The sequence below is a fragment of the Hemiscyllium ocellatum genome, chromosome 16 (genome assembly GCF_020745735.1).
Source record: "Hemiscyllium ocellatum isolate sHemOce1 chromosome 16, sHemOce1.pat.X.cur, whole genome shotgun sequence".
Classification (NCBI taxonomy): domain Eukaryota; kingdom Metazoa; phylum Chordata; class Chondrichthyes; order Orectolobiformes; family Hemiscylliidae; genus Hemiscyllium; species Hemiscyllium ocellatum.
The window spans coordinates 930,726-1,074,904 of record NC_083416.1 but is presented as its reverse complement, the minus strand read 5'-3'; the positions used below and the strand labels follow the sequence as shown (position 1 = coordinate 1,074,904).

Genomic DNA, 144,179 nt, shown 5'->3' with positions numbered 1-144,179 from the left:
CCCTCCCCACACACTCACACACGCACACACACACCCCTCCCCACACACATATCCACACACACACCCTTCCACACACACACACACACCCTTACCCCTCAAACACACACACATCCACACACACACACCTACCCACACAAACCCCTCCCCACACACACCACTCCCTATACACACATCCACACACATGCCCCTCCCCACACACACCACACCCCTCCCCACACACACATCCACACACACACCCCTCACCACACACACACATCCACACACACACCCCTCCCCACACACACACACACACACATACACCCCTCCCCCGCACACCCTCTCCACACACACCCTCCCCACACACACCCCTCCCTACACACTCACACACACACACACACACACCCCTCCCCACACACACTCACCACTTCCCACACACACACCCACACACACACCCCTTCCCACAGACACACACATCCACACACACACTCCCCCACACACACACATGCACACCCCTCCCCACACACCCACACACACACACACGCACACACACACCCCCACACACCCCTCCCCACACACACACCCCTCCACCCACACACACCTCTCCCCACTTACTCACACATGCGCACACACACCCCTAACCACATACAGATCCACACACACACCCCTCCACACACACACACTCACACATGCACCTCTCCCCACACACACATCACACACGCACCCTCCACACACACATCCACACACGCACCCCACCGCACACATTCACCCCTCCCCACACACAAACACACGCACCCCTCCACACACACACACATGCACCTCTCCACACACACACGCACCCCTCCCCACACACACACTCACCCCTCCCCACACACACACACCCCTCCCCACACACACCACTTCCCACACACACACCCACACACACACCTTCCGGCAGACACACACATCCACACACACCCCTCCCCCCACACATACACCCCTCCCCACACACTCACACATGCACACACCACTCCCCACACACACACTCCCCTCCCTCCACACACCTGTCCCCACACACACCCCTCCCCACACACACCCCTCCCCACACACACACCCCTTCCCCAACACACCCCTCCCCACACACAAACTCCTCCACCCACACACACCCCTCCCCACACACCCACATCGACACACACACCGCTTCCCACACACACACCCACACACACACCCCTTCCCATAGACACACACATCCACACACACCTCTCCCCCCAACACACACCCCTCCCCACACACTCACACACGCGCATACCACTCCCCACACACACATGCACACCCCTCCCAACACACACACATCCACACCCACACACCTCTCCCCCCACACACCCCTCCCCACACACACCCCTCCCCCCACACACCCCTCCCCACACACACCTCTCCCCACACACACCCCTCCCCACACACACACCCCTCCACCCACACACCTCTCCCCCCACACACCTCTCCCCACACACACCCCTCCCCACACACACACCCCTCCACACACACACCCCCCTCCCCCCACACCCCTCTCCCCCCACACACCTCTCCCCACACACACCCCTCCCCACACACACACCCCTCCACCCACACACACACCCCTCCCCCCAAACACATCCACACACACACACACACCCTTACCCCTCACACACACACACATCCACACACACACACACACACCTACCCACACAAACCCCTCCCCACACACACCACTCCCCACACAAAGATCCAAACACACCCCTCCCCCCACACACACCACACCCCTCCCCACATGCACATCCACACACACACCCCTCCCCACACACACACATCCACACACACACACACCCTCCCCACACACACACATACACCCCTGCCACACACACCCCTCCCCACACACACCCTCCCCACACACACCCCTCCCCACACACGCACCCCTCCACCCACACACGCACTCCTCCCTACACACTCACACACGCACACACACCCCTCGCCACACACACACATCCACAAACACTCCTCCCCACACACACAGACGCACACACCTCCCCACACACACCCCTCCCCCCACACACCTCCCCACACACAACCCTCCCCACACACACCCCTCCCCACACACACACCCCTCCACCCACACACATACCCCTCCCCACACACTCACACACGCACACACACACCCCCCTCCCACACACACGCACCCCTCCTCACACACATACCCACGCAACCCTCCACACACACACATCCACACACGCACCCCTCCACAAACACACATGCAATCCTCCACACACATACACACACACACGCACTCCTCCCCACACACAAACACACGCACCCCTCCACACACATGCACCCCTCCACACACACACACGCACCCTCCCCACACACACCCCTTCCCACACACACATCCACCCACACACCCCTCCCCATACACCCACACGCACACATCCCTCCCCACACACACACACATCCACACACACACCGCTCCCCACACACACACATCCACACACACACCCCTCCCCCACACACCCTTCCCCACACACACCCCTCCCCACACACATACACACACCTCTCCCCACACATACACATCCACACACACACCCCTCCCCCATACACATCCACACACACAACCCTCCACATACACACATCCACACATGCACCTCTCCCCACACACACACACCCATCCACACACGCACCCCTCCCTACACACACACATTCACACACGCACCCTACACACACACACAAGCACCCCTCCCCACACACAAACACACGCATCCCTCCATACACACACATACACCCCTCCACACAGACACACGCACGCCTCCCCACTCACACACCCCTCCCCAGACACACACCACTTCCCACACACACACCCCTTCCCACACGCTCACACACGCACACACACCCCTCCCAACACACACACATCCACACACACACCCCGCCCCACACACCCACACACACATACACACTCCTCCCCCCACTCACCCCTCCCTACACAAACCCCTGCCCCCACACACCCCTCCCCTCACACACCCCTCCACCCACACACACACCCCTCCACACAGACTCACACATGCACACACACCCACACACACACACATACACACACACACATACGTACACACACACACCCTTCCCCACACACAGATCCACACACACACACCCATCCCCACACACACACCTCCCCACACACACACACACCGCACCCCTCCCCACACACACACCCACACACACACACACCGCACCCCTCCCCACACACACACCCCTCCCCACACACACATCCATACACACCCCTCCCCACACACACATCCACACACACCCCTCTCCCCCCACACACACGCACGCCTCCACACACACACACGCACACGCACCCCTCCTCACACACCCACACGCACACACCCCTCCCCCACACACCCCTCCCCCCACACACCCCTCCCCACACACACCCCTCCCCACACACACAGCCCTCCACCCACACACACACACCCCTCCCCACACATTCACACACGCGCACACACCTCTCCCCTCACACACACATCCACACACACACCCCTACCCACACAAACCCCTCCCCACACACACCCCTCCCCACACACCCACATCCACACACACACCCCTCCCCACACACACTCATGCACACCCCTTCCCACACATACCCATCCACACACACACCCCTCCCCACACAACCACACACACACCCATCCCCCAACACACCCCTCCCCACACACACACCCCTCCACCCACACACACGCCCTTCCCCACACACACATCCATCCACACACCCCTACCCACACACGCCTCCCCACACACACACATGCATTCCTCCCCACACACATACACACACCCCTCCCCACACATACACATCCACACACACACCCATCCCTACACACACACACACGCATTCCTCCCCCCACACACACACCTCTCCCCCCCACACACACACACATCCACACTCACACATCCATACACACAACCCTCCCCATCACACATCCACACATGCACCCCTCCACACATACACACACATCCACACACGCACCTCTCCCCACACAAAAACATCCACACATGCACCCCTCCCCACACACACACACATGCACCCCTCCACACACACGCACGCACCCCTCCCACACGCAAACACATGCACCTCTCCACACACACACGTGCACACCTTCACACACACACCCCTCCCCCACACACACACACACACCCCTCCCCCACCCCACCCCCACACACATCCTCACGTCGGCCTCAATTGGCTGCTCCTGCACAGCCTCCTTGCTCCTGCCTCGTTATAAACAAGTTAAGCTCAGAGCAGGTAAATGACGGAGGTGATTTTAAATTCCCATCCACCCAGTTTAGGGCTGACATTACAAACAAAGTGTTCATTGAAGAAAATGCTGCCCCAATGATTCCATGAGGGAACATTGTAGATCTGGAATGTGGTAATAATAAGTTACTCCAACCAAGAACACCCTGGACTGTGTTGAGTGAGCTGGTCTCAATGAGGCTTACAATCAGCCCTGAAAATCCAGTTGTAGCTGAAAACATGTGAAACTTAGAATCAATGTGAAATACAGCGACACACCAATTAATACTTATATTGTACCTGATGCAATGAAACATAATAAAGACCTTCACATTGAAGTGAAATGGATGTCAAGCAATTAGAATTTGTTTTCAAAATCAAAGACTAGGAGGTAGGTATGAGGGGGCTTTCAGGGGAAAGCATTGCAAAGCAATATCCATTACAAGCAATGGCTTAGGCCAAGTGACATTGCTGTGACGTTTGCACAGTTTCTGGTCAATTAGCTCTCACTCTTGCCCTCCCAGGCAGTTTGTTGCTGCTGGTGTTGTATTTGGCTAATTTTGATGTTGTGCTTGCCAAGTATAAATATTCAAGAATTATATGTAATTGTTGGCAACCTCTGCTTTAATGCCCGTTTTTTGGAGCAGGTGGATGAAGTGCCGATAAGTCTCTTCAATATTGTTTAATTACCCCAATTTGAAACTAAATGGCAGAACCCTGGATAAAGTTCTGACCTATTGTCAAGGTGATTTTACTGAGGCCACACAAACAGCAGACACTGAGGCACTCCACGCTACAAGTGGGCCTCTTGCCAGAAGATGACAGAGCCTTCAGTATCCAGGTGCCCAGGGCCAGGATGGGGTGTGTTTGGCTCCTTGACCTAGCCTATGGCATATCTTTGCTTTGTATAGAATACATTACATTGGTCTCGGTTTAGCATTCCCGCCTACGCTGAATAACAGCCTCTGTCATTGTCTCCACACAGTGTTTTCACTGTTGTCACTGTGTGCTGTTGTGGGCTTGGTCCTGCATGGGTATTGAGATGGAGATGACAGGGTGGGTCCCATTATTGTGTCCGCACTAGAGAACAAAAGAAGTTATTTCTGGGGAGTTGGCTCTCTGTCTGATGTCTCCATTAGTGGCTTCAAAAAAAGACAAAAAGGATTGAAAATCCTAAAGAACAAAGTCAGCCTCTGAGTGCCTCAAGTGAGATGTCCAACTTGCAGTGTGTTTACTGTAAATCCCTGGATGGATAAATAAATGTTTTCAAAATGGCGTTTTGAATTTAACAACAGAAACCTGGGCAGAGGCTACAATGGGATGAAAATATTTGATACTATTCATTAACAAGAACATTACTCAGACTATGAATTGCACACTGTATGATAAAGGATATGAACTTTTCACCTCCAATAATGCCTGGGACCTGATTTTTCTTGGACTCTGAGACTAGAGGTCAGAGACGTGGCAAAAAGGCATCTTTTTCTATTAGCTTTCTAACAGGAAACAGAAGCACGTGGACGATAGGAGAGCGATAATCAGCGATAGATTTCCACATGAATGCTCCTGTTTTAAAGCTCTAGCGATATTTAATATATGTCAGTTGGATGTTGAGTAAAGCAGATTACAAAGATAAAGTGGCATAATTTTATGATATATATCTGATTTGTTACGTATGGTGTTTAGTAACCAATCAATGACTAACTCGAATGCCATACTTTAACCACAAAACCAGTAACCAACAACATTTCGCGTCCCATTTACTAACCAAGACCTGACACGTTATGCCTAGCTTGTTGAATCATTTTCTACATAATCTCATGCCTTGTTTCTTATGGTATTGATACCTTCTGTCTCTGCAATGATGCTGGAAGTCAGATAGATTCGGAAGAAACAGAACAACTGTTGACTTCATTTCCTGCCTCCAGAACGAAGGTACAGGTGGCAATTAAAACGGCAAGCAGTAATATTGAACTGGTGTGGGAAACATCATTTGGATTTGAGAGTCACAGGCCCAGCGTTTACTGGTCTGAAGGTATCTTACCCTGAGAGCAGTGGAGTTGTGCAATTACAAACACAATTACAAACACAATTTCACACAAATTCTTCTAGTTTGAGGATGGAGAAAACCTGCTCAGAGTTGGCAGGTGTTGCTTGGAATCCATCTCATAATCTAAGTGGGCAATTGTTTGTTCATTAACTACAGTACAAAGTAGATTTTGAAAATGATTTTTTTTCATCCATTCATAACATGTGAGTGTTGTTGGCTAGGGCAGCATTTTTTTGCCCATTGCTCGTTGCCCAGAAGAACATGATAATGAGCTGCTTTCTCGAACCAATACAGTCCTTGGCATTGAGGTACTCTCGCTGTGCAGTTAGAGAGTGAGTTCTGGGATTTTGAACTAGCAACGTTGAGGGAATGGCAATTTAGCTCCAGGTCAGGATGGTGTGTGGTTTGGAGCAGAACTATCAGGTCGTGATATTCCCATGTGTCTGCTGCTTTTGTCCTTCTAGGTGGTAGAGACCATGGGATTAGAATGTGCTGCTGAAGGAGCCTTGGTGAGTTTAAACTGTGCATCAGTGGTGGAGAGAGTGAAGTTTGAGGTTGGTGGATTGGTTGCCAATCGATCAGCTGCTTTGCCCTGAATGATATTGAGCTTCGAGTGTTGTTGGAGGCACTGTCATCCAGGCCAGCCCACCTTGTTCCTAACCTGCACCTTGTAGATGGTACACAGGCTTTGGGGAGTCAGGTAGTGAGGTACTTGCCACAGAATTGCTAGCCTCTGCCCTGCTTTTGTAGCCGTAGTATTTGAACAGCTGGATCAATTTAATTTCGGGTCCATGAGTAAAAAATGAGGTCTGCAGATGCTGGAGATCACAGCTGCAAATGTGTTGCTGGTCAAAGCACAGCAGGCCAGGCAGCATCTCAGGAATAGAGAATTCGACGTTTCGGTCCTGATGAAGGGCTTATGCTCGAAACGTCGAATTCTCTATTCCTGAGATGCTGCCTGGCCTGCTGTGCTTTGACCAGCAACACATTTGCAGCAATTTCGGGTCCATGTCAATGCCAAAGATGGTACAAATGGGCAAATCAGTAATGGTAATGCCGTTATACTGGCATTTACTCTGCAAACGATTCACAGAATAAATTAATGAGGAGAATGATCAGTCATTACATATTAACTATTTTGCATATAGAGTAATAGAAATGTATAGAACCTTCGGTCCAACCCCTCCATGCCAACCAGATATCCCAACCCAATCTAGTCCCACCTGCCAGCACCCAGCCCATATCCCTCCAAACCCTTCCTATTCATATATCCAGCCAAATGTCTCTTAAATGTTGCAATTGTACCAGCCTCCACCACTTCCTCTGGCAGCTCATTCCATACACGTACCACCCTCTGTGTGAAAAAGTTGCCCCTTAGGTCTCTTTTATATCTTTCCCCTCTCACCCTAAACCTATGCCCTCTAGTTCTGGACTCTCATACCCCAGGGAAAAGGCTTTGCCTATTTATCCTATCCATGCCCCTCATAATTTTGTAAACCTCTGTAAGGTCACCCCTCAGCCTCTGATGCTTCAGGGAAAACAGCCCCAGCCTCTTCAGCCTCTCCCTACAGCTCGAATCCTCCAGCCCTGGCAACATCCTTGTAAATCTTTTCTGAACCCTTTCAAGTTTCACAACATCTTTCCGATAGGAAGGAGATCAGAATTGCATGCAATATTCCAACAGTGGCCTAACCAATGTCCTGTACAGCTGCAACATGACCTCCCAACTCCTGTACTCAATACTCTGACCAATAAAGGAAAGCATACCAAACACCGCCTTCACTATCCTATCTACCTGTGACTCCACTTTCAAGGAGCTATGAACCTGCACTCCAAGGTCTCTTGGTTCAACAACACTCCCGAGGACCTTACTATTAAGTGTATAAGTCCTGCTAAGATTTGCTTTCCCAAAATGCAGCATCTCGCATTTATCTGAATTAAACTCCATCTGCCATTTCTCAGCCCATTGGCCCATCTAGTCCAGGTCCTGTTGTAATCTGAGGTAACCCTCTTCGTTGTCCAGTACACCCCCAATTTTGGTGTCATCTGCAAACTTACTAACTGTACCTCTTATGCTCGCATCCAAATCATTTATGTAAATGACAAAAAGTAGAGGGCCCAGCACCGATCCTTGTGGCACTCCACTGGTCACAGGCCTCCAGTCTGAAAAACAACCCTCCACTACCATCTTCTGTCTTCTACCTTTGAGCCAGTTCTGTATCCAAATGGCTAGTTCTCCCTATATCCCATGAGATCTATCCTTGCTAATCAGTGTCCCATGGGGAACCTTGTCGAACGCTTTACTGAAGTCCATATAGATCACATCTACTGCTCTGCCCTCATCAATCCTCTTTGTTACTTCCTCAAAAAACTTAATCAAACTGGTCCTCACCCTTAACAATTTCTCCTTTGAATCCTCCCACTTCCTCCAGACCAAAGGGGTAGCCATGGGCACACGTATGGGCCCCAGCCATGCCTGTCTCTTTGTTGGCTACGGAGAACAGTCGATCTTCTGTAATTACACCGGCACCACTCCCCACCTCTTCCTCCGCTACATTGATGACTGCATTGGCGCCACCTCGTGCTCCCGCGAGGAGGTTGAGCAATTCATCAACTTCACCAACACGTTCCACCCTGACCTTAAATTTACCTGGACCATCTCTGACACCTCCCTCCCCTTCCTAGACCTCTCCATCTCCATTAATGATGACCAACTTGACACTGACAATTTTTACAAACCCACCAACTCCCACAGCTACCTGGATTCCAACTCTTCCCATCCTACCCCTTGCAAAAATGCCATCCTGTATTCCCAATTCCTCTGCCGTATCTGCTCCCAGGAGGACCAGTTCCACCATAGAACACACCAGATGGCCTCCTTCTTTAGAGACCGCAATTTCCATTCCCATGTGGTTATAGATGCCTTCCAACGCATCTCGTCCACATCCCGCACCTCCGCCCTCAGACCCCACCCCTCCAACCGTAACAAGGACAGAACGCCCCGGTGCTCACCTTCCACCCTACCAACCTTCGCATAAACCAAATCATCCGCTGACATTTCCACCACCTCCAAAAAGACCCCACCACCAGGGATATATTTCCCTCCCCACCCCTTTCCACCTTCCGCAAAGACCATTCCCTCCGTGACTATCTGGTCAGGTCCATGCCCCCCTACAACTCACCCTCCCATCCTGGTACCTTCCCCTGCCACTGCAGGAATTGCAAAACTTGTGCCCACACCTCCTCCCTCACCTCTATCCAAGGCCCTAAAGGAGCCTTCCACATCCATCAAGGTTTTACCTGCACATCCACTAATATCAGTTATTGTATCCATTGCTCCCGATGCGGTCTCCTCTACATTGGGGAGACTGGATGCCTCCTAGCAGAGCGCTTTAGGGAACATCTCTGGGACACCCGCACCAATCAACCACACCGCCCCGTGGCCCAACATTTCAACTCCCCCTCCCACTCTGCCGAGGACACGGAGGTTCTGGGCCTCCTTCACCGCCGTTCCCTCACCACCAGACGCCTGGAGGAAGAACACCTCATCTTCTGCCTCGAAACACTTCAACCCCAGGGCATCAATGTGGATTTCAACAGTTTCCTCATTTCCCCTTCCCCCACCTCACCCTAGTTCCAAACTTCCAGCTCAGCACTGTCCCCATGACTTGTCCTACTGTCCCATGACTTTTCCACCTATCCACTCCACCCTCTTCCCTAATCTATCACCTTCATCCCCTCCCCTACTCACCTATTGTACTCTATGCTACTTTCTCCCCACCCCCACCCTCCTCTAACTTATCTCTCCACCCTTCAGGCTCTCTGCCTTTATTCTTGATGAAGGGCTTTTGCCCGAAACATCGATTTTCCTGCTCCTCAGATGCTGCCTGAACTGCTGTGCTTTTCCAGTACCACTAATCCTGAATGATGATGTTCTATGCTGGACTGGTTGGAATAGGTAAAAACAAGTACCTGGTGCCCTCTGGCAATGACACAACATGAAGTAGCCATCTAAACAAACCACAAAGACCACCTTGTGTCCAAGATGTTGTCACAACGCTGGTCCTTTTTGTTTCTAAAAGCTGTTCCTTGGCTCAAGGAGACTCTGTCCTTGATATTTTTCAGAGGGGTAATGAATCAGGCCGGGCTCTGATCCGTCTGGTTTGGTACAGAGATGTAAAGGATTCTGGGAGGCTTTTATGTAAACAGATGAGACTTCAGGCCAAAGTGGCCATGTTTTAGAAGTGATCTGTAGAATGAAAGGGGAGTGGTCAGCTCTCTCGCTGAGCAGTTTAGTTCAGTCCAGAACTGGTTGGGAATTCAACAGTGAACTGTGTGGAAACTCTCTCTTCTGCCCATCTAACTTCAACCTGTAAGCATCTGACCCTTTTTTTGGACTGTGTTTTAAAGGGGGTTTGCTTATTGGGACGGTTGTGTATGTTTGGAACAGCATACTGAAGTCTAGTTTGGATAGACTGAGTTCCGTAGGGTTCATTATTCTGTTCTTTGAATTTCATTGTACAATTTTGTGAATAATTTTTTGTCTGTTTTAAACCTGGTAGTTAACCTCGCTAATGTATTCAGAGTAATTTTTGCAGTACACTTACCAAAACAAGTTGCAAAGTTATGGTCTGGGCTGCCTGCTTAAGAATGTTCGAGTAGTCTGACCTAGTCCATAACAATGGATTAATAATCCTACTCAAGAACACAATGGAGCAAACTGCCAAAAGAAATAGAACAGCCCCATTACTTGAAATCTTTAAGACCCACTTTAGATAATTTTCATTAAAACGTTTTCAACATAATTTCAACAGATTTAGCTAGCACTGACCATATACATATAATATCACTAGACAAATCATTCCAAAACCCAGGCTGTTCTAGAGACATGGGCTTGGATTCCACAATTGAGAAATTTGAATTCATTAAAAAGCTGGTTCAATAGTCACCTTATATCCATTGTCAAAATTGTCATAAAATCTCATTTGGTTTGTTAATGTCCTCTAGAGAAAGAAATCTGCTGTCCTTAGCCAATCTAGCGTACACGTGACTCCAGACCCACATCAGTGTGGTTAACTCTTAACTACCCTCTGACCTGGTCTAGAGAGACAATCAGTTCTCGGGTGGATAAGGCTGGCAAGTTCAGGCCTTTCCAGTGACATCCATACCCCACAGAAGGATAAAAGAGCTGTTGGAGGAATGTGGACATAGAATAGAATAGAATAGTATGGAAATAGGCCTTTTGGCCTCAACAAATCCTACACCGAAGAGTAACCCACACAGACGCACTCCCTACTCTATATTTACCCTGACTAATGCACCCAGCCTGCACAGCCCTGAGCACCATGGGCAATTTAGCATGGCCAACTCCCTAACCTGCACATCTCTGAATTACGGGAGGAAACCAGCACAGATTCAGGGTGAATGTGCAATCTCCACGCAGACAGTGCCCAAGGTTGGAATCGAACCCAGGTCCTGGGCGCTGTGAGGCAGCAGTGCTAACCACTGAGCCATTGTGTTGCCCATAAGGCTATGTTGCTGATAAAATTAAAATAGAATTAGAATTATTTTGAGGATTACAAAGTTAAAAATCACACGACACCAGGTTATAGTCCAATAGATTTATTTGGAAACACTAGCTTTCTGAGCACTGCTCCTTCATCAACCACCTGATGAAAGCTAGTGTGCTTCCAAATAAACCTGTTGGACTATAACCTGGTGTTGGTGTTGTGTGATTTTTAATTTTATACACCCCAGTCCAATACCAGCATCTCCAAATCATTATTTTGAGGAAGTGGTAATTCTTCATTCTAGAAACATAACTGACACCTAGACACAGCAGAGGGAGGGTGAGGATCAAAGATCCTACAGGACACGACTTTGACAAACTGTCAGCTTTCACCATGCAATCCTCTGCTGCGTTTTATTATCAATCATACTTTGTCTCTCTCTGTTCCCATTTGTTTGAGCTTTATCCTCACTCAAGCACACTGTCAATCAGTCTGTATTATATTTTTGCATTCATTCACAAACTGCATGACAACTATATTCATCTGCTCCTCAACTTGGTTTTTATAGGTGGCACTTTCGATTGAATCTTGAGGAACTGTGGAATCGTCAGTGAGACTCTTATGCTCTGTAATTCCCGACTGTCTGACTCTCCTGAGTTTGTGCCCTTGCTGATGTTGGTGATGTTTGCAGTTGATTAGCAGTCAGTAAGAAGTCAACAGTGAAACAATGAAGTGCTTAAAAGCAAGTTACCCATTAACTAGCAGGACTGTGGAACATTCGGGAGGCATTGTTTTTAGAAGTTTCTTCTTGGATAGTACCACATTTCAATTAATATAAGTTTAGCTTTTTTTAGAATTAACGCAGGAATTTTTCAAAATATTAAAATATTCAGATGTTATTATTAGTGTGTTATTGTATAATACAGTGAATTTATGGATGCACTCAGCAGTTTTAAATCAGATTGTGGCATTCCTGCTGCATGGATCACACACTAACAGTGGATAATCTCACGGTAATGTGCTGGTGATATTCATAAAGTACTTGAGCTTTGATATAGTGGTTTATGAAGTTATCTTGATAGATTACAGTTTTGTAATCATGTCGACCATAATTCTCTTTTGTATTTGATTTTTGAGGTAAAACAAAAGGCAGTAATCAAGGTCTAAACACACGTTCAAAAAACCGATACATTGCATGAAAGTAACCAAACAGGACGCAGACGCGATACACTCTAGTTTCTGATCCTAGCTGGAGTGTGACTGCAACAAGTAAGTGGCTTTAGTGTTCCTGGTTTAAAGAGAAAAGTGAAAACCTAATGTGAAGGTTTTGTGGTGTGGGTAGAGAGGCAATGAGCAGTGAGGTTTGTCCTCTCCACTGGACCCTGCTGAACTTAGATGTGTGAATGAAAGGCAAAACCAATTTCAGGTCTGCTCCCTCTCCATGATTCAGCCAGGATGTATATATGGATGGCCAATAGATTAGAATACCAAGGCCGCACTTCCTCTTGCTAGCCTGAAGCACACTTTGAGATGACAATTATAATGGCAATTGCATGGAAACATATAGAAAGGAGACTTTATTGCCACACTGCATTAGCCATACACAAGCCTGATTGAGAGACATCAAACATGCTGCTATGTAACTTTGACAGAAAAATGATTGTTTATTGAGTTACTAAATGACAGATGGAACAAAAATCAACTTACATGTCTCTTACCATGGAATTCTATACAGTGCAGCTTTGCTGCATTACTCCTCAGAATCATTTGGGACATCAACCATACGTTCGATATATACTGCTGTATGGTCTGTTATATCAAAGATGCCATGGTAAGGTTCAGAATGAACACTGAACTATTATGGATATTTTAAACTTTTAATTTCAAAATGTGTTTTCTTAAAAGAGGGCTGCCACATATAAGAAAAGACAACAGATGTAAATTCAATGCGGTCTGGTAAAGCCTCTGCGTGGGACTCGTAGAATCACACACTTGGAGACTGTCAGGGCCGTGAGAGAGATGTAACAGGAGGAGATACAAGGAGCTGGCTATCTCTGCCCTCTCAGCTGAAAGTGACGTCTTACAGAAGTACTTTGCCCTTCCAGGAACATACAAAAGAGCCTGTTACAAGCCTGACAGAGATTAGATTCCCTCCAGTATGGAAACAGGCCCTTTGGCCCAACAAGTCCACACCGACCCTCTGAAGAACAACCCACCCAGACCCATTCCCCTACACTTATCCCTGAGGAAACCCACACAGACACAGGGAGAATGTGCAAACTCCACACAGACAATTGCCCAGAGGCTGGAATTGAACCCAGGTCCCTGGTGCTGTGAGGCAGCAGTACTAACCACTGAGCCATCGTGCTGACCTGGGTGCAACTAAGACCATAAGATATAGGAGCAAAAATAGGCTATTCGACCAATCAAGACTGTTCTGCCATTTGATCAAGATAAAAGTATTTCTCAGTCTCATTCTTCAGCTTTCTCCTTGTAACCTTTGACCCCTTACTAATAAGGAGCCTACCTATCTCTGTCACGCTCAATGACAGTCTTTTGTGGCAATGAGTTCCACAGATTCACACCATGCTTGTGGAAGAGGATGTGCTGGTGAAATGAGATTTGTGTACTGGGTTCAAGTGCAAGGGTGCTATCAAATTCACAAAGAACCACATACGAGTCGTTGCAACATTACTGGTAAAAGGATTCTCTCACTCTGAGTGCTCAAAGCCAACTAGCCAGCACACCAGTCAGAAGGAAACAGCACAAGATTCTATCATTCAGAATGCTGTTTGGTCTGCCTGGAACTTGCTAATCTTCCAGTGTGGAGAGGTGACCTCAACCAAATGTTGGCGACTGGCACATTCCGAGGACCAGGACTATGTGCTGAGGGACACACTGAAGCCTGGGGCAGCTGCTGCCAAGGGGGAGTGGGGAAAGACCCCTGTCTGACATCTTTCTGCCAAAGTAGACTGGAGGTTCCTTCTGTTAGCAGAGCCTCCCTTTACTACAAAACAGACGGAAATAGTGTCCTCCGTGGAAATAGTGTCCTCCGTGAGTATTAAACGCCTTTGGTTTTATTACAATGCGAATTCCAAATTCTGTTTATTTTCCTCTTTATGCAAAGACTGTACAGACTACTTTAGTACACATGTATACACCAAATGATAACATTTTATGAATAAAGTGTATTCTTGCAATAAAATAAAAGTTCTGAATGCTGCCAGCCATCCACTGTCAAGTAAACAGGACAAAAGGATGATAATTAACGGCAAAGCTAAGAGTTCCAAAATTGACTACTTAATTACCAATGTTCCATTATCTACTCTTCGTCAATGACCCAGAGAGACTGATCCAAGAAAACTTTATTTTCATCTTCTTTTTGGATTCACTTCTTGATCCTAATCTGTGTGTCGATATATTATGTTATTATTTCTTCTTGTGTTTTCTAGTTAATAAAACTACTCTCTTGTTCATCAGGAAAGCCTGGCTGAGCTGGTTTAAAACATAAATTCATACGATCAAGGAGGAACGTACCCACAAGGAAGAGGATCCTTCTTGTAACCAACCAAGTGAATTAGGAAAGGAAATCAATTCATTTTCTTCACCTGGGAACCTAACCAATCGAGGTATCCTTTGGAATCACAATAACTAGGGGAAACTCACCCATGGTCTAGTCATAACGGGAGGGGAGGTCCATTGATTCCTATTGGCCAGTTATAACAATCTGCCAGATTCTTGGATTTAAATTTCTGTTTGATGCCAAAACTGACAGCGAGAGATTAGATTTGGAGAAGATAAATTCATGTTCTATTTATGTTATGTTGATAAGAAGAGGCAGAATTCTGTGTCACTGGGCAGTTGTTTTCTGTTTGCCTTCTGGTTCTTGCAGCAGACTTTCCAAGGTTACGTTCCAGTCAGAGCACTGGCAGACAGGAATCCTGCCCCTCACACTGATAAGGAGGTCTTTGAAGTTTGTGTGTTTGTGGGTGTTTGTGGGTGGCAGGGTGTGAGATGTGAAGGTTGAGAAACTGCAAGGCAGTGAATGTGACTGAGACAAGGTGATGGATGTGGGAAGCTGGCATAGGAAAATAATCCAACCGGTGAATCCATCTTGCAGCTGTGTTTGACTGAGATGCTGTGGGAACAGGATGATAGCGAGAGTTTTACTTCCAGGGGAATCTCCAGAAATGACATGTTTTGATTTCATCAACTTCTTGTATTTTGTTTCTCTTTGAATTTATTTTGACCTACATCAGTATAGCTTTGCGTTTTATTGCTTTATTCTAATGGAGCCAGTTTCATTTGTTTCTTTGCCTCAGCAGGTCACCTAACCCCCACTGGCTCCCCTTTCCCCAAACCTTGACTCCTCAACAGCAGTTTTATAGTCAGGGAATCATTCAACAATCACAAATCTTGGCAAACATTCCTGTTCCTGATTCATCCCTGCCCCATGTGTTGGTTTCAGATGGAAGGGAATTATCCAGTGTTGAATTCTGACAGCATTTGTCCACCCCTTACGAATGTATAATTACACGTTCTCAGTTCACCACCTCCAAGCCCAGCAGCCTGCAGGTTTTCTCCTGTTCACTATATTGGGAAGAACATTTCAGACTAGAGAATTGGCCATGGAAATGGAAACACTGACCATTTTATGAGGGAATAGACACATCAAATTGATGATGCTGTCTGCAGTGTGTCCTTGTTAGTGTCAGGATGGGTGAAAACATGAAAGCTTTGAAGAGACTATGAGTGAATGGTACACACGTGGAGAGCCGTGACGTGCATTCTTCCTTATACCCCCAGTTAGCTCTTCTGCCTGGTCTCCTTTGGAGGGACAAAAGAAAGAGCTGCTTGTTTTCTACAACGCTGACCTTCAATCTAGTACCAAAAGAAGGTTGTACCGTGCTGTCAGGAGAGTGGAATTCATTTTGTTTATAGTATAGTGTGTGAATTGGCACCACAAAAACCACACTCCTACTGCTAATAGCACACTGTCAATGTAAAAGTGTCTCTACAAACACTCAATTCAATTCCACCCACCTCAGTGCAATGCTATTTTCATGTTGAAATTGGACCTGGCTCTTCCTTGGCTGAGGCCGGGCTCAGATTCCTCTGCTAAGTCCTTTTTCTGTGTTCATATTAATGAAGTAGAGGGTGAGACTGCAGGAAATTGGTTGAGTTGTGGATGTTGAAGAGCTCAGATGGAGTAAATTGAACTCATTAATCTCACTGTTAATTAAAGCTTTGCTTCTTGCTTTGATCTCCTAAAAGTGACTTCACTTCAGCTTTAGTTGTAACTGAAGAGAGTTTGCTAAAGCTGCTTTCAGACTGACTGCTGATCTTTTCAATCAGCCCAGAACCCTTTCCCCCTCTGTTATAAACTCTTTACAAACTGACCTCCTATAGCTACTATCATTGGACCACTCTAACTCAGTGCAGAGTCCTCCATCATAAGTATAATGTTTGTAAATTTGAATTAACTACATATTAACAGGCAGAAAAAAGCAAAGAAATGCAGATTCTGGAAATCAGAATCAAAAACAGAAACTGCTGGAAAAACTCAACAGGTCTGACAACATCTGTGGAGAGTGAGCGGAGTTAATACTTGGGTTCAGGGGCCCTTCTTCAGAATTGGATCCAAGTATTAACTCTACTTTATCTCCACAGATGCTGTCAGATCTGCTGAATTTTTCCAGCAATTTCAGTTTTTGTTACATATTACAATGCCCTCTCTGCTGACTCCCTACCTCCAATTTTTCATCTAACTTGCATCAAGACCTGTCTGCCCATCAACCCTATGCTCACTCACCTGCAGTGGCTCCAGGTACAGCAAAGTTTAAAATTATTATCCTTGTTTTCAGATCTCACTTGATTTTAATGGCTCCACCATTGGTGATCATCCCTTCAGCTGCTGACCCTGAGTTCTGGAATTCAATTCCTAAACCTCTCTAAATTGTCTCTCTGTCCCACTTCAAGATTTTCCTTAAAACTTTAATCCACCACTTGTCATAATATCTCCAAATGTGACTCTGGTCAAATAGTCCTGTGAAGCTTTCTGGCATGTTTTACTACATGAGTATATTAATGCAGGTTTTTGTTGCTGCTGTTAACATTTCATAACATTAAAGAAGCCAAGGTAAAAGTATAAGAGAGTACTGTTATTATATGAGGTCTACACTGAGGTGAGTTAATTGGTTTAATTAGTACCCCTCAGTGAGTGCACTGCTCTGCCCTTGCTCACCACCTTGTGTGAGTGGATGCAAATGTTTATGGGTTCTCAGGAAGGGTCACTGGATCCAAAACACTAACTCTGATCTCTCTCCACAGATGCTGCCTGACCTGCCGAGCTTCTCCAATAATTTCTGATTTCATTGCTATGTTTCTTGTGTCCAGTGCAGAGAGCGGGCTGGCCAGTAAGCACCCTTAAGCCCAGAGCAGTAAGAGTACACTGATCTGTACATTGTTTCATGTTCAATACTTGTGGAGGGAAGAGTTAACCATAGCTTCACCTAACCCTAACCCTAACCCTACTGATCATGTGGGAAAGGGGTTATGTTGTAGTGGCGTCAGATCGCTACAGTATTGGACCCTGAGTACTGCAATAGTGAAAAACCAATCATGATGTCCTCACAGTCGCTTGTTGGTAGCTGTGGTGTATGAAGCATGTTAATATTAACTCACCTCAGTGTAGACCTTCTATAATAACAGTATTCTTTTATACTTCTACCTTGGCTTCTTGATAAATGATCTGCCCTCAGTCTGAATTGTTTCCCTTTTAAGTATTAATTATAGTTTAATGAATAATTGCCAACTCTGGCCCATAACATGATATTGAGCCATCCAAAGCAGAAGGTCCCAGGTTTAATGCCCGATTTTTGCTGAAGTAGCTGGTATCCGTGCTCCAAGCCCTATGTCCCAGAGCAGTCTGCTCCCAGTGCAGTCTCACAACGTGCAGAGTTAATGTTATGTCTGTCATGTGCTTGGTGCTACTGCTGCCTCTTTCATTGTGTGAAAGACTGGGCAGAGCTGCTTTGAGATTTATCTTTGACTGCAGCTCGCAATGATTGTAAACATAACATCTAAATACCATAATAATTGTCCAAACCATGATATAAAATTACTTCCAGCATAACTATTAGCTGCTCACAGTTGAAGTAACTAAATGGGCCACTCTTAGGAATAATGCCAATATCCCATGAATTGTGAATGAATTCTTGTAAGCCAGAAACTGTAACAGACTGTGCAAGTCAACAAATCTACACTGTCCCTCAAATCTCCTGACAAACCAAAACTCTGGATCGTATGACTAATAAAAATACACCTTGTGGGAAAGCAATGGTGTGACAGTGTGATGGTCCAGTATATTTTGTAATGTAAGGCTCTTAAGTAGGTAAGTTCTTTCAGTGATTGCAGTATAGTTTTCTGTTGGATTAACCTTTAAAGTGGCCTAAACTGCGCTGGCTGCTCCTACCCTCCCCCACACATTTGGAACAGTATGTGTTGATTGCAGTTAAAGGAAAGGAAGCCTTTTACTGGCCTATGGAGACATTGCAAAACATAAAATGAAATCTGGCTAATATTCTCAGCCTTCATACATTGGACAGTGACACACTGAGTCTGTTGTATATACTCGATGATCAGTAAAACCACACCTGGGTAAGTACCAGTTTTCCCTCTCTGCCTCAGAGCTCATTTATTCCGTGCACAGCTTTAGGCTGTACTTCATAGCTGTTACAGAAAGCGAGATATTGATAATCGATAATACATTGTTGAGTGCTCCCTCAATAATTAGGTAGCGCTCATTTTAACTTATTTATCTGTGGTTAAATGGAGCATGTTTGCCAATGACAGACCATGTTCAGCATGAAGGTTGAGGACTCTAGCCCTGGGCTATGAGTTTCTAACTATGCCAGGACAACGGTGGACCTCAATATCCTGGAGAAAGGGGGAAATCAGCCACTGTTTCCCAACCGATCGTTACCTTGGTGATCTCTGCTGGAAAATTTGCCTGTGCTTATGTACAATATCCTGTTGGTAAAGGATTAAGCTCCTGCAGCACGATCTGCCAACAGTTAAATCTTTATTTTGAAGCAATGTCCTTTTTTGGCAAACTTTCAGAGTACTGCTCATCTCACTTCGACTCCAATATAATCTGCTATTTCAGAAAGCAAAAGGGGGAGAGATAGAATTCTCCCCAATAACATTGCCTTTGATGCAGCCTCGTCCACAACACATTTCTCCTTGTAAAACTTTTAGGAATGCTTTATTCCATCCGTAACAAAACCCTGTTTCTGTCACTAATCATCCCTATTGTATAGCATTTTCTGTTAAACAGCCCAGTTGGTCATACTGCATTACAATATTGCTGGAAAGACAGACATGTTGCCAAAGATTTTTGTCAGGACAAATGCAAGAATGACAACTTTCAAACAATCAGAACAATTTATAATCACAGAAGGAAAATGATGCTGACTGATTGGCAATTTGACTGTGACAAGCCAGGGTGCTGACCTGGCAAATGCAAAGGGGAATTCTAGTCTTCCCTTATTTCTGATTAATAAAGAAAAGGCTTTGGCAACTTCTACCTAGATCTGAAGGGGTCAGAAAGCGTTAATACTTGATGAAGTACAATAAGCACCATTTACAGTATCATGGTTAGAGTAAAGGAGTTGGGTTTTAGGACACAGATCGGAGGCTAATGTGCCATTAACAGTCTCTGTGTAACAGTAATGTAAGTCATATTCATATAGCATGCAAATAGTTTCTGTAATACAAGAAACATCATTGTGTTTGCTCACAAGACTCTTCTAATTAAACCAGAAAGATGACTATCAATGTTCACACTACACCACTGCGAGTCTCGGAGAAACTTACACACGCAACATGGTGAGCAGCAGGGAGTGAACAGCATTGTGGTGAAAATAGTGGAAGCCTCCCAGAACTGAGTCAGCAGAGAGGACCAGCACAATTTCTAACTCAGTTACCAGCTAAGAAAAATTAGGCTTCAGGCCTTGAAGAAAAAAGCAAGGTCAATATGCTAATGAGCCAGAAATTTCTAGACAAACAGATACTGCAGATTACTGACAATAGTGAAGCTGATAAACCCTGGTGGCAACACTCAACCTGGGAGACCACTTTGGAGAACGCTGTGGAAGGTGTTTCAGACCTGACTGAAGATGCACAGGAGCAGAAGAAATCTCCAGCTTCAAGACTGTAGTGTAGACCCCAGCATGGGCAGCACAGTGGCTCAGTGGTTAGCACTGCTGCCTCATTGCACCAGAGACCCGGGTTCAATTCCTGCCTCGGGCAACTGTCTGTGTGGAGTTTGCACATTCTCCCCGTGTCTGCGTGGGTTTCCTCTGGGTGCTCCAGTTTCCTCCCACAGTCCAAGGGTGTGCAGGTCAGGTGAATTGGCCATGCTAAATTGCCCGTAGTTTAGGTGAAGGGGTAAATGTAGGGTAATGGGTATGGGTGGGTTGTTCTTCGGAGGGTCGGTGTGGACTTGTTGGGCCGAAGGGCCTGTTTCCACACTGTACGTAATCTAATGTAATGATGGAGTGTGGCAATGGTCCTGAGTCCAAGTAAAGCCAATGAGCTAACCAGGGATCAAAGACTGACTCACACAAAAGCAAATAATTCCTTTGTGCAAAAGTACAAACTTTAAATGTTTCAGTAATTCAGGCAGAAGATGCCAATTTATTTTTGTAATGGCACCATAGTATACTGTTAACATGAGAGCCAGAAGAATGAAAATGGGTTTATTTTTCCTTCTTCCTTTTGCACCCCTACTGCAGGGTAAAGAGGAACACATTCTCCTCCCCTCCCCCCCCCCTCACTTACCCTGAGTATTGCCAATCAGACTTGACCAGGTGAGCCAATTTGACCAGTGACCATGCGAGCCATTCCTAGTTTCCCTGTGGACAGGATTGACCAGCTTCTCAGCCATGACCTGGTATTAATGGCAACCCCAGGGGTCTCAAAGAAGGTTTCTGAGGCCAGGGAGAAAGTGTCTGGTGTTTTCCCTGATCATGGTGTCATGCAGTCCATGGCCAGGCACATTAAGCTAGTTGGGACAATACTGCAAGCAGAAGACATTCCAGTCAGGCTATCTGGAACATTTCCCAGGAGCCTTGATGACCCAAAGGATGGAGTAAATAGATTAGCTTAGATTCCTTACAGTGTGGAAACAGGCCCTTCAGCCCAACAAGTTCACACCAACCCTCCGAAGAGTAACCCACCCAGACCCACTTCCCTCTGACTAATGCACCTAGCACTATGGGCAATTTAGCATGGTCAATTCACCTGACCTGCACATCTTTGGACTGTGGGAGGAAACCGGAGCACCCGGAGGAAACCCACGCAGACACGGGGAGAATGTGCAAACTCCACATAGACAGTCGCCTAAGGCTGGAATCGAACCTGGGGACCTGGTGCTGTGAGGCAGCAGTGCTAACTACTGGGCCATCGTGCCACCTAAACTGACCCAGTTTTAAACCCCCGAGCTCAGGCTCTCACACTGGAGGAAGGTAAAAGCGGGAGCTGACTGCTGCTATATTAAAAAGGTGCTAGTGATGAAAGGAAGACCGCCTCTTTGACCTGCAAACGAGGAGCAGACAGTGATGCTGCTGAGGTACTGTAGGGAAATACTGCAGCTACTTCATAAAATTCCAGTTGGTGGGCATCTTGGGATATTCAAAACCAAAGCCTCATCAGGAGCATGTTTAGACAGCCCTTAAGGACACAAGGAAGCTTTGCAGAACATGCCCCATCCTCCAGGTTGTCGGAAAACCTTTGGCTAAGATTCCTGTGCTGGTTTTTGGGAAACCACTTAGTAAGGTATTAGTTTTAGTGGTTAATCCACTGCGAGCTACAAGTATATTCTTAACACCATGGATATGATTTGGAGGTGTCAGTGTTGAACTGGGGTGTATAAAGTTAAAAATCACACAACACCAGGTTATAGTCCAACAGGTTTAATTGGAAGCATTCACTTTCGGAACACTGGTCCACAACTACCTGATGAAGGAGCAGTACAGTGGCAGCACAGTGTGGCACGGTGGCTCATTGGTTAACACTGCTGCCTCATAGTGCCAGGAATCCAGGTTTGATTCCAGCTAGGGTACTGTCTGTGTGGAGTTTGCACATTCTCTCCGTGTCTGCGTAAGTTTCCTCCTGCAGGCCAGGTGAATTGACCATGCTGAATTGCCTATAGTGTTATGTGCATTAGTCAGAGTGAAATGGGTCTGGATGGGTTACTCTTTGGAGGGTTGGTGTGAACTTGTTGGGCTGAAGGGCCTGTTTCCACGCTGGAGAAGAATCTAATCTAAACCTGGTGTTGTGTGATTTTTAACCATGGATATTCCTACATATTTCCCAGAGACAATTTCCTTGGTATCATATCTGCCAGACTAATGGTGAGGGAATTGACATAATTCTTCACACCATATGGTCTGATCACTGAGAACTGGTCAGATCATGGCTCAAAATTAATGTCCAAAATATTCCAGAGAGTCCTTGGTGACCTGGAAAGATCCAATGCTGACATGATCCAGAAAGTCACCCTGTAGCCGTACAGACACTAATACAGGACCCCCCACAGGAAAACAATCATCTGGACACACAGTCACTAATACCCTCATGAATGAAATAAAGGACGAGATATTTTTCTATTCACGACTAGAGACACGCTCATGAGCCCAACAGTTTGCCACCATTTGAATTAGGTTCTCAGCACCAAATATGAGGGTTTCTGAAACTGTTCAAACAAGAGGTGTTTAGAGCCTGTGAAGTGGTCAGAGAACTCTTGAAAATCTCCCAGACTGTGATGAAAAACAGACAAACATGTCAGCCTCTGAAATTTTCAGTATGTGTCAATGCTCGGGTGATTATCAGGAGAATGCTTTGAAGCCTGGTTCACTTGCCCCTCTAAAGTAGCCAGGAAGCTCAGGGAGGTGACAATCCTGATTGAAAACCCAGTCTGGGGAGAAAAAGTAAAGGGTCGGTCACACCAACATGAGAAAACAATGGCACTGTTGAGAAGGGACCAAGCAACGGTCTGTCCAATTGTTACTAATCTAGAGGATGAGGGTGACAGTGAAGATGAATGGTTGTGGCTTACATTAATACCCAGCTAACCCCCCCCAAATATGAAAACATGAAGGCTCCTTATTCACCCATCAAGGTGCACAACAGCAAGCAGATTTAACAAGGCTGCTCACTTCATTAAAAGGTTAAGCAGAGACAAGCCAGGCTGTGCTACTCTACTTGTAGGTAGGAGAGGCCTGTCCATGAGACAACTCCCCTATTGGCCAGGCCCAGATTCAGGAGGAGATTAACTACACACAGCACCAACTGACAAAGCCTGCAGCAGCAGCTGATATTCCCCATTGTCCTCATGATCAGGCCGGACAGGCCCAGAGCCTCTGCATTCACACTGGAAGTTAATGTAGTGACTAGAGCTGACTTTTACCCAGTACCTGGCCAGAAGATTGCATAGCTGAAAATGTGTTGCTGGTCAAAGCACAGCAGGCCAAGCAGCATCTCAGGAATAGAGAATTCGACGTTTCGTGCATAAGCCCTTCATCATGAGGAAGGGCTTATGCTCGAAACGTCGAATTCTCTATTCCTGAGATGCTGCCTGGCCTGCTGTGCTTTGACCAGCAACACATTTTCAGCTGTGATCTCCAGCATCTGCAGACCTCATTTTTTACCAGAAGATTGCATAACTAAGTTAGGTAAAGTAGCTTAGTTTACATTACCAAGATCAATTCACTCAAGGAGCACTGTCAGCCTATTGGAAAGCCACAACTTCATAGCTCCAGACAGATTATACAAATGGTTCTGAATTAGTGGTGCTGGAATAGTTCAGGCAGCATCCGAGGAGCAATGAAATTGACGTTTCGGGCAAAAGCCCTTCATCAGGAATAAAGGATTATACAAATGGCAAGTCATGGCATTCAGACACCAATATTCCCCATTCCCCTTTCACAGGCTGATGCCCCAGATAGTGGCAGGCTGATCTAATTGAATTGTGTACTTCATCATTCCTGATGAAGGGCTCCTGCCCGAAACGTTGATTTTCCTGCTCCTCGGATGCTGCCTGATCTGCTGTGCGTTTCCAGCACCACTCTAATCTTCATCATTGTACTTCATCAACCTCTTTGTGTCCATGAAATGTACTTAGAGCAATGGGAAGCCCTGCCTAGAAAATACAGTCAGCTGATCTGTTGGTCAATCTCACAACGAGCATGTTCACTAATGCCCAATGGCCTCTAGGACATAAAAGGGGCCAACGACAAATACTGCCCAGGGTTTTTAACAAGGGAGCCTCTGCTTGCAGCTCCAAACTGAAATCAAGCATTTAAAGAACATACTGTTGGGAGTGACATCAGAGGGCAGGCTGTTATCCTTTGGGAAGGTGAACCTGGAATAGAGCGACGCACCTGGGGACTTTTTCAAAACTCTAAACAAGCAACAAAGAAAACACCCCACACAAGAGAAGGAAACATCTGGTTTATTAAAGGCTCACAAACACTTTGAGATATCTGTCCAAAATGTGTAAAGAGAGACGATGGCATATACCAACCATGATTCCCTAACTTATGAGGAAAATGTTTAAGACCCAGAACACCATGTTATACTTTTGGAGCTTAATCCTTCAACCATAGTACCTGAAATTTCCCACATTGCTAGGAAATCAAATATGAGGAGAGATGCCTTGTCCAGAATGTTAAAAGGTGCATAGAACATCGAACATTACAGCAAAGTACAGGCCCTTTGGCCCTCGATGTTGTGCCAGCCTTCCATCCTATTCTGAGATCAGGGTCTTGTCCCCAATGTCTCTGACTCTACTACCACTGCTGGCAGTTCATTCCATGCACCCATCACTCTGTGCAAAGAACCTACTGCTAACATCTCCCCTAAACCTTCCACCAGTCACTTAAAATGATGCCCCCTATGATAGATATTTACGCCATGGGAAAAAGACTCTGGCTATCCACTCTATCTGTGCCTCTCAACATCTTGTACACCTCTATCGAGTCAGCTCTCATCCTTCTTCAATCCAATGAGAAAAACCGTAGCTCCCTCAACCTTTCTTCATAAGACATGCCCTTCAGTCCAGGCAACATACTGATAAATCTCCTCTGCACTCTCTCTAAAGCTTCCACATCCTTCCTATAATGAGACGACTAGAACTGAACACAATATTGCAAGTGCGGTCTAACCAGGGCTCTATAGAGCTGCAGCATGCAGTCTCCCTGCTAATGCAAGCCAACATATCATTGGCCATTTAATGACTCCATCGACTTGGATGGCAACTTTGAGGGATTTATGGACCCCAAGATCCCTCTGTTCCTCCACACTGCCAAGACTCCTGCCTTTAACCCTGTAATCTGCATCCAAATTCAATGACTTCACACTTTTCCAGGTTGAGCTCCATCTGCCACTTATCAGCCCAGCTCTGCATCCTGTCAATGTCTCATTGCAAACTATAACTGCCCTCCACATTATCCACAACTCCAACAACCTTTGTGTCGTCGGCAAACTTACTAACCCACCTTTCCACTTCCTCATCCAAGTAATTTATAAAAATCACAAAGAGCAGTAGTCCCAGAACAGATCCCTGTGGAATAACACTGGTCACCGAGCTCCAGGCTGAATATTTTCCATCTACTACCATCCTGTCTTCTATGGGCCAGCCAATTCTGTATCCAGACAGACAGATTTCCCTGTATCCCATGCCTCCTTACTTTCTCAGTGATCTTACCAGGGGATCAAATACCTTGCTAAAATCCATGTACACGACATCCACTGCTCTACCTTCATCAACATGTTTTGTCACATCCTCAAAGAATTCAATAAGGTTTGTGAGGCACAACCTGCCCCTCACAAATTTATGCTGACTATCTCTAATCAGGCTATAGTTTTCCAAGTAATCATAAATCCTGTCTCTCAGAAACCTCTCCAATACTTTGCCCACCACTGAGGTAAGACTGACTGGTCTGTAATTCCCAGGGTTATCCTTATTCCCTTTATTGAACAAGAAAATAACATTTTCCACCCTCCAATCATCTGGCACTACTCCAGAGGACAGTGAAGATGCAAAGATCATCGCCAATGGCACAGCAAGCTCTTTCCTCGCTTCCTGTAGTAACCTTAGGTATATCCCATCTGGCCCAGGGGATTTATCTATCCTTATGCTTTTCTAAATTTTCAGCACATCCTCCTTCCTAACATCAACCTGTTCTAGCTTATCAGTCTGTTTCACACTGTCCTCAGACACTATCCCTCTTAGTAGAGAATACTGATGGAAAGTATTCATTAAAGACCTCCCCTACCTCCTCCAACACCAGGCACAAGTTCCGTCCACTATCCCTGAATGGCCCTACTCTCACTCTAACCCTAACCCTCCAATCACAAGGGATGAACTCAGATTTCTCCAGTTTCCTCATTTCCCCTCCCCCCACCTTGTCTCAGTCGAATCCCTCAAACTCAGCACCACCTTCCTAACCTGCAATCTTCTTCCTGACCTCTCCGCCCCCACCCCACTCCGGCCTATCACCCTCACCTTGACCTCCTTCCACCTATTACATCTCCATCACCCCTCCCCCATGTCCCTCCTCCCTACCTTTTATCTTAGCCTGCTGGACACACTTTCCTCATTCCTGATGAAGGGCTTATGCCCGAAACGTCGAATTTCCTGTTCCTTGGATGCTGCCTGACTTGCTGCGCTTTTCCAGCAACACATTTTCAGCTCTGATACTCCGGCATCTGCAGACCTCACTTTCTCCTACTCTCACTCTGACCATCCTCTCGTTCCTCACAAAAGTGTAGAAGGCCTTAGGGTTTTCCTTAATCCTCCTTGCTAAAATTTTTTCATGTTCCCTTCTAGGTCTCCTAAGTCCATTCTTCAGTTCCTTCCTGGCTACCTTGTAACCCTCTACAGCCCTATCTGGTCCTTGCCTCCACAACAAGTAAGTAAGCTTCCTTTTTCTTCTTGACTAGATGTTCACATTGCTTGTCACCCAACCTACCATCCCTTCCTTGTCTCAGTGGGACAAACCCCCATCCAGCACTATCAGCAGGTGCTTCCTGAACAACCTCCACATTTCTGTCGTGCATTTCCTTGAGAACATCTGTTTCCAACCTAGGTGCCCCAGATCCTGCCTAATAGTATTATAAATCTATGCCCCTCCCCCCCCAATTAAATACTTTCCCGTACTGCCTGCTCCTATCCCTCTCCATGACTATATTCTGGAGTAGGGTGGTGCTGGAAAAGCTGATTCCTGATGAAGGGCTTCTAACCAAAACGTCGGATTTTCCCGCTCCTCGGATGCTGCCTGAACTGCTGTGCTTTTCCAGCACCACTCTACTCCAGAATCTGGTTTCCAGCATCTGCAGTCATTGTTTTTACCATCTCCATCACTATAGTCAAGGTAATGGAGTTGTGATCATTATTACAAATGCTCTCCCACCAAGAGATCTGATACCTGGTACGGTTCATTGCCAAGCACCAAATCCAATATGGCCTCCTTTCTATAGGCCTATCTACATATAGAGTCAGGAATCCGTCCTGGATACATCTAACAAAAACTGTTTCATCCAAACTATTTGAACTATTCCAATCAATATTAGGGAAGTTAAAGTCACCCATGACAATAATCTCGTTCCTTCTGCACCTTTCCAAAATCTGCCTTCCAATCTGCTCCTCCGTGTCTCTGTTGCTATTGGGGGGCTGTAGAAAACTCCCAATAAAGTGACTGCTCCTTTCCTGTTTCTGACTTTTGCCCATTATGCTGCTATTGACAGACCCTCCTCGACGATCTCCCTTTGTGCAGCTGTGGTACTATCCCTGCTTAGCAATGCCACGCCCTCACCTCTTTCACCTTCCCCCTTATTTCTTTTGAAACATCTCAACCCTGGAACATTCCTGTCCCTGTGACATCCAAGTGTCCATAATAGCTGCAACATCGTTGAGTTTGAACTGAAAAGGTAACATTTTCAGAGGTGAAGTGAATGAATGTGTGGGTGTTCGTTGGTTTATGTATGTAGCTGAAAATGTGTTGCTGGTTAAAGCACAGCAGGTTAGGCAGCATCCAAGGAACAGGAAATTCGACGTTTCGGGCCAGAGCCCTTCATCAGGAATTATGTATGTACTTTGTTTTCCTCTGTGTAATGAAATGGGAATGGATCTCATTTAACCCATAACAATGGATCAGAACCCCAAAGTACTTCTGGACATAAATTCTTAATTCCAACACCTGTTTTTCAAAAAGAGGACTGTTACAGACAAAACTGTGGCTGTAAATTTAATGACTATTTGGCAGAGTCCTGTATGAATCCACGGATTTTCACATCGGTACAGAGAGAAAGAAACTTAAAGCAAACTGACTAACAGAGATACCATGAGGCTGAGTACCTACAAGCCCAGCCCTTCTCAGCAGCATGCCACTTCCTGAAGACATTGGTGTATTTTATCCTTCCGGGCAGTTACAAAAAATGAGTTAAAATCCTACTGCCAACGGTCCATGTGTGTTAATGACCTGACAGACTAGTATGTGAACTGGTGACAGTCACAGTTTGAGAACACAGTCACTAAATACCCTTAAACTCCAAATAAAAGAGGCAAACTATTCTCTATCACTGAGGGCTCTTAATGAGCTACTGTCAAAAGGAAGACAGTCAAACCTAGAAAGCTTGGAATCTTGAAATTGCCTGTTAACTACTGATTTCCAGGTTACATTACCGTCCAATGGAACAGCTGCAACGTTCTACAGTGAATTTTTTTTAGATACCCTACAGTGTGGAAACAGGCCCTTCAGCCCAACCAATCCACACCAACCCTCCGAAAGGTAACCCACCCAGACCCATTTCCCTCTGACTAATGCATCTATCACTATGGGCAATTTAGCATGGCCAATTCACCTGACCTGCACATCTTTGGATTATGGGAGGAAACCGGAGGAAACCTACGCAGACACAGGGAGAATGTACAAACTCCACACAGACAGTCACCTGAGGCTGGAATCGAACCTGGGACGCTGGTGCTGTGAGGCAGCAGTGCTAACCACTGAGCCATCGTGCCACCCCAAATTTAGAGACTCATCCATATTTCATTTTGTGACTTTTAGCTTTTTTGGACATACTTGTTATGCCTAATTTGTATGTATTTGAGTTACATAATTACCTCTTCTCATGGTTAACAACTATTACACTCACTCTTATTAATTCAAAGTTAAAAATCACACAACACCAGGTTATAGTCCAACAAGTTTAATTGAAAGTACTAGCTTTTGGAGCGCTGCTCCTTCATCAGGTGGTTGTAGCAGTGCTCAGAAAGCTAGTGCTTCCAAATAAATCTGTTGGACTATAACCTGGTATTGTGTGATTTTTAATTTTGTACACCCCAGTCCAACAGCAGCATCTCCGAATCATGACTTATTAAAATTCACTGAGTACACTGGCTTCTTTTAAAACATAAATTCATTCAGTCTCAGTGAAAGGAATCCACAAGAGAAGGAATCCTTTTTAAATTAACCCTGTTGTGAACAACACTGGGGTCAGGTAAACAAGGAATAGCTCTCCTGCTAATATAACCCATAAATTCTCTAAATACATTCTTTGTCCATAAGACTCACACTAACACAACCTACAGTACAGTTTTCAATAACACTCTAATTAATGAACCAGTTCCTATAATACTCTCACTATAACAATCTTTGTAAAACTTTATACAATACAATCTGATTTATAACACTCAAGCTTATATTTCCTCATAATAGTCTTGAACACTTTTATGCATATCATATCACATCGCCCCCAACATTTTCCATCATGGTTTTATTCCCCTGACTTTGATAAAAATGATACAATGTGCATTCAATAACACAGTGCTTGCTATGCTCTCCCTTTATAACCCAGTCTTCATTTTATTACGTTCCTTATGACAGATTTAGGGTGATTTCATGTGGAGCATAAAGCAGACAGGTGTTAGCTAGCTGTATACAGTGCTCACTGAGAGGAACTAAAGGATCCAATCTACACACTACCCATTCGGCACTTTGCCAGTTTGGAGGTGGGGCTGCCAAATTTGAAGAGCCTGCAGCAGCAAATTAAAGAGGTGGGGCGGAAGCATCAGGGGTGACTGAGAGCACCACTTTGCCAGAGCAGCTAACATTAGTGCAGAACCTACAGCAGCAAAGCCACTTCATGTGAAAGCCTTTAAGGCTCAAAACACACAAGTGAATGCAATACACTGTGAGCCAAATCTGAGCGTTCCCTCACTGTAACAGAGAATCCTTATCTTGCAACTCTCTCTCAAACACTGTTTAGTGGGCAGGGGGTGGGGGAAGCTGGATCGAGTGACATCATTGCGTAAGTAGATGTTCGTTGGCATCAGGAATCATTGCCAAGTCATTTGACCCATTAAAGATGCGCTAAGTTGAGCCAATACTCTTTGGAGTTTAGAAGAAGCAGTGATCTAATTGAAACAGACAAGATTCTGAAGGGCATTGACAGGGTAGACACTGAAATGTTGGTTCAAGATCAGAATGGTGCTGGAAAAGCACAGCAGCTAAGGCAGTATCTGAGGAGCAGGAAAAGCGATGTTTTGGGCAAAAGCTCTTCATCAGGAATGTTGTTTCCCATGGCTGGGCCACACGTATATTCACAGGATTAAGGATTGACCATTTTGGATTAAGATGTGGAAATATTCTTTCACCCAAATCTTTGGAATTAAGTACTCAGATGTGGATGCTCCTTTGTTAAATATATTTACAGAGTTTTAGACCCTAGGGGAATCAGGAGGTGTGGGGATTGGGTGGCAGATGGGGTTAATGCCTATTGGCAACATTATTCTGACTTTCGCTGACCTATTCCTCCTTATACAGTGTCAAAATTGGAACAATTTAAATAAAAGGTTTGCAAACAGATTCACAACTGATTCACAGCGAGCGGTATATTCAATTCTACGACTTCTCATCATAACAGCTGTCTACGCCCTCTTTGGTATGATTTTTGAAATTTTCAGTTTATTTTCATTATACGAGTGTCCCTTGTTGCTAATGACCACAAAAGTTGAATCTATCACTTTTCTTGTAAAATGCTGCCACCTCTGTCATAACTCACATTAATTTCCATTGATCCATCATCATCAGAATCTGAGGGGTCATATGACCTACTGCTATGTCCATTTTATATTAAGTTTTTATTTATAGTTGTCACATGTACCTAAGTACAATGAAAGCTTCTGTTTTGTGAGCAATACAGACAGATCACAGTAAACAAGGACATACAGATCATGGGGGGGCTTGACCAGTGTGAGGCACACAGGGTTACAGCTGCACAGGAGGGCCACGAAGCAAGATCAATATTATTTGAAGTTAGACATTTCTACACTCTTTCCTATTATCTGCCAGTCTGACAACATCTCGATTTTAAAATTCCTATCCTCATTGGTAAATTTCTTCATGACCTCACTCTTGCTCTTCTCTGTAACCTCCTACACTTAAAGAACCCTCTGGAAAATTTAGAAGCCTCCAACTTTAGGCATAAATGGTTTCCACCCATCATTGAAGTTGTACCTCCAGCTGTCTAGAGCTAAAAGGATCTGAAAATGTGTTGCTGGAAAAGCGCAGCAGGTCAGGCAGCATCCAAGGAGCAGGAGAATCGACATTTCGGGCCAGAGCCCTTCCTCAGGAATGAGGAGAGTGTGCCCAGCAGGCTAAGATAAAAGGTAGGGAGGAGGGACTTGGGGGAGGGGTGTTGGAAATGCAATAGGTGGAAGGAGGTCAAGGTGAGGGTGATAGGCCAGAGTGGGGTGGGGACGGAGAGGTCAGGAAGAAGATTTGCAGGTTAGGAAGGTGGTGCTGAGTTCAAGGGATGAGACTGAGACAAGGTGGGGGGAGGGGAAATGAGGAAACTGGAGAAATCTGAGTTCATCCCTTGTGGTTGGAGGGTTCCCAGGCGGAAGGTGAGGCGCTCTTCCTCCAGCCGTCGTGTTGCTATGGTCTGGCGATGGAGGACTCTGGAATTTCTTTCCTAAAGCTCTGCACCTCTAATGTCTCCTTCTTTGGCTCTGTTTCAAGTTTTGTCTAATTATTTCCTTGTGAGGTACCTTAGCTGGTTTATTATATTATATTAAATGTGCGACTGAAACACAAGTGGTTGTTTTATATTGCCAACTGAATTCTCTCTTGCCTGGTGAGAATAAATATTGTGCTTTATTCATTCCCTCTCAAACGCTGAAATTGACTGCCAGCATCTTCATAGAATACAGAATATTAGCTGCTACATCAATAGAAATTTAAGGGCTCATCACCCTACATTGTCTAAAACCTACACCCCTAATATAACAGCATAGTACCAAAAGTAAATTTTTGTAAGATAAAGCATTGGACATGCTCATGTGCTTTGATAAGGCAGTCTTGTTGCCCTGTTTTCTGTATATTCTATTTTGAACCCAGCTTTTCATTAAGGATGTGGTGATGCCTCTCCTGCAGCTAGACACCATCAGGACAAAGCTTAATTGTCAGCCTGTCCACCACCTTAAACATTCACCCTCTGCAGCACCATTCTACAGTAACAGTAGCACAGTGCACCATCTAAAACCTCTCTGAGGCACCTTACCAAGACTTCTTCCAAACACATAACCTCCGCCACCTCAAAGGACAAGAGCAGCAGGTACACAGGAACATCACCCCTTGCAATTTCCCCTCCAAGTCACACACTATATATTCATACTATATGTCCTTCAGTGTCACTGTCACTTGATCAAAATCTAGAACTTTCTTTCTAAGCTCACTGTGGGGGTTCCTACATCATGGACTGCCATGGGCAAGAAGGCAGCTTGTCATTCATTGTGAACGGGCAGTCAGTGATGGCCATTAATGTCGGTCTTGCTAGTTATGATCACATCTTGGAAATTCTTTTTTGTTCGAAAAGGTGGCAAAGGTTTCCATGTTCCAGTGGTTTTCTGTGTAATGCAATTGATCTTGATCTTTTAAATGATTTTAAACCGATGAGCATCTTATCATTGACTATACAACCAGAGGAAATTGTCTTATCCTTTTTATTCCATTACAAGCCTTTTGATTTCAAAGACTTTTTAAAGCTTTTCCAAACTTTCTTTATTCCAGTTGCAAAGTCCCAGCAGTTCAAATCTGTTCTCACAGATTGAAGTAAGTTTTTCTATCCCTGGAATTTCACAGATTAACCAATGCCGTAAACTTTACAATGCAAGATAGTGCTCTGGCTCTGACCTAGTTATTGGCTTACAGAAATAGATAATTTATTTAATCTTGCACTCTATGCTGTTTTTGCAAGACAGGCAAATGGCCTTTTTCTTTTAAGGCTTTACTCCCCTGACCTTGCGCTTTTAGTATATTTGTAAGATTATATTTCCATGAGTATACAGTACCATTGATCGCCCAGATATCAGAGCATTCACTTGATGGAGTATAGCCAACAGAGAGAGAGATCCAAACAACAGACTCCTGTTGACTGCCCTCTTGCATGTTAAAATAACTTGCTCACAGGCTATGAATGAGGCATGAAGTGATGGCAGTGTTTCAGGTTAATACTTAGTGATAAAATAAATCAATCAGCTTGCTCAGTAAATCCCTAAAGTTGGTGAAAAGCATGATTTAACTACATTGCTTATCTGAACATACTTATCTCTCAGTGCATACACAGACGGAGATAGCTTTAGTAGTAGGTAATTTTAGGAGAACAAAGGGACAGAAAAGAATGGGTTTTAAGAGTATATTCATATGTATGGCGGGCAACAACAAGAGGCTATGGAATTTTTCTTGCTTTAAATGTGAGGCGGTGGCAGTGTTCTGTGTGTACATTAGCCCACAGTTGTGTTTCTGAAGGCTGTGGTTGGAATGCAGAGCCTGGAGATTACAGGCAGGGCTCTCCTGTTTAAATAGGTCTTCTGTTCACAGTGAATTTAACGGGGAATTTTAATGGTTGAATGCTAGTATCTGTGACCAACCAATTCCTCCTCCAGCTGAACGTTAGGATCTATAAGATTTCCTCATACAAGCAAAATGATTGATGCTGTTCCTTGTGTTTATACTTAGATATCAGGAATTATCCATTTGGTGCCATATTAAACCGGGCCAAAAAAAACGCAGGAAGCAGCTGGCACTTGCAATCCTTCATAAACTGAATGCTTTTTATTTTATGCTTATAAAGATGAGGGATTATGACTGAGGAATGATGCTCTTCCTTCCCATTCTCGCCATCCTTTGTCAGTGTCAGACATAGTTCACCCAGAAGGAAACTTCCATCTACTCTACCAATCTTCCTTATCAACGTACAACTTACAAAAGCAATTGCATCTAATATCTTTCTTCTGCCCAGTAGCCATGTCTGGCATGATGTGAAGGGCAGAGCCAGTTAGCGATTTGGCAGTAGCTTTTGCAGGTCCATGCCCAGTGGAGAATGGAAGGATGCCATGCAAATTAATTTCACAAATCCACCTGAGTTCTTCTTTTCAGTTAAGCCTTGAGAAGGGGACACTGGCAGGAATTCAGTGAATTGTCCACAAGACGTGAAAAGTCAGGGTTGGTCACCAGTGGGATTCATTTAAACCAGGCTGTACTTTAGGGAAGGAAATCTATTACCCTTACTAGGTCTGGTCTATATATGATTCTTAGCTGCTCACTAAAATGGCAAAGGTACTCTTCTGTATAATACTGTCTTGAAAGCTTTATACAGTCATACTGAGGTACAGCATGGAAACAGACCCTTCAGTTCAACCTGTCCACGCCAACCAGATATCCTAACTTAATCTAGTCCCATCTGCCAGCACTTGGCCCATATCCCTCCAAACCCTTCTTATTCATATACCCATCCCGATGCCTTTTAAATGTTGCAATTGTACCAGCCTCCACCACTTCCTCTGGCAGCTCATTCCATACACGTACCACCCTCTGTATGAAAAAGTTGCCCCTTAGGTCTCTTTTATATCTTTCCCCTCTCACCCTAAAACTATACCCTCTAGTTCTGGACTCCTCCATACCTGGGAAAAGACCTTGCCTATTTACCCCATCTATGCCCCCTTAAGATTTTACAAACCTCTATAAGGTCACCCCTCAGCCTCTGACACTCCAGGGAAAACAGCCCCAGCCTGTTCAGTCTCTCCCTGTATCTCAAATCCTCCAACCTGGCAACATCCTTGTAAATCTTTTCTGAACCTTTTCAAATTTCACAACATCTTTCCAATAGGAAGGAGACCAGAATTGCACTGTGTATTCCAAAAATGGCCTAACCAATGACCTGTACAGCTGCAACATGACCTCCCAACTCCTATAGTCAATGCTCTGACCATTAAAGGAAAGCATACCAAACGCCTTCTTCACTATCCTATCTACCTGCGACTCTACTTTCAATGTGCTGTGAACCTGCACTCCAAGGTCTCTTTGTTCAGCAACACTCCCTTGGACCTTATGATTAAGTGTATACGTCCTGCTAAGATTTGCTTTCCCAAAATGCAACATCTCATATTTATCTCAATTAAACACCATCTGCCACTTCTCAGCCCATTGGCCCATCTGATCAAGATCCCGTTGTAATCTGAGGTAACTTTCCTTGCTGTCGACTACACCTCCAATTTTGGTGTCATCTGCAAACTTACTAACTATGCCTCCTAATTTCACATCTCAGTCTCGAATGCTCCAGGGAAAACAGCCCCAGCCTGTTCAGCCTCTCCCTATAGCTCGAATCCTCCAACCCTGGCAACATCCTTGTAAATCTTTTCTGAACACTTTCAAGTTTCACAACATCCCAATAAAACTGAACAAGTAAGCCAGCCACAAACCAGGCACCATCAGCCTGTAAGTATTTCCTCAGTAATATCTGAAGACATGCCAAAATTGGGAGATCTATCCCACAGATAAGTCAAGTCTGACTGTCAAACCCACTGAATCATATCCAAGTGTCCTTTCATGTTGAGAGTAAATTGGAAGAGTCATTGACATTAGCAAGATCTGAGAGCAATCTCCGGGTGGGGGACTTTGATGCATATTTGCAAACATGGTTTGTTGGGCACTGATGCTGATAGAGTTGGTTGAGTGTTGAAGAAGGTCTCTGCCTAGACTGCACATTTGAGCCATCAACAGTAGCAGAGCTGTAATCCTCCACAACCTGTCACCTCATGGCACATTCTGTTCCTTACAGTCCTGCTTCAAAGAGCAGTGAGAGACACCATTCCAAGAGCAGCACCAGGCGGACCTAAAGAAGAGATGCCAAATTGTAAACAACAGAGATCTACATTGATGTAGCAGTGAAACCAGCATTTTAGACTGAGGTGAGTGATCTCACAACAATTAAAGCAGATCAAGACTCTGTATTCCAGCCACATCCAGTCATGAATATTAAACAGGTGATGGGAGGAGGAGTTTCATGAATTTCGTTGAGCTGTACCTTTTCAATGGTTTCTATGGAATGCACAGAAGTTCCTCACGGCCGCACAGTCTCACAGCTAAGAGGGAACATTGTGCAAGAGTACTTACTGCCTGTAAAGTGTTTGGGTGCCCCAATGTTGTGAAAGGTGATATATAAATACATTTCTTTTTTCTGTCAAATTTCCTTCTTGCCCTAATCAAGTTTAAAAATAACTTTATTCAAATATTTAAAGGGACTAGACTTGACGACCAGTGTTCTCTTGAGAATGTTAAATACTTAAAGACAATATGAGAGAATGTTCATGTTTTACATTATCTCGGAAGATTAATAAAACTATGTAATATGGCCATAAGTTGCTTACTTTTCCACTTCCAGATCATGCCAGTTGCTAACAGTATAAGCATTCCTGAACAGCAAGCACTCCTCCTGATAACAGAAATGCTTGTGAAATGCTCGTGACAGTCTGCACACGACAGACAGATTGAAACCAAACCTGGTAATATTTCAATAGGACATAAAATTGGGCTTGATGACAACAAAACAAAGGCATTTGGTTATAATCATTATCTTTGAATGTGATAATGATGATGATGGTTAAGCCAAACCCGGGTACTGGACCATGACTCTCTACTTCAAACCTTTCAATGTTACCAAATGCATTACTCACATTCTCATTCCCATTTATCTGCTCACATTGCTTTCACTGATAATAGGGAGAAGTTAGATAATGATAATGAGGATGTCATGATTTGGAGGTGCCAGTGTTTGACTGGGGTGGGCAAAATTAAAAATCACACAACACCAGGTTATAGTCCAACAGGTTTATTTGGAAGCACTCGCTTTTGGAGCGGTGGTTGATAACCACCTGATGAAGGAGCAGTGCTCCGAAAGCTAGTGCCTCCAAATAAACCTGTTGGGCTATAACCTGGTGTTGTGGGATATTTATTAATGAGCATGTATTACTTCACAGACCATAAGGGAGATGGTGAAGAACAGACAAGTGAATGGATTAGGAACGGAGTAGGCTGCTTGGTCCTTTGAACCACCTCCATTATTCCAAAGATCATCAATGATTTAATTACATTCTTGTCGACCTGACAACTTTTCACTCCCTTGTTTATCAAGGAGGAAATGTTGTTTATCAATGTGAAAGGCAATGGCCTAGTGATATCATCACCAGACTGTTAATCCAGAGACCCAAGTAATGTTCTGGGGACCCGGGTTCAAATCCCACTATGGTAGATGGTGTAATTTGAACTCAGTTTTTAAAAAAAATTGGAATTAAGTGTCTCATGATGACCACGAAACCATTGCTGATTGTTGGAAAAACCCATCTGGTTCATTCATCTCCTTTGGGGAAGGAAACTGCCATCCTTGCCTGGTCTGGCCTACACATGATTCCAGACCCACAGCAATGTGGTTGACTCTTAACTGCCCTCTAGGCAATTAAGGATGGGTAATAAATGCTGGCCTGGCCAGTGTTGTTCCCATCCCATGAATGAATTTTATCTCTCTACCTTTGCCTTAACAATATTCAAAGGTTTTGATTTCACTGCTTTTGAGGAAGACTGTTTGAAAATCTCACGACCTCCTGTGAGGAAGAAAAAGCTCCCCTCATCTTGGTCTGGGCCAGTCCTTATTTTGAAGTAGTGATGCCTCGTTCTAGATTTTTCCAGAAGAGGAAATCCAGATCCATCCTGCCAAGCTCCTCAGGATCTATATGTTGCCTTCCCAATGGAGGCTGATGTGTAGGTGGTCTATAGAATTGGAGTTGATGGATCCAGGGCTTGTGGATACTCACTTGAAGGGAAGGCTCTGAGGCCCAGCTCCAAGTATTTGCAGCAACTGATAAATGTGATTTCTGCAGCTACAGTTCTCATTTATGACAATATTAGGGAAGCCTGTTCTTCAGTGAAGAAATGGTACAAATAGTTACCTCATTTTCATCCTCAGAGGATACACACTCTGGAACCAGTCCATGCCTGCACCTCTACAAGATGATAGATTGATGTTCGGACAGCAACTAAGGCAGAACAAACAACACCATGCAAACTCACCTCCATATTATGGTGGCGCTGATGCATGTTACTATTTCTCAGGGCTTTCAGGATGATCAGCCAGCCTGCTGATCAGTGGAGCCATACATCCTGTACTCAGTGAATCATAGTAGACTGAGTGCACCTGCTTGATACTGCTCTCAGGCTGAAGCACATGCTAAGCCTCTATCCATATCAGTAGAAAAAAAGATGGTGTTTCCCAGGATTTAAGAGGCAGAGATGGAGCCAGCCTGCCATGATGGGAAGACCATCCCTGCTTCATTACCCTTTTGTCAAGCATGAGCAGTAAGCCTTCCTCACAAAATTGGGTCTCAGCCTGGGAGGTGCTAGAAGAAGTGAAAGGAATGTATCTGTAAGCACCCAGAGAAAGCATTGTGATATGGGTAAGTAGGTTGTCTTCACCTTTAGATGTTTTCCTTGATTTGGTACACATGTACTTATGTCAAAAAGCAATGTGAGTAATGTTTAGTCTGTTGTGGTTCTGCTCGCCGAGCTGGAAGTTTTTGCTGCAAACGTTTCGTTCCCTGGCTAGGGAACATCATCAGTGCTGTTGGAGCCTCGTGTGAAGCGCTGCTTTGATGTTTCTTCCGGTATTTATATTGGTTTGTTCTTGCCGCTTCCGGGTGTCATTTCAGCTGCAGTGATTTGTATGTGGGGTCCAGGTCGATGTGTCTGTTGATGGATGTTCTTGCCGTTTCCGGGTGTCAGTTTCAACTGTAGTGGTTTGTATATGGAGTCCAGGTCAATGTGTCTGTTGATGGAGTTTGGGGATGAATGCCATGCTTCTAGGAATTCTCTGGCTGTTCTCTGTCTGGCTTGTCCTATGATAGTGGTGTTTTCCCAGTCAAATTCATATTGCTGGTTGTCTGAGTGTATGGCTACTAGAGATAGCTGGTCGTGTCGTTTTGTGGCTAGCTGATGTTCATGGATGCGGATTGTTAGCTGTCTTCCTGTTTGTCCTATATAGTGTTTTGTGCAGTCCTTGCATGGTATTTTGTAAACTACGTTAGTTTGGCTCATGCTGGGTATTGGGTCCTTTGTTCTAGTGAGTTGTTGTCTGAGCGTGGATGTTGGCTTGTGTGCTGTTATGAGTCCTAAGGGTCGCAGTAGTCTGGCTGTCAGTTCTGAGACGCTCCTGACGTATGGTAGAGTGGCTAGTCCTTTTGGTTGTGGCATGTCCTCGTTCCTCGGTCTATCTCTTAGGCATCTGGTGATAAAGTTGCGTGGGTATCCGTTTTTGGCGAATACCTTGTATAGATGTTCCTCTTCCTCTTTTCGCAGTTCTGGTGTACTGCAGTGTGTTGTGGCCCTTTTGAATAGTGTCCTGATGCAGCTTCGTTTGTGTATGTTGGGGTGGTTACTTTCATAGTTTAAGACTTGGTCTGTGTGTGTTGGTTTCCTGTGTACCCTTGTGGTGAATTCTCCGTTGGGTGTTCTCTCTACTAACACGTCTAGGAATGGGAGTTGGCTATCCTTTTCCTCTTCTCGTGTGAATCGGATTCCTGTGAGTGTGGCGTTGATGATCCGGTGTGTTTTTTCTATATCTGTGTTTTTGATGATTACAAAGGTGTCATCAACATATCTGATCCAGAGTTTGGGTTGGATTTGTGGTATGGCTGTATGTTCTATCGCACATCTTTGGAAAGCAAGTAACCCCATAAAACAGCTATATCTGTCTCACTGCTGTCTTGCTAAGAAATCAATTGTGACGGGTACTTCAGTCATAACATCCTTATAATCATGCTGGCTGATATCACTGGCATTGCCCACAGCTGCCACAAAAGTTGAGAATCATGATCATCTTCATGATCACGGAGAGAGCACTATAAGATAGACAAATCATAAAGCCATACAGCATGAAACCAGACCCTTCAGTCCAACTCTTCCATGCCAACCTCACAATCTTCGAAAGAAAACACCAACTGTCACTTCTTGGCCTGTTGGTCCAACTGATCAAGGCTTATGGGGGACTCTGAAATAATCTTCTTCACTGTCCACAACAACTATAAAGTCAAAGAGCTGTATAGCATGGAAACAGACCCTTCTGTCCAACTCATCCATGCCGACCAGGTATCCTAAATTAATCTAGTCCCATTTGCCAGCATTTGGCCCATAGCCCTTTAAACCCTTCCTATAGATATATCCACATAGTAGCCTCTTAAATGTTATAATTGTACCCATCTCCACTACTTCCTCTGGCAGCTCATTCAACACATGCACCATCCTCTGTGTGAAAACATTGTCCCTCAGATCTGTTTTAAATCTTTCCCCTCTCACCTTAAAATTATGCCCTCTAGTTTTGGACTCTCCCACCCCTGGGATATGACCTTGGCTATTAACCCTATTGATGCCCCCCATGATTTTATAAACCTCTATAAGGTCACCCCTCAGCCTCTGAAGCTCCAGGGACAACAGCCCCAGCCTGTTCAGCCCCTCCCTGTAGCTCAGACCCTCCGACCCTGGCAATTTTCACAACACTCTTCTTTTAGGAAGGAGACCAGAATTGCGTGCAATATCCCAAAACTGGCCTAACCAATGTCCTGTACAACATGACCTTCCAACTCCTACACTCAATATTCTGACCAATAAAGGAAAGCATACCAAACGCCTTCTTCACTATCCTATCTACCTATGACTCCACTTTCATGGAACTATGAACGTACACTTCAAGGTCTCTATGCTCAGCAACACCCTCCTGGACCTTACCATTAAGTGGACAAGCCCTCTCCTATTTTACCTTTGCAAAATGCAGCACCTGACATTTATCTAAATTAAACTCCATCTGCCACTCCCTGGCCCATTGGCCCATATGATCAATGTCCCGTTGTAACCTGAGGTAACCTTCTTTGCTGTCCACTACACATCCAATTTTGGTGTCATCTGTAAATGTACTAACTATACCTCCTATGTTCACACCCAAACAACCATTTATATAAATGACAAAAAGTAGAGGACCCAGCACCGATCCTTGTGGCACTCCACTGGTCACAGGTCTCCAGTCTGAAAAGCAATCCTCCACCACCACCCTCTGTCTTCTACCTTTGAGACAATTCTGTATCCAAATGGCTAGTTTACCCTGTAATCCGTGTAATCTAACCTTGCTAACCAATCCACCAGGAGGAACCTTGTCGAACACCTTCCTGAAGTCCATATGAAACACGTCTACCATTCTGCCCTCATCAATCCTCTTCATTACTTAGAGTCATAGAGATGTACAGCACGGAAACAAACCCTTCGGTCCAACCTGTCCATGCCAGATATCCCAACCCAATCTAGTCCCACCTGCCAGTACCCCGTCCAATTCCCTCCAAACCCTTCCTATTCATATACCCATCCAAATGCCTCTTAAATGGTCCAATTGTATCAGCCCCCACCACATCCTCTGGCAGCTCATTCCATACACATACCACCCTCTGCGTGAAAAAGTTGCCCCTTAGGTCTCTTTTATATCTTTCCCCTCTCACCCTAAGCCTATGCCCCCTAGTTCTGGACTTCCCCACCCGAGGGAAAAGACTTTGTCTATTTACCCTATCCATGCCCCTCATAATTTTGAAAACCTCTATAAGGTCACCCCCCAGCCTCCGACGCTCCAGGGAAAACAGCCCCAGCCTGTTCAGCCTCTCCCTGTAGCTCAAATCCTCCAACCCTGGCAACATCCTTGTAAATCTTTTCTGAACCCTTTCAAGTTTCACAACATCTTTCTGATAGGAAGGAGACCAGAATTGCACACAATATTCCAACAGTGGCCTAAACGATATCCTGTACAGCCGCAACATGACCTCCCAATCCTGTACTCAATACTCTGACCAATAAAGGAAAGCATACCAAACGCCTTCTTCACTATCCTATATACCTGTGACTCCACTTTTAAGGAGCTATGAACCTGCACTCCAAGGTCTCTTTGTTCAGCAACACTCCCTAGGACCTTACCATTAAGTGTATAAGTCCTGCTAAGATTTGCTTTCCCAAAATGCAGCATCTCGCATTTATCTGAATTAAACTCCATCTGCTACTTCTCAGCCCATTGGCCCATCTGGTCCAGGTCCTGTTGTAATCTGAGGTAACCCTCTTCGCTGTCCACTATACATCCAATTTTGGTGTCATCTGCAAACTTACTAACTGTACCTCTTATGCTCGCATCCAAATCATTTATGTAAATGACAAAAGGTAGAGGGCCCAGCACCGATCCTTGTGGCACTCCACTGGTCACAGGCCTCCAGTCTGAAAAACAACCCTCCACCACCACCCTCTGTCTTCTACCTTTGAGCCAGTTCTGTATCCAAATGGTTAGTTCTCCCTGTATTCCATGAGATCTAACCTTGCTAATCAGTCTCCCATGGGGAACCTTGTCGAACGCCTTACTGAAGTCCATATAGATCACATCTACTGCTTTGCCCTCATCAATCTTCTTTGTTACTTCAAAAAACTTAATCAAGTTTGTGAGACATGATTTCCCACACACAAAGCCATGTTGACTATCCCTACTCAGTCCTTGCCTTTCCAAATACATGTACATCCTGTCCCTCAGGATTCCCTCCAACAACTTGCCCACCACCGAGGTCAGGTTCACTGGTCTATAGTTCCCTGGCTTGTCTTTACCGCCCTTCTTAAACAGTGGCACCATGTTTGCCACCTCACCTGTGACTATCGATGATACAAATATCTCAGCAAAAGGCCCAGCAATCACTTCTCTACCTTTGCACAGAGTTCTCGGGTACACCTGATCAGGTCCTGGGGATTTTCTTCAACAAACTCAAACAAGTCAGTGAGACACAATTTCCCACGCACAAAGCTGTCAAGTTTGGCGTCATCTACAAACTTACTGACCACATTTTCTGTATTCACATCCAAATCATTGATATAAATGATGAAAGGCAGTGGACCCAGCACTGATCCTTGAGGCACTCACTGGTCACACCCAAATCTTAACATATTTGGTGTCCTTCTCTAATGAAGCATGGTTGTTTAAAATCTTACCATTTCAAATTTTTGTTTGATCCGTATGTTGATCTATGATGCTTGTATATTGTTGGAAATGCCAAATCAGATCAGGTGGGGCTAATTGTTCTTCAATCCTGCCTGAGTCTCCTTTGCACTATTTTACTGCTGAGCCTGTTCTACACCCATGCTGCTCCCATTGGGAATGCCATGCCTACTCCTGCAATACCCTAAGTTTTTGGTGGGGTTGGAGTGGAGAAAGTCTCCCAGTGGTATCAAGACTGTTAGAAGCAAGTACAAATACAGAAAAGTCTACCTAAAAGAAAGTAATAGCAGAAATCAACACTAAGACTCTTCATCAACTTAGGATTTTAAAATTCCTCAGTCACCTGCCTCAGCATCTCCCCACAATCATCGGAATTCTGGGTCTAACTATCCCTGAGTGTGCGGCACCATGGGCTCTCATTATAATATCAGTAAATAAGCTCAGTTGAGATTCCTCCTTGTTGGAGGAGCCAAAAAACCTGAGGGAATTCAGGGAGACAGATTCTGTGGCGGCAAACCAGTGTAAACAGTTTCTGATCCTACTGTGCTGCCAAAAAAGTGATTAAATGCTGAAAAGATGCCAAAACCAATGTGTAAGTTCGAGGCTAACATGTTTCCAATATTGTTCTGGAAACGATTTCAGCAAGAGAATCATTGACTGACTGGGTTCCCACGGCAGACCCAACATGACCGATGTTCCCACAAAAGGTGTCAGCAACGATTGTTCCCACGGCAGACGCCTCTTGACATGTGTTCCCTGTCAGATGCTACCTGATCTGTGTTCCCTCAGATACATGATTTGGAGATGCCGGTGTTGGACCAGGGTGTACCATGTTAAAAATCACACAACACTAGGTTATAGTCGAACAGGTTTCATTGGGAGCACTAGCATATCAGGTGATGAAGGAGCAGCGCTCCAAAAATTAATGCCTCCAATTAAACCTGTTGGACTACAACCTGGTGTGTGATTTTTTAACTTTGTACACCCTCAGGTACAGCCTGACATGTGTTTCCTGACAGATACTGCTCACCTGTATTCTCTCAGAAGACAACACCGATTAGCTAACTTGTCTCGTGCATTTTCTGCTTCGGTTCTCATTTTGTCAAACTTAGAGTATAATTTGAGCCCTAATTTGTTTCCTCAGCTGAGGTGCAATTCTGAAAATCTTGGTGACATGATGTAGTTGATGCCATTCTGCAGGGGGAAAGCCTCAGGTGGAATGACAACACTCACCAAGGAGCGGGGAAGTGGGGTGGGGGGGGGGAGGTGTCTGGGAGCAAACCTACCCATGACTTTCTTACCCTGGTGAAGAAAGGATGAAACACAAGATCTTCATATTTCATTTGAAGAAGTATCTGAACCCATAACTCTCTTTGGTGATGGATACTTTCAATTGTCTTTTATTGTTTTATTAAAAATAGAGAGGAACTGAGTGCTGCGGTTGAGCAATGATGGAATTGTGTCTAATTGCAGGGAGAGTTGTTGAGGGTCAACAAAATACTGTTCATGAAATTGTTGTAGAATTCCTTCAGTGGTGAAAGAGACCATTTGGCCCATCAGACACGCACCAACCGCTAAAGAGCATCCCATCTAGACCTAGCCTTCACTCGATTCCTTGTAATCCTGCATTGACATTGACTAATCTACTTAGTGTCCTGGGATGTGCAGCTAAGAGTAATTTATCATGATCAATCCATCTAACTTGCATATCTTTGGATGGAAACCCACACAGACAGGGGAGAATGTGCAAACTCCACCCAGATAGTTGCCTAAGGCTGGAATCGAACCTGGGTCCCTGGTGCTGACAAGCAGCAGTGTTAACCATTGGGGCACCGTGCCTCCTGGTGCCCACTGTGCCACCGTGGACTCCCTCAATAATGTTCTTCCTCAGACTAGGCGACCAAAACTTCACACGATACCCAATGTGTGGCCTCACCAAGGCCCTGTATAACTGCAGCAAGACACCCTTACTCCAATACTCCAGTCCTCTCACTGTGAAGGCCAACATGCCATTAGCTTTCCTCACTACCTGCTGTACCTGAGTGCCAACCTTCAGTGACTGTTCCACCATGACACCCAGGTCTTGTTGTGCCCCATGTTTTCCTAAACTACCATCCTTCAGATCATAATCTACATTCCTGTTTTTGCAATCAAAGTGGATAACCTCATGTTTATCCGCATTATATTGCATTTGCCAAGTACTTGCCAACTCAGGCAGTCCATCCAAGTCACCCTGCAGCCTCTTAGCATCCTCCTCACTGTACACACTGCTACCCAGCTTCGTGTCATCTGCAAATTTGGAGATACGGCATTCAATTCCTTCATCCAAATTGTTAAAGTATATTGTTGAAGAGCTGGGGTCCCAGCATTGAGCTCTGTAGACACTGCTTGCTATTCTGAAAAGGACCCGTTTATTCCAACTCTCTGCTTCCTGTCTGCCAACCAGTTCTCTATCCATGTCAATAATTTACCTCTGATACTATGAGCTTTAAATCTGGTGAAGCTACCAACAGGACTACTTGCATGCCAAACAGCATAAACAGCAAATGATATACAGATTTAAGCGATCCCAAAACCAGTTTTCCTTCATGAGAATCTAGGGAAAGTGATGGGACCAGACGGAGTACCAGGCTGTGCAGATCAGCTGGCAGAGGTCTTCTCGGACATCTTCAACCTCTCCCTGCAGCAGGCCCCTGTCCCTGCCTGTTTCAAGAGGGCCAACATCATCCCTGTGTATAAGAAGGCTCATACAGCATGTCTCAGTGACCAGCGCCCAGTGGCTCTAACTTTGGTCGTCATGAAGTGCTTTGAAAGGTTTGTCACGGCATTAATCAACTCCAGCCTCCTCACTCCACATGACCCACTCCAATTTGCCTATCCAACAGATCCACGTCAGATGCCATATCACTTGCCCTTCACGTCTCCCTAGAACATCCCTAGAACGCCCAAGAACAGCTACGTAAGAATTCTACTCATTGACTATAGTGCAGCCTTCAACACTATTATCCCCGCGAGACTGATTACTAAACTTAGTGATCTCGGACTAAGCCCCACTCCCTGCAACTGGATCCTCAGTTTCCTGACCTACAGGCCACAATCAGTGAAGATTGGGGACAATATTTCATCCTCACTAACACTCAACACTGGAGCCCCCCAGGAGTGTGTACTCAGCCCCCTACTGTACTCACTGTATACCCATGACTGTGTCACCAGATACCAGACTCATGCCATTTACAAATTCACTGATGACATCACCATAGTCTCAGATGGTGATGAAATAGACTACAGACGGGAGGTGGAAGACCTGGAAAAATGGTGCACTCAGAACAACCGAGCTCTCAATGCCAGCAAAACAAGGAACTCATTATTGACTTTCAGCGGGATGATACTCATACCCCCCTACACAGTAACAGCACAGAGGTGGAATGAATGGAGAGTGTCAAGCTCCTGGGAGTGGTCATCCACAACAAGCTTTCTTGGACTCTTCATGTGGATGCACTGGTTACAAAGGCCCAACAACGTCTCTTATTCCTCAGGCAGCTGAGGAAATTTGCCATGACGGTGAATATCCTTGTCAACTTTTATAGGTGCGCCATCGAGAGCACTCTCTCTGGATGTATCACTACCTGATATGGCAACTGCACCATTCAAGATCGGAGATGGTTACAGAGAGCGGTGAACTCAGCCCGGACAATCACAAAGGCCAACCTCCCATCTATAGAATCCATCTACCAGGCCCGCTGTCAAGGAAAGGCCACCAGCATTCTCAAAGATCCATCCCACCCTGGCAATGTTTTTCTACAACCTCTACCATCGGGGAGAAGGTACAGAAACCTGAACACGCACACACCAGCCAGTTTAGAAACAGTTTCTACCTTATTGTTGTGAGAATACTGAATGGCCTCTCAAACTCTCAACATTCACCTGTACCTGTGTTTTTGTTTTTGCTGTTGTTTACCTGTTATTTACTTATCGATGCTACTTAACTCTGTGATCTGCCTGTATTGCTCACAAGACAAAGCTTTTCACTGTGCCTCGGTACACGGGACAATACATTCAATTCCATTCAATTCAATGGATCAGATCTACTCTCTATAGTCCTGCCACATTCAGTTATAAATGGTGGTGGACAATTAAACAGCTCATTGGAGGAGAAGGCTTCATAAATATACCCATCCCCAATGATGGCAGAGCCCAGCACATCAGTCTAAAAGATAAGGCTGAAGCATTTACAGCAATCCTCTGTCAGAAGTGCCAAGTGGATGGTCCATCCCAACCTCATCCAGTGGTCTCCAATATCACAGATACCAGTCTTGAGCCAGTTTGATTCACTCCACATAAACACAGTGACTACAAGAAAAGGCCAGAGGCTAGGAATACTGCAGCAAATAATTCACTTCCTGACACCCCAAAGCCTGTCCACTATTGATCAGGCACATGTCAGGGGTGTGATGGAATACTCCCCATTTGCTCCTGGATGGGGGCAGCTCCAACAACACTCAAGAAGCTCGACACCATCCAGGACAAAGTAGTCTGTTTGATTGACATGCATCCACTCCCCCCACCATTGATGCTCAGTAGCAGCAGTGTGTACCATCTACAAGATGCGCAACAGAAATTTACGAAAGATCCTCAGACAGCACCTTCCAAACACATCTGAAAATGTGTTGCTGGTCAAAGCACAGCAGGCCAGACAGCATCTCAGGAATAGAGAATTCGACGTTTCGAGCATAAGCCCTTCATCATTTCCTGATGAAGGGCTTGTGCTCGAAACGTCGAATTCTCTATTCCTGAGATGCTGCCTGGCCTGCTGTGCTTTGACCAGCAACACATTTTCAGCTGTGATCTCCAGCATCTGCAGACCTCATTTTTTACCCTTCCAAACACATGTCCATTTCCATTGAGAAGGGCAAGAGCAGTAGATACATGGGAACACCACCAACTGTAAGCCACTCACTATCCTGACTTGGAAATACATCACTGTTCCCACAGTGTTGCTGGGTGAAAATTCTGGAATTCCCTCCCTAATGGCTTTGTGAGTCAACCCACAGCAAGTGGACTGTAGTGGCTCAAGAACACAGCTCATCTCATGGGCACCACCATCTCATGGGCACCACCATCCCACGGGCACCTAGGAATGGGCAGTAAATGCCAGCCCAACCAATTACATCCAAGTCCCAAGAATAAATAAATAAAAGGCAGCTGCTCTACCATGAAGAGGTGAAAGACAATAAATCACAGGTTACATCGGACATTCTTGTCAGCCAATGAGAGGGAATGAGCTTGTTAGATATGGGAAGGTCCGGAGAAAATGATGAGAAAATACACATTTCTTCAAGAGCTGTTTTAAAATTAAAGAGCTATAAAAAAACACAGGTTAAGTGAGCAAAGTCATTTTGTCAACGTGAAGAGGGAAGATCTCTTTGGAAGAGAAAGTTTAATCATGAATGGAAATATTCTATTTTTGGGAAGTGCTTTTCTTGTTGTATCACATAATATGGAAAAGCACAATCTTCTGTTTCCATACTGCCCATGTGAACTACCAATAGACATTTTCCTATGTTAAAGTCACCATAGAAATGTACGTCAGTGTTGTTTTATTTTTCTTTCTGCAATGATTTACATGCTGTAATGAAATAAATTACCAGTAAGCTGCAACAAGAGTTTTATTTGATCAAGGTGCTCTGAGCCATGTAGGAGCAGAGACGTTTGTGTTAGTTGATCTCAACAAGGGTGGCCTAACAGAAGTGATAATAGTTTTGGTGCCTTTGGGCTGTGGGAGAGGCAAAAAATCAGCAAGGCTCCATCGTAGATGAAAACCAGATCAGGTTTGGCACCCAGCAATCAGACAGCTTGTTGACACTTGCTGTCTCAGCTCATGGGCTGAAGAATAGACAACTGTAGGAGAGACTGTGCAGGGCAGCAGGACTTAGTAGGAATCGAAACGAATCAGCACCTTCTGGGAGGTATTGGAGAGTAGCCAGCACAGGAACTAACACCTCCAAGGGAGGAAGGGGAAAGAAAATATGAAATACCAATTGTCAAATCAATACCTGTGATCAAACAGCCGTCAGCAGGAGGAACTGAACCAGATTATTCAATTATTCAAGGAGGAATGGGCCATCACAAGTACTTCTCAGCAAAGTAATGTGTGTGAGAGAGAATAATGACAAGAAAGATTATTTATATCTGCTTTCAAATGTCGACTTTCACCTACAGCTCCTCTTCAATACCAAAGGTATGTGAAGAATTCCCTCTTTGTCAGTCTCTTTTGTAGTGTTTTAGAAATGACGATGTACTGTAGCAGAAGCAGGTTGTCATTGATGCAGTGAGGAGTTTGCATTGAGAAGGGTTAATCCTATTCTCCACAGATAAGGACAAACGCTACCTTTTCTCCTTCCAGTGTGTGAAAGGATTTGAGTGCAGAGCTGGGGGTAGGGAGGAGGAGCCAGGGGACTGAGCCACCTCCTTCTCTTTGAGCTCCCTATTGTTACCTCGGACTGAGTGAGAGGTAGAACCTTCCAGCAAACAGTGGGTGTAACGCGAGAGCTGCTAATTGAGATTTCTAATGCGGCTGACCCCTTCAGGGCACAGGCTGTGGTTATAGTGTCTGAGCCAGTCAGTGTGAGCAGGCTCTCAGTGCTGTGGGGTCTGCAGCTAGTCCCTGGACACACTCCTCTCTCTCTCCCAGTAACATTCTCAGTACCGGCTTTGTGCGGGATAGATAGACTTTACAAACATTTTCTTCGCTGATCCGAGTGTGTAAGTAGCCCGCTTCCCGCCTAGAGCAGTGTGCTGGAGACTGTGGTGTTAACTGGGTGACACGCTTGTTGCAGCCAGGGTATGAAAGGCGAAGGCTGCAGGGGAGAGAGCAGCAGGTAACATTGACACTGCCTGTGCCTGAGGTTCACAAAGCTGCAGCAAGATTCTCCTGGTAACGATTACATTTCACAAGGACTGCCAGGGGAGTGAACTTTCCTGGGAAGCAAGCAGTTGGCATTAAGCAGAAGGAAGCGGTCCTAGAGGCCGGGACTGAGAACGATTCCTGAAGCTAATCTTAAGAGCCTGTGCCCATCTCCCTGTCCTCTCCCAGTGGGACGGTGGCACCAACTTCCCACTGCTGCAAGCGACTCCTTTTGGATGGGGTTTGACTCTGACTGACGGGAGTACATCGTTTGAATAATCTCTCAGAGCGACTTTCTTGTCAGTGTGCGTTGTGGGGAAGGACATTTGGGATTCCCTCAGTTCCCTGTCCCGTCTCTCTCTCACACACACACACACCTTGATGGACTGAGACGTTGCATGGACCAGCCTGAGGAATTGCTTTGGCAGTTATTAAACTTCGCTCGGATGTGCTGACGGTTCCCAGAAAGGTAGGTCTGCAGCAGTTAGCGAGCAGTGATAGTGCTGCATGTACTGTACATCTCTGTGCGTTTGTCAGTGTAAATGAAGTTGCACGGACAGTGACCAACACCAGAATGGAGCAGATTGTGTCCAGCCAACTCTGCTGTGGGGATTTAGTTCTCGGGGGTGGACTGACCATTTGGAAAATTAAAAAGCTTCTCAGGGTGAATTAGTCCAGAGCCCTGTATTCTCACTAGCAGACTTGTCCCAATTTTTAAAAATCTCTAATTTCAGGGAAGTCAGTTTATTCCTAACGTTGCATTTTCTTTGTGTTAAACTGCTTGTACTACAGGGCAAAACTTAGTTATCTCTTTCTTTGCATTGGGACAGAATGGGGGGGAGATATATCTCAGAAATCAGCCTGGCACCCACTGTATTTGTAGCAACATTGTTTCATTCATTACTCACAATCACCTGAAGAATGAATACCCAAATAAGAAAAGTGCTGAACGACACTGTTTCCCTTCTGACTGGTTAGTTAATGGGTGTAGAATGCAGTGAGATATATAGAATCCTGAAGAATTCCACAACAGAATAAATTTCTAGTTGCCGTGAGAGTGAGGTCGATGTTCACTTTAATCCTGTGGAACATTTTGTAAAGCCATGCACAGGGAATTAAGTCTGATCACAAATTACAAACAGAACAAAAATTGTTCAACCTACTCCCACCAAAACTAACTTTCAAGAAATGTACAGTCAGCAGTTAGAACTTATTTGTAACTTTTTTAACAGAATTTTCTAATGGATTAACTCAAACTGCACAACGTTAATTGAAATGAACTTGTCAACAGTGTAAAATTCATTCTGATCCAGTCCTTTCACAGCAACGTTCTGATGTGAAATCACAAACACTGTGCAGGGTTGCTGCCGCATTTAGGTTTTTATCAGAAAGCTCTCATGCAAGTGCAAAGCTTTTCCATATTGGGCACAGCTTGTGTTTCTCTAACATTACAAAATAACTGTAAATTTACAGAATTAATACTTCCTGGAGACATTTTCTTGTCTACAGATACTGCCTATTTTGTAAAAACTGTAAATCCCACTAACTCCCTTCTTAAATGCATCTGATTACAAAATATTGCGATGTGCACCTTTCCTCATTGTTTGCACTAATCTTTCTTTGCCATCATACACGCAGCATAACAATCACCAACTTGCATATATATTTGTCGTCCTACCATTCTCACATCAGCTCAGAAGGACACAAATTTCATTCCTATCCAGTCTTAAAATGACTCACTCTTGTAGTGAGACCACACCATTCTCTGTTTTGTCAGGATATGAGCTCTTAGAATGAGTCCTATCCCCATGCTCAGGACCTGTAGGTCTTGTTTTTTTAAAAGCCATTGCCTTGCAGTGATAAGGTAATCCCATATAGTCAGAAAGACATCACTTGAGCGGATCTTCTGGGACTCACGGTAGAGGTGTTATGAAAGGGTCAAACTCATTCTGACAACTTAAAGAAAAATCAGCTTCCTTACAGGAAATGGCTAGTCCCCATCAGACCAGCCAGTGCTCAATGCACAAACATGCTTTTTCCAAATGTTTATTAATTATGTTTAAAGGTGCCTCCAGCGGACAGCAGTGTGCTCTTATTGATGTTTATGTGAGTGACTGTAATGAGAGAGTATTCCTTAGGTTAGTTTGCACTGAAATCACTGCAGTAAGGAAGCACAGATGTGTTCTCATGGTTTTACAATAAAACCTTAAATCTTATTAAGATATATTGAAATCCATACTGATCTTGTAGTCCGTAAAACAACAGAAATTTTACAAGACTGATTGTTCACATCTGAAATACTTCACAAAAGGGCCAGTATGTTGGGCAAGCAGATGTGGAGAAGATCAGGAAATGAGTTGAGTACTGTGGTGGACCGTTGATTTCACTTAAATTGTGAGATTGATGCAAACTGTTGTAAACTATGGAATTACTAGTCCTCATGTCAAACCTAGTGCAGAATAATTATACTTAAAAGTAAATGAAGAGGGTCTTTCAGTTTCTCAGTTTATTAAGGTAGTGTGTAAATGGGACATTAGGACAGGAATGTCACCAGATTTGATTTATAATTTCTCATGGACATGTACATAGAATTAGTTTCAGCATTCTTGGGTTAAGGATAGGAGAGTAACTGTAGGGGAACTGACCCCTGTAAAATTGGGCTTGAGAATTAATTCAAAAAAGAAAGTAAATTTACAAAACAAGAGCTGTATTTGTTTGTAGTCCTGTTGGAATATAATAGAAATATTAACCTGAATGTGGGAACATATCAATGCTGACTTTATATTTCTTGCTATTTCGTTATCAAATGCATTGCAAATATCTTGGAAATATCAAAATTTAAATCTGATTCCTTAGAGCAAAATGATGCAGCAAGTTGATATTTGAAGGTATTGGAAGATTGTGTTTGATCTCAGTCTTTGACCCACATTGATTTCTTCAAAAGCAGACAATCAGACTGTTTTGGTTTGCACTGCCTGACTATCTCCATAATGTGGAGCAATGTGGTTTGAATGATGACAGAGAGATACCTGGTTCCAAAAAATGAATAAGTATTTGTAACACAACAGGTATTTCATCTCAGGCTATTTTCTAAATAAACAATGTGATTGCAGGTTTTATTCCCAAAGCTGCTTTGCACTCACACTGGAGCAGTGTTTGACCAAGTGAGTGGATGGTATGCTTGAAGTTAATGGTTTACACATAGGTGCACGTGGGGTTAACACAGAGGTGATACAGAGGAGAGAGGTAATTTGTCCATTCCACACAAGAGAAATCCCAGCATCGCCTCACTACAGCATCCAGTTTTTTTTCCCCCAAATGATTCCAGGTTTTGCCTCCATTCTCTTTCAGATGTTTAGTCCATGTTAATTATTTATGCTGTGAAAAAGGATTTCTCAATATCAGTCTAGAACTTTCTTTCACTCACTTGAAGCCGAGGCCTCTAGTACGAGGCTTGTAGTTGAATTCAAAAATAATAACTTAGATTATCTTAACTAGGATCAGTTTGTTTGGAGCAGTTATATTGTTCCTACCGTCCCCATGAATACTTGGAGGAAATATTAATTCTGACTGTGCACATACTGGGAAACATTCTCATGATATAGCCTGCATTGTCAATCTAGGCCTAACGTCTTCATCATGTATAAGACTGGATTCTCCCTATTTTGTCTGCACGCCTTTTCAGCTCCCTTACACGCTGCTGCTTCCGAGAGTTCCTCAGTGGCCTGCAGCCAATTAAGCAGCAATGTGCTCCTGAAGGAGAGACAGTATCATGGCGTTAATGTCGCTGGACAGAAGCGAAAGCTCAAGGGACGATGATTCAAAACTCAAAGCAGCAGCTGGTGAAATTAAAATTCAATTAATTAAGTAATCTGGAAATGTAAGATATTCTCTGCTATTATTGATTGGTGTAAGATTCCATTTAGTTCAATAGTGCCCTTTGGGGAAGAAAATTGGCCATGCTTGCCTGGTTTGGTCAGATGAGACTATAGATCCAAAGATAAGTCCGGGCAGGCCTTATACACTTAATGGTAATATCCAGGGAGATTCCTTCAAAAGTGGAGTTACAGATTAACAGAATAGTGAAGACAGCATTTGGTATGCTTGCCTTTATTGGTAAGTGCATTGAGTATAGGAATTGCAAGGTCATGTTGCAGATGGACACTTTTGGAAAACTGCATTTAATTCTGGTCTCCCTGCCATAAGAAGGATGCTGTGAAACTTGAAAGGGTTCAGAAAAGATTTACAAGGATGTTGCCAGGGTTGGAGGATCTGAGCTACAGGGAGAGGCTGAACAGGCTGGGGCTGTTTTCCCTGGAGCGTCGGAGGCTGAGGGGTGACCTTATAAGAGGTTTACAAAATTATGAGGGGCATGGATAGGATAAATAGACAAATTCTTTTCCCTGGGGTCGGGGAGTCCAGAACTAGAGGGGCATAGGTTTAGGGTGAGAGGGGAAAGATATAAAAGAGACCTAAGGAGCAACTTTTTCATGCAGAGGGTGGTACGTGTATGGAATGAGCTGCCAGAGGATGTGGTGGAGGCTGGTACAATTGGACCATTTAAGAGGCATTTGGATAGGTATATGAATAGGAAGGGTTTGGAGGGATATGGGCCGGGTGCTGGCAGGTGGGACTAGATTGGGTTGGGATATCTGATCGGCATGGACGGGTTGGACCGAAGGGTCTGTTTCCATGCTGTACATCTCTATGGCTCTATGAGCAGTGAGGCAACTTTTTCATGCAGAGGGTGGTACGCGTATGGAATGAGCTGCCAAAGAAAGTGGTAGAGGCTGGTACAATTACAACATTTAAAAGGTATCTGGATGGGTATGTGAAAAGGAAGGGTTTGTAGGGATATGGGCCGGGTGCTGGCAGGTGGGACTAGATTTATTTAGGGTATCCGGTGTATGGACAGGTTGGACTGAGGGCTCTGTTTCCGTGCTGTGTATCTCTTTGACTCTATGCCTCCAAATATTGATGAATCTTAAAAAGTCTCAACAGCAATTAGGCACGAGCTGTAAATGCTTACCCTGCAACCCCCGTAAGCCTTGAATAAATAAAAACTCTTCTGGGATGAGTACACAGACTGCATAGTTGCAGCAATCTGACAGGATGTCAAAGGTGACTTCATGGTGCGAAGGTAGAGGGACACGAAAGGCTGTTCTCCATGCCACAGCAGTACAGCACAAGGCAGGAACAGACAGGCACAACCGCGGACAACAGGCTTCCAGTTGAGGGGTTTTCCTGCTGATTGGTTGCTATGAAACCTAGAGTCTTCATCAGCGCCTCCATTTTGACACGCTCTGTCTCTGTCTAAGCACCTATCTCTTATGTTGTTTCCACTGACCTTCCTACTGCAGCCCACACATCCATGACCTGCCCACCTTCCTTAATTGGACAGGGACATGGAGGCAGCCTCCCATCATATTGTGACTTGGGCTGTAACTCTGATCTGTGTGGGGTTGGGAACACCGTGTGGTTGCAATGCCTGAAAACTTGAGGTGACAAGATTCTGCCCAAGAGTGCCAGTCTGTCTCTATTTGTCCAAGTCAATAGTTTGCTAACATGGGACGTAGCTCCTTTCTCACTGTGTCAGGAGACTGGAGTATATCAACCATGCTCAGTCCGTCTGTCTGTCTGTCTGTCTGAGTTTACCTTTGTGCCAATCTGACACTTCATCTGCTCGCTGTGCAAGCCTACATTGAGCTATGCTGTTCACTCCATACACATGTTTCATTAGATTAGATTCCCTACAGTGTGGAAACGGGCCCTTCGGCCCAACAAGTCCACACCGACCCTCCGAAGAGCAACCCACCCAAACCCATTTCTCTACATTTGCCCCTGACTAATCCACCTAACACTATGGGCAATTTAGCATGGCCAATTCACCTGACCTGCACATCTTTGGATTGTGCATGACATGCAGACACGGGGAGAATGTGCAAACTCCACACAGACAGTTGCCCGAGGTGGGAATTGAACCCGGGTCCCTGGTGCTGTGAGACAGCAGTGCTAACCACTGAGCCACTGTGCTGCCCAGAAGCTGGACCACTTTCTGGTTCCACCAGTTGGGGCCTGTGCCATATATTTGAGGCACCGGGAGGGTCACATTGTACTTTGATCGAAGGACCTTAGACAGTGGTCTTTCCCCAAAGTGCCATCACAACAGCTGTTCCAGGACTTATTCAAGTGATTATTAATCATTTCTAGTCTCAATGTTAGCAGCGGAAGCAATCATTGCAATCTGTGCAAGCCATTAGAGTCTGCACATGTTCACCCACATGCTGGTCCAAGCTTTCTCTCTTTCATATGGGGTGGAATCATCACAGCCACTGAATGTGGGAATTGATGAGAAAATTGTGACATTGTGCAAGATCGGCAGTGAGGAGCTTCTCAATGTGGAGAACAAAATATGCCATTCTCTGCCCAAGTCTAGTCCAGTGATATGAGATTCTCACTAGTGAGTTGTGAGAGGGTTATTGGCGTGCATTAACAAGCCACTTCATTTCTGTGCAGTTTCCTCTTCACCCACCCACTTGATGGTGACAGTATGCGACAGGAAAGTCAAGCAGGTTCCTGGTTACTCTCGCTTGCCGCTTGCTCCTTCACCCTCTATGGTATAGCAGTCACCAACATCTCAGGGTGTGCTTCACGGGGAGTGACCGCATACATCCCACATTCATGAACACTGTGGCATCAGACATCTATCAGCCTTACCACATCTGGTGGCACACATGTGATCCATGTACAATATCACTGAGCTTTTCATTGTAACATTAGCTCAAACCCAAACCTTTCATTGCTGCTATCAGGAAATGGTGTGCAGTGGGAAATGGTGTGCAGTGGGACATGGTCCCCAGCACATGGATTTTGACCGGGTGCACCTCGGGACTTCTCGCTTGCTATCTTCATGCTCAATCACTTTATACTGACTCGAACACTCCACAGCATTTCTGCCTTGGCTATGTTATGTTGCCAAGCATTTTTAAACTGTGTACCATCAGCTGGAGTTTAAAGACTCACTGTTTGTCTGCCTTGACCTGTGTTTTAGCACACTCACAAAGCCGTGTAGCTTGTTCTGCCTGTCAGCAGTCAGTCATCAAGGGCACAGACTTATTGCTGGTTGTCATAGTGCAACACCAACCTCACACCTGCACCATCTGCCAACAGCCTATGCAGTGAACAGACCACAAAGTTTAAGCTCAGTAGTCCTCAGTCAAACTCAGGGAGACACCCTTCGGTCAGGGAGCTGACACATACAGTCAAATATAACCTCCCATGCCAGTCCGGCACTTGGGTACAGTCAGTTGGCAGCTTGGATCAGTCAGGGTCAGGATCCTGTCCTAGTAGGGGTGGGTTAAGGAGCTGACTGTTGCACCCCCACCCCCACCCCCACCCCATCATGTGGATGCTTTTACTCCTGAAATAACAAGAGGCACTGAATGAGATGGAAGTGAGTGGCCCAACTGTCAGTGCTGGTGCCAGTGGGGCAAATGTGATGAGATGTCATGAGAGAGGGCTTCAGCAGCACTGAGGTCATACAGGGTTAATAACCTGGGGATCCAGTGGCTGTGGGACAGTGAGAATGAGAGACCGTGATCCTTGGTGGAGGGTGTGTGAAGTGGAAGAGAGTGAGTGAGTGTAGGTAGTAGATGGAGGCACTTAGTCTCACAGAGCAGAGGAGTTCATTAATCTTCTTCCTACTCTGCTGCCTTCTCCCAGAGTGTGGAGACCTCACATACCAGCTGGCCTCAGGCAGATAGGTGGTGGTGTGGTGTCCTGTGCCAGTCCTGAAGGAAGCGCACAGCTTTCCTCTGTATGTCCCTATTCACCAGCATCTCCAGGCCCCTGTTGGCAGGGAAGAGTGCCAGTTTCCTTCAGTCTGACATGCCAATTCACACAGACTGAGCAGGGCTGGTCTGGGACTGATGGTGTATACCTGCAGCATATCCTGGCTTTCAGGATGGCACAAGGAATTGGGAAGGACCCGACAGTGGTGAGTACTTTCTCCTGTGGTGAGAGTGAGGATATGATAAGCAGAATGTCAGAGGGGCATTGTGCATAGGTAATGAGGTGAGCCTGAAAAGATTAACATGAGGAAACTGGCTAGGACTCATGGAGAGAAACCCTACAAGAGACTCATCAAACTTGACACAGCCAATTTCTGGTAAAATGCAGTCCATGGAAACTGATTATAGCACCTTTTACTGAACTGACAATCCATCCCGGGATCTTCCTGACCTGTATGATTCACTAGGAGAAAGTGAGGACTGCAGACGCTGGAGATTAGAGTGCTGCTGGAAAAGCACAGCTGGTCAGGCAGCATCCGAGGAGCAGGAAAATCGACTTTTTGAGCCTGATAAAGGGCTTATGCCTGAAACGTGGATTCTCCTGCTCCTCAAATGCTGCCTGACCAGCGGTGCCTTTCCAGCAGCACGCTGTTTGACCGTGTGATTCACTGATGAAGTTCACTAAGTTATCAGGAAAGTCGACAGATAAATTAACTGAAACCCAAAGTCCATGGTCACATCACTGTGATCGGGACAAAGGAGGTGAGGATACTGACTAACTCGGAATATATGAATTTTATGTCTAATTATTAATAGAATAGCGTGCACAAGCTGACAAAAAAGGTTCTGTCTTAGTCCACTTGACACTTGACAAATGCTAGACAAATGACAAACGTTTGAGATAAACACGAGTGTTGAAGTATCGGAACTCTAAGCTTCAGAGATTCAGGAAGGCTTGTTTATAGTTAGTGAATGGCTGCATGTCAGAGAGTCAGGGAGGAGAGGCTGGTAACGGGAGGGGATGTTGGGAAGTAAGAGGGTCCTTTGTCAACACTGTGATAACAGCAGAATGAACAGATGGCCCTTGATGGCTCGGACAAGTGAGAGTGGACGTCAGAAGAATTACGCCCCTGTCTTGAGCAAAGCTCTTTCGGATCCAAACTTTAAAACAACAGGAAGAGAGAGTGAGAGGGAGACGGACATGCTCTTTTCAGTAGACAGAGAGCCCGCTGTTAGTCAAGATTGGCTCTTTCACAACTGTTTGCTGTTGTACTCCCAAGTTAAAGAAACTAATCAAGCATACAGCATCTTTTCCTGTGATCTTGAGTCAGCAGGGGGAGGTGGGGGCGTTGGATTGGCAAGAGGATGTTGTCTCTTTCAAAACCAGACTGACTCCTTGAAACTACGACAATGTCCAGTGAGTGAACACAGTGTGTGATATCGGACTTTGTTGAGAAAGGGAGGTGGCACCCTTTTAATGAGCTGTATTAGCTCAGTCACCGGTGGGACCCTTACTTTTATAAAGCATTCTGTTTTTTACCAGGTCCCCCTCCCATCTTCTGATGATGCAGAATTCTGGACACCATTGGTGCTCATCACTTTAAAATAAAATCATTGGCTGTGAGCCTGGGTTATTGTATGTAAGCAAACTATTCATCTATGGGGAGCTTCACAGCTGAACTAGAATTGTTTCTTTCATTCACTCTGATTTGGACTTCAAGAATGAGTTGCTGGACAGTGGTCAGACATTGAAATCCAGTTTGAATTTTCCTCTCTACAGCTAAAGACCCTATTACCCTGAATGAGTACAGATCCTGAAACTTAACTTAAAACCTTTTCATTTGCATGTTGCTCAGTGTTCCAATGGGCAACGCATTTTCCCTTCCCACTGCCAGCTGTGCCTTCCCATCAGGAGCATGCATTTATTGAGTTTCTTTAAAACACTGAGAAATAGATTGTTTCCCTATCCAGAGATGGGACTTTTGACATAAAAATCTGGCCTGAAGAAGCTGAATGGCAGCAATATACAGTACACAAGATTTGGGGCAATATTTTCCCATCACTAGTGTACCGTGAGCAGTGAAAAACGAGATGGAATAAACATAGAGAATGAAAAAAATCAGAATCTCGAGAAAGGTGTTTGCAATTTTCTTCCTGACCCTCAAATGAAAATCTCACTAGTGAGTGCCAACTACATTATTTTCATGCAATTACATCTCATTAAAGCCCTAACTGTCCTTCTTTATATCCCATTTCCAATATTCCTCTCCTTCCCCAAGAAACTGGGCAGCTCAAATTCCCAAAGTAAATCTGAACAAGTGGCTGGTGGTTGCACCTCGATGAAAGCTTGTTCCAATGTCATCTCATTGTTCACTCACAACAATGTCCCAGCATGCACCACGGGCACCATCCTCCTTGCAATTCTTTCCACACAAATTGACATTGGTGTGAACCACTGGCCTCACCACATTATCACACGTGCATGAAGACCAGCTCACACACCATCTCATCCCTTCAACATTTGAGAGATCAGGGACACCTGCTACTTACATCTCCTGTCAGTTTGTGTTACACCTGATGAAGCCCTGATGAAGAGCTTTTGCCCAAAGCATCGGTTCTCCTGCTCCTTGGATGCTGTTTGACCTGCTGTGCTTTTCCAGCACCACTAATGCTGACTCTAATCTCCAGCAGCTGAGTCCTCACTTTTGCCTAGTTTGTGGTACATGCAAGGACACACTTAAAGATCATGCGGTTCTTAAGACTCATTTACATTGGACTTACCTGAAGACTGCCAGCCTCTGTCTGCATCACATTGGTTAGCACAAACTCACTGAGTTCAGCACTGACCTTGGATCACATTGCTTTCTTAGCACACATGGTTTATAGTGCTCAGTTATAGTCTCCATGGCCTGCATTGTTTTTCAGTCCAGAGAAGAAGCAGGCAGCTGACCACACTGGGGAGCACTGAGCATCAGGTCCACATCTGCAGCACATGCAGCAGCTTACACAGCAAACACACTGCATGTGCTTCAACCGAATGGCTGTGAGCAAAATTCAAAGGGGATTGGGGGGGGGTGGGGGTGGGATGGAGTGGGCTACAGTCAATCAAGGTGTACCACAACAGCCAGTCAAGAGAATTGTCCTATTCCAGCCCCGGAGGTTGGCCGCAGACAGTCAGGTGCTTGGTCCGGGGAGCTGTGTCCATGCTGTCTGGGGATTGGGGCTAAGAACAAGTGTAACCAGGCTAGAGGATTAAAGGTAGGTCAGTGAGGGTGCTGTGGAGGCATCAGGCTGGGAATTGGGCCAATCTTTCCTGCAATGAAACAAAAGGAGGCACTGAGTATGATAGAAGAAAGTGAGGACTGCAGATGCTGGAGATCCGAGTCAAGAGTTGGTGCTGGAAAAGCACAACAGGTCAGGCAGCATCCGGGGAGCAGGAGTATCGATGTTTCAGGCATAAGCTCTTCTTCAGGAGTATGATAGAAGAGCACTGCTACAGAGGTCGGAAAGGTTGGTGAGATATCTTCAGTGAGTGAACAGGAAGCAGAGAGGCTAGGAAAAGGGAGTGGTTTGGGAGGATGAGGTTGGTCAGAGCTGTCGAGTGGGTATGATGCATATATTAATGAGAGCTGTAGCTCATGAGCTTTGAGAGCTGTGTGCACTGACAGTGGGAGTACGTAGTGAACCAATGAGTGTGAGGTAGCAAAGAGAAGGTGGTGGCACCTATCCTTACAGAAGCTCATTGACATTCTTCCTACACTGCTGTCTTCATCTTCACCCACCAGACAGCACTGACCTGGGCTTGGATCTGTACCCAGGCTGACTGTCTTCCTCTCCACTATCTCATCCACCAACACCTCCACACCCCTGTCTGTAAAGCAGGGAGCGAGTGCTCTTTTCTCCTTAAACACTGAGACTAGAGCACAGCAATGTGAGGCCTCGTTCCTGGTTAAGTGTCTGATGTGGTGTGCAACTGGATTTTAAACATGGTGCCAGCAGCATGAATGGTGAACATTTTCAGCTCTTTTGCTAATCTGGCTGCATGTTAGACCAAGGAAAGGTCAAAGAGCCCAGCTGCATTATTAACAGGTTGGAGAGTTGGGCAGAGAAATGGTAGATGGAGTTCAATCTGAGCAAATGCGAAATGATGCATTTTGGAAGATCCAAATCAAGAGCAAACTATACAGTAAATGGAAAAGGATTCTGGATCAGTGGTGCTGGAAGAGCACAGCAGTTCAGGCAGCATCCAAAGTGCAGCAAAATCGACGTTTCGGGCAAAAGCCCTTCATCAGGAATAAAAGGGTCCTGGGGAAAACTGATGTAAAGAGATCTGGATGTTCAGGTCCATTGTTCCCCGAAGGTGGCAACACAGGTAAATAGAGTGGTCAAAGGGGCATGCAGCATGCTTTCCTTCATCGGACATGGTATTCAGGACAAGAGTTGTCAGGTCATGTTACAGTTGTATAGGGCTTTGGTTTAGCCATGTTTGGAATACTGTGTACAGTTCTGGTCACCACATTACCAAACGGATGTGGATGCTTTGGAGAGGGTGCAGAGGAGGTTCACAGGGATGTTGCCTGGTATGGAGGGAGCGAGCTATGAAGAAAGGTTGGGTAGATTGGGATTATTTTCATTAGAAAGACAGAGGTTGAATGGGGAACTGATTTGAGGTCTACAAAATCATGAGGGGTATAGACAGGGTGGATAACAATAAGCTTTTTCTCAGAGTAGGGGACTCAGTTACTCTGGTCACAAGTTCAAAGTGAAAGGGGAAAAGTTTAGTGGAGATATGCGTGGAAATTTCTTCATGCAGAGAGTGGCGGGTGCCTGGAACATGTTGCCAGCAGAGGTGATAGAGGTGGGCACGATAGTGTCCTTTAAGATGTATCTAGACGGATACATGAATGGGCAGGGAGCAGAGGGATATAGAAAATAGACGACAGGTTTAGATCGAGGATCTAGATCAGCGCAGTCTCGGAGGGCTGCAGAGCTGTTCCTGTGCTGTAATTTTCTTTGTTCTTTGTTGTTTCTAACAAGGTGAAGGGCAGAGATTGAATGAGTAAAATTGTTCTGAGCCATGGTGGACCAACTGCCTACAATACACTAACTACCAATGGGAAAATCTCCCTTTCTGTCTGAATTCAATAATTATTTTTCCACACAAGCCATTGTGTGCAGAGTAAGATATATTCACGTATCTTTGTTAAATTGAAGAGTGCCTCATGATTCAAAGATCGCATACAGGGAATGTTCGTTGGACTTTACAGATTCTTATCGATGCTGGGATTCACAGATGGATTAGTCAGCACAGGCACTTGTGTTTACAGGACTCTGACCACCAAGCTTTTACCTGACTGAACAGCAAAGGAACTAATTATCCAAATGATTCAAACTTGCTTTGTTCATTTCAATCTTGCTGATTTTCTTTAAGAAGGAAGTGATGATGAACATGCCAGTCAATTGCACAGAAACATAACAACCATGACACAGACTGACCAAACAGCACATGATATTCATAAAATGACTCTGTTCGCAAAGTCGTGATAATTCTTTACAATTGCTTCTCGGAGGTTACTGGGAGGCAAAACGATTGGAATCTTAAGAAGTAACTTGATGCTTTGCTGAGGAGAATATGGTGTCTTTCTGCATGGGTCTGCTAGGATATGCCAAATTGATTTCTGTATCCATGTTCATCAGTTGATCCTGATCACACTGTAATGCACAAATGTCCTCACTCTTGGGTTGAAAGTATGTGTTAAATGTGTAATACAGACAATAAAGGTCTCATTGTGTGACTGAAACCATGGACAATACAGAAAATGCAAAGTATTTGTTCAGTCTCACTGCTAGCTTCGTCTGGCAAATTGGATCACAGACCCTGGAAAGGATTTTAGTTTGTGTGCCACGCAAAGTCATACGCTATTCACGTTCAAAGTAATTGGTGGTAATACCATGTTCACAGAGGAAGCTGCTCAGTTTGAGCTGATTGTTTTATTTTCTTTTCCAGCAGTTGAAGAACTAATGCACAGGCCTCTGCCAATAAGAGAAAAGAACAACTAAAACACAAAAAATTGGAGAGCCCTCCATCCCCCAGCATCGCCAATGAGTGTCGTGAGCAGCTGAGTGACAAAGATTGGAAAGTTTAAAATTTAAGTTGTGCTCAAAAGAAGAGGAATGAGCCACGTGTTGTATAAACTGTGTCTCTACTTGTTCATCCTCATTGCATTCACTGTATTGAGGTCCATTGAATCAAAATTGGAAGAGAAGACCACGCAACCAGGTAAGAATAACTGAAGGTATTCATTTAGTATGAGATGGCAATGCACAGTTCTCGGTTAGAGCTCTGGCAAACCTCAATAAGCAAATACACTAAACCTTGTAGCCTTGCAAGGATCACTCCTTCCTTGAGTCTGACTAAAGAGTTCTGGATGAGGCCAGGTAAACTGGACTTCAGCTCTTGACTAACTTCTGGACTGATGTTTGTCCATTGCTAACTCCAACTGGGATCTTCATTCTCTTTCTCGTTCGTGAACAAATCATTCTAACTGCTTCTTGCCTTGAAGCTTCATGACAAAACTTCCTCTGTTTTTGGACTGTGTCAACACATAATCCCAAGTACCTTCTTTGACTTGCTTAGCCCACTGTCCATTGTTATTAATCAGTCCAAAGATTCCAGTGCAATGATCTTTTAATTGAGATAATGCTATTGCCAGTGAAGTCATATCACAAGATGACTGATGACCTCACAAACAAAGAGCAAGAGAAAGAAACTAATCTATAAAATTCCAGTAAACGGTCTCTGTTTATTACAAAACTGCAACATATTAATTGAGCAGGGCTGAAGGCTCTGAGCATGTTGAGAGACTTCACCCAGAGACGAAAAAAGTTTCAACAATGTTTTTGTCTGCTGTCTCTCATTCCACTAACTGCCTGCTCTCTCCACCTCCATTCAGAAACATGTTCATCACTTGCTTCACGGCACCAGACACCTTTTGATATTTTTCTCAAATGAAAACTCTTCATGTGGAACCAACGCACATTTCTTCATGGAAAACATCACAACTGGACACTGTTCTGGCCTCACTGAACATCAGCACATTTCATTTCCAACCACAGTTTCTGGCTAGCTAACTGGAATGGGAATTCTACTCAATATCACTTACGTAGTGAGCCAGGTGTGGGGCCAAAGCCTCACCTCCCTCTGAATAAATGAATCCCAGTGCAGACCGAAGGGTCATACAGAGAACATACAAATGTAGGTTTATTAGGATCTGCCATCTGAGATGGCTGTTCTGTGCTGAGTTAGCTATTTCTGTTCTTTCCAACTCCACTATTTGCAGGTTTAATCAGGTGAATTATTAGAAGAAGCTCTCTTAATATGATATTAAATATTCTACGTTAATTCTCTAAACATGAAGAGTGATGGATTGATGAGGAAACAGCACATTTTAAAGTTTGTTAAAGGAGCACTGTGTGGTTTGTAACCTATAAATCTTTGTCGGTGTGTAAAGGGTTAAAGGAGGAATATTAGAATGTGGTGCAGTTACTGAGGGATTTGCTGTGTGAGATCTCATTAGCCTGTCTCACATGCTGCCCCCAAAGTCTCGACCCAGAGAGAGGCCTTTGTCCACAGAAATGCGCACTGTAATCTAGCCTGCTTTTGAGTGGTGGCCCAGTTATTGTCCCTGGGAACTGTGTACATTTGTGTATAAAGAGCACCCGCTCAGGCTCGATTCTGTGTGTCACTCTATCCTCCAGTGTTCTGAGCTTTAATGTGAGATTCATGGCCTCAGGCCAAAACCGATGAAGTAAGGGGGTGCCAGGTCTCTTGGCGAGGCCAGTGGTGGTTGTGTGGCGGGGTGGGTGTGGGGGGGGGGGGGGGGGGGAACGCTCAGCTGCCACTCTGGAAAAGACAATCCAGCCACCACCCCCCCACCTCCTGCCCCACTGCAATCTGTGGAACCAGAAACAGAGGCTGTCAGTTTATTATGAATGGAGCGAGCGTCTCACACATCAACAGCCAAGACGAGGCGTGGAGTTCACACGGCCTGCAAGCAACTCTGCTCTGCTCCTCTTGAATGGAGGGTAAAGGAACTTGGCTAATTTTCAGGAATATTTAATTGTTGCAGACATGGAAGCCAATTAAGAGTTGCTTGTTTAATGAATAGCAGGCTTTTGGTTGCAGAAGGAGCATCGCTGTCTCCTTTTCTATCCACTGCCTCACTCTTAAACTCCAGAAAGTTCTTTTTGAATTGTACAAACCTCAGTTTTGTACAAAGTTCAAAATCTTATCTTTGGAAGTTTCACAATGCATCTTCCATTATTGCTTTCATTTCAAATCTGTTTTATGCCATAAATGTTAATAGACAGTCTAGCTATTTTGTTAAGTAGATTGTGTGGAATTAAACTAATTTATACCACTTGCATCAATTTTACATTGTGTCCTAATTAGTAAAAGTACCACCAAACTATGACCAGTGGTTGAACATGAACATATCTCTGTTTCCATTGTCCAAGTGGAATTATTTCCTCTATAGAATATGCAGCTTTATCCTCCTCATAGAGACCCATCCATCTCACCAGTGAGTGACACTTACTCATTTATATCATTCCCTTGATCATGAAATGTGTCTTAAAGTAACCAGTCAAGCCTTGAGTGATTGTTAGTGCTGAATACTTTCTTCCATGTAACACAAAACAGGTTTCGATTACCAATCCAGTCCACTAAGTTTGTCTACCTGCATCAGTATAAGGAAAATGTTCACCTGTCCTTTTATTCAGACGTGGGTTGCAGCATTGCTGGTTGGATCAGCGTTTATTGCCCGTCTGCAATTGCCCTGGAGATGTTGGTGGTGTGCTGCATTTTTGAATTGCTGCAAACTTTGGAGTGGATGGATACTGATCGTGTTATTAAGAAGGGAGTTCCAGGATTTTGACCCAGTCACGGATCGTCAATGTAATTCCAAGTCAGGAAGGTTTGTGACTTTGTGGGAATTTGCAGGTGGTAATGATTCCCAGATCTACTCAGTCGTGCTAGATCAATATCTGTGTCAATGTGCCATTATAGAGAACATGTACATAACTAATGCTCCATCACATACCTATGTCAATCCAGATAACATGCAATTAATTGATAAAGCACTTGTTTTAAAATGCAGGGCGCATAATAGTTACTAGACTTATTATCCATGTCAATAAGGAGAGTGGTACATAACTGATATCAGACCCATAACTATTTGAGCATGATGTATGAGAAATTTGTACACAAAAGAAAACAATGTTGCATTTATATAATAGCTGCCTTTCAAAATCTCCATGGCCCAAAGAGTTTTACAGCAACAAAACCATATATTTATATGAAACTTAATGTGAAATCCCAAAGCTCTTCACAGAAGTGTTTTGAGGCACGTAAGGAAGGACAGGTGAAATACATTTTAAGAAAAGTGTTAGTGAGAGGGGAGGTTATAAAATCGGAAATGGACAAGCAGAATTGGAACAATAAAATCTCCAAAGGTTTTAGAAACTAGAGTAAATTAGAGAGATAGAGAAAAAAAAGGACAGGGTTAGAACATTAACAATTGGAAAGTAAGCATAAAACTGTTAAAATCAAGATTTTGTCAGACCAAGAGTCAATGTAGAGGGGTAAGGAAGGCCCAGGGAAGGCTCTGTCTAAGCAGGTGGTGTGTGAAGATTAAAAGCTATTTACTGAGAGCAACAGGAGGTAATGAGAGGATGGGCTAATGCAGCATTATTTAAGAACAACACAGAGGGCTCCAAGGGAAAGATAGTTTACATTTCTTCTTTGAATTAATTAAAATAGGTTATTGTGGGGATTAACACAGTTTTCAGCCCTTGTCACCCTATGTTCTGCACCCTTAAAAAGATCCCCTTCTGGTGGATTAGGGTAAATTTCAGATTCTACTCTGCTCTACCTGATGCCAAGGAAAATATTCAAGTCGTGGGTTTGCACACGCTGTGAGGTTTTCTTTTGCTATTTACTCAGACAATATTTAGTGGCAATCTGCTTCACTGAGCTGTTACTGGGGGCCACAGAATGACATAACTCCCATGATACTTCATCCTGTTAGAATTTAGACAGCGTGTTATGATGAACAGCCTAATCCTGTGCTCAAACAACTTCCACACTGACCGGATTCCAAACAACTTCTACACTGACCAGGTTCCAAACAACTTCCACACTGACCGGATTCCAAACAACTTCTACACTGACCGGATTCCTTGCAGGAAGCTCTGGATCTTGTTCCCAATAATCAGGACAGTGAGTTGAGGTCAATTGGAAATCTCCAAATACCCTCCCATTGAGTTCAGCGAAACACAATAGATGTGGTGTTGAAGCTGGGATCATCTGATCTGCATAGTTTAGTGATGTCAGTGAGTCCCTGAATTAATTTAGCTAATCCTTAATCAGGATTCTCACATTCCCGAATGCTCAACTGAAGCATAACAAAGTTAAATAAATGCATAATAGCTTACAATGAATTAAAATTTCTCAGCCATCACATCAAATGATGTGTCTACAAGTGTTGTGGTGGAGTCATGTTCTTAAAAATAATGAATATTTGCTAAGTGTGCAGGAGGGGGAGAAGCTTCTTTAACATGTAAACTCTTATCCCTGGAGTATCCTTCCCCTTTTAAGGAACCTCAGATAACTTACGAATCTAAAAGGCAGGAACCATTCACCTCAGGGGAAACAACTGTAGAGGGTGTACTTGAGAAAGAAGCTAAGCCATTAGGTATAACTAGGGAGCAGGTGGATCTCTACCCTCACCCAATAGAGTTAATGTTCTTTGATATAAAGCAGGAGCAGTAAATAAAAGTATTGCAGAAACAGTGGCTTTACAATTCTCACTGGCATGCCATAATAAATGCCTGGGTAGAGCAAGTATTGTATTCAAAGTGTTATAATTCTTTAAAATAATGACTTTTAGAAAAACATAATGAAGGCAAATGCAATGAGAGGTGGAATGATCACACCCCCCACTGCTTCTCATATCCTGTGAAGAGTTTTAATAAACCATCAATTTTGAAATAAGCTTAGCTTCCCACACTTTTATGTTGCCTTGCAGGTTTTTGTCACTTTCCTTTCCTTCCTTTAGCTTCCCAGATCTTCCTTGTATTCTCTCAAAGGCTTGGGATTTTCTAGTTGCTGATTTTGAGTCAGTGAATATGGCATGTCAGTAGATGTCAATCTGTGTCTCAGTTTCAGTCTCAGGAATTGTGGGTTTATTGCTGAAATCAGCATGTATCACTTGCTACATTCTCCCTGTGCTTCTGATTCTGAAAATGCGTACTATGGGAGTGATTCCATCCCCCTCAGATGTCGAGCTTTCTGGAACAATGTCTGTTTTCTACTGGGCAAGTTAAAAGGCATCATGAGCAGGTTGCATTTGATTCAGTCTGCATCTCTTTAACACAGCTGGAGATAAATGACATCTTAATAAACTTCTTCATGTGTCAGGGTTGGAAGAAGAGGCAGCTTTGTCTGCTTCCCAGTGTGGGACTCAATCTCTGTCATTTTGAGAAGGAATCAGGGAATTCCAGGCTAGTGCCTATGGAGAAAGGCAGGCTGGCTTTGAATCTTGTGTTTGTTGTTGCCATGTTCCCAGAGGGCAAGGATTAACACTTGGTGACCCAAGAGTGGCCTGTGTTTGCTGCCAGCTGGGATAGCAAACAAGAAGGCCACAGCATTTGGAAGTCAAAAACAGGAGCCTAACAGTAACTTCTAATTCAAAGATACAGACAGGAGGCAGGGGAAAGACAGCAGCTTCTGACTGGAAGCTGGGACAGTAACTAGCTGGAAAGCAGCTTTTCAATTTGTTTTGCATAAGACATACCCTTGTGGGGGAATGCGTAAGAGATAAAGAGACCACTGAGAATACAAAAGAAAGTGTGTGGTTACAGAATATGACTTACTCATGCAAAATGTCACTTTTTGTAAAGTGTCAATAATGAATTAATTTCTTTTCCTCAAAAAGTTTTATTTCACTTTTCATTCCTCTGCTTCCAAAAAACTGGCTCTCTCGTGAGATTAACTCCGTGAGGATTAACTCCGTGAGATTAACTCCGTGAGATTAACTCCGTGAGGATTAACTCCGTGAGATTAACTGCGCACTTCCAGTGAATGTTTACAATTAATTGAAATTAACAAAAGGGAAATTATGGACCAATCTTTACAACATGAATTCCAAACATATCTGAAGGAAAGTTATAACAAAGTTTTTACCTTTCTGGTTGCACAGATTGCAATTCTCCAGCAAACACACAAAAAGTATTTCCTTATGCATGGACAAATGAATATTAGAAAGCTTTCAAAGGATTGATTACATCTCACCCTCAATTTAGAAGTTACTGGACAGTAATTCCCAAATAGAAATCCTGGCCAAGCTTATTCCTGTTCAGTCGAAGAATTCTGAGGCTAGTTTTGACTGAGTTCAAATTGGACAATTTGGTACAAACAAGTATGGCTTAACTCCACAAGTTGCAGTATATATACGGACTCAACATTGAGAAGACCCTCCTCAAACTGGTCCAAAATTAAGGTTAATACTCAAATTAGCCCAACAGTAAAATCCTGGATTTAATCAATTCTATCAGAGCCCAACCTTGCCTTTGGAGTTATATATAAAACTATATTATAGTAAGTTATACAATTAAATAACTACATACATAAGGTTATGTATAAACATCACATTTGGACTTGAATAGTTTGTGTTCATTGTTTTGGCAAATATTTTCCAGATGAGTTAGACTTTAGCCTGACCAGCATTTTATCAGAAATTTCTGGTGCTTTGCATAGAATGTGAACCTCAGAAAATTTTGTCTTTCATGTAAAATAAAAAGTTATATCAGCAGAACACAGGATGCTCTCTCATTAGAGAGAGGTGACTGGTGGTGGTTTAACCTGAGGGTCATCGTGCCTCAGACACAGGGAGAAGGAGAGTCCTTCATGGTAACCCAGCCGGTGTGGGAAGTGAACCCACGCTGTTGGCATCACTCTGTATCATGAACCAACCATTGAGCTAACCAACCACCTATATGTACAATCTTGTCCTTAAGCACAGCAATCAGCAATCTGTTGGCTGCATATTTTCTATAGAAAATTGAAAAGCACAACAATCGAGGGTGAAATCTTGTGAGACCAGAAATAAGAAGATAATACACTTGAAATACATTTGGTGTAGGAGGGAGGAGTTCAGATATCTGGATCATTGGGATCTCTTTCAGGTCAGGTGGGACCTATACAAGGAGGATGGCTTGGTACGTAAATTGGAGGGGCACCAATGTCCTGGCAGGAGGTTTGCTAGTGCCACTCAGGAGGGTTCAAACTAATGTGGCAGGGGTCAGCACGAGGAGTGATTGAGGAGTAGATAGAGATTAAACCAAGTAACTCTAATGGTAAATACAGGCAGGACCAAGTTAATGAACATTGCGGGACTGACAGGCTGAGGTGTATTTTAATGCATGGGGTATAACAGGTAAAGCAGATGACTGTAGCAGCTGGATTAGTATACGGGATGATGATATTTTAGCCATAACAGAAAGCTGGTTGAAGGAAGAGCAGGATTGGCATTCCAGGGTTTTGATGTTTCAGGTGAGATACAGAGGGGTGTAAAAGGGGTGGGGGAGCTGTATTACTGATTGAGGAGAATCTCTCAGTGCAGCTGTGACAGACACCTTGGAGGGCTCATGCACTGAGGCATTATGGGTATAACTCAGGAATAAGAAAGGTACAATCACTATGCTGGGGTTATACTATAGGCCTCCCAATAGCCACCGAGAAATTGAGGAACAGCTATGTAGGTCGATCATGTAAAAAAAATCAGTCTTGTTATAGTGGGTGATTTTAACTTTCCCAATATTGATTAAGACTCCCTGAGTGCCAGGGGCTAAAATGGGGCAGAATTAGTTAAGTATATCAAAGAGGGGTTCTTGAAACAATATATAGTTAGTCCAACTAGGGAAGGGGCAGTACTGGACCTTACATTAGGGAATGAGCCTGTCCAGATGATCGAAGTTGCAATGGGGGAGCATTTTGGGAACAGTGATCATTATTTTGTAAATCTTACAATAGTCAAGGAGAAGGCCACAGGAAACAACTGGGCATCAGTGAAAATGCTAAATTGAGGAAGGCTAATTCCAATAGGATCAGGCAGGAGCTGGAGAAATTCAACTACGGGGTGATGGTGTGAGAGTAAATCTACATCTGACATGTGGGAGTTTTTTAAAGACAGTTTGACTAGAGTTCAGGACCAGCATGTTCCTGTGAGGATGAATCCTGGATGACAGGAATATTGTGGGCAGTCTATTGCCATGCTGTAGGAAAGGTGTGGCGGCTTTGGAGAAGGATCAACAGAAGTTTACCAGTTTGTTCCCTGAGTTGGAGTGAATTAGCTATTAAGGGGAGGCTGGACAAACTTTGATTGTTTTCGCTAGATCATGTAAGAAGCTGAGGGATGATCTCATAGAAGTATATAAAATGATGAGAGGTATGGATAGAGTGAGTGGTCAAAGTCTTTTTCTCAGGGTGGCAATGTCAAATACTAGGGAGCGTAGGTTTTAGGTGAGGGAGAGGATAACTTAAAGGAGATGAGTGAGGCAAGGTTTTGTTTACACAGGAGTAGCAGGTACCTGGAAAGCACTGCCAGAGGAGGTGGCAGAAGCAGCTACAATAGCAACGTTTAAGCATTTAGACAAACACATGAACAGTAGGATATGCAGTGAGTGCAGGAGATGGATTTGTTTACAATGTCATCATGGTCAGCATGGACATGATGGGCCAAAGGGCATGTTCCCATGCTGTACTGAATTACAAGGCAGCATCAAACGTTTATAGAGTGTGCAAGGAAACCTTAGTAAAGGGACTGTTCCTCTTCCACCTGAAGGCCATTTAACAAAAGGCACATTAGCCAGTCCTGTTTGAAACAAGGCATCTCATGGCACACACCATTAGTTGTAATTCTTGGTCCACCTTTTGTGTTATAATTTAGTGAAAGTATGAGCTTCTAATGGCACGCTCGGAAGAAGAGTGTAACCAGATGAGAGGGGTCTTCAATGATATTGGCTGTCATTCCACAATGCAACAAGAATTTAACAGGATACATTTATGCCACAAGGGTCCCGATTAAGAGAAATTTATCCAGTTAAATTCTTGTTGCCATGTGGAATGGCAGCCAATGTCATCACAGACCCCTCCAACCCCAGTTATACTCTCTTCCAACCTCTCCCATCAGGCAGAAGATACAGGTACCAACAGGTTCAGTATCAGCTTCTTCTTTGCTGTGATCAGAATGCTGAATGGACTGCTCTCGTTTCAAATCTAATGCTGATCTCGATTTGTGCACTTCCTGTGCAGCTATAATCCTGTTTGCTGCGATCTGTCTGAACATCCTATGATCTGCATGTCCTTGTTTGCCTTGATCTACCTGCACTGCTCACAAAACAAAACCTTTCACTGTAATGAGGTACATGTGACGACAATAAATCAAATCAAATCAAACCAAGTCCCACCTTTTCATAGCTAATTTAATGAGCAATTACTGTGCAAATCTAGTACAGTTTTTCTAAAATAATGACTACACTGAGGAAAGCAAAAGGTATAGTGGCATAAATTGACCAACACGTTCTGATGATTTGCAGTGGATCTCTTGATCCACTGAGCCTGCTGGGTAATTTGCACATTAATAACAGAGTGCCTCATTAACACCCCATTATCTTTCCAGCAAATTTCAGCCCCATTTATTTCTCAGTGGGCACAGGAAGTGCTGAACAATGGAACCAAAGGTCTTCATCCATATTTAGCATTTTTCAAACCATCCAACTTTTGTGGCTTTACCACAGTTACACCTTGGAATCCTGTTTCACTGATCACCGGATTAAATATTGGATTAAATATTAAAAGTGCAATATTTTTCGTACTAATCTCAATGGTACACATTTAAAATGTACTATTGTGCTACCTGTATAACTGATGTAAATCAAATCAAACAAACAAAACATTCCTGTGAGTAATTAGTTACTTAAATATGAGGTGTTTCTAATTATTTTAGCTCTCAGGAATCCAGAGCTTTGGTAAGATTTGAGGGATCTGGGTATAGCTGCTTTTGTTATTATTTGTCTCCAGTTGTTGGTCCTCCAATGCAGGTTGAGCACTTTGCTATTTTGCTCAGAATGTGACCGAGAAGTGACTTTTAGTCTCTTTGAAGCCACACCCTCAAGTTTTCAACCCAAACGCTTTGACTTGAAGCTCTGTCAGAGGTTGACGTGTTTGTCAATGGAGTTGTCAGGATTCCCAGTGAGTGACCTCTTCCAAGACACCCGCAGAGTCTCAGCCTCTGACTGCACCCAGTCCTATAAAGTAACGTACTTTTGTCCTTGTCACTGTGGGGTTGTTGGCTAAGGTTGAAAGGTCATGCCTCAGCAAGCAGCAAATCATTCCTTCTTGTCTTCCCATGTCAGGTATTGGGTCATGACCCTTTGGGGGATGGTGGGGAGTTTGGTGATGAGAAAGACATTGATTTTCAACAAAAAAACACTGCTGCAGCACATACATTTAAAGAGCTTGAGTTTCCCCCATTGCATAGGATGCTTGATTTAAAACTTCAGAGTTGTAACTTCTGCTACAGGAGAATATTCTGTCCCTGCAGAAATGCTAAACATCAGGGTGACAACATCTCACATTATGTGTGACCGTCTGATTCTCGCTGTATGAGTTAATTGATGTAGGCACTGACATCTTTGTGTCATCATTCACTATTAGGCTGAGTCAGATAAATCTGCTTCATTTAAATGAAAATCTGTCTCACATTTGTGCTGGTGTAGTTAAAGAAAGAGGCATCACGGCCATTTCTTCTCAAGAGATAAACATGCAAAAAAAATGTTAATGTAAAGTAAGATGTCATAGAATCTATTAACATAGGAACAGGCCACTCTGACCCGGTTCCTGTTCCCTAGGGGTCACGAGTCTAATCCCAATCTCCTACTGCTGCTGAGCAGTTTTCGCATTTCAAACAATCATCTGTTTTTAAAAATAACTTATGAATTCAGCTTCAACAATCATTTGTGACCAGGAATTGCAGAACCTCACACCCAATATCCCCATTGTGAATAAAATATTTTCTAATGTCACTCTTTTATTATTTTTGCAGCTTTTTGGAATTTGTTATGATTCTGCGAATGTCTCTTTGGCCCCTGCTAACAATTTACCCAGTTATAATCCTTCATAATTATGGGACCCTTTAGAAATGTAGAAATATATATGGTACACTGTTGAAAAATATGGGACATGGGACAAGCAGGACAATTCTTTGAAAGTCTGGGGAGTAGTACCTGGGACCAAAAGGCATCGTACTATGCTGTATCATTCTCTGATTCTAGGTCACCTCTTCTTAGTTGCGCTGAAAGGCCAAACTTGTCAAGTCCAGCTTTATAACAGTAATATCCAATCCTATATAAGGATTGCTCAGACCAGCATGAAGGAAGCTTGCTGATATTGCTGCAGCCTGAAACTGATGCCTCCTTATCCCATAGCGGGATAGAGTTTCTCCCAGATTGTATGGGTTCTTGTAATGTCATTGACCTCAGAATCTGTTATATCAGCACAAAAGATTGAGAAATTTCAGGCACAGGGTTTCCACAATCTTGTATGTTGGTTTTTACCCTGTTCAGAAGGAAGGTCACACCCTAGACTGACCACTGTACAAGTTTTGGATAGTTTTGCCCATTCCTAGGCCATTATGAAAATTCTTAAAATTAAGTTTTTGATTCAGGACCACAACTAAACACGTTTGAGATTTTCAAAGTTAAAACACCTACATCATTTACAAAGAAATTGACTGCAATACATGAATTAAATGATTCTTTACCTGTTTTAGAAAGTCCTTTTCAACTATTAAAAATCAGGACCCTCACAGATGATGGATAGATACTTATTAAAATGCTTATTTTTTGTGACTGAATCATTTTCAGAAAAACTGTACCTGGTGCTAATTTATATCAAGAATCGTGTCCAACTGGTTAATATTTTCATGTGATTTTATGTTGTGATAATGTAAATGAGTGCGAACAGAAAATTGAGTGACAACTGCACTTTGGAAAATTAATTCAACTTGGAATACACTTTGCAACTTTATTGCCAATTACAGCCAAAGAGGAAACTTGTTCAGTGTCTGTGCCCATAATAGTCTTTAATGTCACTCTGACGTAATACAAATAAGTGACCATGACTGCAATCCTGTAACTAAACGAAAAATCAGGCCATTGTCATCCTACAGCCTCCCAACCAATCCCAGCTGAGAAATGATCAGAGAAAAGCCTTCAACAGAGTTTAGTGCACCTTGAAGTGTTTGTACTTTGAAGGTCAGTGTTATCTCATGAATGTTAGGCAGGATTGATAAGGGCTGTAATTGGCAAGAGCTCCCAGTCTGTAGTGCTTACATTCAAATGCCCTCCTTTGTATTTCATTTTTCACTCAGTCACAAAATTGGCTTATTTTCAATGACTTTTAATTGGAGGTAACAAACACTCTAGGAGTATGCATCGCAGCAACTAAATTGAGGGAGAAATTTAGTTTAGTTCTGAAGATCTGAAATTGGAAAAATAACTGACAAAAACAGAAATTGCTGGAGAAGCTCAGCAAGTCTGGCAGCATCTTTGGGGAGAAATCATAGTTAACGTTTTAGGTCGAGTGACACTTCCTCACCTGAAATGTTAACTCCCATTTCTCTCCACAGATGCTGCCAGACCTGCTGAGCTTTTCCAGCAGTTTCTGCTTTTGTCTCTGATTTACTGCACTGCAGTTCTTTCTGATTTTATTTGGATAAATAACCGATTGCAACAAAGTTTAAACTTAAAATGGTGTAGCTTGAGAGAGAGTTGATCATGGCGTTAACATATACAGGTCTGGGTTTAGAGGGAATAATGTGGGTCTCCCTCTGCATCACCCCTTTTAGACAAAGCTGACTGTATTAAGTGTCATTTTTGGCATTTGACTGGTCAAAGTTGGGCCTCCCTTGGCATCAAAAATGGCAACTCTCTTGAATGGAAGGACCACCAGGTACTCGTCATACTCCTGTCAGGGAAACAGACTGCTGTTGGTGAGTTATGGCCCTTAAGTGGGCATTTATTGTCCATTTAAGGACCTCAATTGCCAGCAGTGCAAGAAGGTTCTGCTCAAAACTCCCCACCAGGGAGCTAATCGGTGTGGGAGCATGAAGCAGGTTTGGTTCCCCCCTCCTCCTACCTGATTATGCCCCTCTAACCACCAAGCACACCTCAGCAAGGGGATTAAATTCCACCCACAGCATATCAAGATGCAGGAGCAGATCCTGAACTTTTATAGGTTACAGGAATAGCAATGATTAGGGAGAGTATAGTTTACATGTTGAAAGAACCAATCCTTACTTCAGAAGGACATTCCTCATAAAGTAATTGAGATGGAGATATTAATCCAACCCATGTGAACTATGGAAACTGACCTCATCAGACAATATCTTGTACTACCTGTCTAGAATTAAATTATTGGGTAGGGAAAAGGAAGCAAATACTCAAGATTTTACCAGTTGCAGGAGATGAACTTAAAACAGTTTGGAACTTTTTATTTTAAAAATATACTTTATTCATAAAACTATTGTAGATACATTCATAGTCCCTAAAGCAGTTCAGTTCTGTACAGTAGCCTATGGTGAAACGTTTGACTCTATTCAATAAACAAAGGCATTTCTTACTTATACAAGATTACATTTGCATATACAGTGTTTGAGGTATCAGAAGGGTCTGATAACTGAACAAACCCCCATTTAGCTTCAGCAGTGACATGGTGGTTCAATGGTTAGCACTGATGCCTCATAGCACCAGGGTCCCAGGTTTGATTCCAATCTCAGGCGACTGTCTGTATGGAGTTTGTACATTTTCCCCATGTCTGCGTGGGTTTCCTCCGGGTGCTCCTGTTTCCTCCCACAGTCCAAAGATGTGCAGGTCAGGTGAATTGGCCATGCTAAATTGCCCATAGTGCTAAGGGCATTAGTCCAGAGGGAAATTGGTCTGGGTGTGTTACTCTTTGGAGGGTCGGTGTGGACTGGTTGGGTCGAAGGGCCTGTTTCCACACTGTAGGGAATCTAATCTAATCAAGAAAGACCTTAAACAGTCTGAAATTAGCTCAGAGTATTTTCTCACAATCCTCCATCTGTGCTGTTTTAGTTAATCCAATGCAGCTGTAAAATAGAGGGCTGCAGCCTCCAGCCTGGCTCATATGTGGCCTGCATTACATACTTGCTAACGGCTTTTTTGTTTGGTACTTAAGAGAAGAATGGTTTGAAAAAAAACCCAAGAATTTTCTTCAGGAATTAGTGTCATCTGTTTGGGTGGAATGGTCTGGTGTAGAATGGTGTTTGTTGTTGGATTTGGCTTTTGCCTCATTATCCGTCAGCCTCATTACTGACCCTGCTGCATAGAATCACTGATTTTGTTACCATAATGAGTCCAGGATAACAGGGTTCATCTACAGAGGGCAGGTTTTTAGTCAAATCTATCAGCGATTTTCTTCCTTTTACCAGAGGAATAATGAAGACACCTTGTGCCGAGGTTGATGCTGAGCCATGTCATGAAGCTTTGATAAAATTCCCTTAAATTCCAGGGAATACAGGCTTGGTTTGTTTAATCTCTCCGAATGGTTCAACCCATGAAGCACAGGTATCAATCTGGTAAATCTATCCTGTATCTCTTTCTTCTTAAGGTGTGGCTCCCAGAACTGCTCACAGTAGTTCAGGTGTGGTCAAGGATTTTGTAGGTATGATATGCATAATTCAACCATTGTAAATTGATATGTTTATAGCACTTTGGAGTCAATCCTGACCTTGTTAGAACTAGGAATATTTTTGTCGGGCAAAGTGGAAATTAGATAGTTGAAATTTGACTAAACTACAGGTATGTTCTATGGGTATTTGGGAGTAGGTGAGATCCCATTGTAACCTTTAACTCGCTGCTAGATTCCTTATGTTTATCTACTGTGTGAGGATAGAAGAGATTTGACCTGGAAAGCACTGGATGGTGGTTGGGATGTAATATTACATCTGGACACATTGATAGAGTGTCTTTCTAAGAGTTGTCATAATGCATTAGATTTAGAATTTTGTAATATTTCTTGGTTATGTTTCTTTTGCATAAGGCTATCCAAAAAATGTAAGCTTTCAATGAGTACTAATGTTCTTAAGGGCATGAATGAAACCTAGGTGACAATTAAAGCTTCAAAATTCAACTCAGTCAATTGTTTTTAATTTGGAAAAACCCTCAATATTAAGATGAGGAAAGAGAGACCTGGAAATTCTACTTGAGTGCAATCCCAACTCTGATGACAGTTCCCATAGAACTCTGTTGCTGACTGCATCAAAATTCATAACTTACCCACCATGAGCCGGAAGATGGCATCTCCTCTGTCACTTCCTCCACGACAGTGTGGGAGGGGCCACTTTAAAAGGCCCCTCAAAACTCTGCTCTGTCCTATGATCTTCCAGGTTTCAGGTTCTGTTCTAACTTCAGAACCTGAGGTAATAATGTAAATGAAGTGTAGCAAAATGTTGATATATCCAAACAATTACAGTTTTATAAATGGAAAATATTGACATAAATGTCTTAAATCTTACTTTTAGATGTCATTGTGTTTTCCTTTAGGCAGGAAGTACAAAATGTTTCATAAGATACAGACAGGTGCAAAAGGGAGAGAGAATATGAAGCAATTCGTCATGGGTCATGTCATCATAATAAAAGTTTCCTTTTTCTACGTTTATAGTGTTATTTGCCAGTGAAACTGCCGAAGCTCAGGATCATCTCCTCCTGAACCTTGGTGATGGATTCAAGTTAACATGTGACACCAATCGATCTGTGAATGTCAACTGGTACAAAGAAGACAAGCAACTTCTGTCAGATGACAGGGTGCACGTGGCCCGGAAGGTTCTGGAAATTGTTGAGATGAGATACGATGATTCTGGCCTGTACCTTTGTGTGGTGCGTGGAACAGGCGAGGTTCTAAGGAATTTCACAGTTACCATAGCAGGTACAACTCTCAATTTCTTCAATAAAATCTTTGATGCCGAAACCCAAATAGTAATAAATATTTCTAATTGTAAATGTGTTGGTGCTTTTCGGAATATTGTCACTGACGAACACCCGGTAATGATCGTCCACGGAGGAAATTTTGTGTCACGGGTTCAGTGTGTCTTTGTGTGGCTGATGGATCTGATATTGCCAAGTACACGTTTTGGAGGTGGAATTGGTCTTTGACCTTGAGATCTCTGGCATTTCTTTCTCTGGTTCCTTTTCCATGTTTCCTCTGGCTGACTGTTGTTCTCAAAGAATTGTGTCCCTTCATATGGGAGCTTCCTCCAAGTTGGTTTCTTCTGAAGGAGAGTCTTCCACACGTTTACATCTATGTCACATTTTTTGAGGGAAGCCTTCAGCAAGTCTTTGAAACATTTGTATTCAGAATACAGCTTCATTTTCTGTTTCTCTATTCTTTCATGGGATCATCACTGGCTAGACCAGCATTTATTGCCCATCCCTAATTACCCAGAGCAGTTAAGAGCTGAAAATGTGTTGCTGGAAAAGCGCAGCAGGTCAGGCAGCATCCAAGGAACAGGAGAATCGACGTTTCGGGTATAAGCCCTGCTCCTTGGATGCTGCCTGACCTGCTGCGCTTTTCCAGCAACACATTTTCAGCCCTGATCTCCAGCATCGGCAGTCCTCACTTTTTCTCCTCAGAGCAGCTAAAAGTCAACATGTTGATGCGACATTCATGGTCATCATTAGACACTTAATTCCAGATTTCTTTCTATTGAATTTAAATTCCACTATCTGCCATGGTGAACTTCCAACCTGGGTGCCCAGAACATTATCTGGGTCTCTGGATTAACAGTCCAGCAGTAATACCCCCAGATCATTGCCTTCTCTAGATATGAGTTTAAGTACTTTGCTTAATCACTATCTCTTGTTTTATCTAAGTTACTTTATAATTTTGTTTTCACCTTTTTGGTTTTCTGCACCGTAGACTTATCTATAATTTGAGTTTGAAATTTGTTTTTTAAATGATGCAGCACAATGTTAAGAATGGTTTGCTAATACAGCATATAAGGAGCCAAATTGAATTACTGTTAACTGCTAGGATTTAAATGCGACAGGATAACTTCTCTATATGAGGGGAACACTAATCAATATAACACTACAGAATATAATTAAAATCCTCTTTATATATTTGAAATAAAAATCTTTCAATCTGAAATGGCCTTCAATAATTTCTTTGCCAGGTAATCAATGGCTTAATGGAATTTAGGTGTGCAGGTACATGCACATTTTGTTTGTACATATTTATTTGATTAAACTAAAAGTGCAGTCTCAAATATTTACAAGAATACCAATTTAGAACTCAAGACTGAATATCACCTTTATAAGGGATTGCCTCTTCAATTTTAAACTAACCACAATTCATTATTCTGTATTTGACTCCCACAATTTTAGATTTTGTTGAATAAGGCTGTACCCACTGCATTGTAGTTTTGGGAATGGGAAATTTCATCTGGAATTGTTTAATTGTATTTGGATCAGAAGATTTATTGATTTTGATAATGGATGCAGATATAGAGAGTGTTTGATCACACAACTCTGTACAATATTTTGTGTCCACGGTACAGCACTGATGTAATTATAAGAGTCAATAGAACTGAGTAAAAACTGCTAGAACTTGAAGAAAATTATTCCACAAGTATATCTGACAACATAGTACTAGTGATTCTTCACAACAGTAAGCAACAAATTCTGTAGTGCATATGTACACAAATGAGTTGAGGACAATATAGAATTTGTGAATATCCAAACCAAACAACACCCAGACTCTCTGCGTTCTACACTTGTATGATGAATGGTAACTTGGAAAAGCTACTTCCAATGCACCTAATATCCATTTCCATAGTTGCAATCCAGTACTGAGAAAGGGTGGCAGGCTGGAGCCTCACTGACAGAACTGTTATGTAATACAATACTACAGCAATGGTTCATCAATCACAGCACCTTTCTTCCAGTTACTACACTGTATTCAGTGAAATCTAGAGTGGAGAGGGTATAGTGTAAGTTTGCAGGTTATGATCTCTAACGTCCCCTATATTAATTGTTTCAGACTCATTGTCCTCTGGTGATGATGATGAAGATGGTGGATCTGAAGATTCAACTCCACATACCAATGACGGTCATGCTTATCCTCAGAAAGGTCAGCTATTTAGATCACACAGATTAAAAATAAATCCGAAGAGACTGGAGTTGAGCATCAGTAAATGTTGATGTCTTCTTCCAAAAATGTACTGTCCAACAGGTTGGACTATAACCTGGTGTTGTCTGATTTTTAACTTTATCCATCCCTGTCCAACACTGGCTCCTCCACATCAAAAATGTGCCCATGGTTGAGGCTAGCTGGAGGGATGGGCCATAATTGGCTTTATTGGATTCACCTGCTTTTTGTGCCAAAGACAAATGAGGACAATTTTCCACATTATCAAGTAGAAACTAAGAATAAGCAGCACTGGAAACACCTAGTTTTGATCTGCATGTTGATTAGTAGCTGTTTCATGGTAAGATGCAGAGTGAGGAATAGTAGGACAATGTGCTTTTCACCCACCTAACATCATACTGGTCGTTTCTTGGCCACATTTGTAAATGTTCATTTAAATCAGCTCTTTGTGAGGCTGTGCTCTCAGGATTGTTGGAACATTTCAGGACCCTAACTTGCCTCTAAATTTAAGAAGCAACTGAGTGACTTGAGAACCAACCAGTCAGCTCCCCAATTAAATTGCTCTGTGTATTTCTGGGCGACAATTTGTCTTTGCTCTAATTGTTCAGGCTCTGAGGATCAGTCTGCTGCTAAATGCGTTGCCTAATTACCACAGGAGTTCCCAGTCCAGCTAATTGAGACAATTACTGTGGAGCTGATTAGGTAGGAATGTTAAGGAATGTGCCGTAGCTTTGGGGGAGTTTCAAATAGTTCGTGTTTGATGTTTCTTTTGAGTTTCATTACACAGAGCTCATAGATTCACATTAAAAGATTAGACTCAGGTTGACCAGTATGTCAAACTTTTGCAGTTCTGGAGTTAGTTCAGAAGTTTGCCCTAAGTACTCCATTAAAACCCAATTTGCCTCCACCCTACACATCCCCATTCAAGTTATGTTTATTGCTAAATGACAGCAGAATTCCCTTTCAAAGAGCTATGGAGTTAGTTTCACTCTGTGGCTGTTTCCCTATATCTCATTTTCGTTTCTCCTTATTAATCCAATTCCCTTTTGAAAGCAGCTATTGTTATGAATTTGAATGCATCACTCTTAAGACTCAACATCCTAATTATTCATCATGTGAAAACAATTTTCCTCATTTCACTCTGACTCTTTTGCCAATCCCCCTAAATTTGAGCTCTCTGGTTAGCAATCCTTCAGCCTCAGAACATAGCAGGCCAAACATTTCAAAATTTGAAAATATTGAGGGAGTGGGACCATTTCTGAACCTTGAACCTGTTGACTCTGTTGAAGGCAGAAATTCATTGGCAAATTGACTTAAAGCAGTATTTCAGAATGTGCTTAATGGTCCTATCTCCATAAGGCTTGGTTTTTCTTGGTATAACCAGTCAAGATTTTAAATATCTTGACCAAATGTCATTTAAACTTTTTCTGTTCCCTGGAAAGTAACAATAGCTCCTCTGGATTATTCATGTGATTGTAATCTGTCATCACTGGAAACAAATGAGTAAATCTCTTTTACATCTCTCCCAACCTTCACATTTTACAAGATGGTCCCTGGGAAAGGGCACGTTAGTGCCAATGAGAATGAACTGGTATTTTGTACACCTTCGGCAGACTTTCCAGATTATAGACTCTCACATCTCAACAATATTCTGCATTGGATTTGAGAGGCCTATGTCCTCTCAAATTCTATTATTTTCTTCCTTATTGTTTACTCTGCTTCCAAGTTTCATATATTCTGCAAATTTCAAAATTGTGCCTTCTAGCCTCCAATCCAGATTATTAGCATTCCAAAAACAGTAGGAGATATAATGATGAATCCTCAGGAACACCATTATATATTTCAGTTTGAAAAATAGTTTTGAAAAATAGCCTGTCACCATGACTCTTCACTCTCACCTAGTGAGTTTTATGTCCATACAGCTACTGACCTTTTAATCCAAAGGGTTTCAATATGACACGCCTGATATGTGGTACTTTTACAAATGTCTTTTGAAAGTCCGTTGAACATTAAATGAGCAAATCCTGACTGGCAATTTACCACTCAATGTATACACTCAATGTATACACTCAACATATATACCTGTTGTAATGTCAGCATGATAGTGCATCGTAATTCAGTGGTAGTATTCTTGTCTCTGAGTCTGAGGTGCAATAATGAGAGAGCTCACTACAATGTTGGAGGTGTCATGTTTTAGATTAAATGTTAAGTCAAGGCTGTCTGCATTATCAAGTGACGATAAAAGGTACTATAGTACTTTTTGAAGAATAGCAAGTAAGATGTCTTGGTACCTGATGGACAGCCCTCGCAGTAAATAGGTACCATTTATCCTTCAAACAAACCACCAATGATAGATCTCTGATCTAAGGTGGTTTACTCATGACAGTTTGTGAGAGTTTGCTACATATATATTGGTTGCCATGTCACACCACACAATAAATGACTTCATTCTAAATGTGATTTATTGAGTGTGAAGTCTTTTGGGTTGTTTTGATGATGTGAAAAATGTGATGTATGTTCAAGTAGTTGCATGGTTGCATTGTAATATTGCTGCTGTGTGCTTTCATTGAAGATATGTACCACAAATATGAAGCAAATTCATTTCTTATACTAATGTTCTGACCAAAATCAACCTGTCTTGAGCATCAGGATCAATTGATTAAATAGACCATGAAACAATTGTTTTTCATAATAGATAAATTCACTGATTGTTGCTATCAACGTGGAGCCCAGGTGAGCGCAGGTACGCGTTATTGGCTGAAAAAGTACTAATTTCTAACTGAAGAGCTTTCCTCCTTGGTTTCCATTCCAACACTCAGGAGCACCGTACTGGACACATTTTGAGCGTATGGAGAAGCATTTACATGTGGTTCCAGCTGCAAATACAGTGAAATTTCGCTGTCCAGCTGCTGGAAATCCCATTCCAACCATACGCTGGCTGAAGAATGGTCGGGAGTTCAGGGGAGAGCAGAGAATCGGAGGCATTAAGGTATAACTCAATTTCACCCATCTACAACATATTTCTGTGGATAAGGGTTCACTTAGATCCAGAAGGTTCACATTCAAAACACTCAAATGAGATTTTGAATTTAACTAAAAAGGTTGATAAATATTCTTTTCTTGATCAATGGGACCTTTCCTGGAATTTGACAATGCAGATCATGTATGCCTTCTTTGTAATGACCTATTTACTCTTGTTTGGGATGTGGATGTCACTGGTGAGACTGGCATGCATTGCCCATCCTCAGATACTCGTGAGCTGATTGGTTCTCTAGACCATCTCAGAGACATGTTTTGGGTATGGAGTCACGCATAAGCCAGAGCAGGTAGAAATGGCAGATTTCCTTCCCTAAAGGCTATTAATGAACCAGATGAGGTTTTATGTCATTTGACAATAATTATATGTTACCATTAGAAGAGCTTTTAAGTCTCTGTTTTATATTTTATTCAAATTTCATCATTGTCCCCAGAATATTAGCCTGGGTCTGGATTTTAGAGACATTACTGTCTTCGCACTTCCACTCCTCCCCTCATTAATGAGCATATCTACTCTTTCCCTTAAATCATAACCATTTAGCCAAGCACACAAAACCACAAGAGATTTAATTTATGTTGGCAAACTTCACAAGTCCATCAGAGATCAGGTACCTAATCCTCCACCAACTAATCCATTAAGGAAAGGAGTGTGAAGCAATACAATTCCTACCCTTCTTGTTTTCTTAAATGTATTGCTTTGATGTAACACAACCCTACATATTCAATATTGTGTTTCAAACCACCTGAGTGTTCCTACATTATTGCAGAATTGACATTGGCATTACGAGGTTCATATCGAGCTAAGCTGCTGTATAAAAGACATTACCATCTGAAAGACAAGCCTGGGGTACTGCGAGCAGCAGTGTGAATATCACATTAAAGAAAGTGGTTTATATGAATAATAAATGATCAGAAAGGAAGAGATGAATGAATGATGCATTCCTTACATTTAGAATTCTGCCAGCAGAGCAGAAGCCATAACTAACAACAAAAAAAGAACGAGTTTGATAGCTGTAGATTTCTTTTCTAGGAAGTTAGGAATATGTCTGAGATGTGTTTGTGAACAACATTTTTAAATTCATATTTATCATTTCTGACAGAATTGCTAATGTTGTTTAAAAAGCGTTCTCAGTTCATTGTATTCTATCATGAAATAAGCTTCTTGGCTGAGTTGGCAGTTCTCTCACTAGTGGGTCTTCAGGTTGCCGGTTCAAGTCCTTCGCTAGGCTTGGGTGAACAAGCGTGACACTTAAGAGTAATACTGAAGAAGCAGAACATTGTTAGGGGTGCCTTATTTCAAATGAACATTAAAATAAAGCCAGACTTCCTGTTTAAACAAATTAATAAGTCCAATAACTATTTCAGTCAAGATCACCAAAAACAAGATAACTTGTTACTGTTTGAAGGGCGTCGTATTTGTCTACATTACCGGAGTTAATTCTATGGTTGTAAGTTACTTTGATGTGCCCTAGCGATAAGTTAAACACTATATAAATGCAGTTTCTTTCTAAGAACAGACCCAAAAAAGTTATTTAAGTGTATATTGTAAGCAGAATGAAATATCCAGCATCGATAGCCCAAATCTGAATCCACAGTAGAATTAGTTAGGGTTGGGCTTGGGTGTGAGGTCTGAAAAATATCCCCCTGAGCACTTCAGCATGAGACCCAGGAGATTCACCTGCCTGTCCGTCACTGTCCAGCTTTGGCTGTCCCTGAGATTAGTAATAGCCGTGTTGGCTAAGGAATACCATTGAAGTTAAAGGGATGTTGTTTTCAACAAAATTTGTTTGCCAAATCTCATTTACTATGTATTACCTAAAACTTTGTGATCACATCATTTCACACATGATGTCATTATAACAAACATGGTTATATGTTATCCCAACAAGCATTGCTAAATCAAATAGAAGGGAGGTTAGATGTTCAGCAAAATATCCTTGGCAGCGACCCAACAAGTACTCACTAGGACAGCATTTACATGTGTACAAAATTCCTCCTGTTCATTGATTTTAATCTAACAGAATGATAGAAATACCATGTAGACAAGAATACAATCCTGAGAGATTTAGTTTGATTTCTTGTTAGTATTAATTTTGTTTTGTTTTAGTGATTTTTGCAAGTTTGTTTGCCTTTTAACTGGTTTGCAATTTTAAAATTCAATTTATCCTGTCAGCTGCGGCATCAGCGTTGGAGCCTGGTGATGGAAAGTGTTGTACCATCTGACCGTGGCAACTATACCTGTGTGGTGGAGAACAAATATGGCAGCATCAATCACAGCTATCAGCTGGAGGTTTTAGGTATGTGATTGACAGAAAATCAAACTGATATAGAAAGGGGGGAATAATAATAAGAATTTTGACATTTTTAATTAATCTTGGTTCTTGTTCTTATAGATTCTGATAATTATTTTGCTGAATTAACTCTGATTATTTGTACTGTATCCCTTTAAACTAAATGCGTGATGTTTCTATTAAAATAAAGAACAGAGGAATGTCATATGGGTAAACCACAACATTTTTCCACTATTATTGGCAACAATGATTTCTATGCTTTGATCTTCTGTGCTAATCTGTATGTGTAATAGTTTGGATTTTCTGCTTCAACACTGTTGAGATGATTTGCTCTCCAAGTTCATGATTGTTTTGAAAATTAATATTGGGGACTAAAAATTCTAGCCAGTATACATAACTAAGCCATATTAGGCCTGTTTGTTTGGCTTGTGATACTCGAGCTTAACATTGTGCCACCAAAATGGAATGAATGCAATTTCAGGAAAAATAATCTAATTAGAGTCAGGTTATTATAGGCAAAATGGCACCAATTATTATGATTCTGATAAAGGCAGAATTTTGCATGTGGAATATCGATTCATGTTATCTAAATTCCAAATGCTGATAACAATCAAACAGGAGTAAACGTCTACAAATGATTGGAAAGTTTCCGTGAAAGCCAGGTGTTTTTGTTGGACTTGGTTGTGGTTGATTTTGGATCTGAGCCGATATGATGATTCTGGTTGACCTAAAATGTTATTAGTGTTGCAATTAACATCAGTGTAGGGCTTGACCACAATCTTTGTGCACAACAAAACTTCAAAGGAACATCAAAGGTCACAAGGCTGTTATCCGTAATAATGGAACCCATTATGAGTTGCTCTGATCCTCCATCTTACGTTGCCTGTTTATCTGTCCTCCATATCTTATTTCCATTGGGAGTTGATGTTGACAATTTCTGCCTGGAAATTATTTGAAGAATGGAAGGAGTCAGCTAGGTTCTGTTATGATTAGCAATGCAAGTAAACAGTGAATAAGGAATTTGGAGAGTGTTGCCATAGTGCCATTTTCTTCCCATTAAGAGTAGTCTGCGGATGACTGAAGACAATTGGCTAAATAAATGCAGCGACAAAAATAAATAGACACTTAAGTACCAGAACTTCCTGAACTCTGTGTATAATTATAATGCACACATAGATTCTCAAGATTGCAAGCTTATTTATCCTTACATGCAGTATCCAAAATATATACATATTTATATAAAGTAACATGTTCTTCCACAGAGAGATCTCCTCATCGACCTATCCTGCAGGTGGGTCTGCCAGCTAACAAATCCGTGGTGGTGGGAAGCAATGTAGAGTTCCATTGCAGAGTCTTCAGTGATGCCCAGCCTCACATCCAATGGCTGAAACACGTGGAGGTGAATGGAAGTAAATATGGACCAGATGAAGTCCCCTACGTCCAAGTTTTAAAGGTAAGTATGTGTGCCAGTAAATAGAAAATTTTTAGGGACTATAGGCATTCTAAAGCCGGTTCTAACCAATCAATTAGAGTGCACTTACTGGACAAGCTGGCTCTCAAATAACCTTTACAGTAGCATGCTATTATTATTATTTTGGTGCAAACAATGCTATTATGTACTTGAATAGCCACATTATTTCCTATTTCATCTCCCTGTAATCCAATATTATGCACCTGCAAAACACCATTTATACAGATGCTGTGTTTGCAAAATGTTAAACTGAAAGTTGATGTATTTCTTACTCTCTTCACAGACTGCTGATATCAACAGCACGGAAATTGAAGTCCTCTACCTGCATAATGTCACATTTGAGGATGCAGGAAAGTACACCTGCTTGGCAGGCAATTCCATTGGGATCTCTTACCACTCAGCATGGCTGACAGTTTTACCAGGTATGTTCTGCTGAATATAGGTTGGAACCAATCTGAACTGGTGGAAACAGAATGTAAAAACTTCTGTAAAGATTGTGGGATCAATTTTTACCTGAGGTTTTGCAGGCTTTGTTTGGTAGACAATGCGTAAATCTTGGCAGAAATTTCATCCTGAGATGCTGTGTCATTTTAATTCCTAAAACTCACTTAAACATTGAAAGACAGTCTTCTGCTAAAATTAGGGCGGGGATTGGGTGCAGGGACATTAGTGCCAACACAGTGGGAGGGGGGGCAGAAGTTAAGACTTGAGCTGGATTTCACCCCGCAGATAAATGAATTGTCATTAGCACAATGATCATACAATGACAGGTTCATAGATGCTGCTAGCCTAGCACAGCCGGTCAGGCAGCACCCGAGTTACAGGAGAGTTGATCTTTTGGGCATAAAGCTTTCATCAGGAATCTGAATGTGATTCGTGGAAGGACAAGTAATCTTCAGTGAAGAGAGGTGTATAGACTTACCACTCCTGTTAAGGCTCCTCGATTAATTGCCATCACATCTTGCTGCCAGGTTTGGTCCTGACAATTGCGCTCTAATGTTTGTTAATTTACAATAGACAATAGACAATAGGTGCAGGAGTAGGCCATTCTGCCCTTCGAGCCTGCACCACCATTCAATATGATCATGGCTGATCATCCTTAATCAGTATCCTGTTCCTGCCTTATCTCCATAACCCTTGATTCCACTATCCTTGAGATACTCTTTCTTAAACAAATCCAGAGACTGGACCTCCACTGCCCTCTGAGGCAGAGCATTCCACACAGCCACCACTCTCTGGCTGAAGAAGTTTTTCCTCATTAAAAAGGCACTGCAATGCTGGTAACATCACACCATGACCCTCAAATATAAAGTAGTCCCAAGCTTGTCTGGGCTGAGGAATCCTCCTATGTCTATCCTGACTGGAAGAAACAGGCACGCACAAAGCACTCAACTACCTTCACCTTTCATCTGCACTCTGGTTTAGGTACCTATAAGAAATAGTTTTTGCACGCTGGTTGACATATCCTCAATGGTTTCGGTAGTTATAGGTGCAAATTGTAAAGAATATTCATGAGAGTTATTTTATGTCTTATTTCATAGAAGAGGAACCCCTGAAAACAGCTGACTTCTCTGGAGCTAAATACACGGATATCTTGATTTATGCTGCCACCTCCCTAGCCATCATCTTGTCAGTGGTCATTGTTATATTATGCCGGATGCAGGCACGATCCACCAAGAGGGCTTTTGATCCACTCCCTGTGCAGAAACTCTCCAAGTTCCCTTTCAAAAGACAGGTAATTAAACTCCAAACAATAGTTTCCATTTGCTCTCCATTTCTTTTCCTCTTTGTCTCTAGAGGTAATCATCCATTTTGGTTACATGGGCATTAACAGCCATCCTGTATCTTCTCTCCTTTTTTGAGCCTGGCAGGCTGTTCAGCATTGGATCAGAGCTGGTTCCTGCTCTCACTCAACATTTGCAATAGGGGGCCACAAAGATTGGCAATCCTGACTATATCTTCTCAAATCTCGAGATGCTGAGACCAATTGTAACCTATAAGAACTCTGACTAAGGCTTGCTAACTCAGCACAATCTCTATTTCTTATACAGAAGCACACAGTAGGAACAGAAGCAGGCTAACAGAGTACGTTACATGGTCTGAAACTACAGTTGGTGACGCAGACTCTTGACCTGTTAATACCTGCACTAAACATCCAAAATTCAACAATAACATTGCTCAGTCAATCTACATGACCACAAGTTGAGTCTTGCTGGAGATAAATTGGGGGGTTGGAGGGGGAGCAGTTGAGATATTATTTTATCTGTGCTAACATTCAGTCTAATCACTCACTTTATTTCATTTTCAGTTTTCTCGAGAATCAAACTCCTCAATGAAGTCAAACGCTTCCCTGGTGAGGGTTGCAAGGCTATCTTCCAGTGGCACACTCATGTTGGCAGGTGTTGTGGAGTTTGAACTACCAATGGATCCAAAATGGGAATTCCAGAGAGATAAGTAAGTATGATGGCGAGAAGGAGGTAGGCAGACAAATACTAAACTTCAAACCTTGTAATTAGGGCAGACTGAAGACGGTGTATAGAGTCATAGAGATGGACAGCACGGAAACAGACCCTTCAGTCCAATTTGTCCATGCCAACCAGATATCCTAACCTAATCTAGTCCCACCTACCAGCACCTGGTCCATATCCTTCCATACCCTTCCTATTCCTATATCCATCCAGATGCCTTTTAAATGCTGTAATTGTACCAGACTCCACCACTTCCTCTGGCAGCTCATTCCATACGCGCTCCAACCTCTGCGTGAAAAAGTTGCCCCTTCGGCCTCCTTTCTACATAGAAAAGCCTATATAAAACATGAACCAAACAATCTTGCATATGATTTTGTGCTGATAACACAGTTCCAGGGAATCTGAAATCATGTTAGCGAGCCAATGCTAGAAGCCTGGCTTTTTCTCTCAGAATGACTGCTCCTGCCTGTGTTTCTGAAAGACGTTTCATCACCATATGGAAAATAACGTTGAAAGAATGCAAATGGCCTGCTTTAAGATTGAGTAACAGGTTCACAACCATACTTTTCAGTAATCTCTGAAATCACGGTTCCTTTTTCAGACTAGTACTGGGGAAAGCGCTCGGAGAGGGTTGCTTTGGACAGGTGGTTAAAGCAGAGGCCTACGGCATTGATAAGGACAATCCAGATAAAGCCGTTACAGTGGCAGTGAAGTCACTGAAAGGTGAGCAAAAACACACTTTCCCAAAAGGTGAAACTTTGTATTTCAAATTGTATCTTTGTGTTGAGTCCAGTAGGAAACTAATAGCCCAGTCTAATTCCTAACTTAAATCCCAGTAGGAGAATTAATCACTTAAACCTGCCATGAGTAAAATATCTCAAGCACCTCCGACTGACCTCAGGTGGAAAATTGGGGACACAGTAGTCATATCCGCTGGATTACTTGTGTGAAACAGGTTCAAAACACATTAAGACAGCTAGTTGAATTTGAATTTAGTTAATAAATCTGGAATATAAAACTAGTCCCAGTGAATGGTGACCACAATAACTATTACTGATTGTTGTGAAAAAAATCATCTTGTTCTGTAATATCCTTTTGGCACAGAAATCTGCTTTCCTGACCTGGTCTGGCTTTTGTGACTCCAAACTCCACAACAAGTTGGTTGATTCTTAACTTGCCCCTAAAATGATCTAACAGGTCATTCAGTGCAAGGGCAAATACAGATGTGCTATAAATGCTGGCCATGTCGTGTGAAAAAAATATAATCGTTACTTCCACTTGTTGAAATTAACCTGAAGGGAAGTTATATTATAACATGTTAAATTTTCATCTAGATGATGCTACAGAAAAAGACCTGGCAGATCTTATCTCAGAAATGGAGATGATGAAGATGATGGATAAGCATAAAAATATAATTAACTTGTTGGGTGCCTGCACACAAGATGGTGAGCGTGTATGGTGGGTGTAGATACCCAAGAACAGCAGAGAAATTGTCAGTATTTTTAACAAATGTTTTGTGCATGATCAATTATTATACAACATAATAGTGCACAAGAAACTGCGATGTATACTTAGTATTCAGGAATGAACAATGCTATACTGTATAAATACAATAGTGTGAGATTTACTGCAATTTAACTCATTGCAATCTTATACCCACAATGAAATGTACATGGCATGATGCTCTGATATACTGAGTGAACACTCATACACATCAGAATACTCACGAGTGCCATCTATTATAGTAAAAATACTGGATTCTACTGACTATGGTGGGAGATTTTCCCAGCATTGTTGTGAGCGTTATTGTTGGTCACTTTAACACAGCACTGAAAACTTTCACCGATATTAAAAGCAATGGCTCAGGACAGCTCTCAGCTGATCTTTGCTTGTGGAGATTGTGCAAACCCGAAGATAGAGAAATTTTGGAAAAAACGGCAAGAGTTTCTACTCAGCAATGCCACCAGAAACGAGCATTTGTCTGATTAGGTAGGACTCGGTCGGCGCAACATCGAGGGCCGAAGGGCCTGTACTGCGCTGTATCCTTCTATGTTCTATGTTCTATGTTCTATGTCTGATTAAATTCCCTACAGTGTAGAAACAGGCACTTTGTCCCAACCAGTTCGGACCCATTTCCCTCTGACTAATGCACCTAACACTATAGACAATTTAGCATGGCCAATTCACCTGACCTACACATCTTTGGGAGGAAACCCACACAGACATGGGGAGAAAGTGCAAACTCCACACAAACAGTCATCCGATGCTGGAATCGAACCTGGGACCCTGGTGCTATGAGGTAGCAGTGCTAACCACTGAGCCACTGTGCCATCTACATGGTGAATAGAATTGAGGTGGGCTTGAAACTTACTCAAATTGCCTATTAAAATTGATTCATTTTTAAAGAATGGCCACTTTGTTGAAGCCATCTGTAGCATCACATTGGGTGTAAAGGCAGCTAATTCTGAGCACATTGAACCTGGATCACAGGTATAACATGCAAAAGGGCAACACTAAAAGTTCAGTGGAACATCATGAAAGATATAGTCTTGCTAATATGTTCTGAGAGTTGTGTTTAAAGCTGCCATTCATACCCTAGGTTTGCTGTATGTAATAGTGGAATATGCAGCGAAAGGTAATTTACGGGAATACCTCAGGGCCAGGAGGCCACCTGGTATGGATTACAACTTTCACATCACAAAGGTGCCTGAAGAACAGCTAACCTTTAAAGACCTGGTGTCTAGTGCCTACCAGGTGGCACGGGGCATGGAATATTTGGCATCTAAAAAGGTAAGTCATCAACTAACCTACCTTTCCATGTTGACTCAACAAGACAGATGTTTTGTAGGTAGCTTGTGTTGTTGAGGACCATGTGGATTATTCATTTAAATTTACAGGGAGTCTGGGTATGTGCATTGGTCCCTTGGGATAGGTGAAAGGTTATGTGAACAGAGCAACGTGGGAAGGGCACTGCCTTAGTTTTCCCATGTTCTACAAAGATGATGATGGTTCTAAAACAACATTGACTTCTTCTTACATGCAAAAGGGGAATGTGGCTCACATTACAATGACTTAGCAAGAACAGCAATGAAAGGCAGATTTTCCAGGCCTGACAGTTAGCTGTCCAACATAATTTACATCCGACCTCTCACTGCAGGAGAGCTGCTGGACTGACATTTTAGACACTCGGACAGCAAATAAGCCACTGGGCAATATATTGAACACCTATGTTGAATAGGCATGATACTATCTGTCTTTGTAATATCGTCACATTTTCCTTCTGCTACCATATGCCTTTATTTTCTATCACTTGTGACAGAGATCTGAGTCCACTAACTATTTTGTTTTGACCCCTTTTACAGTGTATCCATCGTGACTTGGCAGCAAGAAATGTGTTGGTAACTGAAGATAATGTAATGAAAATTGCAGATTTTGGTCTGGCACGTGGAGTGAACAACATTGATTACTATAAGAAAACCACCAATGTAAGTAGCAGCGTGCCCTGGTAAGCACAGCTGGATGTTGCACTTTGCTGGAATAAGGTTAAAATTAAATACTATGAATCTACAGGCCTTCACTTCCCCCGTTTGAATTCACTCTTCAGAAGGTGAATCCATCAAGGACTGAAATGAGACAAATAGAGACAGTACAGAGGTAGCCATTCAGCCCATCAATGCTGTATCAAGCCTCGGAAAAGCATCCCACCCAATGCTGCCCCCCAACTCTATCCCTGTAACCTACCATTTACCACAGCTAAACCACCTAACCTGTACGTCTCTGGACGCTGCAGAGTAATTTAGCATGGCCAATCTACCCTGACCTTCACATCTTTGGACTGTGGGAGGAAACCAGAGCACCCGGAAGAAATCCACGCAGACGAGAGAAAAAATGTAAACTCCACACAGACAATCGCCCGAGGCTGGAATCAAACCTGGGTACCTAGTACTGCAAGGCAGCAGTGCTAGCCACTGAGCCACTGTGCTGCCCTTACTTAGGGGTTCATTCAAGGATGCCAAAACATAGACTGGGGAGTGAAAAAGCAATTGACTAACTGCGATCGGGCATGGTTTTAAGGTTAAAACAAAATGTAAGCTTATATTGAGTACAGATGTAACAAACTTTAAGTGAGGCAGAAAATCAGGACCTTCCCACTAACTAGAGGATACAGAGGATAGACTCCGTTATAGGACTGCCAGTGACCCGAAAACTAGTCAGGAAATTCACTTTATAATACCACACGAGCAAAGCCACATTGTGTCCTACCCCAGACAGGTGACCCAGCACAGCAGAGAGCAGCGCACACACCATGCCAGCACTGGGATCTCCCAAATCCATAAGCTTTGTTTTAGTTTATATTTACTTGAAGAAAGTTCCTGTAAATTGGGAAAACTCTTGGAGCATTCTGTTTACTAATAAAACCACATCCACATCAGAAATGAGAAAAGAAGCAAATACAAATAAATTCAAAAATTTAAAGTCCAACTAAGTAATCTGGTTGGTTCCTGTGCAGATATGGTTGTAATAGTTGAAACCTTGATTTATGAGCCTATAGCTGACAGTTTGTCACAGATGTCAATGTGGAAGTGCACTGACTTTTTCCAAAGGAGATATTAGGCTTACTAATGGTAACTTTGATGTTTCATTCCAGGGTCGTTTACCAGTAAAGTGGATGGCGCCAGAGGCCTTGTTCGACAGAGTGTACACACACCAGAGTGACGTGTAAGTACTGATAATGTTTAAGTGCTGTTAAGTATTGGATTTCCCTGACTGTGAGCAGGTTGTACAGAGTGTAAGAAAGTTAGTTTAGATGATTGACAGGAGCCTCCCAGGCACTGTGTGGTTACACCTTCTATTGAATAGATTGACAATTTAGACATTCTGTCTAAATGTTAACATGCTTCACTGATTGAAGCTCTAATTTAAGTTTTGAATTAATTCATCCTGGATATGATAAACTGTGTGGAATTCACTGCAATTGAAGAAATTCTTCAGGATGTGAGATAGTGTGGGTGAGAGTGTTAAACATGTTATATGTCTTGCCTCAATAAGAGGGGCAGAACAACTGCACTGCTATCTGTTTGTTTCATACCTCGGCCCAGTTAAGGCAAGCTGATCTGTGCCACTTGCGAAATCCCATTTAGGAGGCAAGCTAGGATCTTCTGAACCATGTATCTATCAGGCATTATTCTAAAGTGGGGGAAAGGAGAGGATTCAGATTCCATGCTTTCCATCACAATAGCAGCTTGGAAAGTAAGAAATCTGTGTCACTTAGTACTGATTGTGGAAGCAATGCTTGCAGCTACCAATCTGAAACAAATCAGTACATTGTTAGAGGCAGTACAGAGGAGGTTGCAGATCATGTTAAAGGTACAGAAAGAGTTAACCCAGATATTAATGTTAATCTATGAGAAGAAATCTAGGGGACACGATTTCCAACTGGAGAAAAGTATTTTAAATGAGTTCTTGAAACATTTATCCACATGAAGGGTTATTAAATATAGTAATGAAAGCAAAATCTTGAAATGCTTTAAGCAACAATTGAATACTACAAAGGGTGAATGGTTGGATTGAATGCAAATGGAACAAATGGCTCCCTTCACCATCTGTAATTATCTTGTAATCCCTTGAAATAAATTAGGTTTAGTTTAAATTGGAATGAATCATGAACAGTTTGCTTAATCCAGCCTCGCTGTATGAAAATAAAATTGCTCCTGATGCTGTTGCATAAGTTTCAAGAAAATCTATTATTGCTCGTTTAGAAGTTCTCTCAATCACATACTGATGACTATTGCATTGAATGGTTTCAAGTAAGTAGATAACAGAGTGATTAACATGAATGTTTGGTTTGTTCCCACTGGAATGTAGGTGGTCATTTGGGGTCTTGATGTGGGAGATCTTCACACTTGGTGGCTCACCCTATCCAGGAATCCCTGTTGAAGAGCTCTTCAAACTTCTCAAGGAAGGTCATCGAATGGACAAACCATCTAACTGTACACATGAGCTGTAAGTAATCTATTTGTGTTGTGTTTGGTTCTTCATATGAACTTATTAAATATTTCATCCCCACTTCCTGTTACTAGCTTTTTTTTAATGCAGAATCTACATTCCCAGTGTCCTTTGTGAACACTGCTCCTCACTGGGAAGGTGAAATTGACTGTTGATGACAGCATGAAGTGTAGGAAAAGCTTAGAGACGACTGTTTATTAAATGTCATTAGTAAAATTCTTAAGGGCAACTTAAAAACAGCTTAACAGCGAAAATACGTTAGCTAGTTCCAACCAGAACTCTATTGTAACAGCGTTTTTGATCTATCATCATGCTAAGGTGGTAGCTGTAGCCAAATATTGTATCTGCAGACTTAAAGGCCACACCCAGTAAATGTATGGGGTAGTGCAAGCGTTTCCTGAAGACTGATTATGTATGGCTTGGGATAACTTGGTGGCTGCAAATTTCCATTGCATCATTGGACTCAGCACTAGAGAAGATAAAGCAAGTGAAAATGGCAGGCCCATCAGTTCTTGGTCTTTAGATTAGATTTCCTACAGTGTGGAAACAGGCCCTTCGGCCCAACAAGTCCACACCGACCCTCCAAAGAGTAACCCACCCAGACCGAGTTCCCTGTGAATAATGCACCTAACACTACGGGCAATTTAGCACGGTCAATTCACCTGACCTGCACATCTTTGGACTGTGGGAGGAAACCAGAGCACCCGGAGGAAACCCACGCGGAGAATGTGTAAACTCCACACAGACAGTCGCCCGAGGCTGGAACCGAACCTGGGTCCCTGGTGCTGTGAGGCAGCAATGATAACCACTGAGCCACCACGCCCACCTTTCTGGTGTGCAAATTCTGACACCAGTTATGATACCCTTGACCTGAGACTTTTTGCCATTTCTGTCAACATTGGTTAACCGCAGCAACGTAGAGGCGGGAGAGACTGGAGCCATGACAAGGAATACTTAATATCTACTAGTCTACTAATCTCATGAGTGTCCTCTGCCACCCAATCACACCAGGGCTTTTGTATCTCCAATTAAGCCCAAGGAATACATGATGCAAACCGACAGGCTCCTGAAGCAATGGCTTTTACTACATGAAGTGTAGAAGGTAGGCCTCTACTAGAGTGAGTGTCAAAGTTCATAGTGACCTTCTGCGGGCTAAAGAACGTCACTACCAATTGGGCACAGTCTATGGAAGTCAGTATTTGCAGGCCAGTCTAGTAGAACAAGTCGGAGGTAGCATTATATGTCCCTTCACCCCACATTGGGCTGTCCGTGAGTGATCAATGAGACCCCAGCTTTCCTCAGACCTCATCCCCATTCACAGTGTTTCCATGCTATAAGATTCTATGACAATCTCCCCATTTCAGACCATCACAGCATCTTCTTGGCTAAAATCCTGAAAGTTAACATATCAACAAAAAACCTTTCTCTAATATCTTTTCTTCCATATCCCAAAGGAAAATTAGTGCCAGTGAAATAAACAAACAACACATTTGCCTCATGCAACTCTGAACCTTGATATCTGAACTTTGACCTCTAATTCCACAGCATGGGCAATGGCAGTCTGGTTTAGCTTAGTAAGAGTCAACAGAAAGGGCACGAGTGAAGTGATCATGATGGGAGTATGAATGAGAGCACCTTGAGGGAGAACAGTGGTTCATGGACAGAAAATAACTGCCACACACCTGGGCAGTGTCTCCGCAATCCTATGAACCTGTTGGCGAGCTAACTGCTGGACTGTGAGAGTCTGCATGACCCTTTCAGCACAGAGATCCTCAGCTAGATTAGCAGCTGTCCGAGTATATGCAGCAATTAATATGGATTTCATGATAATCGTTTGGGTTTATACTGCAACACTGAAATGTTAGATGCCTTCTGCCTAAGCCGCAAAGGATGGTGAGGCAAATGATGCCAGATGTTACATCCATAACTGTTATTATGGAGCTATTAGTTCCAAGTGGAGAGGATGGGTTCTAAACTCTATCTGTTGGATTTCTCTGTGCTTTTTGGTAACAACAACAGACTCTGTGGCAGGTCTACCAAAGCACAACGTTCTCACTGTGCATGCTCATTAGTGCAGTTCCTTCCAAGTCTTCATTGGAGGTCCGACCTCTTCCAAGCCTACATTCCCACCGAGCCTGTGTTATCAATAAACATAGATACTATAAATACATGAAGGACAAAAGGGTAATTAGAAAGAGAATAGGGCCCCTCAAAGATCAGCAAGGCGGCCTTTGTCTGGAGCTACAGAAGATGGGGTGGATACTAAATGAGTATTTTGCATCCATATTTACTGTGGAAAAGGATATGGAAGATATAGAATGTAGGGAGATAGATGGTGACATCTTGAAAAATTTCCCATATCAGAGAAAGAAGTGCTGGATGTCTTGAAACACATAAAAGTGGATGAATCCCCAGGACCTGATCAGATGTATCCTAGAACTCTGTGGAAAGCTGGGGAATGATTGCTGGGCCTCTTACTGAGATATTTGTATCATCGATAGTCACAGGTGAGGTGCTGGAAGACTGGAGGTTAGCTAACATGGTGCCACTGTTTAAGAAGGGTGATAAGGACAAGCCAGAGAACTATAGACCAGTGAGCCTGATGTTGGTAGTGGGCAGTTTGTTGGAGGGAATCCTGAGGGACAGGATGTACATGTATTTGGAAAGGCAAGGACTAATTCGGGATAGTCAACATAGCTTTGTGCGTAGGAAATCATGTCTCACAAACTTGATTGAGTTTTTTGAAGAAGTAACAAAGAAGATTGATAAGGGCAGAGCAGTAGATGTGATCTATATGGACTTCAGTAAGGCATTCGACAAGGTTCCCCATGGGAGACGGATTAGCAAGGTTAGATCTCAGGGAATATAGGGAGAACTAGCCTTTGGTTACAGAATTGGATCAACAGTAGATGACAGAGGGTAGTGGTGGAGGGTTGTTTTTCAGACTGGAGGCCTGTGACCAGTGGAGTGCCACAGGATCGGAGCTGGGTCCCCTACTTTTCATCATTTACATAAATGATTTGGATGTGAACACAAGAGGTATACTTAGTAAGTTTGCAGATGACACCAAAATTGTAGGTGTAGTGGACAGTGAAGAGGGTTACCTCAGATTACAACAGGATCTGGACCAGATGGGCCAATGGGCTGAGAAGTGGCAGATGGAGTTTAATTCAGATAAATGAGAGGTGCTGCATTTTGGGAAAGCAAATTTTAGCAGGACTTATACACTTAACGGTAAGGTCCCAGGGAGTGTTGCTGAACAAAGAGACCTTGGAGTGCAGGTTCATAGCTCCTTGAAAGTGGAGTCGCAGGTAGATAGGATAGTGAAGAAGGTGTTTGGTATGCTTTCCTTTATTGGTCAGAGTATTGAGTACAGGAGTTGGGAGGTCATGTTGGAGCTGTACAGGACATTGGTTAGGCCACTGTTGGAATATTGCGTGCAATTCTGGTCTCCTTCCTATCAGAAAGATGTTGTAAAACTTGAAAGGCTTCAGAAAAGATTTACAAGGATGTTGCCTGGGTTGGAGGATTTGAGCTATATGGAAACGTTGAACAGGGTGGGGCTGTTTTCCCTGGAGCGTCGGAGGCTGAAGGGTGACCGTATAGAGGTTTATAAAATCGTGAGGGGCATGGTCAGGATAAATAGACCTGATAAAAAGTCTTTTCCCGGGATGGGGGAATCCATAACTAGAGGGCATCGATTTAGGTTGAGAGGGGAAAGATATAAAAGAGACCTAAGGGGCAACATTGTCACATTGAGGGTGGAATGAGCTGCCAGAGGATGTGGTGGAGGCGGGTACAATTGCAACATTTAAAAGGCATCTGCAGGGAAATATGAATAGGAAGGGTTTGGAGGGATGTGGGCCAGGTGCTGCAGGTGGGACTAGATTGGGTTGGGATACCTGGTCGGTATCCCGGGTTGGACCGAAGGGTGTGTTTCCAAACTGTATATCTCGATGTCTCTATGACTCCATTACACTTGATCTCTAAATTGTATAGATTTTGAACAGCTGAGGCTCCAGAACCGATCTTTGCTGCTCTTTGTTAGTTACAATGTGCCAAAATGAAATAGAACATAGAACATTATAGCGCAGTACAGACCCTTTGGCCCTCGATGTTGCACCGACCTGTGGGACCAACCTGAAGCCCATCCATCCTACACTATTCCATTCTCGTCCCTATGTCTATCCAATGACTATTTAAATGCCCTGAAAGTTGGCGAGTTTACTGGAAGGCAGTGCATTCCATGCCCCTACTACTCTCTCAGTAAAGAAACTACCACTGATATCTGTCCCATAGCTATTTAAAACTATGTCCCCATGTGCTAGCCATCGCTATCCAAGGAAAAAGGCTCCCACTGTGCAAACAATCTAATCCTCTGAGTATCTTGTACGTCTCAATTAAGTCACTTCTCAATCCCTTGTCGCTAACGAAAACAGCCTCAAGTCCCTCAGCCTTTTCTCGTAAGACCTTTCCGTCATACCAGGCAACATCCTGGTAAATCTCCTCTGAACCCTTTCTAAAGCTTCATGTCCTGCCTATAATATGGTGGCCAGAACTGTACATAATACTCCAACTGCGGCCTTACCAGAGTTTTGTACAGCTGCAACATGAACTCATGGTTCCAAAACTCAATCCCTCTAGCTCTAAGCTTCCATCCTAGCTTCTTGAATTTTTGCTTTAAATCCCCATCGCTCTTCCAACCTATGTCGTTGGTGCCTATGTGCATTATGACTTTGGGCTGCTCCCCTTCCCCCTCAAGGATCCCAAAAACACGATCCGAGGCATCACAAACCCTGGCACCTGGGAAGCAACAGACCAAACATGGGGCTTCCTCATTCTCACAGAACCTCCTATCTGTCGCCCTAACTATGGAGTCCCCAATGACTATTGCTCTGCTCCTCTTCTCCCTTCCCCGGGAAAACAGGGGCAGGCTCTGGACCAGAGACCTGTGCCCCATTGCTTACCATTGGTAAGTTGCCCCCCCCCCACCAACAATATCCAAAACGGAATACATGTTATTGAGGGGAATGGTCACAAGGGATCCCTGCATTGCCTGCAAGTTCCCTTTCTATCCCCTGACTGTAACCCATCTGCCTTTTTCCTGTACCTGAGGTGTGACTACCTCCCTGTAGCTCCTCTCAGTTACCCCCTCTGTCTCCCGAATAATCCAAAGTTCATCCAGCTCCAGTTCCAGTTCCCTAGCGAAGTTTTGGGAGTTGGGTGCTCTTCCCAAGTTGGATGCAGTCAGCACGGACACTACTGGTGACCTTCCCTCCCACATTCCACAGGAGGAGCATTCACCTGCCCTAACCTCCATTCCCACTATTCTAAATTCCCAATGAGACTACAGAGAAAAAAATCAACAAAAATAAAGAACCTGTCACCTTACCAATTGGCACATAGAACCTTTTTTTTGGTTAGAGGAGGAGGTCGGATGGGAGACACTGCCTGTTACAACACAGGGTAAGCTCTCCTGCTTTGTTTAAAACATGCAACACAGAAAAGATTTATCCTGTGCAGTAATCTGTAAAAATTCAAGTGGCCAAGAATTATGTAAAGTAAAAATTAACAACTTTATTTCTTAAAGTATAACAGAGAATAATTAACTGACAACTATGTACGAGTCCTTCCTCTAACCTACTTTTTACCTTATCTTCTATAATACTAGTCTGATAAAACTCCCGATTAAGATTTACAAAGCAACACTTTTTATCTCAAACCCAGGCAGCTTTCAGTTCTTCTACTTGGATTTTCCTGTGTGGTCTTTTCTTCTTCTTAGAGATTTCTGCATCACTGATCGACAACGAACTTTTAAGAGAACTATTTTTCAAACAATCTGTTACCTGTTGGGGCTCAGCAGTTCTCCTCTCAACTGTTCAATTTTCCCTGGTCTTATACCCCAAAGCCTCGGATAGTGTCATTGGCTTTTAAGATTGTCAATATACTCAATTCAAACTGGATTGGAGTTTGATATTTTTGGGCTATAATTTAAACTGATAGGCCAAATTTGAATTTGTTTTGGTCTCCAGGCAACGAGCTAATTGAGTTATTCAACCAAGTGTCTCATTGTTGCCTAATTGAGAACACTTGGTGCTGTGTCCGGTAGTTCTGTTGCTTTTAACTCTCTTAAAGTGCACTCACATCTTCATAAACTGAACATACTCGGATAGTGTTATCACTCTATCTGCTTCTTGTCTGTTAACCAACTTCTGCCCACAGTAACAAATTACCACAAATCCAGAAGCCTTAATGTTACACATTCACCTTTGAGTGTAGCATTTACTTAATGTCTTTTGGAAATCTAAATAATGTTTACTGGTTCCCCTTCATCTACCCTACTTACTACATCTTCATAGAACTTAAAATAAATTTATGAAACAGGATTTCCCTTCCACGAAACTAAGTATATTGTTAGGACTTCTTAATGATAGATTCCAGCATTTTCCTGATGATGTTAGGCTGGCTGATCTGTTTTTTTTTGGTCTACTTTCTTCCTTCTTTCTAGAGCAGCAGCATTACATTTGCTAAATTCCAGTCTACTACAACTATTGTTCATCAATATCTCTGCAGCTGCCTAAACCATTAGGTTGTGAAGATTTGATGGTTGTAATTCTCTGTTTCTTCAATATTGTATTTTTTCTCTGTTGAGATCAGTCCCCCTGAGCTCCTGTATTTCTGGGATATAATGTCTGCCTTGTGCTGTAAAGATAGACACAAAATAGTTTTTCGAAGTCTCTGCCATGTCCTCATCCCCCATGATAATTTCTTCTGTGTCTGCCTTCAGGGTTACAATCTTTACTTTATTATTACCCTTTTTGTATATTTGTATAAGCTGTTACAACCTGTTTTTCTATTCCGAGCCAGTTTACTCACATATTCTATTTTTCCCCTTTTTAATCGTTAGTTTGGCCGTCCTTGGTTGGTTTTGAAATCTCTCCCAATTTTCAGACTTATAACTTTCTGAGATGCATCACAAGCTTCTTTTGATCCTGTATTAATATTGACATCCCTACTAAGCCATGGATGGATCTTTCCCACTGGATGTTTGTTTTTGATGTGGAATATATTTTTATTTTTGTGAATACATGCATGCCAGCCACCCCCTTTGAGTGTGCAGCCAAGCAGCATGTTCCACCCTCCCCTGGACTTTGTCATCGTTGAAATCTGAAGAAACTGAGTTTGCAAGGTACAGAGCAAGTCTGCTTTGCAACCCCTGTGTTTGAAGGCCAATTGCTCCTGTATGTCTTGATAAAAGCATTGTTTGTATTATTTAGATGTATCCAACGGAATAGACTCCAACTGAAGACATTCGGAATAGCAATAGTGAGTCTTGCGAGTATTTGTGACAATGGGCTGGATTTAATGATGTCAATGAGGGCCCTGCCTACAAATTTACAACTGGTGGGCAATCCATTTGGCTTCTGTTGGGAGAGACCCAACTTAATTAAGAAAGTATGTGCCTCTAATGAGCCAGTTCCAGGCCTTTCCTGAGATTTCACACCAGAAATCTGGTGGCTCACCAGCTGCTGCTGGTCATTCTGTAGAGACTTAACCGGAGATTATTGTCACAGGATCCCCGTGTGAGGAAGGAATGGGAGTCACAGGGTGGCAGGTAACAGGGAGACGGGTATCGGAGGAAAGAGGGTGGCTTTTATAGGACGCCATCATTAGTGCTGCCAGCTCCTTTAGTTAGACACAGTCTGTAACAGTGGGATCACCATGTGGTAGGCTGCTTGCAAATTCAACAGCTTTGTTGGATGGCCTTCAGGAAACATAAAGGCTATGGGTCTATATCATGGAAACGTCATGTAACTTCCTCTCAATCATTGAACCATCACTAAATTCCAGCGGGTTCTGGAATAATCATCAACTGTCTCATTTGTGAGTCTAACTACATCCTGCCTCATGCAAGTGAATTTCCGGAACGGGTCCATTCCCACTGAAATAACTGCACAGAGGCCGGTATCCTGTCAACAAGTCACCCTTTATTTACATATTGAGAGTCCATGACACTGATCGAGCTCCCTCAGTGCCAGCTGACACTCCTGTTTATTTTTTAAATTTTTTTTTTCTTTTTTTTAATCCCCACACTACCGCCTAACTGCGGTAGTGCTTACTTTTTCCCCAGCACCCATGGTGTGAGACACAGTGAGAGACACAAGGTGTACGAATCTTTATTCAATTTCCACCACCAGGAAGACAGGAAAACACCCGAGTGGCCAGTGACAAGCAGTGCCCTTCACAAAAGGGCAATACCGCATGATCAGACACTCCTGTTTATACCTGTCGGCCAGGTTTCCCTGATTGGGGCTATTAACCTGGTCCAATCAGGGAACTTATGTTCTATGAGGTTCACCTGCTGACCCCAGTACAAGTCGATAAAGTGTCGATAAGGTCAGGCGCCATCAGGACAGATGAAGGGTTATGCCCCGGTTCTCTTGCTCCTCAGATGCTGCCTGACATGCTGTGCTTTTTCCTCTGATATGCAGTCCTCACTATCTCCTAGTGACCTCATTACAATCACTACAGTCACCTCCTTTCAAAAGGAGAAGACTCACATCCCCCACCCCTGCCCCATCTCGATGAGAGACTAACAGGCAGTCTCTCCTGTGATTTAATTGGGCTTGGCTGCCATGATCACCATTGTTAGGCTGAATTAAGTTCTATATAGTACCTGTGATTTGTGTCAAACTATTGACATTGTATCCTAAAAGTTGTATTTTATTTACTGTCAGATATTTGCTGATGAGGGAATGCTGGCATGCTGTATCTTCTCAGAGACCAACGTTTAAACAGCTTGTGGCAGAACTTGACAAGCTCTTGTCTGCAATATCAGATGAGGTTAGTACACCTTCCATATACCTCACTTTCAAGTTTTCTCCATGAAATAGATTGCTTCCTTACCATTCCTGAGCATGTGGGCATCTGGGAAGTAGGACAAAATGGCTGAAGGAGCTGCACAAAATGGCTTCTGCATTGTTAAGTTGCACTGAAACAAGAAACCCCTACCTCCCAGATGCCCACATCCTCACACCAAAATCAAAATACCTTTTACGGTACTCCAATTCATGTCCATTCTGACTTGGGAATAGATTGCCATTGTTTTATCATCCCTGCTAAAATTCCGAGAACTTCCTACCTTTACCACACTATTGATGAACCTGCAGACCGCAGCAGTTCAAGAAAGAAAATCACCCATATTTCTCAAGGGTGTTGGGGACTGGCAATAAAATACAGACTTTGCTAGCAATCCCCATGAACAAATACAAGAAATAAAGCCGCTGCTACACCAGCCCAGTCTTTCCCAAAATAACACATTTATCCAATAATAAAATCCACCAGGAATAATGTGATCCTAGTGATAAGAATATTGTCGGTGGCCTAATTTACAGTGGAGCAAACCATCCCGGAATTGCAACATTGCTTCCCTCTATCTCCTTTGGATGATGGAGATCCATATGATTGAATTTAAGAATATTGATACAATCTACACATATTGCTTTATAAAAGAAGACAATTTGAAGATAAATAAAAAAGTGTTTTTATTTACCACTTTTTGGGGAATTTATATGCCCAACATAGTCTGTGATTCTCAATATGCTGAATTTAAGCATTTCTTTATCAGGTACTTAATTGATAAAATGTTTCATCAACGTAACTTGACACCATTCCCCTCCACTCCACCCGGTCAATTCTCCCCAAACCTCAGAAGAGCACTTCTCTTATATAAATATTTCCATTTCCTACCCCACTGTCACAGCAGGCTCTGAATGATATTGCCAAGTTAGCGTAAGCTTCTGGTTAATTATGGTCATTTTGTGTTTGGGATTGGTGCCCATTCAAAACTGTACTGAACCTGGCCAAGTTCACTTAATTTAAACAGAAGAGACTTTATTCTATTCTTACGCACTGGAAAGGAACCCAAGCCTGAAATACAAAAAGACAGAGTAATGATCAGCTCCACAGCCAAGTTTTCCTACCACTGAGAAAAAATAAATAACTACAATTAGATTCTGTAGAGGTCCATTGATAACTTTGTTCTGAACATATACAGTATTTCATAGACGATTGTGATGTCAATAAATTTGTCTGAATTTTCTCCCCCAACAGTATTTGGACCTCTCCACTCCTTTTGAGCAGTATTCCCCTTTGTGTGAAGACAGCAACAGTACATGCTCATCCAATGACTCTGTCTTTGCTCATGACCCTATGTCTGACCCTTGCTTACTGAATTACAATGACCGTAATACTCGAACCAGGACTTGAGAAAGATGTCATTCTGGAACTCTCGGCTCAATATTGATCATTTCCCCTGTAATTAACTCTGGTGGTACTTTGGGAGTAGTTCAAAACTGGATGGAAAATGAGTTTCTTTAAGCTTTGCTTCTTCCTGAAAGATATGAAATTTTCTTTTGCAGAAGAACATTCTCTCTCACCTAGCATGTGTCAAACCATTAAGATTAAAATTTATTCAAATTCTCACCATTTGAAATTGATAATTTTTACAACGAAAGCCATATATGAATTGAGGAGAGCTCTGAGTATTCAGGTATGGAGCAGCAGCAGAACTCTCCACAAGTGGAGTAATGCTTGATGGTGATAATAATTTTGAACTTTGCTTCAAGACATTATCAAAGGACTTGCTGCATCACAACATGATGGCCTATGGCAGTGAAGAAGCATTAACCTTAGCTACACCAGAGAACTTACCTGGAATAGAAATACACCAAGACTAGAAGAATTTGAAAAGCAAGTCTTGTCCATTGGCAAAGCCTCAACAAATGAAGAAAACACATTTGCCATAGAAATCTTGCCACATACTTTATTGTGATTCATTGCAAATTTCAATGATAGAAACAGATCAAGTGAAAGCATGTTAGCATGAAATTTCTGGTCTAACATTCCCAATAAAATATCAACTGTACCTTCTTAATAACAATATGATTAACTGTGCTGCCGAGTTCACTCAATGCCAATGAGATGGTATTAAATCCAAGCTGGCTCTTTTCCTGGAACAGCCTGTTCTGAAGATCCAGTGACTGAACTCACCATGAAATGTCCTTGAAAAGACTTGTGTCTAGTTCAAATGTACTTTATTATTTTTTCAAACATTTAAAAAAAAAGAGATTTTGAAGCTCCAGATACAAATGTTAGCAAAATGCATAACCCTTTATCCAATTGCTTGTTTCTTTAAACACAATGACTAGACATGCAAGAGCTAGTACCATAGCAACCCTCATTTCTAAAGAATTTAATTACTTTTTCTGTGTGAATAGACCAGCCTGGGAACAGCTGGTCCAGATGTTTGTAACACCATTTATGCAGATAATCATCAGTTTGCTGTTTTCAGCCCTGCAGTAAGCTGTAAAATAGAAAAATATTTGAATCTGAAATTTTTCTTTAAGTAGTATGTCCAAATTTATTGGCAGTCATACTTCCTTTTCTGCTTCTTAGATTCAATATTTTTGTGGTCTAGAATTATTTACAGTAACTACTGGAGACATCTGTGGAAAGAACATTCGTATTTTGTGTTTTTTTTCTTATGAGTAAGACTCCTTTTTTTGTTATTTGATCAATTCCCTGGACTTTTATCCCACACACAAACTGTTGCTTAGAAGCAAAAGAACAACCAACTTCCAGTCCGTGAAAGTAACTTTCATTCCAATTTTAGCTTATACCTGCACAGGAACTTTGCGTCACACACTGTGGCAGCTTTGTCGAGCAATTTGGGGGAAGAGGCAGTGGGGAAGTGAGAAGGGAAATCACCGTAATGAATCCACATCCCACTGGTTCAAGAGCTGGGAGATTGGGGTCAGTGCTCAATTATGCTTGAACTGTGAAGATTTGCTTCCTCAGAATTCTTCGAGCCTGTCAGATGCAGGCATGTAGATAGCTGGCTTGTATCAGGGATATTGTTTCTTCAGGGAATATTAATAATGCTGGCAGTGACTGTTGTTAAGGTAAAATCACAAGAAAAATGCTTCTGTTAGGATGCTAAGTTGCTGCTGTTTGTGAATTACAGACATTATTTTAGTCAGTTATTGATGTGCCAAAACTTGGTGGCTGATGAAAAGTTAGCTGTGCTGCAGTATTTGTAAATAGTGTGCCTTCTGACCAGGTAAGAAAGAGATTTTCACATCATGAATAGAAATATGACCAATAGAGTTATCCTCAAGGTGAATCATTTTGCCCTTCTTTCAAATCACATCGCTTGTAAATAAGATTGAATTGAATGTAGCTGTACAGTGTGTCTTATATTGGCATGTTTATTGCCAAATTGTTGCCTTTTTTTATAAATTATTTTTTGCCTAAACTGGTACTATAATGAAGGTGCCTTTTATCAGCAATACAACTGAATAGTTCTGGGATGTACTGTTGGCATGCAGGGATTTACAGGAATGGTGCATTTTATTGTGCCCAATGTTACCAATGGATACAAGAGGCTGCAGAGGAAACCAAAAGCTTCCCCTCTCTGCCCATTATGTGGCTGGAGGTTCTTCCTGGATGATGGAAGTCTTCAGCACCAACAACACTTTGTAAAAATGAATGCTGCTTCTTTCCTGCTCCATGGCTTTTGTTTGTTCTCCCTGTTGAGTAATCGGTGTGCCTCAGACCCTGCTAGGTTATAATAGTTCAGGTAAAATGGCAAAAAAAAATGCTGGGACTGTACTTAAAGCTAAGTCTGTGATAAAACAAAATCAGGAAGGTCAGACACCAGTCTAGTACATGTTCTCCCTTGAGCAGGCAAGTCTGTAGACCTCACAGAGGAGGTATGTTCCACCCTAACTCCTGGGGCTGTTGGTCAGCTTAGCATAGGCAGTAATTAGGATTTCAACTAAAAGAGGCAATCATTATCTAGAATCTTGTATATTACTTTCCAGTCACACCATGACACTCATTAACATCTGCCAACAAAAACCCATCACTAACACTGGTGGCACAAAGAAGAAGAGTTGCATTCATTTCCCATGATTTGTTGAAATTAATTCATTGAAATCACATTTTGACCACGCATTTGTTTCTTCAATTTCTTTTCCTTGATAATTTTCTCCTTTCCTCTCATCCACTATCTTGAAATTGGCTGAGCTAATGAAAACAACATGAGAAATGCCACGTAGCCACTCAAACCTGTCTCATTGTTCAGTAAGTTCACGGCTAATCTTCGAAATCAGCTCCACTTTCCTATCCTATACCCACAGGCAAACCAATACAAACTACAGATTAAAGCTGATCTCACTGAGTCAGTTTTCTAGTATTTTGAAAAGGAGGTTCATAATTTTAATGTCAGAAATTTAGATTTTATTTCTTCTTTGCTAAGAACAGTTCAGGTTACAGGCAAAGGTGAGACGGAGTGATCCTTAAAATATTGAATGATATTAGTTTACTAGCTGTGAAGTATTTTATACCTCCTCCAATCTGAGTTTTTTTTGTCCAGTTCAAAGTTTAAATAGGATGAATAAGCAACTTCCATGAAAATTATGTGGAAAGACTTTTACATGAGTTTTATGTGGAAATTCTGTTGACGTTAATCTAGAAACTGAGGAGCCTTCGTGTTACACAATCCATCCGGTTTCCCCACACTTCAGGGCAGTACAGCACTTATCTGAGGATTGAGAATTGTGTGCTACTGTGCCCTGCTCCTGTTGAGGCTGGTTTTAGCAAACGATTTTGCCTTGGTCTTGCTGATGCTGGTGCTAATCAATTATTGAGTCACTTTCTTAAGCATCCATGTTCCGAAAATGCCAACAACATTTTGGAAATTATGACAAGGTATATTGAGAGGAAAGAATCAGCAATTCAAGAAACAGTGTCATTAATAAGCCTATATTTTTGTACTACCTTGAATGAAATTGCAGGCTGATAATTAAAATAACTTTCCATATATTAGATTAATTTTATCATTAATATTGTTTAAATATTAATCAACTATATTGTATGTGATTTGTACACAAGAATACTTCTACAGTTTTTTTTCTGAGAGTCTATCCATTTTTAAAAGCAAACAGCAGGGTTTTAATACTTGTTTGGATGGTGGTCTATCACAGAACTTGTGAGGAACCACTGTGACATTTTGAATTCTCATATTAAACACATTGTGAATGTATGTAAGACCTGATGTACGTGATATCTATATACAGCAACCATGTATTTCCTGAGCAGAGCACAATCCCATCCAGGAGGCAACCCCCTACTGGAGTTATCACTGGATCATTAATCCAGAGACCCAGGTCATGTCCCAGGAACCTGGGTTCAAATCCCACCATGGCAGAGAGTGGAATTTGAATTTAATAAAAATCTGGAATTAAGAGTCTAATGATGACCATGAATCTGTTGGAAAAAACAGCTTACTAACACCCTTCAGGAAAGGAAACTATCTTCCTCACCTAGCCTAGCCTACATGTGACTCCAGACCCACAGCAATCTTAAATGCCCTCTGGGCAATTAGGGACGGACAATAACTGCTGACCAGGCCAGGGACAGCCACATCCCCTGAATGAATACAATCATATGTATAAATCTAACAGGAGCAATATTTAACATCCACCTCATGGTCACACCCTCAACCGTATGGCATGTTCCCTTGTCATACACACATGTCCTTATCAAGTCACCATAGTCCCAGAAGACCATGGGCTTGCTCTCCCAATATAGAGAGGTGACTGGTGGTGAGTTTAACCTCAGAGTGAGGTTGAGAAAGTGGAACTTTCAGTGTGAGATTTGAACTTGTGATATCATTACTGTGCATCACAAACCAGCTGTCCAACCAACTTAGCTATTCAAACCCCTCTTACACAATACTCAAGTGCATAAACAACAAAATCTACTTGCATAACTGTGCAAGCAAATTATGCACCACATGTATTACTCCCTAGTCACAGCAGTTGCTCACAAACAGTGTGGTGTTTGGTTTGAGTTCTGGGTTATCTGTCACTTGAATCTCCCTGCTTGTTATTGTTAAGATCATTCCATGAGACAGCCAGTTCACCAGCCGGAGTATTGTGCTCCATCGGGGACAGACTGAAGAAAGCTGATCACACAATTACAGTTTGATTATTAAAAAAAAAGAGAATTTCTCCCAACAAACATTTTAGTACAAATTTGTGAGTTAATTCATTGTTGGAACCATTGCAGAAAATTAGTGTTTTTTCAATCAACTTGTAAAATTTAAACATATTTTGCAAATCACAGAATAACATTTAATTTATTGATTTTTATGAAAGAAATTATATATTCTAGTTGAAATATTTGAAGGCCTCATCTTCGCTGACACTGTATTTGTTCGAAAGCCTGCTTCACAGCAGCAACCTGTCACTCAATATATTTTTGGAGTTACGTAGATAATTGAAACAAATTAGAGCCAATTAAACCATTCCTGCCTTTTTCAACATTGATTTAATCTGTGGAAACAATTTCCTAGTCTATCCTGGTATATGTAAAAGTCATTGAACCAGACTGACCTTGTGAACCCTGTCTGTGTACCCCGTGTATTCATTCAACATTAGAACTTTCCAGTTTTAGGGCCAAATAAAGACATTTTAAGATTAAATTGGCTTTGTCTCTTCCTGTATGGTAATGACCTCAGCTTAGTAGAAATGGAAGGTACTGTAAACCAGCAACAACAACTTTCATTTACATCGAGTTTAAATTGATATTAGAATTAAATGGATAATTGGGAAATGGAGAGGTAATTGTCAATTTAGTCTCAAAGGAAGTGTGGTCAGGGATCGAAGGAGGGAGATTGAGATTATACACCAAAAATATGGGTACCAATCAGAACACAGATACTCTCAGGCTTCAGTTGCAGAAATGATGCTTGTGGCTTTTTCGGGATTTACAGAGGGGCAAAAACTTAAATGGAGGGAAAAAACACACAATAGCAGAAGGCAACAATTTATTCAAGGAACTTGGAGAGGTTAGGAATTGTCCCACAAATTTATAAAGACAATGATATTGAAGATGTTTTAAGGATGATAAAAATGAATTTGAAAGCGCAACATCTGCAGAGAAGAGACCAGTTGCAACATCAGCTAGTAAGGAGGTCATGTTGAATGGTCAAATGATTTAATGGGAATAGTGGATAGTCTCCAGGATGAAGTGAGTGTGGAGAGAGTGAGTGGATGATAGGAGGGAAACTAAACAAATGAATAACTTGGAAGTCATGTGGTCTGTGGAATGTTTGCTATGGTTGTAAAGGTGAAAGTAGACAAGCAGCAGAAATAACTGAACCAATGGTTCTTCACCTTGATGTCAAAAAATTGAAGTGTTCATTGCTCCTTTGATTAAGCTAGGAGTGAAGTCGGCAGACATAGGATTTAAGGAGGCAATTCATTCTCAAAATAACAACCCTTTACCATCCCTGCCACTTACAACTGGAATCAATGGGTATTGGTGGCACACTTTCCACTGGTTGAAACCATACCTGGCACATAGGAAGATGGTCAGGGTTGTTGGAAGTCAATCATCTTAGCTCCAGGACTCTGGAAGAGTTCCTCAGGATAATGTCCATGGTTAAACATCTTCAGATGCTTCATCAATGACCTTCCCACCATCATAAGGTCAGAAGTGGCGATGTTCACTGATGATTGCACAATGTTCAGCACAATTTGCATCTCCTCAGATACTGAAGCATGTTCAAATGCAACAAGATCTGGGCAATACCAGGCTTGGGCTAACAAGTGGCCAGTAACATTTGGTCACACAAATGCCAGGCTATGACCATCATCAATAAGAGACAATCGAACAACTTCCCCTGACATTGAACCCCCCACTATCAACATCCTGGGGTTACCATTGACCAGCTGAAAATGTGTTGCTGGTTAAAGCACAGCAGGTTAGGCAGCATCCAATGAATAGGAAATTCGGCGTTTCGGGCATAAACCCTTCATTCCTGATGAAGGGCTTATGCCCGAAACGTCGAATTCCCTATTCTTTGGATGCTGCCTAACCTGCTGTGCTTTAACCAGCAACACATTTTCATCTGTGATCTCCAGCATCTGCAGACCTAATTTTTTACCCGTTACCATTGACCAGAAATGCAACTAGACTCGTCACATATGATGACACAATGATGACAAGAACAAGTCAGAGGCTAGGAATACTGCAGTGAGTAACTCACCTCCTGACTCTTGTCTATAATTTACAAGGTACAAGTCAGAATTGTGATGGAATGCTCCCCACGTGTCCTGGATGGGTGCAGCTTCTACAACACTCAAGAAACTTGACACCATCCTGGACAAAGCAGCCCCCGCTTGATTGGCACCATGTCCACAAGCACCCATTCCTTTCACAATTGATGCTCAGTAGCAGTAGTGTGTACTATCTCAAGAAGCAGTACAGAAATTTACCAAAGCTCCTCAGACAGCACCTTCCAAACCCACAAGCATTTCCATCAGGAAGAGTAGCAGATACATGGGAACACCACCAACTTCAAGTTCCCCTTCAAGCCACTCATTATCCTGACTTGTAAATATATAAGACTATAAGATATCGAAGCAGAAATTAGGCCATTCAGCCCATTGAATCTGCTCTGCCATTCAATCATGGCTCCCAATTTTCTCCAGCTTTCTCCTGATAACCCTTGATCCCCTTTACTCTCAAGAACCTATCTATCTCAATCTTAAAGACATGTATGCTCAATGACCTGGCCTCCACTGCCTTCTGTGGCAGTGAATTCCACAGATTCACCACTCTCTAGCTGAAGACGTTTTTCCTTATCTCCACTCTAAATGGTCTTCCCTTAACTCTCAGGCTATGCCCTCGAGTCCTAGTCTCTCCTACAACTGGAAATATCTTCCCAACATCTACGCTGTCCAAGCCACTCAGTAAGCTGTATGTTTCAATTTGTCCCTCATCCTTCTAAACTCCAGTGAGTATAAACCCAGAGTATATCACTGTTCCTTCAATGTTGCTGACTCAAAATCCTGGAATTCCCTCCCTAAGGGCACTGTGGGTCAACCCACAGCAGGTGGACTGCAGCAGTTCAAGAAGGCAGCTCACCCCCATCTTCTAAAGGGCAATTGGGGATAGGCAACAAGTGCTGGTCAGCCTTTGATGCCCATGTTCCACAATTGAGTAAAGACAAAAAACTACCAAATTCATCGCCAGCCTCCACAATGTCCTTGATTGTGTTGTTATTTCCTAGGTCACTCCTATTCTCTGTGAAGCTAGTGTGCTTCTAATTAAACCTGTTGGACTATAACCTGGTGTTGCGTGATTTTTAACTTTTTTAACCCCAGTCCAACATCAGTATCTCCAAATCACATCTTCCTTGGGGCACTGAATCCCTCCAATCAGGCTTATGCCCGAGCTGCAGTACCAGCACAACTCTAACCAAAGTCACAAACAACATCCAACATCACTGTGACAGAGGCAATCCTTCAGTCCTGTCTTTCTCAGCCTTTGACATGATTTACCAGACACTATTCTTCCCCAACAGTGGCCATTGTCATCAGCAGTGTGGGGCTATTCCATTCTTACCTGCTCACCAGCAGAGAAATACTTGAAGTAGCTTCTCTTCCTGCTCCCATATCAATGCCTCTGGTGTTTCCCAAGGATCAATCCTCCCTCCTTATCTGGGTGCTGCCTTTCATCAACCCAATAGACACATCATTGGTTTTCCCATGTCTGCTGGTGACATCCAGCTCTACCTCACCACTACCTCTCTCTTCTCCTCAACTGTTACTAAATTATCAGATGATATATCTGACACTGAGTAATGGATAAACTGAAATTTTTTCCTGTTCAATATTAGGCAGACTGAAATAGTTGTCTATGATCTCCATTTCAAACTCCAAACCATATCTATCAATTATATCCCTCTCCTTGGCAATTGACTGGGATTAAGTATATCTATTCACAACCTTCATGTCACATTTAATTTGAGATAACCTTTTGATCTCATACTCAGGACAAAGTGAGGACTACAGATGCTGGAGATCAGAGTCGAGAGCAGTGGGGTACAGGGCTCTGGTACAGAGTCTGTCCCTGCTGCTCAGAAGGGAAAGGGAAGAGGAGCAGAGCAATGGTCATTGGGGACTCCATAGTTAGGGGGACAGATAGGAGGTTCTGTGGGGACGAGAGAGAGACTCATGGCTGGTGCGTTGCCTCTCAGGTGCTAGGGTTTGTGATATCTCTGATCGTGTTTTTAGATCCTTAAGGGGGAGGGGGAGAAGCCCCAAGTCATGGTCCACATTGGCACCAACGACATAGGTAGGAAGAGAGATGGAGATTTAAGGCAAAAATTCAAGGAGATAGGATGGAAGCTTAGAGCTAGGACGAACAGAGTTGTTGTCTCTGGTTTGTTGCCCATGCCACATGCTAGTGAGGCAAGGAATAGGGAGAGAGAGGAACTGAACACGTGGCTACAGGGATGGTGCAGGAGGGAGGGTTTTGGATTTTTGGATAATTGGGGCTCTTTCTGGGGTAGGCGGGACCTCTACAAGCAGGATGGTCTTCATCTAAACCAGAGGGGTACCAATATCCTGGAGGGGAAATTTGCTAAGGCTATTGGGGTGGGTTTAAACTAATCCAGCGGGGGGGGGGGGATGGGAACCAAAACTGTAGCTCGAGTATAGAAAAGGTTGAGAGTAGGGAGGTCCGAAATCAAGTTTCAGGGACACAAGATAGCACCGGGAAGCAAGAAGTTGGTTTGAAGTGTGTCTACTTCAACGCCAGGAGCATCCAGAATAAGGTGGATGAACTTGCAGCATGGGTTGGTACCTGGGACTTCGATGTTGTGGTCATTTCGGGGACATGGATAGAGCAGGGACAGGAATGGTTGTTGCAGGTTTCAGGGTTTAGATGTTTCAGTAAGAACAGAGAAGATGTGTGGCGGAGGTTTGGCATTGTTGATCAGGGACAATATCACAGTTGCAGAAAGGATGTTTGGGGACTCGTCAACTGAGGTAGTATGAGCTGAAGTTAGAAACAGGAAAGGAGAGGTCATCCCAATAGTTCCAGAGATGTAGAGGAAAGGATAGCAAAGATGATTCTTGATAGGAGTGAGAGAGACAGGGTGGTTGTTATGGGGGATTTCAACTATCCAAGTGTTGACTATTGATCACTATAGATTAGACCACTTACAGTGTGGAAGCAGGCCCAATAAGTCCACACCGACGTGCACCCACCCAGACCCATTCCCCTACATTTACCCCTGCACCTAACAATATGGGTAATTTAGCATGGCCAATTCACCTAACCCGCACATTTTCAGACTGTGGGAGGAAACCCACACAGACACAGGGAGAATGTGCAAACTCCACACAGTCAGTCACCTGAGGTGGGAATTGAACCCAGGTCTCGGTGCTGTGAGGCAGCAGTGCTAACCACTGTGCCACCGTGTCACCCCACTATAGCATGAGTACTATAGATGGGTCAGTTTTTGTCCAGTGTGTGCAGGAGGGCTTCCTGACACAGTATGTAGACAGGCCAACATTAGATTTGGTACTGAGGAATGACCCCGGCCAGATGTTAGATTTGGAAGTATGTGAGCACTTTGGTGATAGCGATCACAATTCTGTTATGTTTACTTTAGTGATAGAAAGGGATAGGTGTATACTACTGGGCAAGAGTTACAGCTGGGGCAAAGGCAATTAGAATGCAATTAGGCAAGATTTAGGAAGCATAGGATGGAGAAGGAAACTGCAGGGGATGGGCACATTAGAAATGTGGAGCTTATTCAAGGAAAAGCTCCTGTGTGTCCTTGATAAGTATGTACCTGTCAGGCAGGGAGGAAGCTGTAGAGCACGGGAGCCATGGTTTATGAAGAAAGTGGAATCTCTGGTCAAGAGGAAGAAGAAGGTTTATGTGAAGGCTCAGTTGGGGCGCTTGAGGGTTACAAGGTAACCAGGAAAGACCTAAAGAGAGAGCTCAGAAGAGCCAGGAGGAGACATGAGAAGTTGTTGGTGGACAGAATCAGGGTAAACCCTAAGGCTTTCTATAGGTATTTAAGGAATAAAAGAATGACGAGAGTAAGATTAGGGCCAATCAAGGATAGTAGTGGGAAGTTGTGTGTGGAGTGAGTGGATAGGGGAAGCACGAAATGAATGTTTTTCGACAGTATTCACTCTAGAAAATGACAATGTTGTCAAGGACATTACTGAGATACAGGCTACTAGACTGGGTGGGGATTGAGGTTCATAAGGAGGAGGTATTAGAAATCCTGCAGAGTGTGAAAATATAAAAATCCCCTGGGCCGGATGGGATTTATCCTAGGATCCTCTGGGAAGCCAGGGAGGATATTGCCGAGCCTTTGGCATTGATCTTTAAATCATCATTGTCTACAGGAATAGTGCCATAAGACTGGAGGATAGCAAATGTGGTTCCCCCATTCAAGAAAGGGAGTAGAGACAACCCTGGTAATTATGGACCAGTGAGTCTTACTTCAGTTGTTGGTAAAGTGTTGGAAAAGGTTATAAGAGATAGGATTTATAATCATCTGGAAAAGAATAATTTGATGAGGGATAGTCAGCACGGTTTTGTGAAGGGTAGGTCATGCCTCACAAACCTTATTGTGTTCTTTGAGAAGGTGACCAAACAGGTAGATGAGAGTAAGCCGGTTGATGTGGTTTATATGGATTTCAGCAAGGCATTCGATAGGTTCCCCACAGTTGGCTATTGTACACAATGCGGAAGAATGGGATTGTAGGAGATATAGCAGTTTGGATCAGTAATTGGCTTGCTGAAAGAAGACAGAGGGTGGTGGTTGAATGGAAATGTTCATCCTGGAGTTCAGTTACCAGTGGCGTACCGCAAGGGTCGGTGTTGGGTCCACTGCTGCTCATCATTTTTATAAACGACCTGGATGAGGGAGTAGAAGGGTGGGTCAGTAAATTTGCAGATGACACTAAGGTCGGTGGAGTTGTGGATAGTGACGAAGGATGTTGTAGGTTACAGAGAGACATAGATAAGCTGCAGAGCTGGGCTGAGAGGTGGCAAATGGAGTTTAATGTGGACAAAGGTGAGGTGATTCATTTTGGTCGGAGTAACCGGAATGCAAAGTACTGGGCTAATGGTAAGATTCTTGGTAGTGTAGATGAGCAGAGAGATCTCGTTGTCCATGTACACAGATCCTTGAAAGTTGCCACCCAGATTGACAGGGTTGTTAAGAAGGCATACAGTGTTTTAGCTTTTATTAATAGAGGGATCGAGTTCCAGAAACATGAGGTTATGCTACAGCTGTACAAAACTCTGGTACGACCACACTTGGAGTATTGTGTACAGTTCTGGGTCACCGCATTATAAGAAGGATGTGGAAGCTTTGGAAAGGGTCAGAGAAGATTTACTAGGATGTTGCCTGGTATGGAGGGAAGGTCTTACGAGGAAAGGCTGAGGGACTTGAGGCTGTTTTTGTTGAGAAGTGACTTAATGGAGACATATAAGATAATCAGAGGGTTAGATAGGGAGGGCAGGGAGAGCCTTTTTCCAAGAATGATGACGGCAAGCATGAGGGGGCATAGCTTTAAATTGAGGGGTGATAGATACAGGACAGATGTCAGAGGTAGTTTCTTTACTCAGAGAGTAGTAAAGGTGTGGAATGCTCTGCCTGCAACGGTAGTAGATTCACTAAATTTAAGTACATTTAAGTCATCATTGGACAGGCGTGTGGACGTACATGGAATAGTGTAGATTAGATGGGCTTCAGATTGGTATGACAGGTCGGCGCGACATCGAGGGCCGAAGGGCCTGTACTGCGCTGTAATGTTCTATGTTCTATGAGAGTGTGTTGCTGGAAAACCACAGCAGGTCAGGCAGCATCTGAGGAGCAGGAAAACTGATGTTTCAGACATAAGCTCACCCATTTCCAGCACCTATTCCCACTTCTATATCATCACCCAATTTCACCGCATTTCAACTTGTGTGCTGCTGAAACCCTCAATCATGTCTTCATTACAGTCCAATGCACTCAAAGCCGGTCCCTCTTATTCTGCTGTCCATGAACTTATGATCATCTGGGATTCAGTGATGTTCCCATGTCACCTCTTCACTTAATGATTTACATTATTAAGTATTTACAATACTTTGACTTTGGGGTTCTTATCTTTGTTTCCAAATCCTTCCAGAGTCTCACACCTCTCTGCATCTATGACTTTCTCCAGCCGACAACTCTCCAATTTATCAGCCCTCCTCAGATTTGCCCATTTGTGGACCTCTCATTTTAATTCACACAATGATGACTGTGCTTCCTGTTACACAGACATTAAGCTCTGGAATTCCCTCCCTACATCTCTCCATCTTTCTACCTCTCTTTAGAGCACTCATTAAAACCTACCCCTTTGACAAACGTTTCATTATCTGAGTCTCGGTGGGTTACTCTTTGGAGGGTCAGCATGGACCTGTTGGGCCGAAGAGCCTGTTTCCACACTGTACGCATTCTATGTTAATGTCACTTTCTGTGGCTCAGTGTTACACATAGCTTTATAACGCTACCGTGAAGCACATTGGGATATTTCATTTACATTAAAGACTCTAAATAATAGAAGTTCCTGTGTGATGGAGTAAGGGAGCGCTGTTATCTTTGAACTCCAGCTTGGGCCTGGGCAGTTAAAATGGACAGTGTTATGTAACCTCAATGGTTAAGAAGGCATACAGCTGACATTTCATGATTTAAACCTGAGCCCCAGCTTAAAGCCATATAATATTTTGCAAAATGGGTATTGATGATGGAATTGGCTTGATTGCAATGATAACTTGGACACCAGAGTGAAAGCTGAATTGTCAGCTAAACTGGTCTGAAAAGGCAAGTTTATTTGAAACATTTTTTAAAAAGGTCCTTATTGCTCAAAACAGCATCCCTGAAGGAGATCTCAAGCCACACATTCTGCACCCTACTCCACTTTTCAGCCCCCGCCTTCCTATTTATGAGACCTCAGTTGGACAACTCAAGCGGTTGACTTGGAGCATATTAACTGCTCTTGATGAATGACATCTGCATTGCCTGATTTTCTGCCATTTCCTGCCAAGTTCCCAACCTCTTTTCTGGAACAGAGAGTGGGTTTTTAACTCAATATAGCATTAATTTAAATCAAAACTAGCCAGGAGTTAAAATAAGGCATTAGTTTTTATGATGACAACAGCTCTCTATTGAGGTTCTTTTGTAAAATGAACTTATGCATTCTGAAACTGGTAAAGCTGCTGCAGTTTCATTTAAGAAATTCCAACACTATCTGACATGAGTGATGAAAACATATCACATTGATGAGCTACTGTAATTCCCTGAGAATAATGCCAAGGCATGCTGCTGGATCAGAGTGGGCTGGAGCTTTATGGGGTTTTGAAGTATTGTCATCTGCCTATTCTGTCTCTTCCAAATGTAGTGTTCCACTCCCCACTTCAAAAACCTTTACTTTATAAGCACAAAAGTTGAACTTTAAAAACTGTATTTTCCAAGACAAAATACATTACTATTCTTTACACTTCGTATATCTTTAAATTATGAGATTTATTTTTATGTGGCCCTTTGGTAGATTTCTATTGAGGGTTCACAGCTCTTCAGATAGTCTGTGACTCCAATGTTCTATAACCCAAAGTATAAAGGGATCTTTCGTGGAGTTTTTAATTCAAGGAATGGCAGACTCCAGAAACCCTAAATTGGAGATGCTGCACTTGTCAATCAGGCCATTTAAGAGAATCCCTACAGTGCGGAAGCAAACCATTTGGCCCATTGAGGCCACATTGAGCCTCTGAAGAATACCCACCTACCTCCGTTCCCCTCTCCGCCACCCCCCCCACCCCCCAATACCCTATCCCCCGCCCTCATTTCCCATGGCTAATCCATTAGCTTACCCATCCCTGGACACTATGGGGCAATTCACCACGTCCAACCCACCCTAACGTGCATATTTCTGTGCTGTGTGAGGAAACTGCAGCACCCGAAGGGAATCCGTGCAGAATCAGGGAGAATGTGCAAACTCCACACAGAGAGTGACCCGATGCTGGAATTGAACCCGGTTCCCTGGTGGGTGAGAGGCAGCAGTGTTAAACCAATGAGCCATGTCCAATACTATAATGCTAATTTTGTAAAATTTTAACATCATTTGGTCTTAATTATTTCACTGATGCCGATTTATCTTCATCTTCCTAGTTGTACATCACCACATGTCTATCACTCCTCTTTTAAGACTGTGCTTAAAGCCTAGCCTTTGATTGAACTTTTGACAATCCAATCTGATTTGGGAGGTTTGGTGACAAGTTTTGTTTAATTATGCTTTTCTGAAACTCTTGGGAAATCTTACGCCACTAAAGATTCCTGGAGGGCAAAAACCGGTGTAAGTCTTTCAGCATGAGATTTCTTTTTACAGATCAATATTTGAACATAGAAGTAACAATAATGCTTAAAATTAGCTTTTATTCTTCTGTATTATGTTGAACACAAAGTGATGTTGAACAAATGAATAATACAGAGTTTGTGTGGCAGACAAGCAACAAGCAAATATAAAGCCCAACATTCATCAATTTTTACACACATACTGCAAGATTCCCATCAACTATAATTATTCCAGTCATAATGTTTTCTCAAGTTCTGTAGAACAATCACGTCTATAGAGAAATTTAATGTGTGTGAGTGACCTATGCAATCAAAACAATTATCAAGGTTGACAAAGCTACTCAATAAACCCTCTGTGTACTGTCTCTCTTACACTAATCTGAACATCGACTCATCAATAATATTCAAAGCTAAACAATCCCTTCTGTGTTTTACTTTTGTTCCACTATCCCTGTAAACACGTACATCAAAGTCAGTGATAATCAGGATTGCTCAGGTCCTAGAAACAGTTTGATAGACTTTAACTCTGGTGTCTCAGGTTTACAAAGGCAGGGTTTCGGTCTTAATTCCTTTATCACTAAGTGGGTGTTGGCTTTTGATTAATAGTTGCAGCGCAATGATACAGGGCAGCTCCATTACAGATAACCTTTATTATGGTGTTCTTTGTGATAAATGGTTGCTGTGCTGTCAGGAGCAGATCATTGATAAGATATAACCTGACATCACTGTTTCTAAGATTATTTGTGATAGAAACAATGTCAGAAAACAAACACAGCTGGCTCAGCAAAGCATTGAACATAACATAATGAGCATTTATTACTGTACTCAATGAACAAGGTCTTCCTCATGGCATCCTTTCAAAACCATCAACTCACAATCATTTACATTGGGAAGGAAGTTTCCATTTGTCACAATCCTTTCAATTATAACTTCTTACAATTATTTGTGTACTTGCTGATCTACAGTGAATTCTTTTACCTATCTCCATACTCTTCACACTATTGTTTGTCTCTCCTTCCTTAGTTCTGTCTCCTCTATCTCCTCTTTTGCTTTTCTCCTGCTAATTCTTTCCTTGACGTTTTAGTTTTCCTTTTTGAGTGGAAAGCAGCGAGCGGCATATGATGAGGCAGGTTAAGGTGACTCTGACAAAATAGCGATTGGAAGACCATGGTCCGATGTGGCTCTCTTTGATAGTAATTATTTCCCCTCAGTCTATGCCCCCTAATTCCCCCAGATCCAACATCTAAATTCCCATCACTACCAACCCGTATGCAATTTTGTTATTCTTTCCTCTGCGTTTTATCACTTTAATACTCCATGTTGCATCCCATTTACTAAACTCTGCCAATGCCCCCAGTCCCAGTCCCATTTGTTCCTCCAAGACCAGCTGCTGAGATTTCAGAAGCCATCCCTCGTTATATTGTTCCATTTGTGAGATGGTCTATTTCTCTGTTTTTTATCTCAATGATATTACAGTGACATTTGAATCTTCCTGTTACAAAACACAGAGGAACTAATTTCCTTGTTTCAAAACTGAACTGCGATATTCTTTTAAATCGAAGCGGTATTACATAAAACAAGACATTGGGGGCAAACTTCTGGGATTGACAGGAATGTTTAAAAAGGGCAAGGAGGATAATGTTTGGATTCCCAACGTCAGGTTAAAGTTGTAGTTTTAAATTCGCAAAGCATTCCCAGCTGCAATCGTTAGGAACCTCTTCTATATTTTATTAGGATAATGCAAGACTTATTAACACAACAGCCTATATTCACACTTGCAATCCTGTTAAGCAAAATCAGGCCAAATACTTGAGGCATGTACCTGATGAGATAGACTTCTTAGGAGCTCTGGTGAGGATCCACTTTTTCAGTGGTATGTGTCCTTGATAACTAAGACATTGCTTTGCTGAAACTGTTGCTTTCCGGGATGCAGACTGCCTGGTCTAACCAACTCAGTGTGAGCTAGATCCTACATAATGGAATGCACTAATATGCTCAAGGTTACAAATTTCTCACACATGGTTGGTTGACGAAGAGAGCAAGCAATCATGGGTCAAGCAAGATTGGACTCACCACGGTGATGTGACTACAGAGCCAGCTTTCACTGAAAATAGCATCAGCCTGATAAAGGCTCACAGATTGACTTGACTTGGGTGAGTTCTCAAAAGGAAGCCAAACATCTCTTTCCTGCTATTTCTTCACAGATCCTTATCTCAGTGTAAACTGCTTGGCCAGCTAAATGCAGCAGTTACATTGGCTTTGGTGCACCTGCAGTGGAGGAAGAGAAGGCAGAGAAATGCCCAAGGAAGGGTTAAGCCATGGGAGGTTTGAAAACAATGATGAGGCTTTTTAAATCAAAGCATTGCTTCACTGGAAGCCAACTCTGCAAATGCTGGGATGATGAGTGATGGGGCCTTGGTGATAATTAAGACACAACATAATTCAAGTTAATAGAGGACAGAATACACGAGGCTGCCTAAGATAAAGGACAGTGTTGAGTGATATCAGAGATATGGTATAGGTAGACCAAGTGATGGCATAGATAACTCATTAGTTCATCTATGTGTCAAATACTACAGTCAGCATCAGCCTCAGACACTTGCCAGGGAGACAGATGGTGTTGGAAACCATGGATTGGAGTTTCTAGCAGGACAGAGACCATATTTAATTGGAGGAATTGGACCTTGCAAGCAACCTGATTCAGTGGTGGTGTTGAGAGAGGCAGTTGTGAAATATAGCTGGGTATCAAGAGTAATCATGTGTAAACTAATGTGTTTTTGGACTGTGTCACAGTGTACAGAAGAGAAATAGAAGGTGGCCAAGGAAATAAAGGCAATGGTGCAAGGGCAGGAGGAGAAGTTATTCTCGAGGCAATTCTCCAACTCCAATCTTGTGTCTGAGAAACTATGACAAAAGTTCATTTGTTAATTCAATCATGGGTCAGACAAGCATTTCTAAACCACTTTAAATCCCTGCTACAGCAGTCACAAAGAGGTACAGGCTAGTTTCAAGTCATGTAGGTTGGTGTTAAGTGGTGTTAGCCTTGCATGACTTTGGCCCCAGCTAACTTTGTGCAGCCATTTAAAAGTGCATTTAGTGCTGGGGTTCACACAACAATAGTTTTAATTCACAGGAAGCACAACATTTGTGGTCTGCATTAGAAAAAAGCTCAAATTATGATACATGCGCCTGTTTTCAAGCACTGTACATCCTCCATCCCAGTCTAAAGACACAAATCAAAACATGTTATCAACAGGTGTGGAATCTGAACCTTTTTCTTAATTCAACAAAATCCAATCCATCAAGTAACGTACTTGAATTCTCCTCTTGTTCAAATAATTTTGATATTTTTTGAAGGAGTAAAGATCAGAATTTAAAGGATCATATTTCCCTCAGTACCACTGACTGATGCCCCTCTCCATCTTGACTTGCAGGTTGAGTCTGTGGTTAAGAAAGCAAATGTAATGTTGTCAGTTATCTCAAGAGGGTTGGAATATAAAAGCAGCGATATGCTACTGAGACTTTATAAAGCTCGAGTTAACCCACATTTAGAATACGAAGTCCAGTTTTGGGCCCCACACCTCAAGAAGGACATACTGGCACGGCAGCATGTCCAGCAGAGATTCACACGGCTGATCCCTGGAATGGTAGGCCTAACATACCATGAACGCCTCAGGATCCTGGGATTGTATTCATTACAGTTTAGAAGGTCGAGGGGAGATCTAATAGAATCTTATAAGATAATGCATGGATTAGAAAGGGTGGATGCTGGGAAAGTTGTTTCCGTTAGGTGGGGATACTAGGAACTGTGGGCACAGCCTTAGAATTAGAGGGGGTCAATTTAGAATGGAAATGAGGAGACATTTCTTCAGCCACAGAGTGGGTGGGCCTGTGGAATGCACTGCCACAGAGTGCAGTGGATGCCTGGAAGTTAAATATCTTCAAGGCAGAGATTGACCATTCTTGATCTGGCAAGGAATTAAGGGCTACAGGGAGAGTGCCAGTAAGTGGAGTTGAAATGCCCATCAGCCATGATTAAATGGCGGACTGGACTCAATGGGCTGAATGGCCTTACTCCCACTCCTATGTCTCATGGTCTTATCTTAGGAAGTTAAAAAAAGCTGCACGTGCTCACTCTACACAATCAAATTCAGCTCAAGTCTCAGAACAAAAATATGACAACCAAGCTAACTACAAGGAGAGACTAAGGCCTTCAGAGAAAATCTTCAATAAAGGTTTTAAAAATAAACAGAAAAATATGATGGACAAATTCATTTGTGAAATATGTTTTATATAATTGACTGGGAATACTATAGTTCAAGTACTTTAGGTGGGTCAATTTTTGTCCAATGTGTGCAGGAGGGTTTCCTGACACAGTATGTAGACAGGCTAACAAGGGGCAAGGCCACATTGGATTTAGGTTAGAGTGGTGCTGGAAAAGCACAGCAGTTCAGGCAGCATCCGAGGAGCAGTAAAAGTGCTTTTGCCCGAAATGTTGATTTTACTGCTCCTTGGATGCTGCCTGACCTGCTGTGCTTTTCCAGCACCACTCTAATCTAGACTCTGGTGTCCAGCATCTGCAGTCATTGCTTTTACCACATTGGATTTGGTTCTGGGTAATGAATCCGGCCAGGTGTTAGATTTGGAGATAGCTGAGCACTTTGGTGATAGTGACCACAATTCGGTTATGTTTACTTTAGTGATGGAAAGGGATAGGTATGTAACGCAGGGCAAGAGATAAGGCTGAGGGGAAGGCAGTTATGATGCAATTAGGCAAGATTTAGAATGAATAGGATGGGGAAGGAAACTGCAGGGGGTGGGCACAATTGAAATGTGGGGCTTATTCAGGGAACACCTACTGTGTGTCCTTGATAAGTATGTACCTGTCAGGCAGGGAGGAAGTTGTCGAGTGCAGGAGCCGTGGTTTACTGAGGAAGTTGAATCTCTTGTCAAGAGGAAGAAGGTGGCTAATGTTAGGATGAGATGTGAAGGCTCAGGGCACTTGAGAGTTACAGGTTAGTCAGGGAAGACCTAAAGAGAGAGCTAAGAAAAGCCAGAAGGCTCTTGAATGACGACATGAGAATTCATTGGCAGATAGGATCAAAGAAAACCCTAAAGCTTTCTATAGATATATCAGGAATAAAAGAATGACTAGAGAAAGATTAGGGCCAATCAAGGAGAGTAGTGGGAAGTTATGTGTGGAGTCTGAGGAGGTCGGGGAAGCACTAAATGAATATTTTTCATCGGTATTCACATTATCGGGATTCTATGATTCTAAAATCCTAGCCTTCCGTGTCTCTTTGTAGTATCTTTTCCTTTAATTTCACACTCATTTCTTTCTGATGACATCTTTGAATGGTTGGAATTTTTTATATCATCAGAATGATATAAATACAAAATCATTGTGGGCTGGTTCTTTCCCCATTATTCACAATCCATGTTGTTCCATTTCAAATCCTTTATTTTCAAAATTCCTAATTGTCTAGAGAATGGGCTGCTTTTATCTGTTTTATTGCTATGATGGCTCAATCTCACTTTTGCAATGTGGTGCCTATGATAGTGTGGTGGGCCCATAAGGTAGCATTAACTATAAACTCACTGTGTGTAACACTCATGGCATTCATTCTCAGTAATCTCCCAGATTCCATTACACTGATTTACATCAATTAAGTCCTCTGTTGCAAAGAGTGTTTCTATGAGCACCCAAGACTTAGTAAAAACATATATGCCTGAACTTTCATGCTTCTTGACTGTGTCCATATGAAGGTTGGAGGGATGGGTGGATTAGAAAAAGGGACTTGAATCAGGGATTCCTGCTCCTTTCCAGATGATTCCAGTTTCCAAAGATGTGGGTAGCAAGTGCACACCTACACTACCAACCTTGCTAGTTTCATTGCCAGAGTTTGGCATCTCTTGTAGCCCCTCACAATGTTTGTGAATTACATCAGACTCTCACAGAATCCCCACGTGACTCCTTGTCTTTCAGCCTCTAAAGAATCGTGAACCACTGTCTGGGCTCACAAAACTTTTCAAAAGGCCTTACCCATGCCCCCTTACGCCATTTCCATGTCAACTCATACCTCTTCAGCAAAACAAAATCTGGCCTTATGTCTGTAAATTTTTGTTTAATTATCATTTTATTATTTTATAGGACACTGTGTAAGGATTCATGGATCCCTTGCAAATACTGACAAAAGTTTTTCTGCTGGACTTCTCCACCTGTCAAAGTTTAATTCTCATCATTCACAGTCATAGAGCCATACAGTACTGAAACACAACCTTCAGTCGAACTAGTCCATGCGATCCTGTTCCCAAACTAAACTAGTCCCAACTGCCTGCTCCTGGCCCATATCCTTTCAATTGTTTCCTGTTCAGATACTTATCCAAATGTCTCTTACATATTGTAACTGTACGCACATCCACCACTTCCTCTGGTAGTTCATTCCACATACAAACCACCCACTGTGTTTTTTAAAAAATGCCCCTATGTCCTTTTTAAAACTTTCTCTAGTTTTAAAATATGACCCCTAGTTTTGAACTCTCCCATTCTAGAGAAAAGTCCCTTGTCATTCACCTTATCTATGCCATTCATGATTTATAAACCTCCATAAAGACCCCCCCCCAACCTCTTACGCTCCAGTGAAAAATGTCCCAACCTATTCTTATAACTCCATTCCCAGCAACATCCTGGTAAATCTCTTCTGAACCCTCTCCAGTTTAATAATGTCCTTCCTATAACAGGGCGACCAGAACTGGACACAGTAATCCAGAAGAGACCTCACCAACATTCTTTACAACCTCAACATGACTTCCCAACTCCTGCACGTAAACATCTGAGCAATGCAGGCTAACGTGCTAAATGTATTCTTAATCACTGCGTCTACCTGTGACGCAAATGTTAAAAAATGTACCTAGGTCTCTCTATTCTACAACACTACCCAGGGCCCTGTCATTAACTGTATAAGTCCTGCACTTGTTTGTTTTATCAGAATGTAATACCAAATTAAACTTCACCTCCTCTTCAGTATATCGACCCAATTGATCATGTTCTCGTTGTAATCTTGGATAATTGTCCAGTCCATTACCAATTTTTTAACAGTGGTCACAGCACGAGGCGACAGAGTAGGGAGTAGTTACTGCTTGTAATCACCACCATTGCTCTTTCCAGGATGGGATAATATTACTCTCCAACTGCTACTAGTTGCATTATGTTACCACAGGCAATAATTCAACACTTGGGGAATCGTTTTAATTAAATCAGCCAAACAAGAGACTGACTGGATTAGATTAAATTGGCTATCCACTTCCAACCCCACCTCATTTTACATTCTGTTGAATTCGGATTACTCTTGAATTACCTCTTTGAGTATCGACCAGATTTTCTGCATACTCCATATTTCTAACCAATTAAAAGACACGAGTCAGTTTAAAACATAACATTTTCAAGGTTTCAACATTTTTTCAATGTGTTATTTTTGGTACTATTTTATCATCATTAAGGTGATGGATGTTGAAGGAACATCTACCTTTTGTTCATACAGCATTTCTCATCAAGCCTAAGGCATCACATTTCAAGTTTGAATCCACTTATTTGTCTTAATGTCAAGTGATTGATACTAACAGAGTTGTATGTTAGGATTTAGCCACCATTAAGGTAACAGAGTTTGACCAACTCTGTTAAAATCTATAGCCCACAAAAATTTAGCAAGTACAACCAGCACATGGAAATACAAACACAATTAAACTAAAACTTTGAGGTTCTAAAGAAAGGTCAGTGGACTCAATGTGAACTGTTTTCTCTTCACAGACACTGCCAGATCTGCTGAGTTTCTACAGCAACTTCTGCTTTTATTTGTTTCAGATCTCAGCATCCACAGTTCTTTGTTTTATATTACTAAGACTTTGTGGATTTGTTATCAGAGTTTGAGTCTTTATCTAGTCTACACTAAGATGCAGAAGGCTGGTTTGATGCAGTAAAGTATCCCTTCTGCTTTTTATTTTGTTTTCATTTCACACCACAGACATCACTGAACATCTTTTTGAATGAAATTGCCAATCACTCATCATTATGATCATCTTTGTGCCATGAACCAGACTGATGTTCCTCAAATCCATTTAACCCATGGCATTAAAGCCAATTGTCACCAGAGACACGTGGAATGGATTGCTGGCCAATAAACACTGGCATTGTCAGCAACTCTCACACACCATGAATTCATAATAAATTAATGAAAGGCGTAAACAGTCAGAAAAAATTCCACAGATTTCATAGTAGAGTGGACGTGGTGGAGTAATTGTTGAACTAGAGAGAAATGGGAGTTATGAAAAGTTGGATGAATTGAAGGTGGTCAGAGTGTTGAAAGTGATTTTAGTAAAATAGAAAGTACATCTCACTACATCAAAACTTATTGGCTGAAGGGAAGCTGTTGTACAACATAATGTCTTCAACAATAATAGGAATTTATCTAATGCCTTTAAACAATAAAACATTTCAAGACATTGTAAAACAAAGAATGACACTGAAATTAAGGCTTTGTCAAAGAGATTTTCAAGAGTGTCTTAGGGGAGGAAAGTGAGGTAGAGAGAGGAAACTACAGAGCTGAAGGCAAAGCAGCAGAATGATGAAGATTGTGGATATTCCAAAGGCCCCAATTAGAGTCACAAAGTGTGGTGCTGGAAAAGCACAGCAAGCCAGGCAGCATCTGAGGAGAATCAAAGTTTCGGGCAGAGGCCCTTCATCAGGGGTGGGAAGGGGAAGGAGGCTGAGAGATAAATAGAAGGGGGAGTGTGGCTGAGGGGGCAAGGTAGCTGGGAAGGCAATAGGTAGATGGAGAGGTGGGTGTTGGTGATAGGATGGAGCAGAAGATGGAATGGATAGATGGGAAGGAAACTGGTAAGGTGGGACAGTTCAAGAGGGCAGTGCCAATTTGGAGAGTTGGATCTCGGATGAGGTGGGGAAGGGGAGATGAGGAAACTGGCAAAATCAACATTGATGCCACGTGGTTGGAGGGTCCCAAGGCAGAAGATGAAGCGTTCCTCTTCCAGGCATCAGGTGGCTAGGATATAACGGTCGAGGAAGGCCAGGATTTGTATCTCCTTGACGGAGTGGGAGGGGGAGTTGAAGTGGTCAGCCACAGGGTACTGGGGTTATTTGCTGCATGTATTCCAGAGATGTTCTCTGAAACATTCCGCGAGTTGGTGTCCTGTCTCCCCAATATAGAGGCGACCACATTGTGAGCAATAGACATTGCAGACGATGTGTGTGGAATACAGGTAAATCTCTGCCAGATGTGGAAGGATCCTTTCAGGCTTTGGGGGGAGGCAAGGGTGGAGATGTGGACACAGATTTTACACCTCTTGTAGTGGCAAGGGAAGGTGCCAGGAGTGGAGGGTAAATTGGTGGGGGGCATGGACCTAACAAGGGAGTCATGGAGGGAATGGTCTCTGCAGATAGGGGTGGAGAAGGAGGTATATCTCTGGTGGTGGAGTCTGACTCTAGGTGGTAGAAATGGCAAAGGATGATGTGTTGTCTCCAAAGTTCGGTGGCATGGAAGGTGAGGACCAGGGTGGGGCAGGGTCTGGGGAGTTGGGGGGGGGGTGATTGTGTTGTATCTTTGTTGTGTTGGGATTGTGGGGTTCAATGGCGGAGGTTTGGGAAGTGAAGGAGATGAGCGGAGGACATTGTTGATCATGTGGGAGGGGAAATTGCAGTCCTTGAAGAAGGAGGCCATCGGGGGTGTTCTGGAGTGGAATTGCTCCTCCTGGCAGCAGATGCAGTGCAGGCAGAGGATTTGGGAGTAAGGGACAATGTTTTTACAGGATGTAGGGCTTATGCCTAAAACATCGATTCTCCTGCTTCTCGGATGCTGCCTGACCTTGCTGTGCTTTTCCAGCAACACACTTTTCAACTCTGATCTCCAGCATCTGCAGTCCTCACTTTCTCCAGGCCAAAATCAGAGTCTGCAGATATCTCAGAGGATTGTCAAAAGAGATTATGGGGTAATGGAGGAGCTAGATCATGGAGCAATTTGAAAACAAAAATGAGAATCTTAAAATTAAGATGAGTAATTGGTAGTGAGTAATGGGTGAGGAAGGATTAGTAGCTTTGTTATGAAGATGTGGGTGTACCTTTAAGAGAGTTAAAAGCAGCAGAACTACTGGATACAGCACCAAGTGTTCTCAATAAGGCAATGTATGTACAGTAATGTGTGTAACACTGGGTTGAACAGCTCGAGTAGTTCATTGCCTGGAGACAAAAACAAATTCAAATTCGGTCAATTAGTTTAAATTATACCCCGATCAAAAATACCAATCTCTAATCAACAAAAACTCCCAGCTCGGCGAACAGAACTACAACAACTGGTTAAATTGTCTTCATTTAAAATATGTTAATTTGGTATAGGAAAATGATTTCTCTAAACAAGTAAACACTTCATAAATTAACTTTTGTTGTGACCAATAAAGAAGGAGAATCAATTTATCCCTTCTCATCCAGGTTCCCACTAATGTTGGGAATTTTATCTGGAACCATAATAACTTGTGGAATCTCACCCAGGGTCTGATCATAACAAAACCTTTCATCATCTTATGTGGCATTATGGTTTGCTAAATGGGATGGATTTTGAAAAGATCTGGTACCTCGAATTGTGGCTTGAATGAGGTGTTGTGGGCCATCATCAGAACAACTGTATTCAGCCACAACCTGCAACTTCAGAGACCAGCATATCCCCCACTCTAACATCAATCCAGGAGATCAACCCCAGTTCAATGGAGAGTGCAGGAGATCATGTCAGGAGCAGTACCAGACAGACTGAAAAATGCAGATTCAACCTAGTGAAGCTGTAACATGCAAAATGCCATCAGCAGCAAGTGGGAGGCACATCAGCTCTAAGCTCTGAGGTTTAGCTGCATCCAGCTGTGAATGGTGGACAGTTAAACAACCAACAAGGATTGGAGGCTCCACAAATATCCCAATCCTCAATGATGGGGAAGCCTAGCTTCTCAGTGCAAAAAGACAAGGCTGAAGCATCTGTATTCATCTTCAGCTAGAAGTAGCAAATGCTTGATCCAACCCAATCTTTTTCTGAGTTCCCAACATCACAGGTGCCAGTCTTTAACCAATTTGATTTGCTCCAAGTAATGGCTGAAGGCACTGAATATTGCAAAAGCCAAGGTTTGTGAGACAACATTCCAGCAATAGAACTGATGACCTGTGCTCCAAAACTATCAGTGTCCCTAGACAAACTCTTCCAGTACAGATACAACACTAGTATCAAACTAGCAATGGGATAAATTGCCAAGGCATGCCTTATCCACAAAAAGGAGAACAAATCCATCCTGGTCAATTACCTCACCATTCGTCTACTCCCCTTCAGTAATAAAGTGGTGACAGGGATCGTTGACAGTGCTATCAAGTGTCACTTGCTCAGCAATAACCTGCTCATTGGCACTCAGTTTGGATTTTGCCTGGCCCCTCCACTCCTGACTTCATTACAGCCTTGTTCCAAAAGAGCTTGGACAAAAGAGCTGAACTGCAGAGGGTCAGGGTGATCGCCCTTGACATCGAGGCCCCATTTGATGGAGTGGAGTTAAGGAGCTTTAGTAAAACTGGAATCAATGGGAATTGGGAGAATATTCTCCATTATTTAGGATTATAGTCAGTACAAAGGAAGATTGTTGTGGTTGTTGGAGGTCAATCATCTCAACTCTGGGTGTCACGGTGTCACAGTGGTTAGCACTGTGGCCTCACATCGCCAGAGACCCGGGTTCAGTTCCCGCCTCAGGCGACTGACTGTGTGGAGTTTGCACGTTCTCCCCGTGTCTGCGTGGGTTTCCTCCCACAGTCCAAAAATGTGCAGGTTAGGTGAATTGGCCATGCTAAATTGCCCGTAGTGTTAGGTGTAGGGATAGGTTTAGGGGAATGGGTCTGGGTGGGTGCGCTTCGGCGGGTCGGTGTGTACTTATTGGGCCAAAGGGCCTGTTTCCACACTGTAGGTAATCTAATCTAATCTGGGACATCACTGCAGGAGGTCCTCAGGATAATGTGTAAGGCCATTGTCTTCAGCTGCTTCACCAAGGGCCTTTCTTCCCTCATAAAGTCAGAATCTGGATGTTTGCTGATTATTTCATTACGATCAGTAACATTTAGACATTTTCAGACACCAAAACAACTCGAGTCTACATGCAGTCAGACCTGGATAGCATTTAGGCTAATTTATGTTTGTGCCACAAACCAACTATCAGGCAATGATAATCTCTAACAAGAGAGAATCTAACCCTCTCCCCTTGGTATTCAATGGCTTTGACATTGGTGAATCGCCTATATTCAACATTCTGGGTTTACCATTGACTACAAACTAAAATGGACAAGGTGTATAAATACTGTGACTAGAAGTGCAGGTCAGAGGCTAGGAATCTGATTCCACAAAGCCTGTCAGTCACCTATGAGGCACAGTTAAGTATATGACAGAATACCTCCACTTGGCTGGATGAGTACAGCTCCAACAACACTTTAGAAGGTCAGCATAATTCAAGACAAAGCATTCTGCTTCCTTGACACACCATCTCCCACTGATGTGCAGTGACAGCAGAGTGCATCCAAGTACAAGATGCCCTGAAAAATACCAACAGTACAAGAACATCTTCTAAATCTGTGGCTTCTGGATAGACTTGGATAGACAAAGTATGAAATGCACAAAAGCACCGCCACATACAGGTGCCTCTTCACCCAGCATCCTGGTATGGAATTCTATCACCATCCCTTCATTGTCAGTGGATTCAAGTCTTGGAAATCCCTCCCTAACAGCATTGTTGATGAACCTACCCACTTGGGTTTCAGTGGTTCTAGAAGGGAACTCACACCAACCTCTTTAAATGATTTAGATGAGAATTTAGGAGAAACTGATTAGTACGTTTGTGGATGACAACCAGATTGGTGATATCGTGGACAGTGAAGAAGGATATCCAAGATTACAAAACAATCTGGATCGATTGGACCAATGGGCTGAGGAATGGCAGATGGTGTTTAATTTGCATAAATGAGAGGTATTGCATTTTGGTAAAACGAGCAAGGGCAGGACTTGTACAAATAATGGGAGGGTCCTGGGGACTGTTGTGGAACAGAGAGACCTAAGGGTTCAGGTACTTAGTTATTTGCAAGTTGCATCATAGTTATACAAGGTGTTTAAAAAATCATTTAGCACACTTACCTTCATTACTCAGGCCATTGAATTGGTATGTCATATTGAGCTTACACAGGACATTGGTGAAGCTTCTTCTGGAGTATTGCGTACAGTTCGGGTCACCCTGCTATAGGAAGGATATTATTATGCTGGAGAGGGTTCACAAGCGATTTACCAGGATGCTGCTGGGAATGGAGAGTTTGATTTGTAAGGAGAGGTTGGATAGGCTGGGTCTTTTTTCCCTGGAGCGTAGGAGATTGAGGGATGACCTTATTAGGGTTTATAAAATCATGAAGGCCATAAATGAGGTGAATAGCAAAGGTACCTTAGGGTTGGTGAGTTCAAAATCAGGGGCATATTTTTAAAATGTGAGGAGCAAATTTAAAAGAGACCTGAGGGGCAACTTTTTCACACAGCGGGTGATTTGTGTGTGGAATAAACTGGCAGAGGGAGTGGTAGATGCAGGAACAGTTACAACATATCAGAAACATTTGGATAGGTGCATGAATAGGGAAGGTTTAGAGGGATTGGGCCAAGTGGGACAAGTTTTTGTTTGGGAAATTTGATTGGCATGGAAGAGTTGGACTGAAAGATCTTATTCTGTGCTGCATGACTCTATGACTCTATCACATTTAAGGATCCCACAAATGAATTTTTTAAAAAGTTCTGATGAAGATCATCAACCTGAAATGTTAATACTGTGTCCCACTCCTCAGATGTAGCCAGACTGCTTAAGCATTTCCAGACTGTTTTTTTTATGTGATTATGGTAATGATTTCACTATTTATCTGCTTGTTATTTCCACGTGGAAGTGTGTTGCAGTATTTACATGGGTACCAGGTAATTTTCAGGGTATTTTTGACAAGAAGAGTAGACGGCCTTTTGATAATTGAGATTGAAAGCCCTCATTAGCACTGAGCTATTTAGCACAGAGGCACACATGCACAAAACATTTTCCATGTTGCTTTCACTGATACCATCTCACTTTCTATTGAAAACATGGCTTCAACATTCCTTTGCCATTCACGGAATCATTTTGCCGTAAGAGTAAAACAAGGGGTAACTGAAGTATGTGTTTGTTTTTCCAAGGGATCATTTGACCCTCACAGTTTGTCAGGACATTCCTTTTTCCAAATGAAACACCTTTTATCTAGAAAACAAACACCTGGCATTAGGCATTTCTTTATCAAGAAGATCTCAAGGATGGGGAGTAATTTATTAGTAATTATTGCGAAACATATTTGAACACATGTATCTGTCAAGAATGTTCATATTAACAGCCTAATTCTTTGTGTAATTCTTTCTTAATAAATTGGGCTACAGTTGAATACTGATTTTTAAAAACCTGAGGATATCCAGAAAATTGCTTTTGGCTCCTGACTGATTTTGTTTTCAGTTTCAAACATTATTCTGTCTGCTGCTGACAATTAATTGTGATATTGAGCGTTTAAATCTGCTATGTTATCTTGTTAAAAACTAAATAAATATCCTTTGTTTTACAGAGAATAAAAGTCAGTTTTACATCTAGCTATTATTCAGTTTTTGCTGAAGAATCACCATGCTTCACTCCAAATATATCCAGTTGCTGCCAAATAGCTGTCCTCACTCACCGACAAAGAGTGATCCAGACAGCAGAGGGAAAATATCCAACGGTGACTGCATGTTCACACTGGAATTCCTATTGCTTTGCAAATTCCACACTTGGCCTTTCCTACGTGACTGTCTTTAAATCTATAGAAAGAAATTATGGAAAAGGGAGATGTGGCAAAATAATTGGATAATATAGAAGGAGACATGATTAAGATAGCACGAGAGAGGAACTGTCATAGTAAATGCTGTTTTATACAAGGGATTACTGTGATAGGCTTATGAGGAAGCGTTTGGCATTTCTCATACCAGCGATAGTTGTGGAAAAGGATGTGCATCAATCGACCCAATTTTAACACATTGTAAATGGGTGCCCTTTCATAAATTAAAATGCTGTGATATATGACAAAATGGTATTGCTAGCAGCCATCTGTTTCAAGTCACAATCGTATTGCGCCATGTTGGTCAACTCTTTGTTGGCTTCGGAGCTGCATTTTAGCAAGCCAGTGGCTGCTCAAGGTTTGTGTAAAGATTTGTAGCTCGGGCGTCAGTTGTTGTAGCTGTGGGTAAGTTTGCCAAGCTGGGAAATTGATTTGCAAACATTTCGTCCCCTGTCTAGGTGACATCTTCAGTGCTTTGGAGCCTCCTGTGTACTGTGTCTTCTGGAATTTATTTGGTTCCGTTTCTGCTGCTTCCGGTTGCTGGTTCCAGCTTTTCGTTGTAGTGGCCGGAATATTGGGTCGAGGTCGATGTGCTTGTTGATGATGTTTGTGGCTGAGTGCCATGTTTCTGACACACTTGCAATAGAGGAAGACAGTGAACTGAGAAAGAGATTGGGCTCACTGGCTTCTGTTCTCTCTGGCCTTTCTTCTTGGCTAGCTGAAGGCACTCAATAATGTAAAAGCCATGGGTTGTGACAATATTCCAGCAATAGTATTGAAGACTTGTGCTGCAGAAATGTTAACACAGTCCCTCTCCTCAGATGCAGCCAGACTGCTTGAGTATTTCCAGACTGTTTTATTTGTACGTGATTATGGTACTGATTGCATGATTTATCTGCTTGTTATTTCCATATGTAAGTGTGTTGCAGCATTTACGCCTATGCTAGATAATGTTCAGGCTATTTTTGACAAGAAAGGTGGACGTCCTTTGATAATTGAGATTGAAAGCCCTCATTAACACTGAGCTAGTTAGCCCAGGGGCACACATTCTTGTGTTTGCTCCCCTTTGCCAAGGCCCTTCATTACAGTCAGCCTCCAATAGTCATTGCTCTGTCTCTCAATTGTTGCTGTCAATGTCCACCATTTTCATATCATGCCGACACATCTCCATGTAGCAGAGGTAAGGATACTCAGAAGGTCGGACAAGGGGCTAGTTCACCATAAAAAAAGGTGTTCAGCTTCTTCCCACCAGGTCCTGAGTGAGATTCCGGAAGCTATTACAGATACAAACGGATATTCCAAATCATTAAGCTTCTGGCTAAGACCGGATGAACTGACTCCTTTTCTTTATTCACCCACCCCATCCATTGGTCATAACAAGGTTTAGTTGAAAAAGGATTCAATCTTTCTTTGTTCCTATCTCCCACAATAAATGAATTTATGTTTTAAAAGAATTCAGTTTATCCAGGCTTCATCGATTTAACACAGTATGTAGAACATAGAACGTTGAACAGTATAACACAGTATAGGCCCTTCGGCCCTCGATGTTGTGCTGACCTTTTATCCTACTTTAAGATCAAACTAACCAAAATACCCTTCATTGTACTAACTTCTGTGTGCCTATACAAGAGCCGCTTAAATGTACCTAATGTCTCTGACTCTACTACCACTGCTGGCAGTGCATTCCACACACTCACCACTCTCTGTATAAAAAACGTACCTCTGACATGTCCCCTAAACATTCCTCCAATCTCTTTAAAATTATCCCCCTTCATGGCAGCCATTTCTGCCTTGGGAAAAAGTCTCTGGCTAACCACTCTATTCATTCCTCGCATCATCTTGCACACCTCTATCAAGTCACTTCTCATCCTTCTTCACTCCAATGAGAAAAGCCCTAGCTCCCTCAACCTTTCTTCATGATGCATGCCCTCCAGTCCAGACAGCATCTTGGGAAATCTCCTCTGAACTCTCTCTAAAGCTTCCACATCCTTCCTAAAATGAGGTGACCAGAACTGAACACAATATTCCAAGTGTGGTCTAACCAGGGCTCTATAGAGCTGCAGCATAACCTCGTGGTTCTTAAACTCAATCCCCTGCTAATGAATGCCAACACCCTAAATGCCTTCCGAATAATCCTTTCAACTTGGGTGGCAACTTTGAGGGATCTATGGACATGGACCCCAACATCCCTCTGTCCCCCCACACTGCCACAATCCTTCCTTTAACCCTGTAATCTGCACTCAAATTTGACTTTCCAAAATGAATCACTTCATACTTTTCCAGATTGAACTTCATCTGCCACTTCTCAGCCCAGCTCTGCATCCTGTCAACGTGCCATTGCAACCTACAACAACTCTCCACACTATCCACAATTCCACCAATTTTTGTGTCATCAGCAAACTTACTAATGTAGCCTTCCACTTCCTCATTCAAGTCATTTATAAAAACCAGGAGGAGCAGAGGTCCCAGAAGTGTTCCTTGCGGAGCACCACTGGTCACTGAGTTCCAGGCTGAATACTTGCTATCTAGCTATCTACCACCATCCTCTGCCTTCTATGGGCTAGCCAATTCTGTATCCAGATAGCTAAATTTCCCTGCATCCTTACTTTCTGAATGAGCCTACCATGGGGAACCTTATCAAACACCTTGCTATAATCCCTATATATCTCAATCACTGCTCTACCTTCATTATTGCATTTTGTCACATCCTCAAAGAGTTCAATAAGGTGTATAAGGCATGACCTGCCCCTCACAACGCCTTGCTGACTATCTCTAATCAAGCTATGCCTTCCCAAATAATCATAAATCCTGTTTCTCCAAATCCTCTCCAACAATGTGCCCACCACTAATGTGAGACTGGTCTGTAATTCCAAGGGTTATTCCTATTTCATTTCTTGAACAAGGGAACAATGGTTTCCACCCTCCAATCATCTGGTACTACTCCAATGGACAATGAGGATGCTAACATTCATGACCAAAGGCGCATCAATCCTTTCCCTTGGTTTCTGTGGTACCCTTGGGTATATCCGATCTGGCCCAGGGGACTTATCTATCCTCATGTTTTTCAAAATTTCCGGCACATCCTCCTTCTTATCATCAAACTCTTTGAGTGTATCAGTCTGTTTCACGCTGTCCCCACAAATGACAAGCTCCATCTCACTAATGAATACTGAAGCAAAGTATTCATTAAGGACCTCCCCTACCTCCTCCAACTGCAGGTTCAATTTCCCTTCACTATCCTTAATTGGCCCTAACCTCACTCTGGCCATTCTCTTGTTCCTCACATAAAGGTAGAACACCTTGGGATTTTCCTTAATCCTACCCACCATGCCTCCTTCTAGCTCTCCTAAGTCCATTCTTCAGTTCCTTCCTGGCTATCTTGGTAACCCTATGGGACCCTGTCTGATCCTTCTTCCTCAACCTTAAGTAAGCTTCCTTCTTCCGCTTGACTGGATGTTCCACATCTCTTGTCATCCAAGGTTCCTTCGCCCTACCATCCCTCCCTTGCCTCAGTGGGACAAACCTGTCCAGCTCTGGGAGCAAGTGTTAACGAAACAACCTCCACATTTCTGTTGTGCATTTCCCTGAGAATATCTGCTCCCAATTTATGCTCCACAGTTTCTGCCTAATGGCATTGTAATCCCACCCCCCCCCCCCAATTAAATACCTTCCCAGAATGTCTGCTCCTATCCCTCTCCGTAACTATAGTAAAGGTCAGAGAGTTGTGATCGATATCACTGAAATGCTCTCCCACCGAGAGATCTGACACCTGACCTGGTTTGTTGCCAAGCACCAAATCCAATATGGCCTCCCCTCTGGTCGGCCTATCTACATATAGAGTCAGGAATCTTTCCTGGACACACCTGACAAAATCTGCTCCATCCAAACTTATTTGCACTAAGGAGGTTCCGATCAATATTAGAGGCGTTGAAGTCATCCATGACAACAACTCTGTTCCTTCTGCACCTTTCCAAAACCTGCCTCCCAATCTGCTCCTCCATCTCTGTTGCTATTGGGGGGCTGTAGAAAACTCCCAAAAAAGTGATGCTCCTTTCCTGTTTCTGACTTCCACCCATACTGACGCTGTTGACAAACACTCCTCAACAACCTTCCTTTCTGCAACTGTGATACTATCCTTGATTAGCAATACCACTCTTCCCATCTCTTTTACCTCCCTCCCTATTCCTTTTAAAATATCTAAACCCTAGAACATCCAACAACTATTCCTGCTCCTGTGATATCCAAGTCTCCATAATGACCACAACATCGTAGTTCCAAGTACTGATCCATGCTCTAAGATCATCACCCTTATTCCTGATAATTCGTGCACTAAAATAGGCACATCAACCCATCACATTGACTGTACCTTTGCCCTATCAACTGGTTACCCTTCTTCACAGACTCTGCACACTGTACCTGCCTGTTCACCAGCTATCCATCCTCTGATCCATAGCTCTGGTTCCCACACCCTGCCAAATTACTTTAAATCCTCCTGAGGTGCTCTTGCAAGCCTCCCACCCAGGATATTGGTGCCTCTCCAGTTCAGGTGCAACCCATCCTCCTTGAACAGGCCCCACCTTCTCTCCTACACCAGCTTGCTCTCTGTTCCTAGCCCCACCAGCCTGTGGCACCGGTAGCAATCCTGAGATGACTACTCTGCTCGTCCTGCCTTCTAGCTTCCAACTTAACTCCCTATATTTACTTTTCAGGTCCTCATTGCTTTCCCTAGCTTTGTCATTAGTACTGATGTGTACCATAACTTCTGGCTGCTCACCCTCCCCCTTATTAATCCTGTGGACTTGAGCTGAGACATCTGGTACCTGGAAAAGCACAGCAAGCCAGGCAGCATCAGGAGGTGGAGAAGTCAACATTTTGGGTGTAACCCTTCATCAGGACTGGGGGTGGGTGTGGGGGAGCTGCAGATAAAGGGGTTGGCGGGGGCAGGGTGGTGAAGTGGGGACAGTTAGACAGGTAGAGGGTACGACTTGGTTGGTCAATGGGAGGAATGAATCCGGTTAGTGGCAGGGAGGAGTGGAAGGGAGCAGGAGAGGCTGGGAAAGGAATTGGGGGATGGGAAAGGAGGCCCCAGGAGTCTCGTGCGTGACCACAGAATCTCCTGTCTGTTGCTATCACTATCCTCCCCTTTCCTTCTAAGCCACAGAGTCAGGTTCAGTGCTAGAGACAGCTGAGGCTTTCTCCTGGCAGGTTGGCCATTCCCCCCCCCCCCCCCCCCCCCCCCCCCACCTCAACATTATCCAAAGCTGTTATAGTTATTACTGAGGGGAACGGCCACAGGGGATGGATCCCTGCACTGTCCCTTTTCCCTTTCCCTCTCCTGATGGTCACCCAGTTACCTTTATCCTTTCACTTAGGTGTGACTACTTCCCTCTAACTCCTCTCTATCAACCCCTCAGCCTCCCAAATGCAGGGAATTCATCTGTTAC

The 144,179-nt window shown here is 43.0% G+C and overlaps 1 protein-coding gene across 2 annotated transcripts; it reads left to right on the top strand.

The window, feature by feature from the left end:
• The first annotated feature begins 50,800 nt into the window (after positions 1-50,800).
• LOC132823310 (fibroblast growth factor receptor 4-like) lies at positions 50,801-114,089 on the top strand. Of its 2 annotated transcripts, none has more exons than XM_060836984.1 (18): positions 50,801-51,660; positions 64,992-65,261; positions 80,784-81,047; positions 83,160-83,249; positions 86,087-86,256; positions 88,477-88,600; positions 89,857-90,047; positions 90,349-90,487; positions 91,607-91,800; positions 92,374-92,519; positions 93,135-93,256; positions 93,868-93,978; positions 95,133-95,323; positions 95,896-96,018; positions 97,182-97,252; positions 98,399-98,536; positions 107,278-107,383; positions 108,653-114,089. In XM_060836984.1, the coding sequence occupies exons 2-18, from the start codon at positions 65,156-65,158 to the stop codon at positions 108,806-108,808; spliced, it is 2,442 nt and encodes an 813-aa protein (XP_060692967.1). In that variant the 5' UTR covers positions 50,801-51,660; positions 64,992-65,155; the 3' UTR covers positions 108,809-114,089. The 2 variants fall into 2 exon arrangements, with proteins under 2 accessions (XP_060692967.1, XP_060692966.1); XM_060836983.1 differs by having other exon boundaries at positions 64,989-65,261.
• The last annotated feature ends 30,090 nt before the right edge of the window (positions 114,090-144,179 follow it).

Bases quoted from the DNA above. Each gene is read 5' to 3' on its own strand.
- LOC132823310 (XM_060836984.1), top strand. From the start codon at position 65,156: ATGAGCCACGTGTTGTATAAACTGTGTCTCTACTTGTTCATCCTCATT. The intron at 86,257-88,476 runs GTATAACTCAAT...TTATCCTGTCAG, and splicing joins AGAGAATCGGAGGCATTAAG to CTGCGGCATCAGCGTTGGAG. The intron at 88,601-89,856 runs GTATGTGATTGA...GTTCTTCCACAG, and splicing joins CTATCAGCTGGAGGTTTTAG to AGAGATCTCCTCATCGACCT.